Source organism: Chelon labrosus (assembly GCF_963514085.1).
Source record: "Chelon labrosus genome assembly, chromosome: 20".
Lineage (NCBI taxonomy): Eukaryota > Metazoa > Chordata > Actinopteri > Mugiliformes > Mugilidae > Chelon > Chelon labrosus.
The window spans coordinates 9904850-10049028 of NC_140353.1; the positions used below are offsets into that span (position 1 = coordinate 9904850).

Consider the following 144179-nt stretch of genomic DNA (forward strand, 5'->3'; position numbering starts at 1 on the left):
AAAATGAGAAGTGAACTTTTGCCGACTCATTGTATCAAGAATTAGGCCTAAAGAGGTGCGAACATTTACTATGCATCTTATAAATTATGTTTATTCAAAAGCAAAATTAAATTTTGTTAGTATATTACACATTTTTATTAAGACGTAGACATATCAAAGAAAAAGGTCACACACTCTAATATTTCGTTGGATCACCTTTAGCTTTGATTAGCATCCTCTGCGTCATTGTTTCGATAAGCTTCTGCAATGTCACAAGATTTCTTTCCATCCACTGTTGCATTCATTTTTCACCAAGATGATGGGAGAGTCTGACCATTGCGCAAAGCCTTCTCCAGCACATCCCAAAGATTCTCAATGGGGTTAAGGTCTGGACTCTGTGGTGGACAATCCATGTGTGAAAATTATGTCTCATGCTCCCTGAACCACTCTGAGCCCGGTGAATCCTGGCATTGTCATCTTGGAATATGCTCGTGCCATCAGGGAAGGGAAAAAAATCCATTGATGGAATAACCTGGTCATACAGTATATTCAGGTAGTCAGCTGACCTCATTCTTTGGGCACATAATGTTGCTGAACCTAGACCTGAGCAACTGCAGCAACCCCAGATCATAGCACTGCCAATCACAGGCTTGTACAGTAGGCACTAGGCCTTCCAGTTTTTAATAATAACCCAATTTCAGTAGTTTCTGCACTCTCCTTAGATGTTTCCTCTTCTTGATGCATGCCAATGATTTGACCCTTCTCAAACAGACTAACATCTTTCCCACGACCACAGGATGTGTCTTTCGACATGGTTTATTTAAGAAATGAGGATCTACTCATTGCATCAGTTGGGGTTAGATAACTTGTTGCCACCTGAAAGATAATCGCCCATGCAGTAATTATCCAATAGGAGGCTTGTACATATTTGCTTAGTTAAATCCAGGCAGGCCAGGCAGTGTATTACAGAGTGAATACCAGGAATTTATGTCAGGTCTTAACAGCACTTCAAACTGAGACTGTTGGAAATTACAGCATGGAGTTTTTGAACATGTAGACATCCTGATAAGACAAGGACTAGTGTGAGACGACAGTTTAGGTGTCGTTTTATTAAATAAATATGAGCATAAAGTAAAACATGCGTTTCAAAGAGTAATCATAGTTAAAAACCAATCTTAAAAGCTACAAGAAAACAGCATTTGATTGATTGCCTGTACACCACATCCCTGAGTTGAGCAATATATTCACAAATTTATATTACACGTCACCACACACCTCAAATGTAACATCTCTAAATGGCTTTTGAAAAGATGTATGGCTTTAACATTAGCATGACTGACCTGAACATGAGGAAGCAGAAGCCTGATTTCATAGATGCCCTAGGCTCAACAAACCTGACACCTACATTGCAATAAATAGGACAACTCTGGCATCAATTTCTGCGTAACAAAACTAACACCTTCTTCTGCAACTTAGGAGATAAACTTCATGTGGAGAATAACGTGTGATTGCATAAATGTACACCATCCCCTTTGAGGAAAAGGGTTGATAACCCCCCCAGTTAACTGCAGTCGAGATCAGACCTTCACTCCTCCTCAGGGAACTTGAATTTGGCGTAGACAATCAGCATGACTATAGACATAAAAACACATAGTGACCCAATGACGAGGTAGGCAATGCCCAGGAAGTCATTCTTTCCGCCCATCCATGACACGTTGCTGAACACCACCTTCTTTCTCCCGTCAAAGCTCAGAACGGGGTAGTCTGGAGGACGAGCGTTAAGGGTATTCACTGAAAATATACGAGATAAAAATACTGACTTCATGCTAAGATTATTAGAGAGAAGAGAAAACAAGTACTCGCTTTTTGTTGTTGTTGTTGTATAAAAATCTACTATATTCCTTGTACTGGAAACGGTCAGCAAAAACATGGAAATGATTTGTAAGTTATGCAAAATTAAAGATATCTTTTTGGACTTTACATACAGTAGGTCCGGCTCGGGTAGACGACAACCAGTCAAAAATCATTTGCCTAGCTTCTTTAAATACGTCTGAATATTTGCCTGTTTTTTTGTTCCACCACAGGGAACTCCTCTGTTTTCATTCTGCCTTGTTTAAAACCACACCCAACCGGTAAAACAAGTTCAGTGCTTTGCTTGTAACAGGGGACAGAAAACAAACTGATTTGGAGCTCTAGTCACATGGATATAACAATGTATAAACTGTTTAACCCATCTCATCTTAAGATACAGTGTTCTATACGGTCTCATTACAGATTAAGTTAATAAAATGAATCGCACACTTTTGATGTAGATTGTTGGCGCTTACATGAAGCGATGTAAGCAATTAACGCAGAACAAATATTAACTTCCCACACCCACCATGGACTCTGTAACATGTTTAAGGATACTGTAGGAAATTCTAAGGGAATAGTTTCCTGCCGGGAGACCCTCTTCATAATCCCCATCTGTGATTCGTCGATACAGCTTTCTGAAGTCCGGCAAGGCCGCCCTCCTCATCCAAACCAGGAAGTCTTGATTGATGAAGCCGTTGTTATTAGGGTCTGAGGTGTCCAGCTCGTAAACAGGCCTTGGCCAAAATACGGGTTTCGCAGTACCTGCAAGTCAGAGTAGTCCAAATTTACTTTAGTTGCCGGACTCCTTTTAATACAAATTTCTTATTAGCCCACTAATTGCTTGTAGAGATTGAAAAGCCCTAATTAAACTCCATCACCATGTGCCACAGGATTACTTAAACATACTGGGTCAAACATGGAACTTTTGATATGTCCATCCACTTGTTGTAGCTGTCTGCTGCCACTTCGTCAAATATTCAGAACAACCTAAAACAGTGGCTAAACTTGTCCATGTTTGTGCTGTTCATTTAGCTTTGCATCTTTCTAGTGGAGCAAAACCAAGTTTTAATATGTATGCTGTTGTCTGTGCCTCTGTTTTGTTTGTGCCTCTCGCAGTGAACACTCCCATCAAAGTTCAGAGCCAATTCAAGCCAACTAGGGGTAGGAAACCGTTTTTGGCTTGCTGGAGTATAAAGTAAGTTATGGTAAAATAAACTTAAGTTATTACCATTGAAGGCATTCCTCAGAGGAGTGACACTGGGGTTCCTGAATTTGACGTTGTAGTCTGTCCACCAAGCAATCCCTTTTCCATCTAGGGGCACCTGCTTCTGTGCCCCGTTGACAATCTGATACAGTGTGAATGTGTCTTTAAAAAACAAAACAAAACAGAAACAATAGAATTAATTCTTCCTTAATTCAACTTCATCTGCTCAGTCACTTTAGATTTTATACATACCATTGAACATGCTATTTGCTACTGATCCACATGGCACAATCGGTATGTTGTTGTCATGCTCGTAGGGGGAGCAGCTTTCACTGGGTGACTTTAAGAGATACAGAAAATATTTTTTTTCCATCGATCAAAGGAATAATCTGAAATCTTTATTTGAATAAGAGGCAGGCAGTGGTACCACCTGATGTAGCTTTATGGGCTGTGCAGTGATAAAAATATAAACTGCGCCCATTTGTTTGACCAAGGTGACAACTTATTTACAGCATATTTGTATTCAACCCTGTCTCTGAAGTATTGTTCATTTAATCTGCAGATATATTGATTTAGTTTTCTAAATCAAATCTTATGAAAACCTGTGTGCTGTGTGTTTTTTTTAACTCACTGTAAAGGCACTCAAGTCTCCGTACAGCTGGGTATCATCTCTGGACGCCCCATACTGTCTGTAGTTCTGGAAGTAGTTGGTCAAACCGTAATAAAAGAATACAGGCCCCTGTGGTGGAGGAAAACAGAATCCCAAAAGCACGGCCATGAGTCACATACACTTCAACTTGATGAGTTTTAAAGTAATGTTGCTGTGTAAAGGTCAGTTGCAACCTGTAAGAGGGTGTCAATGGAGAAGTCCAGGGTGCATTCACAGTTCTTTACGGTTGCATCAGTGCATCTGAAGCATGGTGAATTCTGCCCAACCCCGGTGTAGTCGAGCTAGGTGGGAAAGAAAGGTAACTATTAATTATTGACAGCTACAACACCTATCTCATGACCTGTTACAAGTCGTGTAAGCAGGTGGCAGAGTCATTCAGCAGAAATGTAGTGGACCAGCACAACAATGACAAAAATAGCTTTAGTTTTGACTGAATGATTCAACCTCGAGACAAGACTGATGTATGCTCCCAGTGTCGTGGCCATACCTCCTTCACCTGGATGCTCTGTGAAGTGACAAAGAGAGCAACGCCAATGCCGATGAAAGCCAGGCCAATGACTACAAACCCAGGGATAACGATGCCGGCGGAGAGCATGGGCTGCCATGCCGGAAGCCTCTGCTGAGTGAAGGCGGTGTTATCAGGCCGGTTGGATGATGACTCGTCTTTTTTGACCATGTTTTGACTTCTGCTGGAACAAATCTCAATCAGCCCACCAGCGTCCAGTATACTTTACTTCAAGTGTAGGCCTATTAAATCACAACTGTGGCAAACATATTTAACACTCTCTAAGTGTAATCTAGAGGAGGGATAATTTTTTTCCCTCCTCCAAGACTGCACCAAAGACTTCCCCATTCCTTTTGCTTCTAGTGTCTTAACCTTATTTCGACTTGATATTAAAAAAAAAAAAAAAAAAAAAGCAGGATGTTGCTTAAAGCAGCAGCAACTATAGCCTGCTTATTCACAATATAACACACCTCACCGCTGAAAGGCTTTGTGTTACACAGAAAACGTAGAAACTACTCCCAGCAAACACCCAGATTAGTCAGGAGCACAGCAGAACAGGGAAATGACGTTTAAACTGGGTTGTTAGGAGAAATGGCTAACAAATATAGATATATTCAGGGTTTATATGTGGATATTAGATGTTACTTACGCGCAGTCGGTTGAAAATGGAGAAACAAAGGAGTCAACAAAACTTCGGTACGCTTCCCTGAGTAGTAGGTGCGACGAAGCAGCTCACCTTTACCTGTCCACCCCTCCTCCTCCTCTTCCTTTTCTGCCCATCCTGTTCTTCTTCCACTCTGACGTCAGTTTGTCTGCAGGCGAGGGCCGTGTCCCCACAAACTATAAACGGAATAAAGCGGAAATCAAACTCAATCACCAACAACATTTAATTCAATTTGTTTAGATCTCAAAAAAAACAACAACGCGCACATATGTTTTAAATGCATTCTACGCGACTAAATTAAATTTAAAAACACGGATAAAACGGGGCTTACGAAACAACGCCTTCTTTCTGATTGACAGTTATTTCAGCCAATCATGTGACAGAGTGATCTTGCGTAACTTTTTCCACTCACCAATCACAGTAGAGCTCTTTGAAAGAAGACCTGCTACTGTGCCGTCTTTGTGTTGACATCTGCGGGGGGACTGAGAGGTATTTTTTTAATATTTTTATATTTATAACATTTACATTAATTTCCTGAAATAATGTTCTCTGATGTGGGGAGGTTTACTTATGATTGCGCCGTTAGTCCATCAATGCAGATCCCTCTTGCAGGCAAAGCCGGCGCACCTGCTGCTGAGCCACTGTTGGTGTTAGCCAGATCTCATTGTTAGCGTTAGCTAATGTAGCATGGTTTCTTAGGATAAATTGAAAAGATAAACGACGCGAAACTACTGTTGCAGTGCAGTGGGTATTTCAAAAACATAACAAGAAACGAATATTGTGTTCTTATGTGTTATGTGCGAGTCGCTGCCAAGGACAAAGCTGCCGTTAGCTAGCGCAAGCTAACCTTATATCATTCTGCAGCTAACGTAGCTAGCTAACGTTAGTCCATTTGGACAAAATGGCAATCAACGGTCAGGAAAACGGTTTCGGCACAACAAAGGTTTCTGACCAACGGAGATCTGTGTGTAAATAAATCAGACAAGCAGTCCAAACGGGTGAACGATCGACATTTTAAAGTTCTCCAGAGCACATTTTATGAGTCACGCATTAAAAGACTTAGAAAACAAGTGAGCCACAGGAAACACATTTTATCTGATTATTCTGAGCAGTTAATTAAGTATGAATAGATCGTTCAAATTCGTTCAATATCATGTAAGAGGCCAATATTTTTATTTTTTATTCAGTTGGTCCTGTTCGTAACCATATTTCGTGTTCTGTCTTCATTTCTTAGTGTTTGAATGGATATTACCAGGTGCACGGAGAAATGGGTAAAACAAGACAAGGTTACTGTACCTTGGAGCCCTCATTTCATAAAACCATGACATCCATGCACAGTTAACATTGTTTCAATCATCCAGTTGTTCAAATGGTATATTTCTGGGTGATGTTTCCTCCAAAGCCAGATAGTATTTAGTGGTTGGCAGCCTGTTGTAAATGTTTAAACAGCAAAGTCTTTGGTGTTTCTGACATGACTTAATTTGTTGACCAAACCACTAACCAGTGAGTATGACACCACTTTGACATAGTAGTCTTTATATGTTAAAGTTGATGCTGTGCAAAGGACACACATTTTTACAGCTATCTCAAACCACACATCAACATTTTCATCTAATAATTTGTAGGTTTTTTTTTATTGGTTACACTATTTTGAACATTCAAATTTCAACCATTTCACTTAAAAATGATTGCACCTTTTGTTTGTTGTATGTTTCATCATTAATGATTCTTCTTTCCTGTTTGTTCAGGAGAGGCCTCCGACATCCTCCATAATGCTGTCTAGCAAGAAATCCGATGCTGGCTCCTCTTCCTCTTCTTCTTCTTCTGTTGGAGCAGCGGGAGGTGACAGGGCCCCAGGTTCTGATGCCCAGACCGGTCCCTCAGCTTCGGCTGCTGGATCCACGGATACTAAGAAGAGGGAGAGGTCGTCCCCTAGTGGGGAACCTGGAGGAGCTCCTTTGCCCCACCAGTCAGGGCCTGGGGGGGCAGAGCAGGATGCGGCTGAAGTCCGTAGGACGAGTCGACGCAAGCGAGCAAAAGTAAACATTTTAGGTTTCTGCAAGCTCATGAGGAAGACCTCATGAGCTTAATTTGGTAGTGGCAGAATTGACGATATTTTCTGACAGTTTACTTGTTTGCATAAAATGATCATACATTCTTCATAATATAATTGTCCAATGTTTGCTCCTCAGTGAAAGTCGGAAACGGCTATTTTTTCTTAGGGTTTGCAGCCTGGTGTTCTTGGCAGTTGTTGGTTACTCCTGGAGAAGTTTCAGCACACAGAGAAGTGGGATCAAACAAACCTTACCAGTGTGGAAATCCCAGGTTTTAATGATGCTTTTATTGTGCCTACTGTTGCAGGTGGAGTACCGCGAGATGGACGAAAGCCTGGCCAATCTGTCGGAGGATGAATACTACTCTGAGGAGGAGAGGAACGCAAAGGCGGAGAAAGAAAGGAAGCAGGTGATTCCTCCTCCACCTCCACCACCAGAGGAAGAGAATGACAGTGAACCCGAGGAGCCATCTGGTGAGTCCGTCTCTTGATGAAGCAAAAATAAAAGCCACGTTATTAATACTGAAATTCTTACTGACATAAAAGACGTGAATAATCATTTAGCCTGTGTTTTAAATTGTATTTCTCTTTTGGTGTTAGATTGATCTTAAATCACAATCCTTGTTAACAGAATAGAAACATGCATGTTTATTTTTAGGAGTGGAAGGAGCTGCTTTCCAGAGTCGTCTTCCTCATGATCGTATGACATCGCAGGAGGCCGCCTGCTTCCCTGACATCATCAGCGGCCCCCAGCAGACTCAGAAGGTCTTCCTGTACATCCGCAACCGTACAGTACGTGTCAATCTAAACACATCGCTTCGTATTTCTTGATGAGGACTGTGGGATTTTTGTTTTAATCTTTATTTCATATTAATCGTAGCTCCAACTCTGGCTGGACAATCCTAAAGTTCAGCTGACATTTGAGGCAACAACACAGCAGCTTGAAGCTCCATACAATAGTGAGACACTGAATGAAACACTTACTATCCATTATTTTAATTTCTTTCTTCTGAGAAAGATTTTAGTCGCATGGAAATCGAGATTTAATGTCCCTTTGTTCTCTTTTTAGGTGATGCTGTTCTGGTCCACAGGATACACAGCTACTTAGAAAGGCATGGTCTTATTAACTTTGGCATTTACAAGAGGCTCAAACCTTTACCCAGTGAGTACTTGAATAATAACACTAGTTTTGGTACAGTGTAGCCACACAACACTTTTTTTTAAATCACAAAATAAACAATAACCCATGGATGAACTTCCCGCTTGTTGTTGCAGCTAAGAAGACTGGAAAGGTTATAGTCATTGGTGGGGGGGTGTCTGGCCTTGCTGCAGCCAGGCAGCTACAGAGCTTTGGGATGGATGTTACAGTACTGGAAGCCCGGGTAGGTCACCAATAACCTTTCTATTAAATTGTTACTGTCACGCTTTAATCAGCTATTGGTCAGCTGTAGATTTATGTTATTTTGGGGGCTTTAATACTTTTGCATTGATGGGTGGTGGTGGAGAGAGACATTAAGTTTTTGGGTGAGATCGAGACGGCAAAGGGTGCAGGCTGAAATCCAACCTGAGCCACAGCATTGAAGACTGTAGCCTCAGTTTTTTAAATGTGATCTTTCCGTGTAGGACCGTGTTGGAGGCAGAGTGGCCACATTTAGGAAGGGCAACTATGTTGCAGACCTGGGAGCCATGGTAGTGACGGGACTGGGTAAGAATCTGGCTTATGTATTTTTATTTTTTTTGTTAAATCATGGGTAGGTTTTACAGTTACTTCAGTCAGCCTGTAGAGGGTGATAATTGCCTGTGTATTTGCGGTGCCATTCTTATGTTTTTATGTTTTCTGTGTACTTGGTCAGGAGGGAATCCTATGGCGGTTGTCAGTAAGCAGGTTAACATGGAGCTGGCCAAGATCAAACAGAAGTGTCCACTGTATGAAGCCAATGGCCAGGCTGTGAGTATAATGAGTGATCTTAATCTGTAAACTGAGTTCCTTCTTGCCCATTATCTTGCTACAGCCAAGCCCACTGGGACCCTTCAGATAACTTGAGGATGATTAAAACATTTGGAGCAGTTGTAGCTGAAGTTCCTTTTCTTTTTGATTATTATTAGCAAAAAGCCAAATTTCTTGAGAAACTCCGACATTACTTCACAGCTCGATAAATGGCAAGAGGCTAATGGCAACAAAGGCATGCATGTGATTTATTCTAGTCAGCTGATGTGTGAAAAATATGTGCTCGCTTCAGTCTTACTGACACACCCATTGAACATTCTCGGTGACGGTGACAGCATAAGTATGTGAATCGATAACTCATCAAACCTCGTTGGCGACAGTCCTTTTTTTTTTTTTGGTGTGGATCAGATCAGCAAAATTTTGAATTGTGTATCTAGTTTTTACTATGTATACAGGGCGTTCATTTCTATGAAGAGTAGCTCCTAAATTGCTTCTTTTTACTGGGTTTGTCTTACCTTAGACTCGGATTAGTAATGAAATTTAGTAACCCTAACCCTCACCTCCAGTCTTGTTTCTTTGACTGTGGTTTACATGTATTTTTTTCGATCACTGTGAATGTCAGAATGGTATGTTCATTATGGACATAAGGACAATGCAATGACTTATGTGTTTGGATTGTGTTTGTTCTCAGTCGTAACCTAGGAGAGGATCTGGATTTTATACACAAATGAAAATGATTTCCAAAAGTTCACTTTCGTGCCACTGTAGATGTGTATTTATTATTTAAAGTTTTCAAAACCAGGACCTTGTGTTGTTTACTTCCCTGAGCAGAAGATGTTTACGTATGCACAAGATCACCCTCATGGCATTGCAGTGCTCTCTATCTCGGGTTCCTAGCTTTTCTCCGAGCCTGTTGTTGTCCTCAGGCAGGGATTTGGTTTTCCATGAGCCACAAAAAAAACCCAGCGAATGGTGGACTTATTTAACTGCTTATCCTTGCGTGTCATCAACAGCGGCTCCAGTTCCTCTCGGAGCAGAGCCGACCTAAAAACGGATCTAACCTAATGTCGTTAAAGTGGGAATAAACAGCATTTTCCCCTTTTATTTTGGTCCTATCCATTAAGTGGCAACAACATTAGTCGGATGTTTAGGTTCGTTTTCAGGGCACTGCCATTGAAGTGGAGGCTCGGCAGCAGGGCTCTTGAAGCATCCACATCATATGTTACTCGTTTCCTCTTCTGCAGGAAAAGGCAAATTAAATGTACATGTTTTACTTTTGTGCAAACCTGTTTGAGGTTAAAGTTGTGTTTACCTAATGTGTTCTCTCTCTCTCTCTCTCTCTCTCTCTTCCCCTTCCCCTCTTGTCTCTTCAACCCCTTCCATGTTCATCTTTTGGTGAACTACTAAAGGGTGAACGATGCACAAGTGTATGTATATGTTTATTTACATATTATTACTCTTCTCCCTCCCTCCGTATAAAAATCAAACATTCCTTATAACATGTCATTGAAACTAATGAGCAACTCACGTTAAACCATCATCTTCTCATTCTAGCCAAGACACTGTAGAAATTATACCATAATATAACTGACTAGAGAATGGTAGAGATCATGTCAAATCTACTGAATATCTCTTCAATCCCTCCATCTAAGATTAACTCTCATTCCAATAACACTTTTTATCCTTTATCTGTAAAACTGTTGCTTTCCTAACATTGTATTTGCTGCATGTTTACTAAGGCATGAAATATTAATGTTTGGGAATGACTGCACTATTTATTTTTATTCTGCTCATACAGTAATGGTGAATTAATAATGTAAGATAGATACAGATACAGGGTATTTTTAGAATGTCATCATCAACTATTATTTGTTATCACAGTTCCAGATGTTTCTAGCACACTTTTACTCCTCACTGCAATCTGTAATGTGACTCGTGCAATATCGCCCTTCTGGTGTGATCGTATGTTTCCAGGTACCAAAAGAGAAAGATGAGATGGTTGAGCAGGAGTTCAACCGACTCCTGGAGGCCACCTCTTACCTCAGCCACCAACTGGACTTCAATTTCCTCAACAACAAACCAGTTTCACTGGGACAGGCCCTGGAAGTGGTCATACAGTGAGTATGGCGAATGCTACATGGGAGCAGATTCACCCCTATCCCGCTGGACGAAGGAAGAGAACGTATGCACATGCAAGCACTGCTAATCGGGGTGTCTCTGTTTGCAGGCTGCAGGAGAAGCATGTAAAAGATGAGCAGATAGAACACTGGAAGAAGATTGTAAAGACGCAGGAAGATCTAAGGGATCTTCTCAATAAGGTGGGTGCAAGTTAGTTTGCCTTAAGGCCGTGACACATCAAGCCGACAGTTGACCGCTGACCGGTGTGGCTCGGGTTTTTGTGGTGTGTCCCGCTCCATTGCCACTAGTGTAACCCATGTTGGCAGCTTTTCAGACGAATCAGCACCGGACTGAGTCAGTCAGACGGATAACTTTGATTGGCTGTCCATCTTAGCAAACCAGTTCAGCTAAACCTCATCTAAACATTCAAATACACAGAGGCTGCCTGCCTCTCAAAAAGCCCACTCTGCTCCGATTGGACAGCACCAAGGAGAGAGAATGACACAAAAAGTTCACTGGATGCAAAATAGGTATATGCCCTCTAGTGCAGGATGAGTCATCAGCATTTTAAAATTGTTTTCCAGGAAAAGAGAAATCCTAAACTACAATAAAGAATACCTACAAAATAGCTATTTGGCCATGGAATTAATTATTCCCAATTCCCAAGCATTGTAACTTAAATCAAACTTGAATACTAAATAGTCGAGAAGGATATCCCAATTTACTATTTGCACTAATAATAAGAGTGAGTACACAGGAACAGCCAAAATCAAGAAAAAAACAGAAGTAAAACTGTGACTCAAATTAAATTTGAACCCTATAACCTTTTCACTTCTCAAATTCTGCCTTCTCTTTGGTAACCCACCATGACCTTCTTCCTCTTCTCCTAACCCCACTCACCCTTTTCCACACGTCTCCAGATGGTGACCACAAAGGAGCGTGTGAAGGAGCTCCATCAGCAGTACAAAGAAGCAAGTGAAGTCAAGCCACCCAGAGATATCACGGCCGAGTTCCTCGTGAAGAGCAAGCACCGCGACCTTACAGCGCTCTGCAAAGTAAGCTAAAAAAAAAAACGGAACCGTGTCACAGCCAAACATTACTATAAAAGTTCTCTTTACATTTCCTACACTTCCTACTGTCAGGCTGCTGGCAGTCATGTAGACTGGTTGTTTTCCAGGACGGATTCTTCTGTGACACTTTCATTACTTTCTCAGATCTCTTTGGCCGGACAAAAACCGGACTGCATGACTTCAAGTAATTCTAGTCAAAGTTTAAAAGCGAACTTGGTCCAACTGGGTTCGCAGTGTGTTACACATAGTCTGTGTTTTCATTTGCTGCATTTAGATGACTGTTAGGTGTATACATGAGTCAGGAGGTTAAGAGTGTCACACACAGATCAAACCAGTCGTTTTTATTGACTGGCGTAAAAAAAGCATGTAAAAGGGGATATTTTCTCCACTGCTATGTCAGGGTGGATGTCTCACAGCATTTTAATGCCGTGCTGTCTAAGTAAACCAGACAGGCTGTGTTTAAGTGGTTTAATGCCTCAGTAGGATGTATTATTAGAGTGAGTTCTGCTGTTTTATTTTTGGTGCGGATAAATCACCTCCACTGCTGCTGTGTGTGTATTTTAGCGGGGCGATTTAGTTGGTTTAAACACAGCTGGTATCTGAGCTGGATTTGTCTACGACCCATCCGCTGTCTGAGAAACCACTTCAAGGCTTTTAAATAACGGTCTGGCGGCCTTTATGTCTGCGAATGCACAGTATATACATGCTCCGAGCAAGGCGGAATGAGCATTTAAGAGTGTGTGTGCCCATAACATGCATTTATTGCAAGAATTAAACACCAATAGCGGGACGGCTGTGGTAGCGTATTTTCGTTGGGCTATGTCATAGTATTCCTTCCACTTTTAGTATTCCCTAAGGTCAGTTTTTCTCGACAGCAGGAATCCTTCCTTAAGACGTTAATAGACCTGACTCAGTGTAGCTGTGGCTGGGCCTGACGTGGTAGGTGGTATTACCAGACTCTCGTCGTAGTTTGTTCTGTTGTGATGAACTGATGAACAGGTTGAGTCAGCCCTTTTTCTGTCAGCGCTGCTTGTACTTTCTACATGACCTTAAACCCTCTGGGTGTGTACCATGTACACACACATGCACAAGCATGCTACACACTCTCACCTAGTTATAAAGACAGCTCCTAAAGTGTGGTGCAAGTTCTGTCTGCTGTTAAATGTCATTCAAGCATTTATTACTGATAAATATTGGCACCCCCCTGGAGTAAGATTTGCCAAAATGTTCATCTAATTTCTAATTTCCAGCCTAAAAAGTGCATTTTCGGTTTTCGGACGGAAATTTTCGGTGCATCCCTAGAATATTGTATATAATAATTATGATTATGGTATAAGAAAATCAATTGAGCTTTCTATCTGTAGCTGTGCAGTGACTTTATACTGATTTATGGATAATTGCAATCTACATGTCCTTGCCGTTTCTGCTTTGTCTCTGCGTAGGAGTATGATGAGTTGGTAGAGATGCAGGTCAAGCTGGAGGAGAAGCTCCAGGAGCTGGAGGCCAATCCACCGAGGTAACGCATCCAATTAATTCAGCATCGTCGTCTCAGCTGCTGTCCTTTCTCTTCTTTTGTCATATGAGGGCTTGCTGTGCAGAACGGAAGAAAAACTGTCTTCATCGTTTCTCAAAATGCAAACATTGAAAGTGATCCCAGTTTATATTTTGGTCACTGTTTTTGTGTTTGCATTTGGAGAATGGATGCTGTGCCCCTGGACGAGTCAGTTGTTCTGTGTTTTCTAATAATTTCTATTGGTCTTTGCAAATTTCTGCACTATACTCAGATCCATTATGATCAGGAAACTCTTTGTTATTGCTGCTGTAGCTTGGTTCAGTACATTAGCTTGTTACTGTGGCTCGCCACAAGATTTCTTTTATGAATTCTTCTAATGTGGGGCAATCCATGCCAAGTCTGCTAGACTGTTGTAAAATATATTTTACTTTTGGAGCCTTGCAGCCCTTAGCAACAAATATTTACCTGCGTTATGCCCTCTAGCAGTTTAATTATGTTTAACGTAATGTGTTCAAAAATGTGTTATTAACTCGGCAGCAGTTTGTGTCAAGCGAGCTGGTGCGTGTGTAAGTCCGTCTTCCTCATTCCTCACGCCTCTCTCCTTCCCTTCGTTCCCACAGCGATGTCTACCTGTCATCCAGGGATCGTCAGATTCTCGACTGGCACTTTGCCAACTTGGAGTTTGCCAACGCTACGCCCCTCTCCACCCTTTCTCTCAAGCACTGGGATCAGGTACTCGCATGCATTTAGTTATGTCATAACTGTGCGATTCAACGCTATTGTCAGGACTGCAAAACCCTCAGGGGTCTTATGATCCCATATGTACGTTATAAGTAAGTTATTTCTTTAAATGTGTCCACAGGACGATGACTTTGAGTTCACTGGCAGCCACCTAACCGTAAGAAATGGCTACTCGTGTGTCCCTGTGGCCCTGGCTGAAGGTTTGGACATCAAACTGAACACAGCAGTGCGGCAGGTCCGATACACAGCGTCCGGTAAGTGCACTTCTGTGTCTTTTAGCCGAAAAAAATCCCGCGATAAATTTCACACCCCAATGCTTATTCATCTGTTCCTTCTGCAGGCTGTGAGGTGATAGCGGTCAACACACGCTCCACGACCCAGACCTTCATTTACAAGTGTGACGCCGTGCTGTGCACTCTGCCTCTTGGCGTGTTGAAGCAGCAGCCGCCCGCTGTCCAGTTCGTTCCCCCGCTGCCGGAGTGGAAGACGTCGGCTATACAGAGGATGGGCTTCGGCAACCTCAACAAGGTCAGTCTTCTAAACACACATTTAGTTGACTGAGCTTTCTTCTGCAGATCCTTCACCCGCTCAAATTCAGTAAATCAGTTAAGGAAGTATGCAGCTCAGACATTGAGGTTGAGATGTCTGCACCTTCCAAACAGATAAAGCTTTCAGATTCTTTGCTTAGATGGTAGATGGCATTCAGAGGGTGGCGTTGTGTGAGGATCTGCAGCCTGTTGACGTCAGAATGAAACGATTCTCTTTTGCCAGGGTGTTTCATTCATAGTGTTCGTTCTGCGTCACTCCTGACCCGCCAGCTTTTGCACTCTCTCCGTTGCTGAGCATCATCTGCAGCAAAGTAGTTTAACTCCTAATGCTGCAGCAGCACAGAGGAGAATACTGCATTATTATGCAACTTGAGCTGCTACTGTTACCGCATCGCCAGCAGAGGGAGCGCCACCATTCACATGCTCATAACTATTGTTTGCAGTAAATGAGCTGAATAGGAGATGTAAATCACAGGCCGTTGAGCTTTTGACTAAAGACTTGGGCCTTTAATTGTTCTTATTTTTGTGTTCCTCTCTTTTTTTCTTTTTCTTTTTTAAAGGTGGTGCTGTGTTTTGACCGTGTGTTCTGGGACCCGAGCGTTAACCTGTTCGGTCACGTCGGCTCCACCACTGCAAGTCGGGGCGAACTCTTCCTCTTCTGGAACCTCTACAAAGGTGAGGAGATCGCGTGCACACTGAAACTGTTGCTTTTGAGATCATGTGGATAATTAAGTGGTGCCATTATTTGCGGGAGTATTTTCTTAAAGGGAACACCGTCCTATGTGACGTGGTATTAAGTCGATCTTTTCACGTGCACTCCAGTTTCTGTAATAACTCACGGTGGGTGTGACTTTTCCCTCGTCAGCTCCGATCCTGCTCGCTCTGATGGCTGGCGAGGCCGCTGGCATCATGGAGAACATCAGTGATGACGTTATCGTGGGACGCTGCCTGGCCATTCTCAAAGGAATATTTGGAAGCAGCGCCGTACCACAGGTCTGTATTTCATCCATGAAAAGCAAAGACTCTGGCATATTTGGTAGTTTGGGTTCTGTAAGGCATTTGTTTGGACATTCCTCTCAGAATCAGTGTCCACATAGCTGGCAGTTGTGTTCAATTACATCTTAATTAAGTTTACAGAAACACAGCGGTGGGTTATATTTTCTGAGTTCAGCTTATTTATTTATTTTTTCCCTTCCAATATTTAGGAATTTAAAAATCCATTCCTGAATTCACCCCCGTAACCAGCACAGCTTTAGTCAGCGAGCATATGTGAAAGCGCTCCCAAGCGGAGTCGCATCCAAAACCACCCGTTGTCATAAATCATTTGCTTATGGTTTCAGTTGGGATAAAATCATATGCGCGCGGGCTGGCGTTGGATCTGCTCACCATCCAGCTGCTTGCAGGTCCCTCTAATGTCATCACGGAAACTCCTAAAAAAAAATTATGTTTTTGTTTGTTGTCATGGCAGCCAAAGGAAACTGTGGTCACCCGCTGGCGTGCCGACCCCTGGGCTAGGGGCTCCTACTCGTACGTCGCGGCAGGTTCTTCGGGGAACGACTACGACCTCATGGCGCAGCCCATCACACCTGGCCCGGCTATACCGGGAGCCTCACAGGTAAAGGCACAAGAAAAGAAAGAGTGTCTGTGTGTGTGTGTGTGTGTGTGTGTGTGTGTGTGTGTGTGAAAGAGAGAGAGAGAAGCATCCCAGCCTGCCCACATTATTCAACCAAACCAGAGCGGATCACTTTATTCCCAACACAGATGTTTTTGGGCTGTTTTGATGTTGGCATGCAGATTAATGCGAGCAAGTCATATTTATGTGTTGACTGATGAGTTCGGACGTTTTACCACACTTCAACTCCGCCCCTCCCTCTCTCTCACTAACCCCTTGTTTTGTTTTAATCCCTTATTATGTTGGAACAAATCGATCTCAATGTGTTTTTTGTTTTTTGTTTTTTTCTTTTCCCTCTCCTCTCAGCCCGTCCCCCGCCTCTTCTTCGCCGGCGAGCACACCATCAGAAACTACCCCGCCACAGTTCACGGCGCCCTGCTCAGCGGCCTCCGGGAAGCCGGACGCATCGCGGACCAGTTCCTGGGCGCCATGTACACGCTTCCCCGACAAGCCACTCCCACGTCCACCAGCAACCCTCCGCAGGCTCAGCCCACTGCCAGCGCTTAAAAAATAAGAAAAAAAAAAAAGACAAACTCAGGACTCTCCCACCAACTCTCTTTCAGTTTACGAAGAAATATAAAGGTTCAACTATAAAGCGGTGACGTCTCTGCATGTGAAAGATCTCAGAACTCCCTCAGCAACTTTTTTGCCTTCAGACTGAAACACTGACGCATCTAGAGTTTATTTTCTGCCTGTATGTGTGATGTGAAATCTCTCCTGACTTAGGACTCAGAAAATAAACACACAGTATATATGTTTAACTAACGGGGATGGTCAAAATGTCAAAAACTGCGCTGCCGGCAAGAATAAATTCAAATTTAATTACATACCAATGTAATAATAATCCATACTAAACTGTATAAAAATGTGATTTCTCCATCTTCAGAAACAAAAGCATGGCACTACTTTTGGTACTTGGAGTATTTCTCAAAGCCAAACATTTATTTATGTGCCGCGGTGTGAAGTTTAAGGCACGGCTGAAAACTTGTTCACTAAACGTACGCGCAACCTAAAAAGCAAGACGTCCAGGTGACCGACTCGGCGGGACACAGTCTCGACACGTTTTTGCTTTTCAAAAGAAAAGACTAGTCCCTCTGTTGTTTTGGTTGTCTTAAGGCTAAAATTATTGCTATTTACTGTAGCTGAATGCCTCTCAAGTTTATTTTCCGTCAATTAGGTTGTAGTGAAAATAGTTTGTATTAAAAGCTGAACAGAATTGTGAATGTTTTTTGTTGCCATAGCAGTTTAAGTATTTTATTATGGTTGTCAACACTTCTTTTTTTTTTTTTTTTTATATTGTCAAATGTTTTGTTATTAAAAGAAGACCGAAACATCGTCTGGAAATCAGTTTTTCTATAAAAACCCATCACTATAATGGTGTAGTTTTATTGTACATGCATGTAGACAAGATGGGAAAACATGGCTGCTCCTGCTTTGACCCTCCAGTGACACCCCCTCCCCTCCTGCCCCCTCTCTCTTTCTCTCTATTCCAGGTCTGGCTGCTTCCCATTCTCTGTGGTGCTCTGTGTGTGAGGGAGAGATGAGGGTCCCTGGCAGGCAGCAGCTCCACATAGTGGGGGATCTGATGAATGAGGGGGGAGATTAAAATGGTCAACCATGAGCTATGAGCTTTTTTTTTCTGAGGAGCCGTATTCCAGGGCTCCGTGCCCCTCTCTGTTTCCATGCGCTCTCGAGCGTCGCGGGCCTTTATTTTTTTCCCCCGGAGCTGCGGTTATTATTATCGTGACCAGAGGAGATGTTTGATGTAACAACAGTAATTTGAGCTGGGGTTTTGGACTGCGGCACTCGGATATTTTCACCTCCCTGGTAAACCAGAGGCTCTGAGCAGTGTGCAACTGTTGACTGGTGAGGTTCTTTTTCATAATGGCCTCGAGCCCGCTTCAACTGATTGCTTTATAGACGTTAAAAAAAAAAGTCTTCTGCTGGAGGAGGAGTGACCGCAGCGTGTCTGAGCACATCATGTGTAATTCATAGTTGTTGGGTGGAATGTACACTCACTCAGGTACAAACACCTCCCACGTACTGATGTGGGTACTTTTGACAACACCCATAATATTGAAATCTGAGATAAATGCAGCAATCAGCAATGAACAATGGCTGTCAGTGTTTTAACAATCACTTTGACTTGAGGGATGTCAGTCAGTCTGTCAGTCGGTCTGTCAGTCAGTCGTACTCTGGCACCAAGCACTTTAGTTTAATACGGAATACCTGGAAAAATAATGAGATTCCCATCAGCCTTATTTGCACTTAACATTATTTGCCGTAACATTATGACCACCTGTGACTGGCTGTGGCTCAGTAGGTAGAGCAGGTCGTCTACGAACCAGGAGGTTAGTGCTTTGACCCCCTGAACATGCCACATTCTGAAGTGTGATTGTGTGAGCGAAAGGTTCGATGTGTCACTGTGACTGTAAAGTGCTTTGAGTATTGACAGGTAGAGGTAAAGGTAAAGTGCTATATAAAGGCAAGACCACCTTTTGCCACCAAAATAGCTCTGGCCCTTCGAGGGACGGGCTCCTGAGGGTGTTCTGTGGGATCCGTGTTTGCACAGAGCTTGACCGTCTAAAGATCTGGGGGTATCTGGATGCCATGTCCAACACCTTGGACTCATTGTTGTGTTCCTCAAAACAATCTTGAACCATTCCCGCTGAAAGGAGACACTGCCGTCAGCAATCAGGCATAACATTATGACCACCTTCCTAATACTGTCTCCCTTGTGCCTCCAAAACAGTTGTGACTCATCTGAGAATGGACATGGGCCTTCTGATGGTGTCCTGTGGTGTCTGGCAACAGGATGGTGTTAGTGGTGGCCTTTGGGTCTTATGGGTTGAGGGGAGGGGCCTCTGTGGATCATCCCACAGATACTTGATCGGTTTGGGATCTGGCGAATTTGGAGGCCAGGTCAACAGGTGGTGGTACTTGTCAAAGTGAAGTCCACATGAATGGCAGGACCCAAGATCTCCTTGCACAACATTCCCCTTAGCTTCACACCGTCTCTACCAGCTTGCCCTTTTCCCATAGTGCATTTTGGTGGCATGTGTTCCTCAGATAAGCACCATGATATAAAGAAAATGTAATACATCAGACCAGGCTACCTTCTTCACTTCTTCCGATGCTCTGTGGTAAGGGTCTGATGCTCTCGTTCCTATAGTAGGAGCGTTCAGCAGTGGACAGGGGTCAGCAGGGGCACCCTGACTGCTCTGCAGCTACTTATCCAACAAGCTGTGATGCACCATGCGTGAACCTTTTAGCACACCGATGTCATTGCTGTACCATGCTACATGTACAATTATCCATCTGGTGTAGCTTCTAAACTGCACATACTGCAGTCACATTCAGTTTTCCTTTAACACCTGCTGTAGGCAGGGTAGTCTCTCTCTCTCTTTCTCCCTCCTCCATCTTCCACCCTCTCCTCCACTGGCCTGCAGTGCCACTGAGTCATTTCCATGGTTGACTTCACAGCACTAATTCAGGTCAGGCATCAGCGCTGAGGCTCAGGAGTACCAGCTCCCAAACAGGCACCGCTGTGTTTTCAGCACCTCCCCGCAATCTGAATTTGGGACGGATTAAACCAGCGGGAGCAGGAGACAGGGTTAACCCCTGACTCTCAAACATTTCAACTCGTGACAGATTCTTGTCTCCTGCGAGCTTGCTGGATGGCAAACAGTTGATCCTTATTAATTTTGCTTTGGCCTCTTTAACCACCGCAGACATTTTGACTTGTTGGAGGAAAACACTGCAGTTATTGATGACGGTCTAATTTAATTACTTGATTTGATGAGTGGATTCAGCAATCTCTCATTCTCAGGGAAAAGGCCATCATGAATAAAATTGGGAAATGTCAACATTTATTTAGGAAGGAAGCAAAGGAAGTAGGAAGGAAGGAAGGACAGAAAGCAGAAAGTAAAAGTGTTTCCACACAACATAGAGTGGAGACACATGACAGGGGTAGAAAAATAAGGGTTTACGTCATTAAAAAGAAAAACAGAGAGGCAACAGGTGTGACATGGTGAGAATCTGCTGCTGGAATGTGGTGTCCTCAGCAAGGCCTTTTATTCAGGCCTCTCAGGTGAGACTGGTTAAGGTGATTAAACAGCCACTGGAAGGCCAGTGGAGATGAGGAGGGACGTAAGGAAAATAAGGAAGCAAAAAGAGTAGTGAAGAAGTAAGGAAAGAGACAAAAGGAAGGGAAGAAATCAGCGAGGAAGAAAGGAATGGACGAAAGAAAAAAGAAAAGAAGCAAAGAAAAAGTGAAGAAGCAAGAAAAGAAAGTAGAAAGCAAGGAAAGAAAAGTAGGAAGGAAAGGAAGTAAGAAGGAAGGAAAGAAAGGGTAAAGGAGGGACGAGAGCAGAAAGGAAGAAATTAGAGAAGGAAAAAGGGAATAAAGAAAGGAATGGGGAGGGAAGAAAGGAAGAAGAAAGAAAAGGTTGCGAGAAAGGAAGACAGACAGGAAGTGAAGTAGGAAGGAACGAAAGTAAGAGGAAATGAGGGAAAGAACACTAGAAAGAAATTTACAAGAAAGGAAGGAAAGAAAAAGTAAAGGAGGAAGGGATGAAAGCAGAAAAGAAGAAATTTGAGAAGGAAAAAGGGAATAAAGAAGGGAAGAAAGGAAGAAGAAAGAAAAGGTGGCAAGAAAAGGAAGGAAAGGCAAAGTGAAGTAGGAAGGGACGAAAGCAGAAAGGAAGAAATTAGAGAAGGAAGAAGGGAATAAAGAAAGGAATGGAGGAGGGAAGAAAGGAAGAAGAAAGAAAATGTAGCAAGAAAGGAAAGTCAAAGGGAAGTAGGAAGGAAAGACAGAAGAAAGGAGGGAAAGAAAAGAGAACGAAAGAAAGAAATTAGCAAGAAAGGAAGGAAAGAAAAGAAAAGAATGGAGAAAATAAAACAGAAAGGAAGAAATGAGGGAAAGAGTACAGGAAGAAGAAAGCAAGAAAGGAAAGGAAAAAGGAAAGGGGCAAGGGACGAAAGGAAGAAATGAGGGAACGAGAAAATGAAGAAAGAACAAAGAAAGGAAATGACTATATAATGACTATACACGCAGCTGACTATCTATGAACAGTGTAGTCGTCTGAGATGGGAAACATAAACATATTTGAAGTTCAGTCGTGCACATAAAAGCCAGACTAGTGAATTCAACATGTCGAGGCCTGCCCTCCACAGCCAGTCTAGCCCAGGCAGTCTGAGCTGAAGCAGGAAGAACGGCTCTGAAAATACACCGAGCATCACGACGGCCACGGCGTAAGTGTAGCCCAACTGAGAACTCGTAAAAAAAAAAACTCCTGCTTCGTCAGACCAGATAGGGAAAGATCGGACGATTATTCAAAGCAGCAGGAAAAGAAACGCTTGGCTTTCCACAAAACCTGAGGCGTAGCTGCTCGAAGGGAGAGATGTGTGTGCTGACTTTGCATTCCGCAGCAGCTTGCGGTTTTCCTCTTTGTACCTGACCAATTTGCCTCATTTGTCTGCGTGCTTAGTTTGCATCGCGTCAGCTGCTCCCTCTCCCCACCGGACTGAACGGGTGCGCACGATGGAGGGTGCACCGCTATGAAATCAAAACTTGCTGAGCTTGTTTAGTAAAAAAAAAAAAAAAAAAAGAGAGAGTAAGGCACACAAGCTCCAACACGTGTTACAAACAGGTCGGTTTTTTATTTTTATTGGAATACATATGGTCTGCTGTACAGTTGGCAGCTTTGAGAGACCTACATGCAGAGTGCGCCAGCCACAGTTAAGGTTAAAACATGCACAATGTATTAAGTCTAAAACTGGAAAAGAAAAAAAGAAAAGAAAAAAAACAAGCCTCCCCACACAGACCACATGGCAACGCTGACACACTGAGAAGCAATAATCAACCATAAAACCCTTTTGATCTGATTTCATTACATACATTTTTTGTGTTTGACACCTCTGTGTGTGAGTCTCCTTCTGTGCACAAATACTTAAACACTCAAGAAATTAAAAGAAAAAGAAAAAGAAAAAATTGATTGTACAGGCCTAGTAGGTGGAGATGAGATCCAGTTAGATTATTCCTGTTAGATTATTTGTGTGCATTTCAAATTTATATTTATATATATATATATATATATATATATATATATATATATATATATATCTGAGGCCTGCACGCTTCTTTCTTTGGCAGCACTTGCAAACATACAGCACAGAAGATGTACAAACCCTGAATTTACAAGCGAGGGGGGGACAGAGGCCGGAGCACTGAGCGGACCCCGGTTAAAATAAACCGGGGGGGGGGGGGGGGGACACATGGCGGACAGCTCAGCGAGGCGGCGGAGCTGCTGGGCTCTGATAAAACGCGCACAGCTCTCATTCGTCAACGACTGTGACGCGACGCCGGCCTCCGTTACAGGAGGTCTCTGACCCGTGGTGCGTCATCGTGTCTGCAGGTTGTGAGAAACACTGAACTAATAATAATAATAATAAAAAAAAAAAAAATACAGGAAGAAGAACTCTCCAGGAGTGTAATAGCAAAAGATGAAGATACATTACCTTGCAAAAAAGCATTCTTAAAATCAAGATGGACAAATACTTAATATATTTCAATAATAAGGCCCACTTTACAAAATTACAAGATTTTCCTTAAATAAAATCTATCCAATATAGATTCCAAAATAAGACATCTTTTGTTTAACAAAGAAATAAAAACATACATAAGCAGAGAAAAAAAACCCAAAAAAAAAAACCCAAAACAAAACCCTCAAATTGAATATTTCCCCTTTTGTTTCTTAGAGACAGGGTATCCATCCGGGAGGGGAAACACTGGCATCGTCTCTTGACTGTAAACCGTAAATACTGTGGAATGATTTTGGCACAATGTTAGAAAGGCTGAGACATACATATATATATATACGTATGTCCGAGCGTTTCTTTTTGCTGCTGAGCGGACGCCAATCTTTGCGGGTGGTGTGAAAACGCTCCTAAATACTCCAACCTGGCTGGTGCAAAAACAAATACACATCTGTGCTACATTCAGCAAACAGCTACTGAAAACAGACTTACAGTACGATTCTGGGACACGAACGTTTTTGACTGAGGGGGCTAAGAGGGTGGGTTGGGGGGGCATTAGTCGTTTGAGGTCTTAAAGTTAAGTGCTGGTTAAGTGCAGATTACAGACTACACAATGACACCATGACCCTGGCTTTACAATGGAGGCCTTTGAGGACACGGGCCTGCTCGCTGCCTGAGAGCCATATCTGCCTCGCCACTCCGTACATTCTAGTCTACTTTATCAAAAGAAAACAAAAAACAAATTGTAAATAAAAACGGTTTATGCATACATCTTTTATGATTTCTATTAAGCTGGTATTTCAGCAGGGAAGCAGAAGCAGCCTTAAATATTTTCTTCTTCTTCGCATCATCACTAGCCCCCTCCCTCAGATCGCCGTTCTCCGATTGAGCACACGCCATGAATAAGAGGAGCCATCAGACTCCTTTAAACCCCTTCACTGGAATCCCAATCAACGCTATCCAGACAAAACCCATTTCATCTCGTGAAGCCAGAAGTGGTCTTCGCCCGGGCACGCGGAGCCCAGCTGGGTCGGATTGGATGGAGTGGATGTACAGTGGGGTCAGCGGTGGTGTTAGTGCACTTCGGGGCCTTGTAAGGGAAGAAAGGCAGCGTGCACGGCGGAAGGTGGAGTTTCAACTTTGCCCTTTAAGAAGCCCTGCTCGCTTTGAAGCCCGTGTCCGGGAAAGAAAACCCTCCAACGCGTCATAAAACCTACAGTTTCCGACAGCTGGGCTCATCCTGGGACTCTAGCGGTCTTTAAAGGCAAAGGTTGAAGAGGAGAATGAGCTAAAGGTAAAAGGAATGAATGGACGAGAACGGGATGGGTGACACGCCGAGACTGGAGCATTATGTATTTGGATGGAGGGAAACAGGTGATGTTTATAGGGAGTAGTAAGGCAGGATAAGTGTTGGTGTTAGCATTTGCATCATCAAGTAGCTATATACAGTACAGTGTCCCTCAGTGATGTCAGCCTCAAAGAAAAACTAAAAACAGCCTCCAGACCTTAATGCCTGCTCTGACAAACACACGTACACACTTGTCATTCACCACCTTCTTGATCAGGGGTCTTTAGAGGCTTACAGCCCGCCAGTTCACAAGAGGCGCCATAAATGAGGACCTTCACAGACACATTTACGACGGCGCACACCGAGAGGAGAGCACGGGTAACTCTGGCAGCGGGACGGCAGGCAGAACTGGACATCCAACACCGTGCGTGTTTGAATTATCCACAAAGCGGACATCGCCGCCAAGCTGTCCGTCTTCCCCTCTCCCGCATTTAGAAGTCCTGAGTCAAGATGCAGAGATGGGATTAGACGCAGCCCTGACCCCTGACCTTTCTGCTACCCGGGGAGCTGCCCATCACATTCTGCTGACAGGCCTCTGGCCTTCAATAAAACAACTCTCTGAACCCACAACACATATCTCTCCTGTTTAGGGCCAAGCCTTGACTTTTAGGAAATGAGAATCCAAGAAAACGGAGGAGGAGAAGACGAGAGCAAAGGGAGGGAAAGGGACACTTGGCTTGTCTGAAACACTAAAAAGGAAACTTGGAATTGGTTGAAAAGATGAGATTGGGGAAGAGATGGCATTGCTTCTTGGTAAATAAAAAGAGTGGAAGCAGAGACAATAACAGAGAGCGAAGAAGGACTATATGATCTTCAAGTCTTGGCGCGTGCACTGAGAGCTCTGACAGCGTGTCTGGGCTGTTTGTGTTTTATCAGGCAGCCAGCGGTGGCCATGAAGCAGCCACACGGCAGTCCTCTCTGAGGCTACACTGCACCCCGCGACCCACAGTCAAATCCAAAGGACATTGCTTTTTGGGAGATGCGGCCTGTATTCTTCCACGTTGGAGTCTGTTTTGACAACCCATCAGGGAGAGGCTCCCTCAGAAAATAAAAGTACTTTTACAATGTTCCAACTCAAAAATCCTCCAAATTAAAAAATGTTAAAAAAAACAAACAAAACTGAGCCTTACAATCTCTGTCGCATTTATCTGCACCGCAGGTCTGAATGTGATGGGACAATCTACCTCTACTATCATATTTCAAGGCACAGATGAACATAGTGTAGATATTTTCAGGGTAAACATAATGGAAATATACATTAGTGACAATGTGCATTCTGAAGGTAAACCTAGTGATGACTCGTGGTTACAGACTTTGCATGGGGGACAGTTTGATTGCATATAATCTCCTGCTCGCATAAACAGTAAAGTGACAAAGTGGCAACAGATGAAGCTCCTGCCACCAGGCAGACCTCTCCACGAGAAAAGAACCTGTACACATATGGGAACTAATAAATATTCCAGCTAGATGGAGGCTGGAAGAACTGAGAAGAAATTCAGATCATCCCCATCAGGGTCAGACACAGCACAGCACTGAAATCCACAACAGCAGAGGAACTGGATGGAGAGCAGGATGCAAAAGTTAACAAGTTCTTCAACAGACCCAGAACTTGGTCCAGAGTCGTCACAGTTATGATCGTGTTACTTTTAGCGGATTCAAGACACAAAGAATGCAGTGCATCAAGCAATTGGTCATTCTCAGCTGCATTCCCTGGCAACATTCATAAATTGTGTTCTGGTGTCAAAGTTCACATCGCCTGTCGTTCTGTAACAGTGTTCAAATCCAGCAGGAGCCTGTTGAAAGACTTTACAGAAGATGTCAGCAAGGCTTCTATTAAAGATATGCACCGCTTCCCTTCGATGAAAATACTTATTTTATTACTGGCCAGTGGCTCAATCTGCTCCGTTGAACCCTCACTGCTGCAGCAGCCCCTCTGCCAATGATAGATTGCTCCGACTAACCAACCACAAGTTGATGTTTTGTGATGTAACAAAATAATAACAGCTCTATAGAAATAAGAAACAGAGAGAATCTGGGGCGATTCGCACGGCGAATCCAGTCACACACGAGCCAGACTTGTCAGTTCCTTGTTAGAAGTCCAACCCTTTGGGTCTTTCCTATGACTGGCTGGTGTGTACACAGCATTTACGGCAACACTGAAAAAATGTCCGCCCTGCCAGGCCAGGCCGGGCCAGGCCAGGCCAGGCCAGGGTTGCTGGTAATCCAAAGTCCAATGTTCAGTTTAAACAGAAACTCCAGTTTGCTATAGCTCTGTCAAAATTAATGGGTGACAACAGTTGCAACAGCTGTAAAACGAAGCACCACGGAAATTGTATCATGATTAGAGATTATAAACAATGCCCCCGCTCACCGTTCATCTTTTTTTTGTTTTTTTTTTGTTTTTTTTTTAACATGTGTATTGCATTTTACAACGTGCAATCTATGTTCTCCTTCCTTGACATGTTTGAGAAGAAAGAGAAAGCATGATGCAGAACAGGAAGCGAATTACAACGGATCAAAACAAACAAACAAAAAACATAAATAAGGTCCCAGTCTGTCAGAAACACTGTGTGTTGTTTGTTTGTTTGTGTGTGCTCCTAAGATGCAGCCAACAAGCAACCCTTTGAGCAGAATGCATGCTGAGTCACAATCTTTCAAGTGCTCTTCATTTATTACTCAGAAACATGCGAATGTTCGCTCAGCATCTAAGACCCCAAATTAAATCCAGTCTGAGGTCAACGCATGCCAGAGAGTGGTCCAGAGTGTGGCTTAAAAAAGAGTGGCTTTAAAAATAAAACTTAAATTTAAATGTGTTTGCTTGTTGTTTGTGGATATGTTTGCGTGGATTTGCAGGTTTTTTTTTTAAATCAGAAAATGAGCGTGTAAGCCTTCCAAGTAAATATGAGCTCGGGATGAAAATGAAAAGCGGGTAATTCGCTTCCTGTTTTTGGTCACATTTAATGTGGAGAACATTTTGTATGCGAGAGCGTCCTACGTGAAGATCCAGCCCAGTGAGATGAAGACGGTGCGTTGTTTGAAAAGTACTGCTGTTGACTGAAGATTGGGTTGAAGCAAAAGTGACGTGTCCAGCTCCACTGAGGTTACTGTAAAGGTTCTCTGAGGAAAGGCATTCTCACTCTCATGGGTCCTTCTTCCTCTAGCTCTTTTAAAAAATCTCTCCGGCACGCACAGGAAAATCTCCAGCCCTCTCCAGCATGCCAGCCTCTCCCTTGTCAAGTTTTAGGATTACACTATAATACATCCAACACAAGAAGCAGAAGAGGATACATGGGCTGGTGAGGTGAGGCGACCTCCAAAAAACTGTACAAGCTTTTTTTTTTTTTTTTTTTTGTAGAAGGGACTTTGCAGGGTACACTCTGGGGTAACTTATTTCTTTACTTGTTGCACAAGCTGCAGATGTTGTCTGTTGGAGATGGTGGGAATATATGCAGCCGTTAAGTTGATGGGAGACTGGTGTTTGGCCCTCCTTGTGCCATTGAGGGCTGAATGGAGCGCTGTTAAGAAAAAAGGAAGAAAGAGATCTTATTCAATGCGCCATATTTTAATCAATATAATCATAACTATTCATCTTTAAAAAAACAAAAAAAAAAACATCCAAGGCCTGTAATTTTTTCTTCATAACTTTAGCCGAACGTCTGCCAGAAAGAGCGAAGCAATTTGGCACTAATTATGGGGAAAATGTGATCAGCGGTGCACTTCCAATTAAAATCATTGTAAGTCATTTTACAGCAAATCGTTGGCCCAGCTTTCGAACAGCTGAGTATATAAAATGTGATAAATTGTTTGCATAGAATCTGAAAAGAAATTAAAAAAAAGCTTAAAAAACATTAATTACTGAATATTTATCTGCGTTTAAATTGAGCCTGACTTTCAAAGAATTTTCAATTTTCCCTCATTTGGATGAAATGACGTTGTTCTTTCCAGGAAACTTCAGAAGAAATGATCGGGAAAATAATTGTTAAATTAATGAACCATAAAGGAAATCGTTACGAAGAATACTTCTCTCTGTGCTTGCTTGGCTACAGAACCGTTCACCTACAATTGCCCTGTGCAAGTGATTCTTCAACAGTGGATGGTAGCTCATACCGAGACCGAACGTGGTTCCCTACTTATTTGACCACAGCCGCCATGATGGCTCTACTACATGTTGAGCTGTAAACTGTGTCAGGTCAGATAAAGCCCCTTTAAGAGACGTGACTTCATTTCAACAGCAGTAATTAACGCCACTTTCTTTAATTAATCAGAGGAGTCAGAAGAAAAGAAGCCGTCTTCTCCTACCTGCCCTCTTTCTGTACAAGTCCTCCTCAGACCCAGCAGGTCTAATGATGTTCATACTGACGGTTCCACAGCCTGCTCCTCCCCTCGGCTCTGGTCCCTGACCCTCGACCCCGGCTGGACCACGGCTCCGCTCCTTTGTATGAGGCTCCCACCGACTTCAGCCGGTCGTAGGAGCTTCCCAGTTGCTGAGCGTCCCCGCTGGGTAGCTGCCGTCTCCGAGAGGCCGGGCTGTGGATCAGGTTTGGACTGGGCTCTGGGTTGTCAGCAGCCTGGAAGAAGCAAATTAGATAAAGAATTAGATAAAAAAAAAACTGTTGACAGCCTGAATTGGCAGCTGCAGCAAGTCCTTATATAATAAGTGGATTACTTTGGCATGGCTTGGTTTGAGACATTAAACAGAGGTCCTTCATATCCTTTTGCTGGAGTTGTATATAAGAGCTCCGGGCATTTTGTTTGGATGGTTTGGGGCCTTGTTTGGAATTCTTTCTTATGTGGGCATTAAATACACGCTGTTTATGTTAACTGGTGTGTGACAAGGAAAGTCTGCCATGTGGACTCCTGCCAGGGGAAAAAATCCCCAACCAAAAACCCCAAACATACCCCAAGCTGAGAGATTTATAATTTGGTGGGCTGACTAGAAAACAAACCCCAAGTTACTAGTCTGTGGCGGCTACAACGGCACGTCCCCTCTCATAACCTCAGTAACCCTGCTCGGAGAAAGCGAGAGTTAGATGACGATGCAGTTCCTAAAGCACACAGAAACAGCACCCCGCGCCTGTAATTTCAGCTTTAAAAAAGCACCATAATTAGTGACATTTGGTGGGTTGGAGTTGGATTCTGGTGCCGTTTTAGAATGCATTCTCACTAATTGGCTTTAATGGAGCCCTGCTGGACTGCCTCTCTCCCGTCTCCAGAGGTAAGAGACAGGAAATCAGTCACCGGCGAGCGCTGCCAAGTGGGCGTGTGCAGTGTGGTCACTTCCTGCTCCACTCGCAAAAGGGGAGGAAGTGGCATATTCTCCTTCTATGGTAAGCCACTGCTGCAGGAGCGCTCGCAAGATTTCCCTGAAATGGACTTAAAGTGTTCCTCGTTGCTCTGCGGGAGTCTCGTACAGTACAGCGCATAGTAATGGAATTTAAAAAAATAACACCTAAAACAAATATAAGAACCAACAAACGTGCGAAATTGTATAAATGGGTAAAAGGACTGAATATAAACAAATAAAATAAATGTTTTAGTAGCAGCAAAAAAAAAAAAATACATGTGATTCACACTTAATCTATAATTGGGAAAGGACGTCAGTGTCCAATAAATGATGCTAAATGTGGAACAGGAAGTGCTGCCGTCATCACAGAACAGCTCATGAGAGCATATGAATGTTAAAATCAAGAAGAGAGAAAAGGTGGAAATGGAAAAAAGACAGAAGGCACATTGTCCTGAAATAGTTTTCAGTGAGTTAACGTCATTTGTGGATTTGTCAATACTTAGGCGAGAATATAGAGCCCACTCTAAAGCCAAGAACGCATAAATACTGGAAACTGGGGGAACTAGCTGACAAGCTAAAGAAAACAACAAACCCAAATAAAGTTATAATATCTAGCTATGTGCACACTTAAGCCCGCTAATGAAAACATTATATTTCTGATTTATTCATAATCAAACTGAGTTACGAGCTCGAGTATTTCTTTGCTGGGATCAGTGACTTCCTGGAGTTCCTGCCTACATCTCGTCATCTTTTCCTCTTTTACTTTTTCGAATGAAATATATGTTTTTTTTTTCGTCTTACACTTGCTATAATGATATTTTCTTGCCTTCTGACAGAGCCAGAGGAGCTGTTTCTCTCTTCCAGTTTTCAAATTACGCTAACCTGCTGCAGCTCAATATCTGCCGTAGAGGCATGGGGAGCATCAATCTTCTCGCCGAACCCTCAAAAAGCGAACGAGCGCTTTTCTCAAAATGAAGGGCCGTGCCTCTAAGTGTGTTTGGCTCGACGCCTGCGCAGATCCTTCATTTAGCTCGCTGTGGAGTTTCAAGAGAAAAGCTTTCAGTGCATCAATACGTTACGAGTTCACATTGAAAACTAAATAGAAGCTGTGAGAAAGCTTGGCCCTCTGACGCAGAACGACAGCCAGCAGATTTAAGAAGAAAAAAAAAAAAAAAGATGTTGGAACGTCTGCAGAACAAATTATACCCCTCCTTTAAATCTGTCTGCCCTTGGTCTTCAAGTTTAAGGAACAATGCCGCATGGCCAACCCAAACTCTTAAATCTGCTCTCAGCGAGACAATACCCCTGACGCTCCAGGTGAAATGTTTCAGAGGAGGTGAAACTTCTCTCTGATTTACCGAGCTGATGATGTGTTATTTGTTATGACTTGTAAAAGCCATTCATTTATTGCTTTTCATGGCTTGCTTGTGCAGTGATGCCTGATGTTCTAACCTGCTACTGAAACCCCCAACAGAGCTAAGCTCAGTCGTGGCACAGAACATTTTTTTTCTGAGGGATTTATCTGTGCGGGTCACATCGGGCGAGGAGTGAAGAGTAGATCAGCTCTGACTGCACTCGTTACTTCGCCGCACACTGGTTTTTGATTCAGCAAAGGATGTTTTGGCATCCGGCTCGCCGGCCGTATCGGCCCCGCCGTCCTCAGCCAAACATAAGTTCATGGCTCATTCACGTACGGGCTGAGGTTTCCTAGGGCTCAGTCATGGGGAATGGGGGGAGCACTACAATGCTGTTCTGTTCTGCAATCTGAGGTGAGGAGTGACTGCTACAAAAAAGCAAGCAGTCACCAGTTTAACACTGACCCTGTTCAGCTTATTCCTAAATTTGGTCACTTCATTTTCTAGCATCTCAGAGGTGAAGATTTGATGTTTTTTTCTTTGTCACACGTGGTAGTAAAACAAATATCTTTGCATTATGGATTTGTCATATGCATGCCGATTAGATTCTACAAACACTTTAGTCAGATGTAAGTATCTATGACAGATGAATATTCATCTCATTCCTTCTGCTACCCTCTTCTTTCTCTCTTTTTCTGTCTCTACCCGGCCAGCATCAAGCAGATGGGTCCCTACATACGAGCTGCTCAAGGTTTCTTCCTGTTAAAAGGGAGTTTTTCCTTGCCACTGTCACCTTTGTGCTGGATCTGGGGTTAATAATCCTACTGCACACCTTGTCCCAAAAGAAGTGTTTCCTGTTAGGGCCCTGCAGCTGTGGGACTTTTTTCAGTAAACTGCATTTATTCTTTTAAATCACAGTTTAAAACTTACAGATTGTCTGCTTTTTATCAGCTTGTATTTCACTTTTTTTTTTTATTATATTACCATTTTGTAATGTTGTTTTGAGATAAGTGCTACAAATAATGATCATAACAGCTCTGCTAACACAGGCTGACGTTTAATATTATTGGTGTTCACAGCCTTAGCGTCGGATATTAGCAAGCCACCATTTGCTAATTAGCAGCGAACACAAGCAGCAGCTGAGGCTGATCAGAACGTCTTTAGTTTTCTTTGGTTGCAAACCAAAATGTAAGATTTATACTGAAAGGAGGCCAAACTTCCAGAAAATTTATTCCGCAGATGTCAGTGATAAATATCTGCGCAAAATGTCACGGCAATCAGTTGTTGAGATATTTCAGTCTGGAGCAAAGTGGGGGGGCTGACCGAACAACATATCCATTGTAGAGCCGGCATGGCTGCACACAATCGGCGCCGGCCTGGACAAACCAGAAACCGCCTGTGAGCGCTGAACAGCGGCCAGGATGATATGATGGCCGTGACCTTTCACCAGATGAAAAGATGTCATTCTCTGTCCCGTAAAGCTTTGAATAAATGACAAATTAATTAAACATGAGCTATGGAAAGAAAGCGAATCAATAAGCTATCAGACTGGCCACGCAGCTCAAGGGTACTTACAGGAATTGGGAGTGTTGTCTCCTCCCTGATGACTATTGATCCATCGACAGCACCTCGTCGGTTGACAGTAAGCAGATTTTCAGTCTGCTCGACTCTCACCGCTATTTTTTTTTAAACACCACTTATAAAAACTATAGATTTTAAGCTCTAAAAAAAAATAAAAATCACTGTTCCGGTGTTCATATTTTAAACAGCTGTTTTAACTTTAAAGAGAATGTAGGAAGAGTAAATACCTAAAACTAAAACACATGTAGACTGCGGCTTTGATGGATCAAAGTCTGGCCAAAAATAAAGGATCCCCGGTTAAATAACAATCAGAGGGATGTCAGCTAATGATGACTAGAGTGGCTCCATCTTTATCCTTCTAATAATAAAAGCCTCTTCTATCAACCTTTGACACTGCAATCACAGACTAATACCGACCTTCCACTGTCCTAACTACAGCTGTATTTATCCAAGCCTCCTGGGAATGGATGCCGTTCAGACCGCTGAAATGTTCTGAAGATCCAAACCAAAGACGATCGGCTCCGCTCCAAGACATGCTTCAAAGCCTGCTCATGTTTTGAAGCTTTTTTTTTTTTTTTTTTTGCACTGTGGCAATTTTTGCTTATAATTGCTATCTAAATTGAGTGACCAGTTCATGCATCAAACATCAGGATGCACGAGCTTTAACCGTACCGCAGAGTTAACCGAGTGGCTTTAGGAAATTCCCACAATAAAATTACAAAGTGCTTGGCTGACAGACAAAAAAAAAAAAAAAAAAAAAAAAAAAAAAAAAGGGTTGCAGATTTTTCACATTAGCGCTTGTTCGATCGCCTTTGTCCAGAGCTCCAGGGTTATAAAAGGTGAACGAGAACAGGAGATGTATGTATCTAGGGTCAAGGTCTATGCGGTGAAACTGACCTTGGTGGAGATCCTCAAATTACTGCAGTCATTTTGTTCATATCAGGCCTAGATGACAAATTGATCCAGAAAGCATAAAAGGAGGCGGTGGGAGGAGGAATCATCTACCGAACAACAGCTGCTGACACTCTACGAGTCTATATCAGTGATGAAAGGGGCATTAGAGGGTTGTGTCTGATGAGAGGGTGGAGCCCTGCAGGCAATTACAGCTCCAAGGCCGTGTAAGCTGCTGTGTTTTTATACAGCGGTTGCTGGAATTATTGATGCATTTATAAACCATTTACTCTGATGTTGCAATGTCTCTGTCTGAATAAAGGAAGACAATAAAGTACAGCGACACTGGTGAATGTTTGTGTGTAAAGCTAAACCGTGACCAGTATCTCTTGTGGACTGCTAAGATCTGCTGGATTTCTTTGATTACTAGGAAAATACTGAGTAGTTGAGGCCTTAACATAGTCTGGGACACATCTTAACCCACGACCCTGACCCTGACCTGGCCAATAAAGGAATCAATCATAGCCTGAGCATAGCAGAAAAACAAAATCATCACAGGTTGGTTATATTTCTGTTTTACATGTTTATCTTATTGCAAATGACACAGAACAGGATGGACGAGACGTTGTGCGTGTCTGTCTCCTTGGCGACCTCTGGTTTATTTAAAGGGGAAGCCACAGGGATCTCGGGCCTGTTGTTGAGCCTATTTAGTCAGACTGACAGACTGATGTGTAATTACAGCCACGGAGCCCACTCTTAAAAGCCGTGGCTCATCTGCATTCGATGCTAAATATATTATATACTAATAGACAAGTAAGCCAATACTGCACTCCATTAGTAGCTTTCACCTCGTCTTTCCGACAGCTTGTACGAACACTCACACTCCACAAATATAAGTTCTTATATAGCAAAAGATGTGGATGCAGGAAATAGCTGCAAACTCACAACTTTGTCTGTATTATGTGAAGGTGAGGACTTAGTTGAGCAGTATTTGTGTGGAATGGGACGGGCAGGCGGGCAGAGCCGCGCACTGTGATGTGGTGGCACATTTAAATACAAGAAAGCTATTTTCTTCTCCTTGAGGTTTTCCCAACCTTCTTTTCCCCCTGTTGAGGCCTTTTTCATTTCCATCTTCCCTCTTTCTTTTTGTCCCACCCTTTTCTCTTTGTGCTTACTGGGGCAGCGGGAGCGGGGCCTGCAGAACTGCTGCGCTAAGCTTGAAGACACAGGGCCTGGCGTCAGGGAAAAACACAAGCTGAGCTTTAATGCAAAGTGGACACGCCAAGTCCTGCGGCTGAACTTTCTGGATTCTTTATCTTCAGCTATTTGCAGAGTCGTCGCGAAAATACCTTTACCTGTGTGCCAATTTTTATCTGATGGAGCATTTTAGAAATTAAATAAACAATAATACCTTAGTACAAATATAATTATATATTAATAAGTATATTTTATTTTTAAATGTTGCCTTTGAATGTAAATAAATCCCACTAAAATACTTTTCAACTCGGCGCTAAGAAGCGCTTCCCATACTAAAGAAGACTAATAGATGTTAAATTAATGAATGAATGATTTGTATAATTAATAAAAAGTTGGTTGCCCTACCAGTGATTGTTGCGTGTATGAACGCCCCCAGGACTGAGAGGTAACAGGTGAGTGGGGTACGGTCCTTCCCAAGCCTGATGCTTCCACGGAGGGAGACTTGCCTCTGCGAAGCACTGGTTCCTCGACGTCTCTGTTGATCCTTCGCATGTACACCTGGAATAATGAAAAACACGCAAGCTATCCTTTTATTTCTGCCTTTTTGTTTAACTCTCTCTCAACTCATAATAAGACTTTGTGTTTATTCTCCCACCTCTGCAGGCGATGGCTTGGCTCCCTTCTGCGCTGCAGCGTTCCCACCAGCCACTGGTCCGGTGTTTATAGTTTCTTCAGTGTCAACGGTGGTTGCCCGGTAAGCCCTAACCGTCACCGCAGCTTCTGCTTCATCGTCAGACCCGACATCCGCCATTGCCCTTGTACCCCCTCTTCCTCGACCTGCCTCCTCCACGGACCCTGCGCCTTTGTTCCTCCAGGTGCTTCTCACAGTGACATTCTTCATGTCTGATAAACCGTCTTCTTGCGGGGGCTGGCTTTGTCTTTGGCTTGTCCAGCTGGTGACAGTGGTGGTGCTGCTGCTGCTCTCGAAACCTGATTCAGTGTCGTTGAGGTCTGCAGGGGTGGTGTCCGGGGACGTGAGGCTGAAGTTGCTGCGTTGGCAGCACAGGTGGCTGGTGGTGGTCTCCACCCTGGAAGTGTTGTGGAGTTTGGACCTTGATGAGCAATCACTGTGGTTGTCTGCCCCACAGTCCTCGTCCTGGCACGGGCGCATGGTGATGTCACTCTTGGGTATGGAGATCTCGTACGGGATGGAAATGCTGCCATGGTGTTCACTGCTGGGACCTAAAAACAAGTAGAACTGGATCAGAAATGTTCCCAGATATGTTCCTCTAATAGATGCAATAACCTTAAAATATATAATATAATAAACCTTTGTGCAGTTTAGTTAATAACCAAGGAGCAGAAGTTAGCAAATGTCAGTATGCTACTCCACTAAAATAACACAGTAAACATTATGCCTTCCAAAAACTCATGTAAGCTCAGCGTGAGCATGCACATACGTCGTATGTTCATAGCTGTGAATGATTAACACCTACCTATGAGGATGTTGCTTGTCGACGTGTGTCGTTCTTTAACATTCACAGGCTCGCTAGACACACTGCTGCTGCGACTGCTGGTTCTAGAAGAGCTTGGGTCACTGGGGTAGATGGTTATACTACTGGTCATTTTACTAGTAGTGGTCACGACGGGTTTGGTGGAGATCTTGGGTTTGCCATTTGTAGACAGAGGCTCTGAAATCATCATTTCCTTTCGGTCAATCTCAACAATAGCAGGCTTGATGACGGCTTTTGACCGCAGCGACTCTCGCGGGCTGCACACTCGCTGGACCTCAATCCCCGACGGAGTATGTATGGGACCCGGGTGGCCTCCCTCAGCTGACTGTGTCCTGCTGTGCAACTCTTCATCGAATGAGCTCCTGGAAGAAGAACCCTCCGACTGGGAGTCGTGGACATGGGGGTATTTAGCATACCTAGAGGCTGCAGTCCTACTGCTTACAGTTGTACTAGTCGTCTCAGTTACAGGGTCTGGTTCAGAGGGCCTTGAACCAGTAGATTCGGTTTCAGAGGCAGAGGAATGACCCTCTGACCCCTGGTCACCGGGCTGCAGCGGAGCGATGCGAGATCTGTAAGCAGTGTACGATCCATTTGCTTTGGATAATGTGGGCGTGGCAGATACAGAGGCAGACTCCTGAACCTGGTCTAGTGATTCCTGATCTGAGGCAGATGCTGTTTCCTTCTCTAGCGCAGAGATACTGTTCATGTTACTGGAGGTGTCAGGTACTACGTCAGAGTTGTTTGATTCACTGTCGCTACCCACATACAACTTTGAGAACTTTTCTCTGCTCTTCTTAATATCCCCATCCGTCTGTTTGTGAGGCGTCCTCAGCGGCTTCTGGTCATTAGCTGCTGGAGGGTAGCGACTGAGGACAGACGCCTTTTTAAGATCACTGGACGCTGTATTTACATAGCTGTATGTGGCCCCTCTAGTCTTCTCCTCAGTTCTTCCAGCTGTGTCTCGTATCCCGTTATCAGATGAAATCGCAGTAGTTGTGGTTTTGGGCGTCCTTCTGCTCTTGTGAGCAGGACTGAGGGCTCTCCGCGCAGATTTAGGAGAACTCTCCTCTGAGTGGCTGAGCTCTTTGTTCCTCAGTTTGGTTTCTCTCCTATGCTGAGGGGAGAGCTCCCTGTTCCTGTGTTTGGGGGAGCTTGGTTCTGAGACAGTTGCAGCACTTCTATATTTAGGCTTCTCTTGTCTGAAACCTGCCTTTACAGTAATCTCCTCATTCTCGGCTTTGCCGTTCTCCAAGACTTTAGCGGGACTGTTGGGGCAAATGTTAGTGCTTCCATTGCCATGTTTATCCATGTTACTGATTCCATTTCCTCCTATTCCACCTTTTCCGCACAGCTGCGTCCTGAGCTGTTCCACCTGCTCACTCAGTTGGTGAGCTCGGCTTCGTTCAATCTGGAACTTTTCATTAAGCTCACCATTTTTGGACTCAGAGTTTTTCAAATCCTCCTCCACAATCTCGAGCTGTTTAAGGCGGTTCTTCAACCTCTCCACTTCCTGTGTCAGCTCCTTCACCTTGTTGTCCTCCTCTTGTGAGCCTTCAAGACTGCTATTCTTCTCATTCTCAGATTTGTTCACAATACCGATGTTGTCACCTGACAGTTTCAGGTAGTCAAGACTCTTCTTGCGTCCGCCCAGTTTGCTCGAGAAGAGCCCTGATGACAGCTCATCTTCAATTCTTGACCTCATCAGGTCTGGACGACCGGGGTCTGTCGACATGCCAAGGCGATTCTTCTGGTGGTCCAGTTTTTCTGTCAGCTTAAGAATGAGCTTCTCATCCTCTCTTTGTTTTTCCAGTAGCCTCTTACGCTCACTCATGAAGGTCTGAGTGAATCCCTTGAGTTTCTCAAGCTCCATAGCCAAGGCCTGCTCTGCTTTGTCAAGCTTCGTCTCAGAGCCCTCCACTTCCTTCAAATGGGCTCTGAGTGTCTCCAACTCAGACGAAAGCTTCTTGGTCTGGTTCTTCTCTTCATTGAGGCTTAGGCAGAGCTGGCTGCAGTCAGACTTGCTTTTCCCAAAAGCTTCTTCCAGTTTCTCCAGTTCGGCCATCCTCCGCTGAAGACGTTCAATCTCTGCCTTTAGCTCCTTCGTAAGGCTTTCCTCCTCTTCCAGTTTCTCTCTAACTGTCCGGCACAGGTCCTCAGCTTTCCGTACCTCCTCATCTTTACCCTGGATCTTCAGGAGACGTTTCCTCAAGGCCTCCACATCACCAAGCAGGGATGAGTTGCTGCCTTCTGCCTGGATGATCTTGTCCTACAGTGGAGAGAGTTCAACCATTCATTAAACTTTTCTCTTTACTAAATTCATTGCTTTTTAAACATGCATACGCAAATATACGATCGGAAGTTAACTTGTACTGACCTGTAGGTCAAGCAGCTCATCTTCAGACTTCTGCAGCTTGGTGGTTGCCTCTTCTAGTTCATCCAGTCTTCGGCCAAGACTCTGTAGCTTGTGCCGAAGGTGGCGATGCGTCATGTCTTTATGATCAGACATGGCTGCAATATTATCAGCGTTGTATCCGTTGGGTTTGTTTTGTTGTCCAAATTATGTTATAACAGCGTGTTGGGGAGTCCACATTTGTGTGGTAGTGATAGCAAGCCTTTTAAACTCTCGAGGAAATGTTCTTCTTGACAGTCTGTCTTCTTTTCTTTTTGTAACGTCTCTTTAAGACTTCAAAGATCCTGCAGAGTGGTGTTTAGCAGACAAATCTGTCATCTGTAGGAGGGAGAGAGAGGAAACAACACTTAGTCATCCCTAATTTGTCAATGACAATCATTTGCATTCTCAAAAGTAGCTCAGCAAGTGAAGCAAGGGAGTCAAACAAGGTAGAAATTAGCTGAGTGCACCCTGAGCATGGTCAGCATTTACTTTTACAGTTCTACCCATTTGCAGTGAGACATGTAAAATAATAACAATGACGCCTAAGTTGACACATGTATCTCACTCTCATTACATTTTGAAAACAGTACCAGGATTTAGTTTCTTAATCACCGTGAAGCTAGATGATCTTTTCATTCATAAAAATAAACATTACGTTATCCGTAACAAATGCGTGATTCATCATTGGGACAATAAGGCGGCTCATACGCCAGTGCCACCTCTTTTCCTTTTTGCCCTTAAACGGCCATGTAATTCACCTTGGCTGTCTTTTGAAGGAGCTGGTGGTGGCGCAGCTTACATGTGTGTGGATGGGGGTTTTAACATGTCTCCATAGCGCTGTGCACACAGACGCACACACCCACACACTTTGTCATCTCCCTGCCCTTGTGTCCAACATTGATTTCTGCTTGCCTGCCTGCTTCTGCTGACAGCAGCATATCTCAATAACACTGGTCTCCTCTACTATGTTATCAGCCCGTCACAACACCACACTATACTTAGTGCCTTGAGAGAGCAGGGATAAAAAAAGCAGACAATTCAGAAATGTCATAATTTCTACAAGTAAATATATTCAAGCCATGTCATCCTCCCTATTTATTTTTTATTTTTTTGCCAGTACCACTATATTAAAAGGGGGAGGGTTATGTTTCTACAGCTAGTACAATGTGTTGCCTCCCATCTGTAAGGCCAGCATGTCTCAGTGTGATGAGAACACAGCTTATTAGCACACCGCAGTCTGCATGTCAGCAGGGACCCCCATAAATCTAACAGTCAACACTTTTGTCTCATGCATGATTCAGGTAGCGGGCTCTCGACTCCCGCTTCTAAACCCCATTACTTCCCTTCCCCCCTCCATCATTTGCAGAGCTTCTCCTACTGACCACAAGGGAAAAATCGACCTGAGGGTAGGACACAACATCTGCAGACATCATCACTAATCAGCCCCTAACAACAAGCTCCATGTCTGCCCTTTCCCCCGGTTTACACGACCATGTTCAAAGACTGCCTTTCTAAAGCTACAAACCACTACATACAAAGACTTTTCTTTTACGTTAAATTACTTCAACAGCTGTAAAAACATCAACCAGTGCAGTAAATTTGCTAAACCTTTTTTATCTATATGCACCATGTGCGTAGATGGTACGCGACAAGGTATAACATGCCATTATGGTTTACTCCAAGACAGTGTAATATATTTTCTATAGTTTCATTTGGTTTAAAAAGACCAAACCCCTCTTCCCACAGTTCATTAAACGTCTTGTTGAACACGACTCACAGCAATGAGCTTTGAACGTCGGCATGTCAAAGATTACTTTATGACAAGCATGTGAACTCAAAGCGTTCAGCTGTAGTGTTTTAATTATTTTTTTACTTTCATGAGGTCTGGTGGTTTGGTAATCTGCTCAGTGGAGTTTGAGGAAACAGAAAAAGAGCACGGACCGAGGAGGAAGAAAGATGTTGAGGCAAAATGTTGGGAGAGAAAACTGCTAGCATAGCTGTCCACTTGAATGCCAAAACACCTTCGTCAATAAGTAATTTTGTGATGCACTTTTGTGAGGTATTGCTCAGCTGTGGCTTGTTAAGCGAGTTGTAGACCAAATTCTTCCGTCCTGAGTGGTCCAAAGCTGCCCTGACTGATCTGTTTCCAATGGAGTAAAACTACTATGAGCCATTCCCATACATCAAATAAAAACAGCAAGTACTCGCAGGTATAACATATTTTAGTTCAACTTTTTATGACAGCTCCTCAGACTGCAGAGTGCAGCTCAGGGAAAATATAACCAAAGAGAATTCCTGAAACTATGTACCCCATTGTCATCCTAGACAACAAAACTTGATAGTATTTTTTCCACTCTGGCGATCCTACAGTCCTGACCAACAATCCGTCAACTTCTGTCTTTATTATTTTGGGTTCATCATATTCCTGATTGTCTAAGGGTTCAATTCAGGTCCCTTAAAAGAAGCTTTGGTCGAGCCCCGTGCTGGTTAATAAAGGCGTTTTGCTAGGTTCAGTTACTCCTGTCTTGGCATGCTGCCTACCTCTCCTCTCATTCTCCCTTTATGTCTTTGCCAGTTCTCTACCTCCCTCCCTCATCTCTCCCCTCCATCTCTCTCTGACACGCACACCAGTGCGGCCAAGTGAGCGCTTTTAAGGGGTGGCAGTGCGTGCAAAGTGACTCTGGCAAGGGCAAACCTCTGCCAAACCAATCAACATACCTGATTCCCTTATGGCAAGCCCAGGGCCTCATTAGCTGCATTCGGGACAAGACAGGAGGGAATTGGAAGGACGGTGACAGAAACGCAAAGAATGAGAGTTGAGGAGGAAAATGAAAACAGTGCAACCGAGTAGTATTCACTCTAAGACCATAAATCCCTTCATTTGGAGGCCTTAATATTCCTGTGATTCTCCACACCCGCATGCTCACAAATCCGCAGGATCTTCCTAAAACATTTTATGTCTCCATAAAGAAAAGGTACAACAATGCTTGGCCAAGAGCATGTTTCAAAATGTAGAAAAACAGGGATGAGGTAGGAAGTAGGGCAGAAGGGGGGCTGCTGAGGTATTCCGAACGAAAAGTTTTATTCCCCTGTTCTGTGCTTTGTTTGACAATTATGGGAAACCTGGAGGGGGGTAGGAGCTGTGAGGCAGGGAAACTGACCCTTTTTATGCAGACACATTCCTAATGATGGACCAACCAGGGCACTGCCAGTCCCTCCCTCTGCTTCATCTGCTTTTAACCAGGCCACTGACAAACTCTGAGACCCTTCTCTCTGAAGAAGTCTATTCTTAACTGGGATCCTGTCGGGGCTTTAGGTTTATTCTGTAAGTCCATACAGCATCTGAAATGCATGATTCACAACCATATACATTCTGTATCAAAGACGTAAATCAAGCCGTTCAGTATGAATGTATCCTGAAATCAGGACAGGATGTTCCCCTCTTAGCTTTTCGCTCCTTTCTGCAGTTCTACTGTTGTTACGTCAAGAAGGGCGCTTAAACTGTTGAGCAAGTGTCTACACTAGTACCTCTTTGGTGACTGGGCGTCAACTGAAGCGAGCAAAGTGAATCTAGAGATGGCGACGCCGGCAGCAGACAGAGAGAGAATAAACTTAGAACAAGTGAAGGTAGCAACACAAGGACACAGTGTCGCTGATGTGAGGCTGAATTACCAACCCAAGTAAAGTAGGTGACTGCCTCAGGGCCACAGACCATTCAGGGCCCGTGTGAATCACCGTGCAGCTATTAGTTTGTGGTAACACCATGCTCTGATAAAGGGCATTGAATAACAGGCAGTCAAATAGTTATAAGATGAGGTAGAAAGGTAGAAAGAAGAGGTCTAAAGAGAGGTATTAGTTCGTCTCTAATTGTTTTACCCTGAAATATGGCACACTATCCTTGTGATTTTTTACTACCCATAGTCTCTAATCAGTTGCTGATCAATCAGGAGGCAGTAAAATGGTAATAACACTTGTATACGATGTGTTGCAACCTGCACTACAATCCTTTTGATAACAGCATTTGAGCTTTGCAGCCCACGGAAAATGGCTGCCACGTGAATCTTGTTAGTGTCTGCGTGAGTAACAAGGCATTAACCGAAAATATGAACCAATAAGCGGAGAGGTTTTTGTCTCAGACCAACAACACCAGAAGGATCTGGAAGTAAAATGTTGTTGAAGAGGTTCATCAACTCTGCCTGTGCTCCCTCGAACACACACACACACACACAAACACACACACACACAGACACACCAAGGTTACAATCATACACCATATCATTAAGGCCTTAGCCACTCTCTTCCTGCCTGCCTGTAGCCTTCAGTACATTCTGTTCTCTCCATGAAAAAGAGAAGGAAGGAAAGAAAAAAATTCCCCTCTCTGTTGCACTTGACGTTAGGTTGGGTTTGAAGCTCTTCTGCCTCATAAACAGTAGTTAATAAAGGGCCCCAGTCCAATCAAAATGCCCCGACCACATCTTCATGTAGGGGGTTACTGCCAGTTTGAATGTGGGAATGTGTGACAAATACCGTGTGTTTGTGTGTATTTGTGTCTGCGTGTGGAGTGACAACTGCAGTGGATGGATGCTGGCGCAGCAGTGGAAGCCACAAGATGGTGGAGACCTGATGCTTGGCCTGCATTTTTCCATTTTTCCAAGAAAGAGAAAACCGGCATACCATAATGTTCGGTTTGCCGTTTCCTGTGCTGTCATGTTACTTTTTTCTCTGTTTCTTTCACCCCTTCAGTTGTGCACCGTTTCTGGAAAAATGCTAAAGAAACGAAAGGCAGGCATTGCGTTTCAGCAGAAAAATGGATAAGGACCTAAGGTCATGCAGCTCGCTCATTAGAGCAAGTTGAACAGGGATGGGAATACCTACTTTACTTCAGTTTTTCCCCAAGGTCTGGGGAGAAATGGCTACTTACACAATACGTACTGAAATGTGGTGAAATAGTGGGTAAACAAGACGTCGTCTCTAGTAGAAAAATAGATTTGTCTATGGGAGAAGACATGGAAGGTAACCACAATACCACCGTAACGACAAAGCGCATGCTGTCTGCATGTCAGAGCAACTTCACTCAGTGCTAAGATATTTCTATTTGTTTTTTTGTCCTGCTCTCTTCCAGTAGTTACTTTATTGAAATATGACTGAAAGCAAAATAATAAAAAAAAGGTAAACTGATACAGTATTTATTTTGCTTCACGAGGCCTGGCTGCTGATGACCGGTATCACTCAGCATGGACACTTTGTTCCATTTCATTTTGGACTCCCAGACGTTTGTAGACTGTCTAAACCGGGGAGAAGTGACAAAACCAAAAAAGAAAAATAGACCCAATCCAAGCCCATAAAAGGTCATATGGCTGAAAATCACTAGCACAATATACTTGTCTTTTGAATCCCAAAAAACAGAGGCCTCAACAGAGTCAAACTTGATAAACCTTTTGCCCAAAGGTCCCTCCCCTCCCCTGTTAGTCTACATCAAGAGTCCTGTTGCTGGGGCTTAAATCTAGCTCTCTGCTTGTACCAGTGGGCGTGATAAGAAGATGTGAGAGGGAGGAGAAAAAAAAGGGAGGGGATGTGAATGAGAAATTCCACAGAAAGTAGAAGAAGGGTAAGACAGATGCGGCAGGTTGAGAGAAAAACCCCAGAGGAGTTAACAGCGTTGACCTGTTCTCGGAAGCGTATGATGTGTCTACGCATTGACTAACTTTTTGGCTTCAACGTTTGTGACCTGATTGAAAGACTTTGAAGAGGTTGAATCAAACCTAAAGCCCCCAGAGCTTTTTTGGCTGCGCTCCTAATCCCAGTGGCTGAATAGTACATTTGAGCATGCTCTTCAACAGAAATCTGCACTACATGTGGGATTACATCCACTGCACAAGCCACTGTTGCTACAAGAAGAAGCAGAGTTGAGGAAGGATTTTGGATGCTCTATTTAAAACAGCAGCAACTGAAAATACTAGCCAGTCAGTGGCTAGGTTGTCCTCGGGCGATATCTGCTGCCAAGGAGATCTGGAGCAACTTAAATCCAGTCAGTTTAATAGAAACACAGCTTATAACGCAATTACACATCTGCTCCATCGCAGTAAATCCCTGTTACTCACTCTGCTAACATCCTACCTTGGATTTGTGATTTGATCTAAATTAGCTGAATCAAGTCTACACTGGTCTAAAAGGTACTCAAAACTAAACTGATGAAAGTCAAAATTATATATTAGCCAGTTTTGGCCCAGATATACTGCAACTTATCAGCTTGGAAAGATAATTTATCTTGGTCATTTAGACAGAGCCTAAAGGAAAATGGAAAAGTGTCCATGCATGCAGCATATAATCCGAAGGTATCTTATTTAAAGATGATTATCCTCAATGATAAAAAAAAATGCTTCTAGGGCCAAGGAGGCGGGTTCGTTTCTTGCAGGAAAAATAAAGTCCTGAAATCTTTTTAGTCCAAATTATTGACTAGTGAAAACCTCAACAACAGATGAGCAAAAGCCACCCCCACCCCACCCCCCACCCATTAAATTAAATGTGTCTGGACGGTTGCTTTGAACAGTAACTCAGACACAAAATACAACACCCTTTTCATGGCAGTTCTTTCACTCTGTATTAGATAAAGCTGGTATTAGGCCAAACCCAGACATCTATATCGATACTGTGACCGGAATCCTTTAAAAGCTTTAATTTTATTTAAAGCTGAACCTATAAATAAAATCCACGGCCACCGGTAGCTGTTACTAACACACTTGAATGTGTGTGACTGTGTATAAACGCTTGCATATGTGCGGCAAGAGGAACACAAGTTCAGAAATTCTTTTGTTATTGGTGTAAACACCCAAATTTATGTCCCGTGTGACTTGCCATCAAGCTTTCTCTGAAATACTTCCCAGCTCTAATCCAGCATGTCCTCAGTCTGCTGTCCTCTGTGTTTGGGGTCAGAGGTCGCCGACACTGTAAACATGTATAACACTCCGCAAGAGGCACTGGGGCAAACAGGAGTGGGGCCCTGATTAGGAGAGCAGATTGCGCCGTTTCCTACTGCAGCTAAGCCGAAGCCAAGTGAAATAAACTGCGCTGTTACGGATAGAAGGCAGAAAATAAAATGTAATATGTGTTGCTTAATAGTGTGGTAGTTATACAGAAAACAAAAGACCTTTAGAAGTATGAGAGAGACAGTAAAATTGCCACTTAAGGAAACTGTGCACTGTTTGTCATGTTTCCTTAAATATCATGCACAGTCATATGAAGGCACTAAGAAATGTAAAAGTACCTTGTGGGAACGCACACACGCACACACAAAGGGAAAAAATAACGCCAGATAAGTATGTGTCATGGTGATTTCACACATACACACAAACCAATAGGGACTGCTGACCATTACAAGCAGAAATTCTTGAAGTGCTGTCATGTGGAATGAAACCATGGGAAGTCCCAGTTGTGAAGTGACAGACAGGAAGACTCCAGTAGGCGACGTAACTGTTAAACCACACTGTGACATTAGTATGAGCTTTGATTAGATAGGATGACCAGAGAGGGACGGACGAAGAAAGACAGAGCTCATGGACGACGAGCTTTTAAATCCCTGCTAGATAATGATACAACATAAGCCTATTTAAAACAATGATCAGCTTACTGATACGAATGGCATAATCAACGAGACAGTATTTATAGTTATGTAAATAACACTATACAGACATGTCAAGGACATTTATTCAGTCATTCATTCACAAAATAAGTAACAACATACACATGCACCGATCAGGCATAACATTAAAACCACGGACAGGTGAAGCAAATAACATCAACTATCTTGTGAGAATTCGATGTTCTGCTGGGAAACTTTTGGACCTGGCATTCGTGTGTAGATGTTACTTAGACATGTACCACCCACCTAGACCAGACCCCCACCCCATAGCAATGACAATCCTTGGTGGCAGCAGCCATCCCCAGCAGGATGTAGTCTGACATCCTGGCACACACACAAAAACGGTTTAGGAACAACTCATAAAAACATGAAGAACAGCACAAGGTGTTGACCTGGCCTCCAAATTCACTAGATCCCAAACTGATCAAGTATCTGTGGGATGCTCCACAGAGGCCCCTCCCCTCAACCCATAGGACCCAAAGGCCCCCCACTAACAACATCCTGTTTCCAGACACCACAGGATACCCTCAGAAGGCCCATGTCCATTCTCTGATGAGTCACAACCGTTGACTGACTTTATAGAGTTCATTTATACAGATCAGGGTCCTCACAGGTAAAATTAAACAAACAAAAGACACATTACTACTACTCCCTCTCATTCTTTTGCTCTTAATGTTCTCTTGTTTAATCTCCACAACGCCGGAGCATGCCTCAAGTAGAATAACAACATCGTCATTTGCAAAATGAGACTCCCAAGGAGAAGTCCATGGACGGAGAAGCAAAAACACATCAACGCTGAAAGTTCAGTTTCGGTCTGACTGAACCCAAGAAACTCTTTTCCTAACATTAAGTGTACCTATTTAAAACTAATCTTCACAGCTGTTCAAACACTCTCTGCAGACGTCAGCTTAAATCCTTACATGACTCGATGAGTGCACGCAGATAAAAGCGTAATGATGAACTACTCGGGTAGGAATGTGTGCGTGTCACCGTTTCCCACTGATAAGGGAACATAAAAACGGGGCGACATGATGACACTTGTTAGAGTCAACTCAATCCGTGTACCTCTGTGTGAATAAGGGTGAGTCAGGCGGAAGAATAATGAGACGAAGCAGACGCACAAAAGTTAGGCAAGACCTGGAGCCATGAAAAGAATGGTAATTTATCCTTTAACTGATTCATCGCCTCGTACTAAAGAAGTCTTCTTCCTGTTCTGTTGTCTGAGAGGAGGATACGCACAAAAAATAAATAAATATCCAAGTTAAACATTTACAAATGTAATGCTCCATTTACAGTCGGACCATAATACTGGCGCTGAACAAAATTTAACAGTGCGCCCAAGAGCAGAAACAAATGACCTTCCAAGCTGGTGAGGTGAGATTTATGGTTCTTTACATGCTCAATCTACACCCACTAGGAATATAAATGAACCGTAAATCAAGCAATAGTCTGCAACGGTCACACAACTTAGACATCATGAATTAAACTTGATGCGGTGAATCACAAGGATTAATGAAAGGGACTTTCACAGTTGAAGAACTGAACTAAAAGGTTAGCAACTGTGTAATATTCCATTTCCTCCGTATAAAGGTCAAAGACAGCAGCAGCATCTTATTACCGCTCACTCTATTCTTTCTACACCTTCTCCATTTGCTTTAACGGACATTCGAGGGTTTGGGTGCCCGGGTAAGTTTCTTGTATCTTTCCCAACCCTAAAGTGAAACAGGCAAAACATACAAAAACTACAAATGTGTGGATGTGGACGCTCCACCTGTGTTCACCTGATGCTCCAAGCCCGTCATCTACATCTTAAACTTGGCGGTAGACGGTGTTTCCTTTCATTAACATATATGTCAATCAACTATATCGGTGTATCCCATTGTTTGTCGATTCTAAACGGAGCTTAAACAAGGTGCCCGTCCACTCCATGTCACCAAAGTTTTGCTTTGCCTCTTCCTGCATGTACCTCCCCTTTAGTCTCTTCCTCTTTCATGTGACCTCTTAAAACCCCCCTAGCCTCATTTCAGTTTCCTTCCCTCGACCTTCCTCCCGATTCCCCCTTGCCTTCCCTTCCCTGCCGCATTTACACGGAGCGCGTCAGAGAAGAGGAGATGACGGCTGATTGTCAAAACTCTCAAGTTCACGAATCTAACCGACTTCGCCCACAGCCGACACTCGCTGTCAATTTGCGGACACGTCAATAGCTCTCAACATACGGTCCGTCCGCCTTCTGCTTGGCTGCTTGGAGTCCTGCTCATTCACCGATTTCCCATTCCAGCACAGGACACACACACAGAGGGCACACAGAGCTTGCTTGGCAGAGCTTGGCAGTGCATCATAGCCTGCGCTTTGGCATTAGCAGCCTGCTGCGGTTGAATGGAGACCTCAGTGGCTCTCTGATGAGGTAGAAAGAAAGAGAGAGAGAGGCAGCAGTAGGACAGCTTAGACCAAGCGAATGAGCAGAGAATGTATGTTATAATGCAAGGTAAGCACTGAACGACTGAGAGAGCAACTGGCAGAGACAGACGAGGAGGAGAAAGAGAGAGAGAAACAAGAGGAGTGACTCCACAGAATGCAGAGCAGGTAGCTGCCAGAGTGGATTACTGCAGCAGGAATGCAGCACTGGCTGCAGGATGGAGGAAAGGAAGAGGAGACGGAGGGAGCGAGAGAGGTAGCGGGAGGTACAATGATGACGTATATCAGAGGAGAGATAAGGCCCTGAGGAATGATGCAGTTTTTAGACACTATCGTGTAACCACAGTGGCCTGCTCGTAAACGTACATCAAGGCAAGAAAAAAAAGATAAACTGAGCTCAGAGTTTTACTTCACATTAGTGTAAACAACCTACATCTGTCTTTAAAGGACTATCTCTCCTGATTATGAGAAGCCTGAATATACACTGAACAGGCATAACATTATGACCACTGACCGATGAAGTGAATACCATTGACCCATCTTGTGACAATTCAACGTTCTGCCGGGAAACTTTTGGACCTGGCATTGGTGTGGATGTTACTTAGACATGTACCACCCACCTAGACCAGACCAGACCAGGCACCCCCACCCCATAGCAATGACACTCAGCAGGATGCAGCCTGACACAGACACACACACAAAAACGGTTTAAGAACAACTCAACAAACATGAAAAACAGCGCAAGGTGTTGACCTGGCCTCCAAATTCACTAGATCCCAAACTGATCAAGTATCTGTGGGATGCACTGGAACAAGCCTGATCCACAGAGGACCCTCCCCTCAACCCATAGGACCCAAAGGCCCTCCACTAATAACATTCTGTTGCCAGACACCACAGGACACCCTCAGAAGGCCCATGTCCAGTCACAACTGTTTTGGAGACACAAGTGAGACCTACACAATATTAGGAATAATGTTCGTAAGTGGGATGTGCATCTTGAGTAGGAAGACATTCACATGGGAAACTTATTTTACTGTTGTTTTTTAACAGTTTTGGACTATTTCGGATGAAGTAGGATTTTGTCGCATCCGGAATAATGATTAAATGCAAATTCAAGTTGCACGGGAACACGCCTTGGCCACATATTGACTTTAAACGGTGGCGTGAGTAGACAGCTTCAGGAGACGTGACTAACCTGACCCTCCAGCACGCACGCACATCAGGTGCTGTACCTGAGAGCACCGATACATACTGTGTATTACAGAATATATATACTAAGAAGTGAAGTATACGCGTATGTGTGCCACTCCCGTGTGACTTCAGGCTACGGGGAAGGAAATACGGCGCCGGCATTTGTGCCCAACAGGAAACAGACTCACAAAGAGCCAAGGAGGGGCGGAAGAGGCAAGGAGGAGGAAGAGCGGGAGGAGGGGGGGAGAGGAAGGGAGGAAAGAGTGGGCAGAGGATGAGGAGCAGAAGACGGAGAAGAGGAAGAGGTGACGGGAAACCGGTGATGTTGAAATTCAGAATATTATTCTGGGAATCAGCATGTGACGCTGTGACTTGATGGATTTATACACAAACAGCTGTGGTAGATTAATCTACAGTTATTATGGTTACTATCGGAAAAGAGGACAAGACACCAAGAAAGACAAAGAGTTTACTTGGCACTGTGCTGATTTGCGTCCGTAAGATACTGGAAGCCTGAGGAAACAGATCGAAGTTTCATGACGCAAGTATTTCTTCAGGGAAAACCAGACGAACAAAGAGTCTTGTCGTCACTGCGTTTGTGCAAGAGAGTCTCTATAAATGCAGATATTCAGAAGTGCTTGTAGATGTGTTTTTGAAGGGGAACAACAGGTTAGCTGTTTCCCTGTGTTTTCAGTATTTATGTTAGGCTAAGCTCTTTACCTCCCGGCCACAGGTTAAAACACAGGTTTGAAATTAACAACCAGCTCCAAATTCCACGGAGCTTAACTATTTGTTTAAGAGACATAAAGTACAAAGGGAACTGTGCTAAGTAACTGTTCAAACATGGCATTAACATAATATGTCAAAGTGCTAAGAAAATGTGTCACCGTCTCTTTTGACTGATCTTTTATTTAAGTTTGATGACTTGTGCAGGCTTTGAGTTTGTGCAGAAACTGAGACAACCGAAATAAATCAGTGAACTTACTTAATTTAAGATGCATCCTTTTTGTCTGAAGCGAGTTAAGCTCCTCTCCACAAACTCTCCATCCTGTGGTTGAAACACAAAAAGGGCACGAGGTGAGTAAAAAAAAAAAAATGGCCTCACTGGTGATCATAATATCAAGACACACACACACACTCATGCCATCTTTCACCATTGTTGTGTTTGGTAGTTGGCAAGGCCCGGAGCCTGCGGTCGGGCCTGACAATGCAGTCACTGTAGGGCAGATCGTTCACAGTCAAGCTAACCGGCTAAGAATGAGCTAACTGCTCAGATATGGGACGCATTCGGAGGCCTTGCAATAGACTCATGCATGAGCAGACAAGCAATGTTTGGCTAGGACAACAGAAGGCCCTATTCAGTTCTCCGGGGAGGCGCTGGTACACACAAACACACACGCACCATTATCATAATCATCATCATCCTAGAAGCTCTCATCTGCTTCAAAACATGTGCAAACACACACACACACACACACACACATACACACACCGAGAAAACAACCCAGACTTGGAGCATTCCACTACAGTAGCATTCCATATGTTTGGTTAAGCACAGAGGATCCAGATTTAAGACTAAAGTCTGGACTGAATTTAAAGGATGAGAGGGAAGTGGAGGGAGGCGGAGAACTGGGGATAAAGAAGGGGGACCGAAAGAGAAAGGGAATGTTCCTCTGAAGTGTAACCAGCGCAAATTCATGTACTATATGTGAACATACTTAAATCCTATGTCAACACGGACAAGGCGTCGTATGAAAGGTTTGATTGTTTACCGAGCAAACTCCCTCTGCCGAAGAAGACAAGAGTTTGAATGCTCCAGAACGAGCAAACCTAGAATTGAGAGTGTGAATTAGAGCTTTTAACGAGGAACAGGAAATGGGAAAGCAGGTAATTGAACGGTCATTATTCATCACTGATTAACAGGAACACAATAAAAACACTCCAGACTCCACTATCTTCCTGGTTTATGTAACTGCCCCACGGACAAAACCCTACAACGGAGTGAATTTTACCACCTTGAGTGAGCTTTCAAGACCCTGATGAGCAGATTTTATTAGATTTGGGCAACACCAGGCTGGCCATTTCCCTCAGTGACAAGTCTTTATGTTACGCTAACTAACTAGCTGCATGTGTAGTGTTAAATATACAGTCCAGAGATGTTGCTCTTCCTACCTATGCTAAGCTAAATGAGGAGGCTGTGACGACTGATGCATTCAAAGACGCTTCGATCATGCGAGCACTGATGGACACACAGCATCGGTCTTTCAGTTGCTCCTGCCACTCTCAACTCCTTTCTGTGTCATCCTGTCTGTTTCACGCAGATCTTCTCTTCACAGGAAGGAGACAGCCCCCGCTGCTCTGCACTCTGCTCTGTCATGTTAGATTCATGAAGGCTGCAGAGCAACATCAACACACGGGACGACTGCTGAATCGTCTGATGTTCTCACGCTCCGTGACAACGCTTCCACACTGCACTATAAACCAAATGTGTAATTCTGCTGAGCACACATCAACAGTCAGTGGTGGCGTGCGATCAATAAAAAAATATATTTTAACTAAACCGTGTGATTTTAACATGCAATGTGACAAATTCTTTACAATCCAAGGGGGATGCCAAATACCAAGTGACCAGAGGCCACATTTGTCTGTGTTTGAAAGTGTAAATGCATTCTGTGTGTGCGTGTGTGTGTGTGAGGGGGGGTCGGAGCTATTCATTCAGACCCTTAGCCAACCCGTAACCAAGAGAAACTCAAAACAGCTGTCTCCTTCTCATCCCTCGCTTCCCCTCACGCACACAGCATGTCAGGTTGGGGAGAATTCATTATTTCACTCAGCAGAATAAACTGGAACAGTGTGACAAGGCACTTCCTCCGGGGTTTATCTTAGTAACTGACCTTCCAGTCGTCACCTCACTTAACATATTTTTGTTGTTTTCAACATGCTCTCGTTTAAATGGACTTCTCTGCATCAGCTTTGTCTGTTTATTGGGTACGTAGCTTGTCATGCAAACAGACCACGGTGCTTTCTCCCTGACTGAATGTCTGTACCTTTTGTTACCTTTCAAACTTTGTTCCAGTAGAGACACTCTGTTGGCTTGTTGGAGGATAAGTAAGTCTCGGTAGCTTCCGCATTGTTTGCGTTCCCATAATGCTTCACTCTGTGTGCACCGAGACATAAACGGTTGAGTATATCGGCCTTAACGCTACACAATTCAGCAGCATCACAAACTGCTGTGTTTTGGTTGGAAATCCGATCATCTGTAAAGTGCCATGAAGTGACATCTGTGACATTTAAGTTTCATTTTTAGAAAACTGTTCTTGTCCCACATCACATTATCGTTAAAGCGAATGAGGAAGTGGACTGTTCCTGTGCCATCAGTGACAGTATGAGATTTCAAAACTAATCCTCAATAATCTCAGGCTACGTTTCTCTATATTTATCTATCAGAGTGTGCTCAGCACTTCTAGTCCTCGCCCACAGTGCATGTACGGTCAGCTAACTATTGCAAAACAACACAGCGTTCCAGAGATTTGTCAAACAGAAATCCTCCTTAAAGGACTCACCTTCTTTTTCATTCTACATAAACATGTTATTGTGTCGTGTTTATCTTTGAGTATACCTTTATCAGAGATGTAATGGAAAGCCGCTGATAGCTGTGTATGCTTTTGTGCACTTAGGCTTGCACTTTCCAAATGCATACAGTATACACACAAGATTAGTTTATTATTTTTTTTATCTGCCAAATGTGCAACTCATTGCTTCTCTCAAATGTAAGTGGCACAGTAGACCAATGTTGGCCAGAATGGAAATGTTTCACAGCAGAATGGATGTATTCCATTAGAGCCAGAGTCATGGCGTAGAGTATAAGTATCAACAAGAAGACGACAGACAAACCACATTTAAGTAAAAAGAAGGAAATAAGGCAGAATGGGAGAAAGGAGGGGGGAGACCTCATGTTCAGTTTCTTGCAGCGGAGAACATTTCAAGGCCTGAAACTCCATCCTGGGTTCCACTCGCCAGGCGGGCCTCGTTTGCATGGGAGCCCATTTCCTGTATGTGATTAGTGGAAGGGAGATTGTGTGTATGTGTGTGCACACTGGGGGTTGCAGTTCAGCGAGGTCTGGGGTTGTTTTGTCTGCGAGGGGGGAAAGGAATGCCCAAATCAAACACAGTGAACAGGATGGCTGGCGAGAGAGAAGGACCAGCGAAAGAGACAGAGACGGAAAGAACGAGCAGCGAGGAGGAAGACGAGGAGAGGCAGGAAACAGATCGGGAGAGTGGCAGACAGAAGGAGCTGACACAGGAGAGGAGGAGGGAAGAACACCATCGAAGAACAGAACAAGAGGTCGATTTTTCATTTGCTGCCACTGAAGACTGCCAACAGCATTCCTCCTGCTGCTATTTGCATTCCAGCGGAGCGGCAAGGTGGAGTAAGAATTTTGTCTACACGCTGATGAGCTGTCAGATGGAAAACCATCCACCTCCTTGACTCCACCGTGAACCTGCCGAACCTGCCCTTGAATATCTAATGGCTTAGCCTGCAGCCCTCACCGCGCCACAAATAACAGCGGAGGCTTTCACACGCTATAGCTCATACTCCCAATCATTATCAAACAACGCTAATATGACAGCTAGCAATGCAACAGAACAACTTCCTTGTCATCATAACACAAGTTAACAACACAGAAAGTTTCTGAAATTTAAATGAAGCAATGCAAAAAGGTCAAATCCACCTTTTAGAATAAACAAGCCTTGAAATAGAAATCAAACTAATTGGATGACAAGGTATTTGACATTCTCCTCTCTAAATTCATTCTAAAAGTTTTAAAGGTTTTTATGGCTGCAGCTAACAGATGTTTTCATTACTGACAGCAGAACACTACAAACTTCAGTTTACTATCACCTAAGACAAAAAAATCTTAAATCTTAAAGTTTCAGACTAAAATCATCATTTCAGTTGTTTTCCTTTCAGCTAATTATTTGTTAGTTATTATGGGCGTTTGGTTATGCAAAGAGCACTCTCAGCCTGATGTACACTCTGACTCTTGAGCAAGTGGGGACCTAGTGTCCTGCTTAAGAATATTGAAGCAAAGTCAGCATTTCTTCATACAGGTTTGAGCCTGATGATGTTAAGTGAACTGTTTTTCGGACCACAGAGATATCCTGAATCCTCAGATGTTCGTCTGAGTAACACCTTCTCTGTCACTTCCTGCGTGCACGCCCCTTTAACATTAAGGCTCGCTTGTCCCTCTAGAAACTGGCAAATGAGTTCAAGTCAAAGACCATAATTTATACACTGATGAGACATAATATTATGACCACTCGTCTAATATTGTGTAGGTGTCCCTTGTGCCTCCAAAACAGTTGTCACTCATCAGAGAATGGACATGGGTCTTCTGTGGGTGTCCTGTGGTGTCTGGCAACAGGATGTTGTTAGTGGAGGCCTTTAGGTCCTATGGCTTGAGGGGAGGGGCCTCTGTGGATCAGGCTTGTTCCAGTGCATCCCACAGATACTTGATCAGTTTGTGATCTAGTGAATTTGGAGCCCAGGTCAACACCTTGTGTTGTTCTTCATGTTTTTCTGAGTTGTTCCTAAAGCATTTTGTGTGTGTGTCTGGGTCAGGCTGCATCCTGCTGGGGATGGCCATCAAGGAGCGTCATTGCTATGGGGTGGGGGGTGCCTGGTCTGGTCTAGACAAGTGGTACAAGTCTAAGTAACATCCACACAAATACCAGGTCCAAAGGTTTTCCAGCAGAACATTGTATTGTCACAAGATGGTCAATGTTATTTACTTCTCCCGTCAGTGGTTTTCATGTTGTGGCTGTTTGAACTCAGTAAAACTTGACATTTTCAAAAATAAAGACACATTTCCAGCCAATGGTCCTGCACTGACACCATGTACACCTACTACATAAAATAACAAGAAAAGGCTTTACTGGGCGCATTGTGAGTCTCTTATTTCTCAGCTGTTTCAAAGTTCAGTGTCCAAAACACTTCCTTGTGTTGTGCGCACCCTGCCCATGCAGGAGTGAACCATTCCTTGACTGGCAGAGCAGAATTGATAGGCTGCTATTGTTTCCTTTTAAGGTCAATTGTGTCTGAAACGCTTGGCATGGCTGGGAGCACAGATGCAGCTGGCTGGCAGGAGAGATAAAACACTAATTTAACCACATTCTTCTGTGCAGTCCACACCTACAGAAAGAGAAGGAGGGAGGGCAGCAGAGAAAGAGATGGAATGAGAGTATTTAGTCAGGATGGGAAAGATTTAAAGTGGTTTAGACAGATGGGGGGAAAAATGCACAGCTGGAGGGTGAAAACAAGAAGGTAAAGGCTGCAAGTTTGTGCAAGTGGGTGGGCAGCAGTCATTCTCTGCCATGGGCATAACGCTTTTCTGTCCCCTTGTTTGACCAGGCAGTCAAAACATGCCACCCTATGTGGTAGACATGTTTATCAAGGCCACGAAAAGAGGATAAACACACACGTTCTGTATACATGTGTACATGAGACCTCAACATCTCACAGGTTGACAAAAGCATGCGGCAAATCACGGCCTCAAGTTCACAAAATTTTAATTGGTTACACACAAGCTGCTCTGGTCTGAATAAAAGGCGTCAGCCAAATTAAATGCAATGTTTAGGTATTCTGCTGGAGAGGGACGGAGGCTCGAATGGCCAGACCGGCTTAGCTTCACAAATAAACCCAGAGAGAGAGAAGGAGCCGGCTGAAGGTTGGATCATAAAATATGCCTGGTATTCCATAATGTTCCAGGGCGCACAAATGAGCCACTCAGGGACTTGGGGAGTGTTATGGGATTCTTGTGAGGTTCCCGTGTCTGAATGCGTCCACGTAGCACATACGCCTCACACAAGGGTAAGCCACACGTTTGAGGATTACACAGGAAGTGCATTATCCAGTGATAAGAGAGCAGTGACCAGTAAAACAAAATTAACAACAGAGGAAAGAAGTGGAAGGCAGATGAAGGGACGTGTTGAGGTGATGACTCGATGCCTGAGTTGCTGTGTACGTTTGCCTTCTTTAATGCAAGTAAATGGGAGTCTAGATGTGTAATAACTGAGAGACATTGAATGTGTTTAGGTTACCTAAAAAGTTACTGAATCAGCTGTTCATTAATGAGGTTTGAGTTTGTCATACCTTCTCCCCTTATTTCCTGTATGTATGTCTGTCTGTGTGCACCATCAAATTGTTCAATAAAATGCAAACGTGGCCAAAAATAACTGTTAGCTTCTGTTCTACCCGGCCACATTTCTTCCTTTTCCTACTCCCACTTACTACATAAAACTCATAACAACATAAAAGGGCTTCATGACTCTTGAAGCAAAAGCTGCACTTTAGCAAGTCTATTTTTACGGCCTCGCCGTAGCAGCATTGTGCTGCTTCACTTCCCTTGGTCGGGGCAGCTAGCATGAGAAGGACGTCCAAAAGCAACGCTGGCATGGAGGGGAAAACCAGCAACCCCAGCCCTCAGCTGCCCTTAACAAAAAGCAGTGATCTCCTCCAAAATAAAACAGACCAGAGAAGAGGGGGGGAACAGGGTAGAAAGGAGGGGAAAGAGCCTGAAAATAGACTCACAGTCGGGGTCTGCAAGCATCAGCACCACAGCGATGAAAGCTACAAAAACTCTTGCTAGTACTTGGATGTCTCTGGGAGGAGATAAGTGTTAAAATAAGAATAGTGTAATGAATTGTATTACATTTACCTACTGCACAGCTCTCATAATAAGATGTTAACATGTAGAAAGGAGGAGTGAAACAGAAGAGGGGGGGGGAGTGTGGAACAGCCAGGTTACCATGGCGTCCGGACATTCCTCTCTCTGAGAACATGTATATTTTCTGATCACAAGAAAAATAATCTGCAGGAGGAATTTTATTTTGAGAGCCGCCCTGCAGACCCGAGGCTCGGAGCAGGTCGGACAGGAGTGTGTGAGAGAGCGAGTGTGTGTGTGTGTGTGTGTGTGTGGACGCGAGGCCGTGTACGTGCCTCGCACGGCTGAAGTGCGAGAGTTAAAAACATCCCATGCAAAGGAAGAGCACGTGAAGATCCAACACCGGGCTGACAGAGTCACACATGATCAGATGAACAAACATCCACACCCACGCACACCGGATGCACGCCGCTACGCTGTACTTCAGCTGAAATGGATTTTGTGAATGCCTTCCTTGCAGATGGTGACACACTTACTCTTCAAATTCTCCTCCTTGTCTCAGGATTGTTATAGAAGCAGCTCCTTGCACGATCTCTCCCTCTAAGAATTTTACATTCATCTATTTTTTACTTGGCTGTCTTGTCTTACTCAGAGAGTCTCACAGTGTAAAGAATCTGATACACAAATATAGTTGCTGTGGGACACATAAATAAAAAACTGGGACAGAGCAACCTATATTTCTCTATTTATCCAGTCAGTGTTAATAAATATCATCAGCAGGATAGTAAAGCATTTGCTAAAGCACTAATGTGCCATAAAATAGGGGCTGGGGAGTTACTAACAAGGCATAAAGACTATAATGTATTTGTGATTCTCATTTCAATCCATTAAATTCAAGACTACAGGTGGCAGCCAGTTGTTTTTGTGTAGCACAAAGTGGCAACAGGAGGAAACAGATAGCCCAGCTCTGTCCCAGAGTGACAAAATTAATCATTAACACATTAGATGTTGTTTGGTTAGTCAAAAACCAAAGTGTAAAACAACAAGAGGTCGTTTTATGGCAAGTTATTTCTGCTTCTTTTGGTTTGGCAGCCGGTCAGAGCCAATACAGAGGGACTGGTTTCATACCAAACTAGTGCAGCTGTAATTCAAAAGGCTGACCATTTTTTCAAAAGAAATATCTTAAAAATGTTAGAAAACAACTAGATTTTTATTTTATTTTTTACCAGAAAAGCACACAATGTCCATTACGCTGCAGTAAACGAGACTAGCTAAGAGTAAAACAAAGCGACAAACTAGAGAAAATAAAATTCTCATGTTTCCAGTTTCAGTGCATCTTGGATTTGCCAACATCCTGGGATTCAGCTGGAGGGGGATGCATTTCCTTCATAAAAGGATTTCCCTCAGCTGTTTTGATGGTGGAGATAGACTGCAGTTTTAAATGCCCATTGCCTACCGCATGTGTTCAGATGGATTCTTTTCCACGAACCTCCAGTTCCAAACTCACAAGCTCATAAAATCTGTGAGCAACTTTATTTGTTCTCCGCAGAAGTGGTCCCCTAATCCACATTCCCATAATAGGATCAGAACATCAAATGCATCAAAAGCAGAATACAAGACACCACGCACATTTGATGTCGTCTCTGAGGGCCTGACCCATAAACAGCAGCACCAGTCTGAGCACAAATGATTTGATTTTCTCTTATGACTGATTTGTGTTTTTTTTATGATTTGAAAAACAGACTTTTACTCTTTAAAGAAAATGAAATTGAACAATTGGACAGTTTCAGCAACTGAGAATGACATTAAATAAGGGCGGCCGGGTTAAAAACACAGCTCTACTATTGCGACCTGGTGATGAACCGGACCTCTGCTGAGCAGTGGACTGATATCGCCGCAGCGAACTCCTGCCAACCGCTGTCACGTCAGTCAGTAGCCATCCGACTGCAAATAACAGACTGAAACATAATAAATTCTAGGGGAGAGAAGCGGTAACTATAATGCAACGGAGGAAAGGTTGAAAGAGACATATTACAGCTCTAAACACATAAACACTCATTAAATTGTAGTTGATGGTACCCAAGACATACAAACCCTGCTGCTGGGCGAAGGACTTTGGTTCAACATTTAGCCTTTTATGGATATTACTGAGGTTAGAGACTTGTTGGGGAGGTTCGGACATCTGTGTCAGTATGTTGGTGGCTTTTTACCACCTGGGCCGGCAGCACACGGTGATAGTCTGCACCACCCTCCACCACCAGCTTCACGAGACTGATAGGAAGTAGAGCGTGACGTTCACCTTCTTCTTCTCCCTGGATCGCCGTCTGTCTGGCAGGCCGCTCGGACAGATCTCCAGGACGAAGAATACATCTTGAACCAGACTGGAATGGCTCCTGAAATATGCCAAATATGCCCCTGACCCCCCTCCTTTCCTGAAGACGTAGCCCTGTTTCCTAGCCCACCCTCCTTCCCTTCTAGCCACCCCCCCCTTCCCGCTCAACCCACAGCATTCCTGCGCTTTCACACAGCACAGAACGCACACAAACTTATAATCACAGATGACCCACTCACGTAGAAAATGTTAAGGACATTAATAACACAAGTTTCCACCCAGCTGACCCAGACAAGCCTTTTAAGGGTAAGCGGTTCAGATTTCTCTTTTCATTAAGTTCCAAAAATACTCCTGGACCAGGCGGGAGTGACAGGAAAAGGGGGTGGGGGTCTCCTCTTTGGCGAGGCGGACGAGAAAGAGCGAGAGTGAGACAAGATAACAATCGGAAGGGGAGCCGGGAAATATTGGCCAGTTGATGAGGAAAACACCTAAAAAAATAATTAAAAAAAAAAAAAAAGCGTCTGAGGAATTTACAAGTAATGTCTTAACTTTAGCTCTCCCCTGTTAAAACGCCTCAGTCCCTTCCTCCCCTCCTTCCCTCTGCCTTGCTGTGCCTCCTACATGCTTTTGAAGTGTGTTTCCTTTTGCACTTCTTTCCTCTTTTGCTCCGAGATCGAGCCATTTTTGAGAAGCCCGTACAGTGCGGGAACAAAACAGGCGCACAGGGGACGTTCTGTTAAACAACTTGTTGTTGGCCCGAAATGTGCAGCAGAAACCCAAATCCCACACAGGAACAAGCTGGAAGAAGAAAATGAAAAAAATCCCCAAACTAAGAGGAAACAGTTGTGTTTCAGGTCAATCTGGAAGCATGTAAAACACAAACACAGAAGCAGAGCGACCCACATTATTAGTCAACGTGGTCCAAACTCCAGCCACGCGGGGCAGCTGGCCTGCCCGGGCTACCGATTAAACATTAGAGGACTTATCACCTGCAGCTATCAGGATACATCCAACAGCCACCAACACATTCTTGGCAGGAGTGCTTTGCTAAATAAACTGTGAGACACAGAGACAGCTTAAAGGGAAAAATGCTGTATCAACTAAAAAGGCATAAAAACCACCTTTATTGCACCTTTGGTGAACTGCTGTGAGGTTATACTCACAGATAATGGTGTTATTGTTTGCAGGGAAAGCAGGAAAAAAAAGAGACAGGCGAGAGACTTCAAAAGATGACTCACGTGAGAAATGCTTCCCTGTAGAGTCCGAAGACTAAACTAACTGATTCACGGTCACCGCAAGTTACAGAGCTGGAAGTAAAAGGAGGCAAAAGCTGGAAAAATGCTCAAAAACACTTGAACCACAAATAAGAGACGACTGCATTGTGGTGTAGCATCCATGGGCTACCTAGATCTTTCTATGTGCTCTTTGATAGTGTGGTGAAAGGTTGGGAAGACAAAATGAAGACCAGATGATGGTTTATTTTTTCCTCTGGTTAGTTACATCCCATAGTTTAAGATGCACATGGTCAACAGAGGCCGGCTGTTTGATTATGGGGTACGGTGTTCAGAGATTGAGATGAGGAGGCAGTTTAAGTCAGATAGTGGAGTATTAATCTGCTATGAGCCTGTACCTGGTGGCGCTGGAGCCTATCCCAGCTGTCATCAGGCCAGAGGCGGGGTACACCCTGGACAGGTCGCCAGTCCATCACAGGGCTAACACAGAGAGACAGACAACCACACCCACACCTACAGCCAATTTAGAATCACCAGTTAACCTAACGAGCATGTCTTTGGACGTTGGGAGGAAGCTGGAGTGCCCGGAGAGAAACCACGCAAACACAGGGAGAACATGCAAACTCCACACAGAAAGGAGGCCTCAGTGGGCCTGGATTCGAACCCAGAACCTTCTTGCTCTGCGACATCAGTCCTAACCACCACAGCACTGTGCAGACCTGTTATCAACTCCCACCTTTTTTTTTTTTTTGTGGATTTCTTCAAGGATGAATACAAGGAAATAGAAATGTGTCTTCCTGGGTCACCATCAACAAGTTTCAGTGAATGTCTCACAGACAGTACTCACACAGAGCTCATCGATACCTTCCCGTTTCACCACCACCACCTGCTCATGTAACATGTCTGATAAGCACCCAGCAACTCAATAGAAATCTTTCACAGTTCAATAAATTCCAGAAATGCCAGTCTGGCAAAAAAACTGCTTAAAGGGAAGGCAGCGTTACAAAACCTTGCCCCATAACGCAAACTGCAAAACACAGCCAGGAGAGGTTGTCAGGCGATGGGAGACTTTTGGTTTAGTTTGTTTTAAGTGAAAAGTGAGGTATCAATTTACGCTTCCTTCAAAGCCACCAGACTCCATTAACAGAAAGAGTTATTTTATCGTGCAGAACGTAGGAGTTGCTCATCTACTTCTGCCTCGATTGATTTGTTTTGTTTGCTAACACCAAAGTCACACAGCACTAGTCTAGCAACAATCGTGTTCAGTGAGGTCAAATTACAGTTTTCGTCAATGGAGTCTGGTAGCGTCAACAAGAGCAATGCAACAGCTACCGTTCAGCTGAAACTTCATAAGGTAAATAATATAACCTCACTCCAAAAAAAACTAAATATAGCTCTAAATTCAAATCATAATGAAGCAGAATTTTAATAGTTTTGTATTAAAAACATTGTTCATATTAAAATGTTTTATACAGTCACAAGCACCTGCACCCTAAAACGAAAAATAGTCTCCATGATAAATCTGTTGGTCCTCACTAGGTGTCAATGCATCACATAATAGAGAACAACAACAAAGCAGTTGGTAATGAGGCTGATTGGCATGTTTCAGGGCACAAACGATGCGGATTCATTCACACTCCCACTCACACAGAGAAGAGGGCCTATGGACAGGACCCAATCCTGCCGGAGCGTGGAATTCTTAGGGAGTGAGAGCACATATCACTGTGTCAGTGCATGTGTTAATGAGAGCCTGAGTGAGTCGTGCGAACGCCTGAAGCTGAAATGTACTCCGGGCTACTGCTTGTTGAGCGACTGACACTCTCGGCGTCTAGTATCTGATGACAGATCTACATTGATGGGAACAGCACCAAGCAAAAGTGCCTGAGGATGCAGAAATGCGTGCACAGACACACGGCAGACCCACGAATACACAGGAGAGTTCAAGTAGTTTGAGCTACAGTAGGACTCGCAGTAGAGTCCTGCCTTGTTAACTGGCCCACAGCTGATTAAGAAAGCTGCCAGGGAGGGCGGCCAGGGAGAGGAGAGGAAAGAAAAGGAGAAAGTGCAGTAGGATAAAAAGAAAGGATAAGTTGCTATGCATATTTTACAAATATGACAATACTATAAATTTGATACTAGTCATGTCAATTGCGTAGATATTCAGAATTAGACCTTTTTGTCAATTAAGACATTAGATATTCTATGTAAACGCTGCATTCTGAATACGCACATGGCCTCCTGACTGTCTTCCGTCAGCTCTCCGAGTTGTGCACAAACCAACTACACTGCAAGGCTGAGAAAGAGCTGCACGCCCAAGAGAAAAGCCTTAATTTATGGTTGCAAGGATAAAAATACCCGCTTTTAAACACTATGAATGACTCTGAATTTTGCCAAGTTTTTGTATGTATGTAAATATTGAAATGTCGCCCTTTGCCAGAAGCTGGTTGAACGTATAAACAACCCAGTGGTTACATGGCGAAGAAGTCCGCCACCGGTGGCACCCTCTGATGCACTTGAACGGGAATATCAGTGGGAACTTCATTTGCACTGGCCATTTGAACAGTTTGGGGTTTTTTTTTCAAAATATGGGCAGAATATTTTGTTGACGTGTACAGAAGCGAGCACAAACCGGTCGTGCTGCAATAAATTTTCATTTTCAGTGTTACGTAATGGTCTAGTGTAGGAATATTAACCCAAAAAGCTGGAAACCTCAACGTATCCAAATAAAGTTAACACAGCAACAAATCAAAGAGAAATTAACTATGTATTAGCTGTCAGAATACCTGCAAGTTGATTTTCTCTCACACCCCCCCCCCACAGATAGAGTATACACAGTATCTGCGAGGACTCAGACAAGCGTCTTTATGGCATTAGGCCATCGTCCTGCAAGTCTGCTAATACACATCATCAGCTCCAGCTGGCCTGCGTATTGTCAACAGCAGCCTCTGTCCCGGATACTGGACCGTTTATTGCGTTCTCACAAAATACACAGGATTAAAACTCAAGGCTGTGTAAGTGTGTGTGTGTGTGTGTGTGTGCGTGTGTGTGTGTGGGTTTTAACACAAGGCTCCAAGAGAGATCATGATTCATCGGAGCTATTTCAAGGAGGTCCCGGCCTGCAACATCACTCTGCATCCTCCGCTGCTCTATTCCTGGGTGAGCGGGTTAAAGCAAGGGTGTACTACTAATAATAACCAACGCCAACACCATCCGGCCCTAATTCTATCAGAGCTATCCATTACAGTTTGTTAGAGTGTATAGGTTAAGATGCATTCGTCTGCTCGTGTGTTTGTGCTGAATTTTCTTTTTCCATTTCGTGCCTATGAGGGTGAACAATTTGACATAACATTTAAAATAGCTTTTCTCTTTGCTGACTAAAGCAACTGACTGATAAGTTTAGATAGGTGGGAAATTCATCAAATAATAATGTCAGCCATTCAGCCATTTTTTGGTAGCTCTATCCCACAACTTCACATTTTTTGCTCGACAAAAGGCCGATCGCTGAAATAATATCCGACGATCGCTGGACACATTTTTCCTTCCACCTAAGCAACAACAATATCTATTCTCATTTCCATGCACTTGCAGCGCATGACGTCAGTGTCCGTGTCCTGTAATTCCACACTGATGTGTGATCCTACTAAACTAACAGGAGGGACTGTACATAAACCTTAAAGTGCGGAGTGGCAGTAATATTACCACCGACAGGCTGGGCTTTGACATTCTCAGCGGTTTGATTCTCCCAGGCAGAAAACCTCAATATTTTAATTTAATCCCCAGAGCAGTCATTTAGCCACTCCGTAATCCCCAGGTCCAGTGCTTAGTCTGATAATTACCCTTATTGGACACCCATAATGATTAGTTTTTGGTTTCACCCAAAGCAGTGCAGGCAGTTTCATTGGGCGGTCGCAGCGCTCTGCGGAGTGGAAAACCAATCATGCGTGGTACGGACCAGGTCATAAAAGAGGAGAGGTATGATTATTACTTTGTATGGCAGGCGACAACTCCTCAACAGGACGTGGTGCAAACATTTTGTGTAACTTTCACTTCTTGGCATTAAGTTGCTGTAACAACAGGTGGTGGTGGTGGCTCCTGCTGTGTCAACATTAACATCTATTACTGTGCTGAGCAATCATGTTCACGGAAGGAGGTCAAAGAGGGCATCTGCTGGGAATTATTCCTCCTGAGAGCGAACTGAACCAAAACAAACTCGGGGCTGGAAATGCATAGATCAGGCGGTAATCAGGGGGAAATTTAGATATCTCACTTTGCTGCTACTCTCATTTGATTTTCCCTTTTCTCTCACCATTTCCAAACTGACAGCACAAACTGCAGACATTCCCTCCACTTGCGGTGCAATAATCCCAACCAGAATACCAAAGGAAACCCTTTTCGCACATCTACCGCCACGACACGCTTCCAACCAAGTGTCTGAGCCCCGTCCAGGAGGAAAGTATGTTCGCAGCAGCAGCAGCGCAGGCCGGTAGCTCAGCTGGTATAATCTACAGCTGGCTGGGAGGGCGAGCCTTACTGGAAAGTCATCAGGGATTTTTTATTTTTTTTGTCTCCTTCTTGTCTGAAACAGGTCAAGGCAGGTCCCCTCCATCTCCTTCCCTCCCCGTGCTGCTCTTTACGAGCCCCACCTGGCAGATTAGTGCTCCACCACTACAACTACCTTTTTCTGCTGTTTACACACCCACTCTCTGTCGAGGGAGCACAGGCACAGGGCACATACTGTTCAGACCTCACCTCCGCCAACTTGTTTTCGTGCGTCTATAGAATTCCATCACATGTGAAAGGGAAACAGACACGCACAAGTATAAGGACACTCAAACAGGACTTGGATGTCTACTTTAGCTATAATGTGTCATTTAGTCTATAAAACGTAAAGAAAACTCCGCAAAACGCTTGATTTCGTCCAGTCCAGTCATTTAAATGTACCTTAATTAACCATATTTTATACAGAACTAGCTTTAATTTTTAATTTCTTTTAGGCAGAGGTTGTCCATAACTGAAGGCACACAGGAACATGAGCACAATTCAAAACAATGAACTGATTTAAACAGTACAACACATTAAAGAGTAAACAGACAGATAGATAGATGCTTTAATAATCCCAAACTGTGAAATATCAAACTGGGACTAGTCCCTACTTAATGTAAAATCAGTTTAATATTCACCTAGTGTGAGCTACACTTGGTTAATAACAGTGAGTTTAGTGCTTAATTATGACCTTTAGAGTCTCGCGATAATAGGGCCAATAAAAATAAATACGTACTAAAATAAGAACAGCGGTTACCATAAACAAAGGTCAGTTTCACTCGTAACACAATAAATTATTTCTGTAAACATGCATAACTTGTGTTGACGTGAAAGTAGATGTTCTGCTTTTTGGTAACATGGTTTTGGGGATAAATATGTGCCGGAGCGCCTCCATAGCTCGGTACAAACATTTAACATGCTAGCATGTCGCTGATAACAAATGTTAAAAGAAGAAACTGAAACAACAACAACAAAAAAGAAAAAGTACCTTAAAATCCCCTACTACTTAAAAGCAGGGGAAAACCACAAGAGACTATCTTGAAACCAAAACATTGCAACACCAAAAAGCAGCTTCAGGTTGTTTTTTTTTTACTCCATATTCTTAACTACAGTTGGATGGAAGAAGCTGCGTAAAAACATTGACGTTACTGTTACAAGAAAACGCGCAACAAATATGCAGCCGGCGTAGGAAAACTGCGCAAAATAAGACGTGAAATGTGTGCGCACCGCTACATTGTAACCACCTGAGGTTTTTAGCCGCAGACCTGGATGCTTCCTCTTGGCTTCAAACCGAGGGGAGAGCAGCAGCAGCAGCAGAAGGAGGAGGAGGAGGAGAAGGAGGAGGAGGAGGAGGGCTGAAAAACTTGCCGCAGTTTAGACTTCTGCAGTCCCGACTGCCTGAGCCCCAATTCAGGAAGCCGCTGCCTGAATCCACACACACACACACACACACACGGTCTTTCACACCACAAACCCACGCAAGAAAATAAAAGTAAAATGTAAAGCTTTACCTCAGCGGCTCCGACGAAAGGGTCAGAAAACAGCTACGGTAAATCCACAACTTCACACGGCTCATGCGGACGGTGGGACTCGCGCTACTGCAGCCGACACGGCCAGGACAAGTTCATCCACATATTCTCAGACAAGACCAGAGAGTTGGAGGAGACAGGGGGGGGACCGCTTCTCTTCGGTTTCCCCCTTTCCCTCAATCGCTTTCGCTGGTCCTTTCCTCTCGGATATCCCCCTCCCTGGTCCGTTTGAAGTCAAACCATCACATTCCACTGCGTCCTTAACAATGAAAAAAGGTGGGTTTTCCTTTTCTGCCGCCGGAGGACCCACCCCTTCGGGATGACTCTGCCCGGTCTGACCGCAAAGAGAACGCCCTTCCCAGGTCCCGCCTCTCTCTCTCTCTCTCTCTCTCTCTCTCTCTCTCTCTCTCTCTCCCACATAGCAGTATAACATAAGCCAGTCTGGCCGGTGAGGACTCTCTCCTTCCTTACCAAAACACAAATTAATCCCATTAAATCTCTTATAAAGCTCCATTTTAGTAAAACTATTAAAGCTATAAAATAGCATTAAGATCATACTTATCATTCTGTATCACAGTTAGAGACAGAAGGATAAGAAGGACAGAAGGACACACCATAAAGTCATCATAAACTCAATCTTGCATGACTTTCAAAGCCAACTAATAGCTATTCAGCAGTGATACAGTCGCATTATAAAGCCCTATACGCTTGTTTTGTTTCATTCATCTTTAACCGCCTGTCCTGTGAAATATCGTGGCAGGGGGGAAAGGTCGCCACTGTCTTGTTTTATTTGTATAGTGCAAATAAAAACTAGCTAACTACAATAAAATAGGTGCAATGAGCAATTATTCAAATTATGCAACAATGAATAACTTCTTCCCTCTAATAGGAGGAGTTTGTATGGGAGAAAAAATATTCAAGAGTGTCACACAGACTGTTTGGCAACAACTCACAAGGTGTTGAGCTGGACTCTAAATTCACTAGATCCCAAACTGATCAAGTATCTGTGGGATGATGCACAGACAACCCTCCCCTCAACCTATACGACCCAAAGAACACATCAAATCACATTCAGCAAATCCAGAGAAGCTGAGGGTCCTTTAGGATATTGTCAAGTAAAGGCCTAGGTTCAGTGCATTGCTATGTGGTGGGGGCGCCTGGTCTGGTCTTGTCTGGGTTGGTGCTACTAAGTAACAGCCACATGAGTGCCAGGTCCAAAAGTTATAGTGCAGCTTACCACAATAAAATAGCTGCAATGGACAATTATTCAAATTATGCAACAATGAATAACTTCTTCCCTCTAAAAGGAGGAGTTTGTATGGGAGAAAAAAATATTCAAAATGCATGCACTGAACCTAGGCCCTTACTTGACAACATCCTAAAGGATCCTCGGCTTCTCTGGATTTGCTGAATATGATCTGACTTGTTCTTTGGGTCCTATGGGTTGAGGGGAGGGGCCTCTATGGATCATCCCACAGATACTTGATCAGTTTGGGATCTAGTGAATTTGGAGGCCAGGTCAACACCTTGTGAGTTGTTGCCAAACTGTTTTTGTATGAATGCCTGTGTCAGGCTGCATCCTGCTGGGGATGGCTGCTGCCATTAATGAGTGTCATTGCTATGGGGTGGGAGTGTCTGGTTTGTGTCTGGTCTAGGTGGGAGGTACATGTCTAAGTATCAACCACATGAATGCCAGGTCCAAAAGTTTCCCAGCAGGACAAGATGGTCAGTGTTATTGACTTCACCTGTCATTGGTCATAATGTTATTATGCCACCATTTAGATTTCAACACACTGCCATTAACACCTGAAATATATCAGAGGGGAACTTCTTTCACTCAAACATTGCATATTCCTGGACCGTCTGGAGCGTACTACCAGCAACTTTAAAGCAAACATCTATTCTTCTAGTTTCTTCAGCTGCTGCTTTAATTTTAAATGTACAACATTGACTACAATCAGTAATATGTTTTAAATGGCTGCTATTTAATGCCCATCTGGTCTGTGTTCTGGTCTGTGGTGCTGGATAATGTTGGAGGTGTTTCTGGGTCGTTTAGCAGCTCGAACCAGCCTACGCTCAAAACATCTTCATCCCCTGAGCCGAAAACCAGAGCAGCTCCTGACCTCCAAGACAGAAACGTGGATCAATTGGTGCCATCCCACAGCATGACTCCACCAGGGTGTGTGTATCTTTAATGCTGCCGGCGAGTGTACCTACTTCAAGAGCACTTTAGGTATTTTCATAACTGGAACATAGGTGCATTGTTAACTATGTTATTGCAGCATGATTATGCAGTAAATTCTTCACCGTGTGTCATTGACTTAGAGTTGCATAACAGTGAAAATTATTTTGGTGAGATGATAAAGTACCTGTTGACGCCTATGAATGTGACTGGCAGTCTACCAGCCAGGTGATGTCTCGCCCACGTAGACACGCACACGCACTCACACTTTAGATTAATCCTTGCAAAACACTGCATAAACACTGTTGTCATTTTAAAGCTGCTGCGTTATCAGCCACGCTGCTATCTACACTGCCTGGGTACAAAAGTAAGAGAGGATCAAAAACAAATTTAATGGACATTCAAGCCTCTCACTGAGTGATATGAGTCACTCCTTCAGTCAAGCTTTTGTTTCCCACTCATTAACCATACCTCTCTGTCTTTCTCCCATTCGAGTCATATCACTCGACATAACGCGCTAAGAGAGGCATAAATAATGCTGTCACTCTCTCCAGGTGTGGAAAGATACCACAGGTACCAAGTAATCAAAGGGGAAATGAAATCCTTTCAGAGGCCGAAAGCAGAACCGGGCATGCCCAGACACCTGAATGCCACAGGAGGAAAGCTAAGCACAGGTGTATGGGAACATGTAAGTGCCAATATATTTTTGAATAAACCTTCCTTGTGTTTTTTTATTTTTTCACGCACGAGAGAGAGAGCGAGAGACACGAGGTTGCTCCTCAGGTTTTAGAGCTACTGGTCTACTTTGCGCATTAAAACGACCCTTGTTCTATAGCAGACACAAAGCACCAAAAAATCCAGCTTGGCAATACAAGCAGTGAGTTGTCTTATAAGTAAAGCCAGGCCGCTTTTCATAAGCATGTGTATCGGTCATATTTCATCCATCTTGAGGGGTTTGGCTCATGCACAGACAAGTTTCTGTCGCTTCGGGAATTCGCCTTAATGCATCAAATGATATGAAGCTGAATGCACTGCGTAGACTGACGCATAAGGGAGTCCAACGTTGCAATACTGTGGCACACACAGACAAGCTGTTTCAGGAAGAGCAGGTTTCTAGCCAACATCCTTCCTAATAACAAACATCCTTCACCAGCCAGAAACATTAACTTGTTTGTTCCGAGATGAAAAGCACAAAATATAATTATCTAAAAGATAGAGCTTCTTTAAAGAGGGAGCCCACGTAAGTCTGGCTGCTTGCGTTTCACATATTTAGGTATTTTATCTTATCCAGAGTGGCTTGCAGGGGTTGCAGCAACAGATAATCTCCAATAATCCTGTGCAGATCACCAAAATTACAAGCAGCCAATAGTACAGAGTGCAGTGCGTAGGTCAATAGTCACCTGACAATATTCCTTTGACACCAAAACGAGCATGTAAGGAACAAAATGAGACCAAAGTGGGGGGATTTTATGCCACAGTATGGCTCACGCTGGAGCTTTCCTACTTTGTGTCCTTTTTACAGCAGGGATAAGGATTAAAGTGCATAATTCACTGTCCGCTCAGAGTGGGCTGTGTGCAGTATTTAAACAGCTGGAGCCCTGACGGATCCAAATGTGGGGCAGCTTGTCATGTAGGGAAACATGAGCTTATCCAGTGCCATCAGACGCATTTTTGAATGAACCATTTCCACAGACAGCCCCGCTTGTATAATACTGTCATGTCAGATGTCTCTTTCCAGTTAAATCAGTTATAGTTGACTTCAGTTCCTGTACTTGAGGTAGTTACGTCTTGATCTGGAAATACACATGTCCCACGAGAGAGGGAGGGCTCTGAAATCCTTTGATAAGTATTAAAAAAAAAGCTTGGTCTTGCTGTCAGGTCCTATATCATCTTGAAGTACAGATGTTTCGGCCTGTCTGTTCACCCTCCCATGGCCCTCTCTATCTCACTGCAGGGGGACATTCCTCAATCCTCAGCCTCTGGCATGCAGTAAATCTGCCTGAGAGAGACCTAGACTCTCACGTCCCACTCTGCTAGTAGCTTTTCTTTTATCAATCTCAAAATCATATTTTCTTTCAGCTCGCCTCAAGAAGCCCGAGCGCAGGGCCTCCCCTTATAATAAAACATCTCGTGTAAAATACCCTGCTTTCATGTTTGCCAGAGGCAAAGCACCTCAAGGTCAAGCGGAGGTGAAGGAACAACTGTGAAAAGGTGTTAATGGGACGAGAAGAGCTCCACACGGGCAGCACCCTCCCTTCCTGTGTCCCTCCATGACTCCTGACTATATAGCTCTTCCAGGCAAAAAGTAGTCCCATGAAAAAAAAAAAAAAAAGCTACGAGCTGCATTCCTCCTCTTTGTCTCTGCACACCTGGACTGAAAGTGCTACCACTCCCCGAGAGGAAAGATTCTTTGGACTGGCCTGTACAGCGGTGCGGGACATCTGCAGCGATCACCTGCATGAATCTGCATCAGATTTTTTTTTTTTCTTCTTCTTCTGATCTGTCTAAAGACCGCATACATAGGACTCAACCTGAGAAATGAAATCAAGGCTCACAGCCAGAGGAAGGTGTGAAGACTGTGAAAGAATTTATGAGCTGAACTTTTTTTTTTTTCTGGTGAAACCTGTAATGTCTGTATTAGAAGTTAACATTTTGCTATAAAACCTCTCAAGCTGGTTCAATGGCAGGTTTTCGCGGCGCTTTAAAAATGTAAGTTAACTGACCTAAATGAGTTTGTTTTATAATCTGGAAACAACTGGTTATACATTTGAGTATAAGTATAGGCTAATCTTTATAATGCTTATAATGCCTTTTTCCATTAGGTCTTCATTAAAAGGAAGCAGCGCTGATTTGGCTTAAAGGCTGATGCAGCTTGCAGGTCTGTACATCCAGCAGTTAGCTTAGCTTAGCTTAGCGCAAAGGCTGGAAACTAGGGGAAACAGCTAGCATGGCATTATCCGCAAACAATTAAAACCCTTCACATACAAAACAAGCTAGCTGTGTGCAATCTTTGCGCTAAAGTAAGCAAAGGCTATGGCTTTTTAGTTCCAGACTAATAATTGCCATACAGATATGAGAGGGGTATACACAGCGAGTTGCCAATATGTTAAAAAATAGCACAGTTAGCAAGAATATGTCACTTTTTTCAGTGTTAATAATAAAAGGTTGCTTGTTTCTGCCTTCTCTATCCATTAGCTTTTGCTTGGATTGGGAGTTATCACTGTGAAGTTGAGGTGGGACACAACTTGAGCAGGTCATCAGTCAGTCACAGGACCAACAAACAGACACGACCATCCTCATTCACACAGATGGGCGATTAGATTGGCTACTTAACCCAACCTGCGTGCCTTTGGACTGCGGTAGGAAACCAGAGCCCCCAGAAGAAACCCACGAAACAACTAGGAAAACATACAAACTCCAAACAGAAAGGCACTGGTGTATACAGCACGGCTCAAAAACAACCCGCACCCAGTACCTACAGTACGTTAAAACCGAAACCACATCTCACATAAACCGCCTTCCATTTCACGACCAAGACAAATCTCAGTGGAATCTTTTCAATCCACACCCAAACCATGAGCAGCAAGTTGCATGTGAAAAAGAGGGGTTTTTTTACGGTGCGAGCCTGCGTACCCAGCAATGGCACAGCACGTCTGGCAGCCATGCAGGGCACAACCACCGAAAAAAGCTCTGCTGTCTTGTTCCACTGCCAAGCCATAATAACAGCAATAAGGTTGGGGAGGCTCGTTAACCTTAATCTTGGAATTATACTGCGGCACCAGGGAGAGGAGGACGTGTTGTGTGCTTGTACATAGGAGCTGGAATTAAACATTCACCACAGAGAGAGAGAGAGAGACAGGGAGAGAGAGAGAGAGAGAGATGGGGGGGGTGCTGCTTTGAACTGCACAGAGAGAGTAAGAGCGGTGGTTCATGCAGTTCACACAGATACTTAGGCTGGCTAAACACACTCCCCTGCTGTGCATAGTTTGAAACAGAAGAAGACTCTTTTATTAGTCTCTCCCTCCCCCTTGTGGTTGAAATGCATTACTGCACATTTGTCTCATTTGATGTGAAATTTACCTGGCAGTAAGAATTCATCGGGAGGGCTTTAATTTAGGATTAACCAAAGATTCTGCTATCTTTAGGTTCTCATTCTGGGTTCGCACATGCCTCTCGGTTGGGGCCTTTCTCTGAAGAGTTTGCATGTTCTCCCCGCGCTTGTATCTTCTCCAGGATCCCCTCCATCCTCCCAAAGCACAAACACATACATGTTTGGTCAATTAATGCTTCTAAATTGTCCATATGTGTGCCTGCGAATGGTCGTCTGTCTCTTTGTTTTAGCCCAGTGACAGACTAGCATCCTGTTGAGGGCGTACCCCACTTTTTCGCCCTGTGACCTCCTGGGATAGGATCCAGAATAGGTGGTTACAGATGTGGATAGAATGATAACAGATTTAAGAAGAACAACCACAATGACGAACACACATCTTTAGGAAGCTGTTTCCTTCTTTTGTGGCATAAATGGAATACCTGTTAATTAAAGGGGAACTACTGTTTTTTACAACCTGGACCTTATTTCTGGCATAAAATATGATTGTTTACTCACCCATTTGTAACATATAAATTTTTAATTTATATGTTACAAATACATGTTTTAATTTTATGAGCTGAAAAGCATTTTATCTACATTGGTCATTTTGTCCTATTTTACAGTTTTAGTCCTTGGCTTTTAGCCCCAGTGTTTCCTCATGGGGGCCGACCACACTGGGAGTTGCTGCTGGTCTACTCACGGGGGTGCTGTCCTATGGGCGGCTCTGGCCCTGGTGGCTGGAGGGCTTTGCACCTTGGTGTGGGGCCTCCTGTCGACCCGGGTCGGGGCTGTCTCTCTATGGCAGTGCTCCCTGTAGTCGTGGGCTGGAGGCCCTCTTGGTGTGGTTGGGCCCCAAAGGTGGCTCTTTCCTTGCTCCAGGTCTCGGTGTCTAGCCATGTCTCTCTTGTGCGGGGTGTGTGTGGAGTGTGTGTGTGGGTGTGTGTGTGTATGTGTGTTGGGGGTGGGGGGTGGGGGTGGGGTGTGTGTGGGAGGGGGGGGGGGTATGTGTGTGTCTCATGTCTCTGTGTTCTTATGGGGTGGGAGGGTTGGATTTTTTGTTCTGTTTTTGCTGTTTTTAGCCTCTGTGAGGCACTTTGTATTGCTTTTAATAGGTATGAAAAGTGCCATATAAATAAACTTGATTTGATTTGATTTGATGTAACTTTTGTGTCATTTGTAGTCAGTCGGGAGATATTTAGATCTGCGTGTATCCATATAGTGGGAGTGACTGGGGCACCAAAACGCAGCCTCTAAATAACGCATTATCTGCCACGAAACTCGTTCATTTCACCAATATTTTGTTATCATACGCTAGTGCTGTTCCCTGTTGAGTCCGGAGTTAGCTGTTATCATCATCTAGGGTTTGTAGATTGACCTACTGACCCCGGATGATGTCTTCTGACCTGGATGATGTCATTTCTGAGCGCCTGTAATTTGCTACTGCTATGGTTTGTCCACAACCTCAGAATCGGAAAAAATATTCAGCCATGTTGCAAAAAAATAGCAGTAGCAAATTACAGGTAAAAAAGCCAACCGTTGCGGGAGAGGCTGCTGCTAGAGGCTGTGTTTCGGTGCCCCAGTCACTCCCACTATATGGATACACGCGGATGTAAATATCTCCCAACTGACTACAAATCACACAAAAGTTATATGGGTGAGTAAACAATCGTATTTTATGCCAGAAATGAGGTCCAGGTTGTAAAAAACATTAGTTCCTCTTTAAACGGTTAAACTATTGAACAGTGGTGAAAATTGGCAAAAATACACTAGCAAACTGCTTACACTGATTGCACCATCAAGTTAAAATCATGAGGAAACTGGTGGATTCTGTGGAAAGCTCACCAAGCGCAAAAAGCGGTTAAAGGCGCAACAAACTCTGGTGATAACCTGTACAGACAAGTGTCAAATCTTTTTGTTATCCAACGGGATTAGGTTTCTTCAGAACAGCGGTGCCATGGTGGTTAAAAAAAACAAACAAAAAAAAAAACAGCCTGTAATCACAAACACCTCTGTCCCTTAGGCATATGATTTTAAAAAGTGCATATATGCACATATGTAAAAAAAAAAAAAAAAACATATTTGCCACTGCCCCACACAAATCCCTGCACACGTCGTTGGCGGGATAGAAGTCGACGAAGGCATACTAATCACCCCAAATCAAACATCAGTCAAATCTGTATTCACACCAGCCGATTAACTGTCGTCATTCCAGCTAATGGCTCCAATCACGACTCACTGATGAGACAGAAACTTGTTTAATTAGACGCTTGATGGCCTGTAAATTAATTACAGGTCTTAATGAAAAGATGATGGAGAGGTTAGGAGGAAAATAAAACTGTGAACGTGACAAACAAGTCGGTGCTGTCACGACTTCATCCTTAAATGTTGATGCAGTCGTTTGTGATATTCAAGTTTTTTTTTGTCTTCTTTTAGACACTAAAATATAGTGCAGGGTTAATGTTGCTGTAATGTCTTTAAGTCTAACTCACAAAACAATTAAAGAGCAAGAAAATGAGGAATGTTGTTTGTTTTAAAACATTAGCCACGAGGTTTATGTTGGCTATTTCCATTTCCTCAATAAAAATGTCATACTTTTATCACCAGGCAGTGAAGGATCTGCTGTGAAACTCCGAGGTTACGCCAAAGTGGGGCGTCCGTTCTCGTTCTGACAGGAGGAAACAAGTACAAACAAGGACGTGCATTGCATCACATGGGGGTTTCTCCAGACTAGCTGAAAGATGTTCACACCTCCTTCGTTCGTCATGACCGTGAAACACTCCCACTGGCAGACACACTCACACACACACACACACACACACATGCAAACTCACACACACCGGGCTCGTCAGAGTAACCGCACAGCTGTGAGGGCATTCACTGAGACCTTGAGAGACTTTAAAGGCAGAGGAAGCTGTAGCCTGGTAAGTCAATTCCCTGTCATTTGATCAGCATTCATCATTCTTGTAAAAAAGGCAGGCAGAGTAAATGAACCTTGTTTCAAACTGTTAAGTTGTTTTTAGTCAAGTCAAAATAATATTGGCTGTATGCTTCTGAGTTTCTTAAGTCTCACTAATGAGCTGTGACCTAACTGAAAATTGCCTAATTGAACAAACTGACAATTCATCATTTAGAAGAAACAAAAAGGTTTAGTACTCTTATTTTTTTGGGGGAAAAAAATGCATTTCTTATGATTATTTTCTAATGTTTGTTTAAAATATTCCCTTCTTGCAAAGCAGTTGATCCGTTGCACCGCCAAATTATTGACAATTTAACCCTAACCCTCAAACAGCATTAACTGTATTTTATGTATAAATCTAACAGGTAAGAAATTATTACTTACAGTTTAATTAATCCTTAATGCCACTCTTTCTTGAAAGAATTTTCCTGTCTAAACATAAAGTACACTACGTTAAATGAGCTATTCAAAGACTGAGCTATAACAAATAAGCAAGTCATGACTTGTTTTTGTCAGTTGGCAGTCAAACACATGTTTGACTGCCAACTGACAAAAAAAAAGTTTTCTGGACTAGCTGGGTAGGTGGCCACAGGATAGGTATAAATGTCTGCACCGATAAGGAAGAAACATGCTGATTCCTGCTTCTGATGTAACAATTGCTTTACTCCTTCCTGCTTTTCATTGTCACATGTCGTGAAATTAACAAACTGTCTGGTTTGGGCACCGTCTTGAAGAGACAGAGTGAAAACTGTGTTTAACCAGTCGCATGAATAGTCTTACTGTCTGATTTGAAGAAATGACACATGCCGGTTCAATTTCTGGAACTAAAACAAATCCTCCCCTTAAGTCTTTGAGTTTTTTTTTTTTTTTTAATCTGCATTTTATGGTAGCTGATACGTGGTGGTGCGAGGGTTATTTAGGGACAAACATCCTGACAACTAAAGAAGTTGGATGAAATGGATTTAGGTTGTCAAAAGTAATTGAAAAAGCTTCACACAAACACTGCAGGAAAGCTCGGGACTTAAATGAAAGGTCCAACCAATGAATCTTTCAAACAAAAAGCCAAATTGGCTTATCTAAGCACAGGCGTTATTAAAATACACAACCATAGTGTACGTCACATGGGGAAAGTGTACAGAGTTCCCCAGATGACCTTTGGTCCTCAACCTCCTGCTGCATACCAATTTACGATGCTTAAAGCTAATAAAAAAAAAATAAAAAATCAAGGTGACAAGTCTCCCAGCCAGTCTGGATTTTGAATCAACCAGTGAGCGGTTGTGCAGCTCGAACCTTTTTTACACTTCTTTGTCTCACTTCTGTTTCACTGAAATAGTCCACCTATCATTGAATCTTCTCAACTCTTACATGGTTGCAGTAACAGTGGTAAACCTTGATGGTCGCACATTCCTCCTCGCTTTGTCATTTCTGGTTTGTGACTAACCGAGTATTTTTGGGGCATGGTGCAAACGTGCGTGTTTCATGATTTTTTTTTTTTTTTTTTGGCAGCGAAATATTAATAAGTAAATAACCATCGGATTAATTAATTCACTCCAGTGACATGATCCCGTTTCACATTTTTCCTAATATACTTTAGAAGAGACCGGACGTTTCATACGGTCGTCACGTAGTCAGAGGGTGGACACAGGAAGTGACACAGCCTGGTTTACGTGTCGCTACTGGGGTTGTCAAAGCACATGTACAGGAAGGTTGCACCATGGCTTAAGTGCTCTGATGACAAGTGAACGTTCACACTTATTTTTCATTGAGGAACAGTTCCCGATTTCATTTCATTTTCTTGTTTTCCAAAATAGCGATAAGAAAACTTTAAAGGCCTCAGCGGATTATATCAGCTAAATGCACTAGCAAAAACATTAGGTAGCTACTGCTTATTGTTTATGCACTGCTCAATTTCTCACTTTATCTGTATTTTGTATCGCCTAATTTATCAGCCCATCCCCTTTATTGTAAATGATGTTATGTTACAGTTCCTGTTTATAGTCTACTCACATTTAACTCACAAATCCATCAGTATAATATGTTTATAATACTTCATTCAGTCATTGTGTATATCTTGCTCACTCGCCTGTATATATGGTCTCACCTGTAAATAGGTTTTGATCTGCAAATATTGTCCATATGCTGTAAAAACAACTTACACCGTACTACTTATACACCACGCTATTTATGCCATGTGCACTTACTGCCTCTTGCACTTCTGGTTAGATGCCAACCTGCATTTCGATGTACCTCTGTACCTGTACACGTGTAATGTGAAATTCTCTCCTAACTCACCCCAATTTATGTTGTGATAGGATGTTGTTCTCATGATGCTATATTTTGTCTCCTACAGAAATAACGGAAATGACTTGTGGTAACTCATCCTTCCTGGACTCAGAGTTCCGTTATGTGCTCTTCCCAGTGGTCTACAGCATCATCTTCATCGTGGGCGTCTTCGCCAACGTCTATGTACTCATTGTCCTGCGCTGCCTCCGTGAGTCCAGGGGAATGGGAGAGATCAGCATCTACATGACCAACTTGACCATCGCAGATCTCCTTTTTGTGTCTGCCCTTCCCTTTTGGATCGGATATTACAGTCGTAAAGGTCACTGGATCTACGGAGATATAATGTGCCAGCTCACTGGTTCATTCTTTTTCATCAACACCTATGGCACCATCCTCTTCCTCGGGGCCATTAGCGTCAACCGATACTGGGCTGTCATTCGGCCTCTGGACGTGGCCTCTTCCAACCACAGGTGTCGTGGGATCATTGTGTGCATTATCATCTGGGTGTTCGTCTGGTCAATGGCTACTCCAAACCTGATATCTAAAGGAACTAATGATGACTCAAACATCACTCGTTGTTTCGAGGGGTACCAGAATGAAACTGATAATAAGAAACAAACCGTGGCAATCACTCATTTTTTAATAATTGGACTGTTTTTTGTTGTGTTTTTTCTAGTCGTGGTGTGCAATTTGCTTATTGCGAAAGCTTTGCTTTCTCAAAAACCTCCCAAGGCAGAACTGAGGTCCACAAGCACCATGTCCCGCTCAGCTAAAAAGCCCAGAGGTGTAAAACACAGGGCTCTGCAGTTGTTGGTGGCAGTGGTGGGGGTATTTGTCGTGTGTTTCCTGCCCCATCACATAATTCAAGGATTCTGGGTACTGGCAGTGCTGCAGATCAAAGAAGGCTGGGGCAAGGTGACCTGGAGCAGGGAAACTTGTCAGACGTTCAACGACGCACATCAAATCACCTTGGTTCTGATGGGCCTCAACTGCATTTTGGATCCTGTGGTTTATTATTTTGCCACAAGGAAGTTTAGAAAGTTCATCACGGCCCACATTAAAAGGATAGCAAAGGGAGAAGGATGCTCACAGTCAGTCGTTACACAGCTCTCCATTGAAAGCAAGAATCAGAGCCAGAGACTTCAGAGCGAGCATCAACTGCCAAGAGACGACTAATTGGAGGAATTGTAATATACACATACAAATACAGAAGATCAGCTGCATGCGTTTTGTGGCAGCCTCTCCAAACCCTGTTTTTAAAGACTGTTTAATGTGAATTTCAAACATCACATTGACATGGACATTTTATTCGCAGAGCACTGGTCTAGCCACACTTTATGCTGTTTTCCTGTGTGAAGTACAAATCGAAAAGCAGAAGTTTTGCAAGCACAAAAAAAAAAAAAGAAACTGTTCTAACACAGGTTTTGGTTGAAAAAAACAAGAAGTCAAGGATATTACCCATGTATTCTATCAGCACAATATGTAACACGGTCACGCCTCAGAGAGTTTTTTATTTTTGGCTCTGTGTTGAACAGAAGTAATACTGGTTAAGTTCCTATGTGGAAATGTATTATATTGTCTAATATATTCTTGAGATCCCGTGACTCACTATGACGAAGAAAACCACGGCTTATTCAGATGTGTGTATATATATATATAATGCACTGTATTTTGTATTTACTGTATTTGTTTTAGTGCTTTTTTTTACCATTTGTAACATATATCTATTAAAAAGACTTTTGTTTGCTTGTTTCATATATATGCTATACTGTGATGATTCAGGTCAATTTAAAATACGCCACACTGTCAAGGAGAAGGACAGCCGCGAGACAATGACTTGTCTAATCAGGAAGGAGGGCAGAGTGTTCTCTCGTAGGTATCGACCACATTTGAATAATCACTTGAACGAAAACAGCAGCGTACATGCATTCAGGAAGTTCGCACACTGATAAACTTCAAGTGGCAAACCTCATCTATCAAGTGAATGATCTGCACAGGGGTTCATGTGGGGCATTCGTCTGCTGCAGAAGAAAAGGTTGCTTATTTATTTATTTATTTTTTAAAATCTTCCACTTTTTATTGCTCCACCTCCGCTCAGATCATCACAGTTCATCATAGACTCGAGTACACGTTATCCTCCGTCATGTTGGTGGGATCCAAGTCAGTGTAGGCTGGATTAGTGTTTGTGTAATTCATGTACACATCTGCGTCACTGTCAGCTTGCGGCAAATCGCCCCTGGTGTGTAGAGAAAAAAAGTCTCAGACAGACTTATAAGGTAACAACAACGTTATAAATAAAGAGTCAGTCATGACTTACTTTGATGCTACTTCGGGTCTCGGACATCCTATGAAAAGAAAAAGGAAGTTAAAACGAACAACAGCACATTAAAATGAAGAACTTCACCTGACAGGAAGTGTTTGTGGTGCTCTCTTTACCTTTAGCTTCAGGGGTGGATGTGGTCTGGGTGTCTCCACGTCTGAGCCAGACAAACAAGACAAACAGAGCAAGGAGGAACAAAGCCAGAAGACACAAGACGAAGGCAGCTATTCCTAAATTCTCCCCGACTATTGACAGTTGGAGAAACGGCACAGGGGTGGGGGTGAAAGGTTTTAGTTCCAATGTCGCAGCAAAACAATAAGCAGTAATACAGCATCAGTATCAGGCTACAGAATTAAAGAGGCAATATTATGCTCATTTACAGATGTCTAGGTTTATTTTGGAGGTCTGCTTGAATATATTAAGATGCTTCAAGTTTAAAAAAACAAAAAACAAAAACACATTGTGTTTCTTATACTGCACTGTTGTTGCACATCTTTTTAACCCTCTTTCTGAAACGCTCCATTTCGTCTCTTTAAGGCCGCCCCCCTCCCGTTCCCAAAAAGCCCAGTCTGCTCTGATTGATTGACTGTCCTGCGCTGTTATTTTAGGTGCATTTTGCTTTGCCTACACTATATGAAACACGATGACCAAGCATGGCCAGTAGCATCATTACTGAGTTGTTCAAGCATTTGTTTGCATAGTCATGTTGTCATGGTCGCGGCAAGAACAAACAAACACAAATTGTGTGATGCTTCACTAAGCAGAGAGAAGCTTTCTGTAGGAAAGCACGTTATGCATTCACATACACAGATAAGCCACAACAATAAAACCACCCATCTAATATTGTGTAGGTCTCCCTTGTGCCTCCAAAACTGCTGTGACTCATCAGAGAATGGACATGGGCCTTCTGAGGGTGTCCTGCGGTGTCTGGCAACAGGATGTTGTTAGTGGGGGCCTTTTGATCCTATAGGTTGAGGGGAGAGGCCTCTGAGGACCGGGCTTGTTCCAGTGCATCCCATAGATGCTCAATCAGTTTAGGAATCTAGTGAATTCGGAGGCCGGGTCAACACCTTGTGCTGTTCTTCATGTTTTTTTTTTTTTTAGTTGTTCCTAAAGCGTTTTTGTGTGTGTTCCTGTTTCAGGCTGCATCCTGCTGGGGATGGCTGCTGTCAAGGAGTGTCATTGCTATGGGGTGGGGGGTGCCTGGTCTGGTCTAGGTGGGTGATACATACCTAAGTAACATCCACACAAATGCCAGGTCCAGATGTTTCCCAGCAGAACACTAAATTGTCACAAGATGATCAATGTTTTTCATGTCACCTGTCAGTGGTTTTAACGTTGTGGTTGATCAGTGTATATTCAGGCTTCTAATAATCAGATAAGAGAGTCCTTTAAAGACAGATGCAGGTAGTTTAGACTAATGTGTGTAGAAAACCTCCGAGCTCAGTTTATCTTTTTTTTTTTTTCATGCCTTGATTTACATTTCCGAGCAGGGCACTGTGGTTACAAGATAATGTCTAAAAACCGCATCATTCCTCAGGGCCTTATCACTCCTCTGAGATACGTCATCATTGAACCTCCTGCAAGCTCTCACACTCCCTCTGTTTCCTCAGAATTTCGGTCTAAGTAACGTCCACATGAATGCCAAGTCCAGAAGAGCATTTTATGGTCACAAGATGGTCAGTGTTATTTACTTCTCCTGTCGGGGGTTTTAATGTTGGGGCTGATCGATTTACATTTATAATCTATAACACAATAAGGGAAAAAAATCAAAAGCATCGTCTCTTTTTGGGTCCCTGTGGACTGTAACAAAAAATATGCCAATACTTCATCAGACCTAGTACACTGAGGTTCTGGCAGTCATTAAGATATGCTGGTACGTTTGAAAGTGGAACAGATTCCATACACTGCCTGTGCATAATAACAAACAGCAAACTATTACTCTCAATCATTAGTCATTAATCTATTGCCAGTCCTCTGTAAAGATGCAGTTTTCAAATCTAAAACTACCAACCTGTTGCTTGTGTGGAGATGATGCAGACCATGTGGTCAGGACTCACAGCATCCTGAAAAGACTTTCTCCTAGCCCGGCAGTGATACAGCCCACTTTCCTCTGACTTGGTGAGAGTCAGTTCGATTCCAGTGCCCACATCCTTCCATTCCTGACTTTGCAGGTGTTCCCAAAACCACTGGACGTCTGTCAATGAGGAATTGCAGCGGAGGATGACTTTTTGACCTGCTGCAACTGGGCAGTCTGGCGTGGCCACCACCTGCAGAGGAGATAGGGTACCTGTAGAGCAGGGTGTAGAGAGAAGATAAAAAAGAAGGAGAGGGCAGAGATAAAACAGAATATAGTCATTTAACCACATGGTTTTACTAATCCAGTCTATGGGTTGTCCAAAGAAGATGCTTTTCTTTTTTGTCGAAAAGCTATTGGATGTTTTTTAATACAACTTGGTGCTCTTGAGTATTTTTCACGTAGTGCCACCAGTAGATTAACATTAAAATTGATACAAAATACAAGGATTTTATACAAACAATAATAAAAAAATATGTTTTTATATTTAAATATTTTTTAAAAGAACTACTGACTACCATAAAATATGCTTCTGATATTCATGTTTCCCACTGGATAATGTGTAAAACCTTTCTTTCATCATCACATGTCCAGTACTTTGGTCCATGACTAAATACCTCCCAGTTCACTTTCGTTGCGCTAATTAGCGAATGTTAACCAGCTAACATGCTAAACTAAGATGGCAAGCAAAGCAAATACATTATATTAAACACTATAACGTGCAATTCCTAACGTGAAATTCCAGCGTGATTCCCGGGAAGCTGATGTTTTGCAGAACTGCTTAAGTTAAAGACTGCTGCTAACTAACGGCTAATGAGTGCACAACCAGCGACGTGTGAATTGCGGTTACGGGGTGTGGTTCTGTTCATCTGCGGGTTTCCACTCTGGTTAAAGTTTACATCCAAAATACAAACTCCTCGAATGACTTAGACGTTTCTGAGAGTCAGGAAACCTTATCATGCCTTGTATGTGCTTATAGAGAGAAATCTGAACAATTTTGAGCAATACAGAATAAGAATAAGACAGACGTGGTCTCCAAAAACTGCTCCTCCATCATAAAGTTGGTCATGTAACGCACTGATGAAAACATTTTTTAGTATAACATCTCCTAAGCTAAACATTTTTATAATTTTTTTTGCCAACCACTTTTCAACATAAAACCCAATAGTTTCTAATAAAGTTGAGTCTGAACTCTTGGAGGATCACGGCCATTTTAAACATCATAAAATACTTTCATAGAAAATCAACCAATATAACTATCAGCACCATCGTTTAGTTGTCAATAATTCCACTTGTTGTGAAAGACAAAATAATTCTGTATTACCGAGTGTAGTGGCATTAGTTGTCGTGAGAGTAGTAGTTGGGGTCGATGTCATGGATAGTACTGCAACTGCAAAGACAATAAGAAGCACAAACAAATCATCAATAAGATATTTGCGACTTAAATTCAAGATTTTTTTATAAGGTTGACTCTAGGAATGGCCTTACCTTCGCTCACGAAGAAAAAGAAAAGGAGAAAGAATCCAAACAGCATGTTGTTTGTGACGATGAACTAAATGCGAATACCTCAGTCACTTCAGGTCAACAGGTGCAGACTGAATCAGTGTGTTATAAATGAAGCATAGGTGATACTGGAGGAAGTATGAGACTGGAAGGGAAGTTTCAAGTTCCCTTTTCCAAAATTTTAACAAAGCCAGCGCAGTAATAATTAATAATATTTGTTTTATCCGAGATGAGAAGCATTTTTTTTAGTACCTGTTACTGAAACAACTGTCGCACAAGAGGCAGAAAAAGTGCCCAGATATGAGAGGCGCAAATCAGCAGAGAATCATAATTAAAGTCACCCATGAAGCTCTCTAATTTATTACTTTAAAATCTGTCTGTCAATTTATGGCCTGCAGGAAAAACAGTTTACCAGACAAACTTTTAATGCATTTATTTCCCCCCGTCCCCCCCCCTCCCCCCTTTTGAATTCACAGCTGGCAGGCAAATCCATCACGCACACTCTGCTTCCAAACGTTTGATATCTCCGACAGTGGTCACCTTCAGGCTCAGACTGCGATGACAGCTCAGATTGTTGCTGCTGGACAGTTTGACGCACCAGATTTCTCTCCTGCGGCGGCATGCTAACAGGCTGCCAGGGTGGGTCCCGAGCAGCCAGTTCTGCTTTATACTGCAAAATAAAGCAGGGAAATTTAATATACATATATCAGAGTTTATGTGCTTATGAACCCAGGAGTCTTCTCCCTCGCCTTGTGTGTCCGTTTGGAGTAGCGCTTTGATCCAAGGAATGGAGTCAGGTGTGTGGAAGTCGGCCTACCAAATGTCAACTTTATTAACATCTGTTTCAAAAAGGCTTCAACTAGTTGGCAGATTGTAAACTCATACCAACCAGTGCTGAGTGCTACATGCTGCGTAGCATGCTATCTCCTCTGTTGGAAGATCTCTTGGGAACCTGGCCTGCCTCTGTTTCCCCTTCCCCTCTGACCCTCTTTCCAGCTGGACTCTTGCTGCCGTCTTTTCCCTTCTTCTGCCTTAGCAGGATCGACTTTTGGGAATTTACTTCCACTGAATGTTCAGTTTACGATTACTCTGGAAGATGCCGTCTGTGGTGCAGTTGAACTGGACTGAATTAAACATTGTTTCTGTTAGTTAGCTCAACCCACGGACCAAAACAGCGTTGCCAAGATAACAGAAACACATATCAACACAATACAATTCAATATTACTACAAACACAGATGAAAACACAGTTGAATTAACAGCTCTCTCTATTACTTTAAACACATACTGAATACCATAACTTCATGAAGATAAGATTTAGTGCAGGACTGTTATATTAGGATGCATCCATTGTCACTAGTGTACCCAATGAACTGGCCACCACTGTGGGACACAGACAGTCTAACTTATGGGTGCAGCCTACAACAGTGCGAGCTATTTAAACTTGTGCGCTGGTCACTCTGGCTCGCTCTGTAACAACACCACCCAAATGCTAGTCACTGGTGTGTCTTTCTGCCAGTCGGGTTAATTTTTGTTTCTACTTCCTGCTTCACTTTCAACAACTGAAACTCAAAATCATACAAACTTTGTATCTATAAACCTCCTCAATTAACATTTCCCCGATTTGTTCTATCTTTATTGGTCCAAAAACAATCAATTCAAAAATTGCGGAGATGGAGAAGCAGCCGGAAATACTAAAACAGAAATACACTATTACCAAGGAAACCAGACACAGCTCTCGCGGTCTGTGTCGCCACAACGCGTAGTCACAACAGTTCTGGCTGAACGTCAGGCTACGGCATTACGGTCAGGGCTGACCCGTCAGATTGACGCAGATGTGTAAACCGCACATTGATGTAAATTCCTCCCGTACAGGTGTTACGGCATGCCAAGAAACTCTCTCATATTATACCAAGAAAACAAAAGTTTAAAGTAATGGTTCCAAGATGCAATATTAAGCATCATATGCACATCTGAAACTCTCGGCACACAGCAAACCATCCCTATGGAAGACAGAGTAAATATTCTCCGGGGGGCGGGGGATCAGAGCTTTGAAGATAATACCGGAGACAAACACTTGCGTTACTGCTGAGGACTTATCAAGGGGACTGGATGAAGGCAAAAGTATAAGAGCGGATCGTAAGAAGAACCCAAAACAAGAAGTGACTTCATGTCAGAATATAGAAGTTGGGTTGAAAAGACAAGAATAGAAAGACGCAGGGCAGGCTTGTAGAGTTCTGGGAGTCTGCTTCATGTTAGTGATGCAACAACATGCCACTTTAACGAAGAACGCAACATTCCCAGTGCTATACCTTTGAAGCTCTACACTTTCAATATTTTCTACTAAAAATGTTTTAAATTGTTTTATTCATATCAACCGCACATTGCAGGTTGAGTGGGTTGAATAACTGTGGTTGTCTTTGACACCATTATATACCCCAACCAACCATAAAATAACTTTTGCTCTGTGGGTGATAACATCATTACCTTTGTTCTGTTTGACAGCTCTGTTTTGAAATGCAAGTGGGAATGAGTCAGCTGTCTGATGGCCTCTGCACAGAGATCTTTGAATGTGCTTCGTAGTTACGGTTAAAGCATGCAGCACATATTGTTTTTCTTTTCTTGTGCAAAGAGCGAGATTCAAATAGTTGGGTCACTAAAATGTAGGAAGTGGTTACTGTTGCAGTGAACGCCAGTGACAGAAGTTGCTCAATTCTGCATTACAGAAACATCTAGCTAGAGAGAACAGCTCTGTAATGCACACATTAGAGATGTTTTAGTTAACATTGCTGCTATAAACATTAGATTTGTTAGATCAAATGTATGCATGCATGTAATAAGACCAGAAACAGAACTGATAAGAGACGCTGGACTTTTATGGCTCCAGTGTGATCTTAAAACACATCAGCAAAACGTTTGCGAGTCATTTCTGTCGCACCCTTTAATGCCCATTTAAGTACATTTAATAACACAAAATAAACAGTGTTGTGCATGAACGGTTTGTTGAACACAGTCATAGTTTTTGTGAACTGCAAACAGAACGCATCATTTGTCCAACTGATGTGAGTTTCGCACAATCTGGAGGGAGATAACGACCTTCACCCCCATTCAAGAAAAAAAAGGTTTCAGGCGAAACTGAGGTGTGATTTCCGACATACAAGCATGGCTGGTGAAGCTGAAAGAGAGGCCGCATCCAGCACTGTTCATTTTGGTGTCTATGAACAAATTCAAAATTAAAAAAATGTGAACTATGAACTTGAACTAAATCACTTGAACTGAACTTTGAAGTAGTTCTTGTTTAGTGTGAACTTGCACCACACCGGAAACACCCATGCGCAATCACACCCTGAGATCTCAGAACCCAGAGACACCATCTCAGTTGTGTTTATGCTGGGTGATTGCAGAAAGTAGCTCTCCGTCACTCTGCATCTTGATCGGCGCGGAATGATGTAGAAGCCATGCTGATAAAAAGAGCCACCACAGCAGAGCCCTCCCACACACGTCTCACCCTCTCCTCCGTGTTTCACCTTCTCAGCACCTCACTAAGACATAGCAGCTGGAATTTAAAATCTCAAAGCTCTAGTTTTCACTGTTCTTCAACCTGTTCCTTTGCGTTTGTACTCTTCTCATGGATCTCCCTCGGTATTAGTACTAGTTGAACTCTGGATCTAGTGTCTAGTGCTGTTAACTGCCAGTTTCGGTCTAATAACTCTGGAGAGGAAGTAAACAGTACCATAAACTGGAAATCCATATGGAAGTAAATCAGTCATTTTATTTGCTGTCAACAAATAAGTCACAGTCTGAAATGTCGAACTGAAGTCGAATTTCATCTATTTATTTAAGTACACGGTTTAAAATTGCAGTTACGCATTAGCAAACCTTTCTGTAAATGCGTCACTTTTTTTACTCGCAGACGTAATGAGAGTCACAAAAAGACAAAAAAACGAGACATGTAGCAGGGCGTGCTTCATAAAAAACCTGATGAACAAGATGCTACCACTAGAAAGGCCGACTGTCCAGAGATTGAAAGATGCCACGCAGTCCCTTCTTCACAGAGCGGCTGTGTCTGTCTTCAGTAGTTTTCTGCTTTAGAGTGGAAACTAAGCAGATAAGGAAAGAGATTCAGTAATACACAGGATAAGATGTTACAATCCCTTGTGCCAAGATCCCAGGCAAAACACATTTAGAGGCCCCGTTCAACTAAGAAACCCTTCCAAACCTACGGTCATGTGATATGACGATTAACCTACAATCTACATGAACTAAGTAAATGCTGCTGGCTTGTAGGCCCACAGAGCAGCAGAGGATAATTCAAACATTGTGAAACATAAGCTAACCAAATGCTGCTGGCTTGTATGGCCCACTCAGCAGTTAACCATAGCCACCAAGCAACATGAAGACATCAGGAACCTGGCCTAGTCAACAGCAGTATGCAGCATGTCATTGGGGTTTTCAAGTGGGCACCTCCTTTCACTGATGTTTCGTTAAGTTAGGCCCACGACACCTCGAGAAGGCTTAACAGTGACTCCCAGCGTCCTGGAGTCACCCTCCTCCACACTGCCACTGCACAACCCTGTTTTCCTCACCATTCAATGTCCATCAACAACTAATTTTTCAATCATTAGCCTAGTCCTTTTATGAACCACGAGCCAAACAAACAAATCTACCATGGTTCGCCCCGTTGATGCGGACTGAACCACGTAACAAACAGGGTTAATGGCCATGGAATTTACATTCACCCGTTTTTCCTCAATTACAGCTGCTAAACATTTCAGTACCTGATTGTGACGCCAGGTGTAATGTCCTTGGGAAAGACTAACCTTACAACCTGTTAGAATAAGGCTAAGCGTGCATACACAGGTGCACAGTAGGCAGGCAGCATCCTCACCTACCCACTTGTTTAGGTTCTGGGGAGTTGGCAGCACATCATAAGTAGCCCCTATCATAAATCTAATCCTGCTAGCCTCCATGCTCCAAAGCTCTCTCCACTTCAACTTCCTTTTCTCCACACTCTCCCAGTTCACCCATTGACCCTCCTTAGCCTGCGACTCTGCCTTAGTGCATCTTACTGCTTCCTCATGTTTCCGTACCTCTTACACTACCATCTTTCTCCTTTCTACTGCTGATGCCTTGCTCCATAGAGGTTTCCCCGCACACAGCCCTAGGCCTCCACACCCTTGCTGTACATGGCCTATGAAATCACTATGCCTAAGAGCTGCCTGTGCTTGCTGCACTACCTCTTTTGGGTTCCACTTCATCCCTGTCTTAACAGTGGGCGCTGCACTCCTAACCACTGGATCATCGACTGAGTAAGAGTAATTTCCAGTCTAACTTTAGCACACTGAAACTCATCTGTTAGGCTCATAACTGGGAGCTCCAGAATGCCTTTCCCATACAAGGCTGTGCCGCTTAAGCAGCGTGGGACATCTTTTCTACTTTTGAGAGGGCAATCTCATACGCTGTCAGCGGCCACATTAGCCGGGGCAGTAGACCAAATTGCAAGCACCACAATTATAATCTAGTTATCGTATCAGTCAGTCATACATTTACTGTGAAACACTTAAACGTGAATTCCTGAACACAGTTAGATTGATTGTGCTTTGAAGTTGAGCGTCTGACTGTCTCACTGTTGGAGCCCAGTGTTTGTTGCTGCTTGTTTCGATCGCCGCTGAAACCAAAACTCCTGTCACAGTCCGTGTCACTGATAAAAAAGTTCCCAGAGCGACTCCCAGAGATTTCCCATCCTTTGGGACGCCTCAGCAATGTTAGAGCAGTGTTTATTCTCACGGCCATGTCCTGTTTTGTTGTCTCTTGCCTATATCCTTCCGGCTCTCCCTGCCCCCTTTACAACCCCCTGTTGCCGGCCGGCTGGAATGTTAGTTGTGTGATTTGGTCTGAGTCAGGTGGCAGTGCAGAGGCTCCTGTGCTGTCCCTCCTCTGCCATTGGATACACATCACCACGCCCCTGTGACGGGCAGTCGTCTGATTTGTTCTGGTTCCTATTTAAAAGTCGTGCTGACATCACTCTGCAGCCGCTGCAATTGAACTTTGGTTTTGCTGTTTTGATCACTAGTGTGATCATATTGAGATTTACTTTTTGTAGTTAATTTTTAAGCATTTAGTTATCAAGAACTTGGAAACAACTGTTTCCACTTTGCACAGCACTTTGACTTTGGCCTTGCAGAGCTAGGCCTCCCACTTAATACACCTTTTTCTCTCTGACTAGATATTATTTGACACATTTAGGTTTGGGTTGTTGTTTATTGATGTTGTTTGGAGTTTGGATAAGTAGTTGAGATTTAATTTTTTAGAAAGGACTTTATGTTCAGTTTGGTTTTGTCCTACTCGTTCTACTAAATCTTCATAAAAAACAACAATTACCTCATCCTCTAGCAGAGCTGGGTCGTGACATTAGTGGGGGCTCATCCAGGATATCCAGGATAAGTCTGGGTTAATTTCGTCCAGGATATTTTTACTGGCAAATTTAAAAGTTGAGATGGGTTGTTTAGTGATTTGTGAGTTGAGTGTGTAATTAGGGTGTGCAGCTCCAATTGCTTGCAGGTGAGGGGAAGGTTTGCAGGTGATAGGCACCTCAGCTCCACTCATGATCCACCTCTATGGCCATTTTTACCTGGCACTAAGTCTGGAGTTAGGCAGGGCAAAGCACAGACAACATTTAGGCAACTGGAGCCAACTAGACATAAAAAAACGCTGTTGAACTGGTTTGTTGACTTTGAGAAAAAAAAAATAACTGGATAAGTGCCATTCATTCCTCCTTCAAGCATTGCTAAACTTTACGACCTTCAGCACGAATCCACAAACAGTCATTTGTTTTCGGCAAGTCTGGGAGCAACTTCACTATCACTATGTTAATGTGTTTTACTTAGTACTTACATTATCCAAGGTTTCCAAAAAAGTGATTATACAAACTCAAGTATAAACACTTCCTTGAACCCATGGTAACTATTTGCAAGAGACTTCCAAAAATAGAAATGTGCACCGCTTTCAAAGAAATATTGAAAGGAGATTGTTTCCATTGATACGGTGCTATTTTCATACAGAAGGTGTTGAACAACAACTTCTTGCTGACATCTGCATATCTATTTCCTTTTTCTTTCGTGGTGAAAGATCTACTGTAAGATAGCGCTTCTCTTTGCCATCCGTGACTTCCTCTTAATGAAGCAATGCACACCAGAGGGGACAGAGGAAACTGGGGTTTCTCGGCGAGAAAGACAAATGGTGATCCTGTGTAATTATCTGTTCTCATGTGTGCGCATGTCAGCGTGTGTGTGCGAATGTGTATGTGTGCGTTTTACCCCGAGTCATTATTCTTCATTAGTCTTCTATTATTCATCACTCATTCATTATTCTGTCTGCTCGGCTGACTACAGTCTTGCCTGGTGGTTCTCACCGCAGACACCATTGTGGTCTTTTTGCTACGTGACAAAACTAATATAATGACGTGGAGTTGGACAAACACTCATGTTACGTTACTTCAGATGCTGATGTCTGCATTTGCCTCCTTGGACATGTACAAATAACACATTTCATGCTCTCTATTGACTATGAAGACTGGCTTTATTGATCTCTAGGGGGCAGCATCCATCCAGTGTTTGAAGAAGCTGGTCCAGTGATAATCTTTGTCAAAAAGGAGATGGAAGAAGTCCAAAAATCTAAAGTCTGACATAAGCTGATCTAACAGGGGTCGTCTCCCTATTTCCATTTCATAAATAATATATAAGCCTAGATATCTTTTACACAATATGTGTTGTCCTTATAGAGGGAATAAAAGTGAATTGGGAGAGCACAGAAATGCCACAGAAATGTCCCCAGGTATAGCAAACTAAACTAGAAGAAGTAAATAGCTGTGATGGGTTAATGATACATTTGTCAACAAATTTGTCTAAGAAGAGATATCTAGAATTATCTTAAAAACTACATTAGTAACCGGAACCGATTTGGTTTAATGGCTGTAGAGAAAGAAAAAAGCCTTGGGACTGTGCATTTACAGGACAATAATAAACCCCAAATGTAAGATAAGGATAAAAGGAGAGTTTTGAAGACTGAAAAGTGAGAAATATCATTGTGATGTTTGCCAGCAAGGAAGATACATGTGCAAGAGCGAGAAATAGGCGTTTCTTCTTTCAAACGTTCTGACTGGAAACCTGTAATATTCGATGATAACGCAGTTTCCACCATTCCCTGACGAGTTTTTCATACTTACACATCTGGCACCTTAAATACCTCCATCATCATACGGATGATCTTCATTTTGAGTCAAGTTTCCACCACCTTGGAGGTCACATAAGTCACAGAATGTGTCACTTTTATTATTTTAATTTAATGCACTGCTATTCTAAAAACTATAGATTAAAGCAGCTCTTATTGTAAAGACTCAAAGCAGCAGTGTCAGGTTTAATTTTCTAGTAATCTCACTGAGCCTGCACATGACAGTGTGCACAGCAGCCACTGGATGGTGCTCAGTAGCCAGTTTTCGTCCCTTTATAACCTACCTTTTTTATTAGCCAGGTTTGTATGTGTGCAAAACAACAAGCACTTTGATTTAAAATTTGGGACAGCGATTCATTAATCCACTCTTAATCAGTCTGCTGTCATGAAAAGTTCCTTTCTCTGTGTATAAAACAGGATGCGTTCAGGTTTTTCGGTTAATTTCTCAACAAATGAATCCATGCACTTGTCTTCCATGTCTTTGTGACAGCTTTTGGCTCTGGGGTGTTGCTTCTTCTTCTTTTTTTTCCACACTTGAATTGCTGTTCTCCCTCCTCTCGCGCTTCCAGTCTGTCTGCGTGCTCTGAACATGCTCCCCGTTGGGATTGGTTACAGTCGCTTCATTACGAGGAAAATGCACTATTGTGATGTCGAGGGGGAGAAAGCGTGAGGCTCAGTCACAGATTTCCACTCGGAGACAGTTGTTCTTGATGACCCGAATGAAAAATGAAAGCGTCGCGTTTGTTTTCGTGCTTGTGTGTGAGCAAAAAGCTGAGGGAGTGCACTCATCCCTTCATCATGTTTTGATGGATAAGTTTCTTCCCTCCTCTCGTCACGCGTTGGTTGTCACAGTGATGACGAGTGGCTTCCGTCTGCTTTTCTGGCGGGTGGTGGGTTGTGACAATCCTATGGGCAGCTGCCAGCATGCATCTCACTGCTCTTCCTCCTACAACACCCTCCACCACCCCCCGACCTCTCCCCCCCGCCAACGTTCAAATGATAAACCCCTCACTTGCTGTCCATTTTTATCAAACCTCTCCTCACCATTCCACAGCACGGCATCTTAAATTACAAATTCCTCTCTCCTTCCATATCCGTTGGCTGGCCCGTGCAGTGCTTCAGACATAATAACAGTATTGCAACAGCAGTGACAAGAGCTATTACAGCAACATACAACACAACAACAGAGTACAGACAGCACTCAACTCCAGATGGGCGCTTCCTGTGCCAGGCAGGAAATGGCACAGAGCTCCCTCGCCGTCATATTTCATTTTAGACGAGAACAGAGACGATCATCATCACTTCATCTTCGGCACAATCCATTCCCCCCAACGGCTGAGCTGTAAATTCGTTTTCGGTCTTTTTGTTCTCCTTCTCAGCGTGGATCCCACTTGTGTTGTTGTCAGCGCTGGCAAGAAATGAGGATGAGGACACTCAAACTTCAATATTTAGCCTCGGAGCTTTTCCTTTGCCCGCTGCGTCGCCTCTCTCTGAGTGGAGCAGAGATGATTGGATGGCGGCTGACCACACACGCGTGCACGCAACTACACTGACACAACCTTAAAACAGCCAACAGCACAGCTGGCATATACACCGACACAGCGTTATGACCACCTTCCTACTATTGTTTAGGTCTCCCTTGTGCCTCCAAAAACAGTTGTGACTCATCAGTGGGCCTTCTGAGGGTGTCCTGTGATGTTTGGCAACAGGATGTTGTGAGTGGGGGCCTTTGGGTCCTATGGGTTGAGGGGAGGGGCCTCTGTGGATCTGACTTGTTCCAGAAATACCTTGTGCTGTTCTTCATGTTTTTTTGTGTGTTCCTGTGTCAGGCTGCATCCTGCTGGGGATGGCTGCTGCCATAAAGGAGTGTCATTGCTATGGGGTGGGGGTGCCTGGTCTGGTCTAGGTGGGTGGTACATGTCTAAGTAACATCCACATGAATGTCAGGTTTAAAAGTTTCCCAGCAGAACATTGTATTGTCACAAGATTGTAAATGTTATTCACGTCTCCTGTCAGTGGTTTTAATGTTGTGGCTGATCGGTGCATGTGCTGCAGCTCCGTAGAAGGAAACAACTCTTTATACCAGCAGGTGACATTCAAAAAAGGGGAAATTGGGGGAGCTGCTATTAGCTGGGAGGCTTGTAAAACGTTTTTGAATGTTCAGATTAGATGAGGGTGTAATGAGAAGAGCCTTCTGTGCATGTCCTTTGAACTGCCCACAGGCATTCGACTGGTGAGCCACTCACGCTCACTGACGACCCGACACCGGCCGACCGTCGTCTTGGCATCACGGCCTGAACAAGAAGGATCAGTGTTACTGCATTTTGAAAGCTGTCGGGGATTTCAAGCAGGTACGGCCTCATAATATCCTAGTTTTAATATGAGAACGGCAGGATGAGAGTGATAATTCCGCCTCCTCAGGTAGTTGTCTCTGTTTTTTGCAAGTCCAACTCCCGCTTCTACTATTTCCACCGTTCCCTTTTCTTATTTGAAACTGGGAGTTCCCACGTGGAAGAGCTATACATAATGAAATTAACTAATTAATTACTAAATAAATTCTGCAAAATCCCTTCAGTTTAATTTAATTTGACCTCCATTTAACCAGCATGCTATCTCGTGTTCAGTTCACTTAATTTCAGTTCTACAGGCTTTATATAACACCACTAACACGTTTTCTCACATTACAGAACCCAAATGGAGCCGGCACTAAGAGACGGCGGTGGCAGGTGAAGGGAGGGAGGTGGGAAGAGAGAACCAGAAATGAGCAGATACATTTGTACATGCAGCACATATACATGCACATAAAACATGCGAACGGTGAACAACACACACACACAAGATTGACAGTGGGGAAAATGGAGGGAGAGAGCCAGCGTTCAGACTCTTAATTATAGAACAGCTCAGTGGGTATACTGCGTGCTTGTGAGGTTACTGTTATAAGGATAAGCAGAGCAACGAGGCAGAAAACTATGTCAATGATAGTTGTTTACATTACGGGTGAGTGGGCAGGGGCGTGGAATGTACATAAGATGTTTCATGAGCACGGCAGAAATCGCATATAGCTTCTTGGTGGGAAGGGGCAGCTGAGCGGACAGAAGTGAGCAGCCTTATATATGCTTCTACAGTATATAATTATGGAATCCATAATTATGCCTGAAATCCAAAATGACAGACATACACATCAGGCATAACATTATGACCACCTTCCTAATATTTTGTAGGTCTCCCTTGAGCCTCCAAAACAGTTGTGACTCATCAGAGAATGGACATGGGCCTTCTGAGGGTGTCCTGTGGTGTCTGGCAACAGGATCTTGTTAGTGGGGGGCATTTGGGTCCTATGGGTTGAGGAGAGGGGCCTCTGTGGATCAGGCTTATTCCAGTGCATCCCACAGATGCTTGATCAGTTTGGGATCTAGCGAGTTTTTTGAGTTGTTCCTAAATCGTTTTTGTGTGTGTGCCTGTGCATCCTGCTGGGGATGGCTGCTGCCATCAAGGAGTGTCATTGCTATGGGGTGGAATGCCAGGTCCAAAAGTTTCCCAGCAGAACGTTGAATTGTCACAAGATGGTCAATGTTATCTACTTCCCCCTGTCTCCGGTCATAATGTTGTGGCTGATGGCGAAAGATTAAAAAGAGAACCCTGAGACAGCAAATGAGTAAAGGGAAGCACGAGACGCTTAAAAAACACACCAGTTCCATGTATCTGCATGTGCCTCTGTACTCATATGGTCTCACATATGTATAACCGAGTGGATGAAATGTGTGTGTGTGGGAGAAAGTGCATTATCCCGGCGCTTGCAGATGATGCGCTCAGTTCTGCTGTGTAGGCCCCTGTGTTGAACAGATGTCACGGACGCTGATACTGTCCCCGTGCTGAGCGGAAACAAATTACGGACCTAGACACACGCGGGAACACACACACGCGCGCGCGCAAACACACACACACGCTGCAAATATAACCTTCAGATTACAGATGGCCCCTATCAGAGGCCGCTGGCTGGATTTGCAAGATGTAAATACTGAGAGGGTAATCCAGCACAGGACAGAGGGGGGGTACGACATGGGGCAGGACTGGCGCCAGATGGTGGATGTGTGTGTGTGTGCGTGCGTGTGTTTTTAGACAGAATATTAAGCACTGACATTGGGATTACGGTTGTCTGTTTTTGATGTGCCACAGATGGACCTGCAGTTTTTTTTTTTATTGTTCTCAGCACAAAATCCAGGTGGATAATAGCTCTCGATGCGAAACACCTAGTCTCTTTTTCATCTCCTGTTGGCTCGTGCCGCACCAAGGCGAAGGGGTCGTGAACTTCTGTTAATGGAGGCCTGAGCTCAGAGTGACCTTGAGTAGCATGTGAGCAGTAAGCCGAGCAGGAGAACGTGAGCTCGGCTTCGTGTTTGTATATTGATATCGCACGGAGAAGGAAGAGCGAAAGAAAGTAACTCAAAAAATAAGAGACAGACTGTTGACATACAAGCGAGGCCTCATCTTTATTCTTTGACTTGCAGAGGTCACAAGCCAATCGAGCTGGCACGGCAAGATACGCCGTGCAATCCCGAGGAACATTGTCTCCCACGCGTTCTACCTCCTCCCCTCCTTCCTCCTCCCACCCTCATCTCTCCCCCCTCCCTTTTTTTGTCCTTGCCATAATTTCATCTCTTTGCACGTCATTAGCAAGCTGGCGCCTAATGAATTTCTTATCTCTCTGAATTCTGTGGCTGTTGTGATAACGTTTATTGTTTTCAGTTTTGCTATTCCCCGCACTGGAGGCACGGCTGTGTGCATGTGAAAGAAGACGGGGGGAAGAGGGAAAGAGGCAGGGAGACAGAAAGGAAGCTCAGAAGCTCATTTTGCCTGCGTTTAATCAAATATTTAAGTTTAAAACGTGCACGCAGATGAAAGTTTTACGACGCGCGTGCGCGCCGAGCGGTGGCGGGAGATGGTGGTGGCGCGCTGGGAGGGATGCGGTACACGGAGAGACGTCAAGCAGAGCAGGTGGCGCGAAAGACAGGATGGGGAGAGCCGGAAATGGAGAAAACCTTTTGGGAAACTGTGAAAGCAAAAGTAAAAAAAGAAAAAGAAAAAGAAAACAGGAATCACTGACTGGATATTACAGGAGCAAGTGGAGGAGAAGAAGCTTAGAGATGATTAAACAAAGAGAGGGAGGGAAAAAAAAGGATGGGAGGCAGAACGAAGGACAGAGCAGTGGCAGATGGGAGAGTTCTGGTCTGTTACTAATGTTTCTCGGAAGAATTGAAGTCCAGGAAGAGGTTAGTGCGCACACACTGTCCCATACATGCACGCTGTCAGCTCAGTAAAGGTGTAACTGAGGATCCCTGTAAACATCAGCAACCTCCGACCGGCTTTCCCTCTGCAGCAGTTAGTAACTTAGTGACCCATGCAACCCCCCACACACACTGGCATCAGCCCCTGTAGCTGCGCATGGTTGATCCAAAGTGTCACCTCACTAAATATGGGCACGCACACGCACGAGCAACGCTCGCCGCAAGTGTTAAGCACATTCCTCTGACACCTTTCCTGATAGCAGAACGCATGCAGGGTGTGATGTGAGAAGGAGAGAGGGAGGGATCGACTAAGTAAAGGAGGAACGGGAGATTGGGCGGAGAGCTAATAGCAGCCGTGTCACACTGTCAGCATTAGCGTAATGTAGTGTCAAAACAAGGCCTCGGCTGAGCACTTGAGCAGCGTTTTATTGTAGTAAAGATGCACCGTGAGGATCTTGGCTCCCAGCGATGAAATATCATGTTTCAGGTGGTGCTTAGCATGTGGACGTTCACACCGGCGTGCCTTGTGCAACTTTGCCTACAACTTTTGTGCTTATGTTTGTGTTTTTTTTTAGCATCTTCTGGTAAACTTGGCGCCGACGTTGTTGAAGTTACTTTGAGGAACATCCAAATTGAAAGTCTCTCCCTTCTGCTCACTACCACCTGCTGCAGTTCTCATTCTTCACTGTACAGTTTTGGGCCTTGTTCCCAAAGTTTCTTAGAACAAGCAGTTTGCCTAATCAAAGGTACCATAAAAAGTTAAATGCAATAAGTCAATGAGACAATGAGACCCAGGAGCACACCACTTGATGGACCTGGACCATCTGCACACAGCTTTTTCCATAAATATGCACCCTATATCCCCAACCAAACCAGCAGCTAATTAAATAATGTACAAGAAACAGACACAAAATAAAGTTTTAGGAGCCCAACTGGAACGTGGGGCAGTTTAATTCCTTACCCCGTGGCTATTGCTGCAGCAGTTTAACGTGAAAGTTTAGACTTCTAAATATAAATGAATGTCCATTATATCCAAGCCCTTGCCGAATGAGTTCACACAATGCCGATTAAGCTCATCAGTGCCTCGTAGATTTCTTTGTGTTTTGCGGTTTTAAATCAGTTTCTTTTGTACTTTTCTTTTGCTGCTGCACCAGCAGTGATGCGTTTAACGTCAACCAGCAATGATTGCTTTCCAGAAGCAGAAGAGAGGATCAGCCAAGGTAAAAGTGTAGGAAATGGGAGTTACAAAATGTAACTTGGGTTCTATGAATTCACCGTCTTTGGTGGTCATACAGATTGAAACAGAACCTAAGAAGCGCCCAAGAAACGTTTCTGATACACAGATAAAAACAGGAACTCTGCATTTAAATAAAGAATTGCAATCCAGACTATTACTGGTGTGACTCTTCTTCACCGGAGCACTCTAAAAGAAGAGAAAGAAGTGCAGATAAAACACAATTTCTGCATTTTAAAATTGCTACAACAACTACTTGAATAAGTAATAAACTGAACTGAGAGAAATGTGGTGTTTACTGTGCCGAACTGACTGCTGCATATGTATTTTTCTCCGATCATTGGTAAACTGAACACCAACATCAGCACCCTACAGCTATGGCAGATTAGCCTTCAAAACACCTTGAAGGCAATTTCTTGTCACACACTATTTAGTTCCCTAATACCTAATATGGGGGTGCATTACCAGTCCTTCATTGAGAGTGTCACACAGATTAGCCTTTTGCGCTCTGACCCTTTCGAAGGAAAGAAAAAGAGAAAATGTAACTCGCAGATCGATAACTTGAAGGACACCCGGCAGTGAGTTCGGAAAGAAGTGACACATACACTCATAAAGCTCTCCTAAATCAGAGGTCAGAAAGAGGTAAGCTGGGTGTTTAAAAATTATTTTAACCAAAGTTAAGGCTTTGAGGAAAGGCTGAGGAAGTCTCTGGAGAGGCCAACACTAGCTTTCATGCTTTCATTTGATGCCAAAGCTCCACTTTGAACCCATTTTACATCTCGCTGCAAGAAAGAATTCATTTGAGGACGCAGAAAAGCTCAAGTTAGAGCATCTCTTAGGCTCTTTAGGAACATTTTATGCATTCCTCTTATCGTGCGACGTGCAGGCGTGTATCAATCAACAATCAGAACACGTTAGTCGACTCGCTTTTCCTTTTCCATTTCCAAGTCATTCCCCCTCTTGCAAAAGGACTTCGCACGCTTCTCATGTTCTGCACCAGCAGCTCAGACAGCCATTGTACACGGAGCAGCGAGCCTACACAAGGACCCAGAAGCTTCATTACGCTCCCACCTCTCATCACAGAACACCGAGTCAGAAGGCAGCCGCCGTGTTGTTCGGCGCCGCGGTGCTCGCCAACTGTCCACATGTCCTGGGCAGGGCTGGAGTGGGCGCGGCCTGCAGAGAGACGCTTAACTGCCTCAGCAGGAACATCAGGAGCGCAGTTCTGCTAGCTGTCCCCGCGCATATGGCCCTGTTTTTCATATTTGGGTCTACGCAGCGGAAAGGAGAGAGAGAGGGGGGGGGGGGGGGGGGGGGGGGCAAAGGAGATTAAGCCGGGGAATGAATGTGAAAGCAACAGAAAGACTGAAAGAGCAAAATGTGCTGAAAGAGAGAGATGACCACACAGAGGCACACCGGGAGAGGAGAGAGAGAGAGACGGAAAACCTGAGCGTCAAGACATGAGTAATTGAAGGAGATAGAGAGAAAGGGGTTGAGAGGGTGTGAAACGCGAGGAGAGAGTTTGATTTGTTTTTCGGCAGTGTCGCGCTGTCACAGAAATGTGTTTACCAGCCCCTACTTTGCCATTAGTGACACTTGGGCGCTCCTGTAGAAGAAACTAAATAGGTTGATAACTGCCTCATGTATCCTCCAAATATCCCCATAGCTCTCCATCTGTTGGTCTGCGTCCGTCCGTATGTCTCCCCTCTCTTCATCCGCCCCCCCCCTTCCTTCTTGTCTTTCGTTTTTCACTCTTGTTCCTGTCCGTTGCCCGCTTGCGTTCAATCTCCCTCCGAGTTTGAATCGCTGCCTGTTGCCGTGATTGAAAAAACTCACAAGCTGAATGTAGGTTGGAGAGGTGCTGAGCATGCAAATTAGCGAGAGGGGGGCGAACCTAGACGCTAGTTCCCAATTTTAGGGACCACCTCCTTTGACAGATGTAAAGTAGCCTCCTAAAATGAGACTGAGGCTACAGAGGATTCAACATATCATCATCATAAATTTCCACCTTGAGCGTCTGACAGTCCAAAACTAGTTCATGTCAAGTGGTGAAATGGATGTCGACCATTAGGATGTGGCACTTGGAAAAGCTTGTGAGTCTGTACTAAACAGAGGTGATTTAAGCTAAAAGTGTAGCTGGTAAAATGCTCACCATATTCCTAGTCTTAGCAGGTTAGCATGCTAACACTGCTAATTTGTCTTGAGGACCATGAATGTGTAAGAATTCAAGATTGTCCTTGCAATAATTTAGATATTTTAATCTGGACTACAGTGTGCTAACATTTCCATCCTCTTATTAGTCCATAACAACATGTTTCTTATATCCCACTTAAGGCTAAACCCTACACTTCACACATATTTCATTTTATTTAAATGCCCCAGCAGTGCAGCTCTAACCTGCCACTCACCTTCATACACTTTTGTCTTTCAACCCGACTGCTTTTATCTTCCCCGCCTGCATAATAGCCCATGTATCCATTTTGCTGCTGATCTGCAGGCCCTGGATCTGTATTTGCCCTTTAGCAGCCTGCAAGGTTTCTGCTCCGCGTCTCTGCCAGGCTGTCGACTCACTTTCTCAGCTCGTACGGACTGCTTTTACTTACAAAAAAAACCAAAACTTTTGCATCCTCAAGACTGAAAGTGGCATTATGAGAGGAGCTTACAGCAGGTCTAAAATAAGACGAAATTGAGTGACACCGACAGGCCGAGCGAAAGGACATTGATTTTGAGAACAAAACCTGAACTATAAACCTTACTCTAAGATTTACTTTGAAGAGAAGTTCAGATTTAACTGTGCTTTTCCTGTTTAGATTAATTCATAACCTGGCCTTTTGGGGATAACAGTCTTGGGTTCTCCACAACTGCATTGAACCATCCTGTCAAAAGCAGCCTGGAGGTAAAAGGTGTGACTGCAACGACGCCGACTGCGGCTCCTGCTAAACTCTTTAAAGGTGTTAACTTCCTGTCATATTCTGGTGTCAGACCTGTCACAGAGCAGCGCTCCAGAGGGCGAGACGGAAAGACCTCTTTGTTAATATTTTAACAGCTCAAACTGTTGGAGATCAGCAAGAGTGACAGATACAGGCATAGCAGATTGAATCAGAGGGGTCAAATACAAAGAAGAGAGACGAGCAAAAGTGCTCACGGTGGAGGACTTTTTTTTTTTTTTTTCCTTGAGTCAACTTCGCCGTGTGGACTTAAATCTGTTGACTTAAAAGAAGAAATGGACCGAGACAGAAAAAGACAAAGAAGAGTATTAAATTTAATGGAAAAATATCAAAGAGAGAATCTGTTCTGTGGGCGTATGTCGCCATCTGTATCTCTGTATATATATGTGAGCTTGTGCGAAGAGTCTGCGTACAGTAGTGGTCGCGCGCGTGTGTGCGTGCCATCTTGGGAACAGCTTGAGAAAGGGAGGATTTAGAGGGGAGAAGTTTGAGCAGAAAGCTGCTGGAGGTAATCTTGTGGCCTACAGCTGATAACGGCTTTCCACCTGGCGCCTCTTAACAAACGCCTGGACCACCATCAATCAACCAAATGTCCTTCAAAGAGAGACAGGGGGAGAGTTGGAAGTTTAGAGAGGAAGAATGACGCAACGCAATGTGCGTAGCAATATTATTTTACATGGCAGTTAAATTACTCGTCATAGAAATACTTAAATGAAATCACAGTTTAACTTCTTTTTTTGGTAGCTTTATCAAGTCTGAGGAAGTAACAAGTGTCTCAGCTTAAAAATTAACCTTTGGTAGCATCCTTGTGCTATAAATTGGATGTGTGGAGAACAAAATTAGTTTTTTTCCTGACCTGCGGTGGTTTTGCCTCACAGTGACATGCTGCATTCAAATAAACCTTGTGAGCGGCAAGTTCAGTATATATATATATAATCCATGGCCGCCTCCAGGTTTGCTTTGTTTATTTTCCGTGAAATTCGAGTGCTCGTCAGTTGACACGCAAGCTCAGTTAGCTGAAGAAACAGAATAGAAAGTATGATGTTCAATCTTTTATTAGATAACGAATAACAAAGAAAGGTGGGCAGGAAGGTGGGGACTGATGTAAAATGCAGAAGCTCGAGCAGCTGAGCTGGAAATCCAACGTTTGGTGACATTTTAGTATAGCTGGGGATCACAAATTCCCTGCTGCCATTGAATGCAGCATCTGTAAACTACGACTTATCTGTTCTGGCTGTTGCTGTGGCATTTCTGACCTAAGTTATCTGTCATGCTGGCAATGAAACACTGATTTATAGAAGGATACCAAGTTACTCTTAAACTCCTGAACTTTGTCGAGATGCAATAGCAAGCAGGCGCGGAAGATTTGCGTACTGCAACACAGAAAATGCATGTTGGAAAATCTTATACTTTATACCCAGAGGTGATTTGGATGCATGCGGTGGCACAGCAAAAGTGTGTGCGTGCGCGTGTGTGTGCACATCTGTCCGTCTGTCTGGTCCTGGCCTAATAGGCCCTCAGCCCTTGCATCGCTGACAGAAAATCAATGACCCACTCGGTAGACCCAATACTTCTACCTCTGTGTAGAGAGAGAGGGGCCAGAGAGAGAGAGAAGTTGACCCACTATGGATTCATGTCTGCGGCTTATGACAGCACTGTCACGCATCTCCTTTCACCGAATCTTGATTTCCATTGTGAGCTCTAATCTTCCAGGGCTCTTGTGTGCCAGCGCACAACCTCGTCGCGGACTCCCGACGACACACAGATTAGTACAGCAGATGCACAATGCCATTTGCGTTTTTTTTTTGAAAAGCATTAGGGTAGAGACTTTCCTCAAACGGGGTCAGGTTAATCAGATTACTCACAACTTTACAGAGTCATTAACGGTCGATGTTTAGAGATCAGACCAGGAAATGGAAAGAGGAGAGCCGCGGGATTAAACAAGCGCCGAGCCGTGTTCAGCGTTCGTCTCCTGCGCTTTCTGGCAGTCAAAAGTGGTCCTCGCTGAGTCCGAGACGAGGGACGTGGGAGCTGTGTGAAACGCTGCAGTGAAGGTGCGAGGACTCGAAGTTAAATTAGAATTTTAAGATAAGATCTAAATGAAACTTTAATGATCCCTGTGGGGGAATTAGTTTGGTGCAGCAGGAAAAGTAATATGATTCTACTGCAAAATCTCCTACACAAAACATATAAAATAAGAGAAAATAGAAAATGAAAAACAATGAAGGATGTCATAAGGCGAGAGGTTCTTGCTTGTACTAGTAGTTCCTACTGAGGCGGCTTGAACTCTTCATCTAAAACAGATTAAGACACCATCCATATGTGGTACATGCAGCATATGTGTAATGAAATGCACTGAAGTTCCACATTTTATTTTCCTGCTTTTTCTAGAAACAGCTGAGCCTCCAAACTCAGCTGTTATTCCCTGCGGGGGAAGCCAGCGTGGTTGAAAACTGGTTGATGCTTAATTACTCGTTTTAGCAAATTCCCCCCCAAAACAAGAAATGTTTACACTTGGTTGACAAAGCTGCAAATTATAACTTTTATCTGTCAGGAGTAGTCAGTTTGTCAAAGGTGCATTGAAAAGAGGACTTCAAGGAGGTCGGACGGGTGAACAAAATATCGGTCGAGGCAGTTGTTGTTTGCTAAATTTTGCTCTCTGCGGGTGGTGGTGACTCATTTTAAAGGAAATGTTCAGCTTTTAAGGAAATATGCTTTCATGCTTTTTTTGTGTGTAGAGTCAAGACAAGACAAGAAGTTGTGGCTCCTATAAAATCTGTAGAGGAGGGCAATGCCAGCAATGTGGGACAAAGATGGCTAAGGTGATCTGTTCAATGCCTAAATTAAGGGTTATTAATAACTAACGAACTACACATTGACTGCGTTTACATAGTCTTTTTGAGGCTTATCCCGGCTTTGAGCATATCCGGGATATGGTGTTTACATGGAACACAGAGAAACCCGGTTATTCATATCCCCGTATACATGATAAATACCAGTAACCCGTTTTCCGATCACTGTATCCTATCTGCGCATGCGTGTTTCACGTCTTTTTCAATGTTTTCCAACGCGACCTAACTTGTTCAACGGAGCGAGGTGGAAAACTAGCGTCACGTAGCTTTTCCGCAACAGATTTGAATACATAAGCATTTCTGTGTTTTCTGCCATCTAAACACGTCGTTATGTTTAGTTCTTTCATTACTTTAAGGGAAAATACTGTCTCTTCGTCGCTCCAAAAGTGAGAAGTTCTCATTGCCGCCATGTTGTTTGTATATCTAGTGCGTCACTCGCGCCTGCGCAGACAGTGGGCAGCCGTCAGAAATCGGGATAAGGTGTATACATGCTCCAGTATCCTGGCTTCTATTGGAGTACTCCAGGTAGCAAAACCAGGTTTCTTGAAATCGGGAAATTAGCATATCCCGATTTCTGAATTCGGGATATGGTGTTTACATGGACAAACACAAAAACGGGATACTTCAAAAACCCGATCAAAATCGGGATACTAAAGACCATGTAAACATGGTCAATGTCACGTTGCACTATTGGATATTGGATTTTGATGTTCTACTCAGATAGCAATACCACCAGTAACCACTAGAGGGCAACTACTTCCGATGTAGCTGCAGCTTGGGTTGATCATGTGCAATGAATTAACACATCTACAGTACATCCATTGCAGTGCGACCAATTTTAATGTTGACTTACCGCTCCGTGGAAAGCATGGCCAGTGCTCCTGCATTTCACAAAAATGTCTTGATCGCTAGCTAACTTGTTGCCTCAGCGACAGCAGCTATTGAAGTTGCACTGCAGCGTCTGCAGGTTGAGAAGTAAAAAACAAACCAAAAAAAACCCCTTAAGATGAGTCTTTGAAAGCAATCTTGGCAATTTTCAATCATACTGAAATAGCTTGGGGGGGCAAGCATTAGTCTTTATGCTGACTGGACTATAAGCAGAGGCACACAGATATTCTACAACAATAACACTGGCAGCTAACCAACACTGGTTAAATATTGAAGAATAAAAACAACCTTTTCCCTCTCCCTTTGGTGGGGTGTTGACCCATCGACCCAATGGAGAAAAAGCTGATGATAGCGACTATGTACAGTAAAGCCAGCAGCCAGATAGCAGCTTGCCTTTTTAATGGATATAATAGATTAATGGTTGGCGGGTATGGACTGCCTCCAGTCTTCGTGCTAAGCTGTCGTGCCTGGCTTACTATTTACCACACCTACTTGAGAGTGATATAAACATCATCATGTAATTCTCTGCTTGTAGAGAGTCGTATGAAAGCCAATAAGTGAATTCCCACTTTATTTCCTGCAAAGCTGATTCATAATTGCTTCGGAGGCTTTTAAGGCAGCAACTAATCAGAAGCAACTGGACCAAGTTCAATTGAATGTGGTTCTTGACTGATGGAACAAATCATAATAGAAAACACGAGCAGTCGTTTGAAACAGAACAAAGTGAAATTGATTGTGGTACGCAGGAGAATATACAGAGCGGAAGACAACAGAATGGAAGAGAAAACAATGGGGTGGAATGATTAATTAATTAATAGTAAACACAGCAGGAGTCAAGAACCCAGAGACCAACAGGGCCGGGCAGAAGTGAGTGGAATCAGGCAGCGATGAGGAGGTCAGTGGACTCCCACTGCAAGCTCTGCCTCCTACTGCTGTGTGGATTTCCCCGCGAAACGCTGGATCACATGGTAATCTCAGTTTAATACTCAAATCCCCAACCCCAATCCAATCAAACCTAATACTCCCAGTGGGCCAGGCAGGGCAGGGCCCACCCACTCTCCATTCCTCCCACCGTCTCCTCGACTACCGACATTGCTCAGCGTTTCTAGGAGGTGGACTCTCCTTGTCACCCCGTGTAAGTGTGTGAAAGGATTTAGGTTGTTTGGTGCTTGTGAGTGGAGCATCTGAATAAAGAAAAGCTTCTGAGGGGAAATGATTCACTCTTAAAAAAAAACAAAACAAGCAGGGGTTTGGATAAAATGGGTGTGAACGTTCAATGCTGCACTCAGATCAAAAGATAGAGGTTCATTTTTTATTCACACAAATATGTACCTACACACAGTCATCGAGAAAAAAATAATGTAATCTTTTACAGAGAGATAGTGTGTGTGTGTGTGTGTGTGTGTGTGTGTGTGTGTGTGTGTGTGTGTGTGTGAGTGTAATGCCCAGCCGGCAGTGTTTAATGCTGTCCCAGAGGGTTTTAATCCAGATTATCAGTATAAAGTCACTGAGTCTCGCTCTCGGCTCAGCCTAGCTTTAGTGTACACACACACACACACACACACACACACACACACACACACACACACAGGCGCTCACTCTCGTTTTCCCCTCATTCAGTCCATCTAACACAGACACATACACAAGCGAAAGAGGGGGATGGGGCTCCGTGTCTTGGATTATCCTCTAGGGGGTGCTGTGTATCCAGACACAAAGAGCCCTTCCAGTTGTTGGTGTGTCTTCAAAGCAGACATAGTCGCCTCACGGATGCAGCTCACTCGCCCCGCTGCGTGAAAACCTCAGATCAGCCGCACTCAGTTTGACCTATTTCGACATATTCACAGTGTTATTGTTGCCTCATTTAACATTTCACCCCCGAGAGATCCTCCTTTGTTTTTGCACAGCACGGACACTTGATCGTGTGACATAACCGTCACGGGCGCAGATCTGCATCCGTGTGCACTGCACTGACATCCGTTTAACACATGCCAGAGTTTCCATCCACCTTTGAGACAGCTGCTCCGTCGTGTACGTCGCGCGGTGGTGTGATCTGCATATCGGTCAGTTGTTCTGGATTAATTTCAGTGCGTTTAATCTGATAGCGGAGATTGATGCCTGCAGCAGGGGAGGCTGGTGTGTATACGTTTCCTCATATTCTCTCACTCCCTCACACAGCTCGATGACAGGCAGTCTGATTGGATCACAACCAGTCATTTTCCACTCAAACAGTGAACAAATGAAATGTCTCTGCTACATGCAGTATGGCTGCGTGGTTGGAATTCAGGAGGTGCTGAGGCCTTTCCCTTTTTTTCATATATATAAATATATATATAAGTACACAGTATATATCTATACAGTCTCATTTATTCAGCCCTTATGCCTCACCTTCTCTCCCTCCTCTCCATTCGCAGCACCGCTGTTTTTATTCTCCCTCTTTCACATTCTGCCTGCATGCATGTTTCCTGGTGCTCTGTAAATTAGGCTGAAAATGGAAGATTAACCTCTGGAGATGGGAAGCCTTCTTAATGCGCTCTGTTCCTCTCGCTCCTGTTCTCTTTTCAGTAAACCACTGCTGCACTACAATATTATTTAATGTGAGCATCTAATTGGAATCAGCTGGAAAGCAGAGAAACTGGGTGGCCAAAGCTTTTACTGGGCTGGCAGATTCAAACATGGAGGGATTATGCTCATTAAGACTCCGTGGTGCGGAAGTTATTTTGTGAACAGGAGCGCGTCAAGAGAGAGGAGTCACTCTCCCAGCTGCAAGTTTCTGGGAATTTGCATGTGTGCCATCCACAGATGTCATTCCGTCTCATTTTTAGTAACGTCACCAAAAGATTAAAACATGTTCCAAATGTGGTAATTTTGCAGCACAATTGTTCAGCCTCCAAAGATTTGAATTAATCTGCATTTCCTGTGAGTAGTCATTTTATGGTCTTTTGTTGCGTTTATTTGGGCCTCTAAAACCTGTTTCCACCCACTTCAGTCAATTTGTTTGAAGGCTGAGACAAAGCTGTTGCCAGCTAACTTCCTGTTTGGTTTACAGGCTTCACCATGGTTCCCGCTGACATTAAAACGAGTAAATACACTGTGTCCGTATTTGACGCTCCTTTAAACCGGTACAAAGGCAATGTTTTTAGCAGCTGTAGGCGGCATCCTTTGGCTTTTTCCAATGTGCATCGCATTGCTACGGGAGGAGTGCTGAAATCAGACCGTCATACCTCCTTGCCTTACTCTGTTTCTTCAATCGTGAAGTTTGGTCCACTAAAGGACAGGACAGTGATTCATAAAACATGCAGAGAAACTGTTAAAGTAGTAATGCTGCTGAGTCACAACTTCACATAGCTGAATTATAATACTTTCACAATAAATAACACTGAATATGGGTGGGTAAAAATGGCCTGGGTGACTGGCAGTCGGTTTGTGGTTGTAGAAATGTGTGCCTTGTGTAGTTCACCCTTACGTTATGCTTAAACTTTACTGTCATTACATACACAATATCTGGTTCGATAGGAAACAATGTGTGCCTTTGAAAAGTCTGGATGATTTCATAGACACCAAATCGTCATTGGAAAACTACTAGCAACTAAAGGAAACTGTTATGTTGACTTACCTAACCTGGGTCTGGACCAAAAAGGCAGTCGTAGTAGCAGTAGTAGCAGAGGAGGTAGCAGTAGTCATAAAGCGCTACTTGGTGTGTCATCGCCTTTAGCCTTTAAAAGACATCCTAAGCTAATAAACATGATGTGAGGAGACATGACTCCATTTAGTAGATCAGCTAGTTGGTTGGATTGGCATGGCACTGTGTACACATTCATCGTCCCTGGAGATTAAATGCCACAGCATTATGTGATCTCTTGACTTTCCCTTTAGAGCCACCGTGAAGTTGACATTTTTGGCTTTCGGTGGAATGTCTTCACAACTACGGGATAGATAGCCATGAAATTTGATACAGACATTCCTCACAGGATGAATTGTAATGGCTTCACAGGTACGCTGACACTTTCATTTTCCACTGTCATCAAAGCAGACTTTCATTGGTTCAACAAGTGTACCGTTCCCATCAGCTTTAGTTGTTCTTTGGAATGCTAATTAGTAAGTGTAAATATGTACCGTGCTAACTCTAACGATGCTCTGGCAATGTATGTGTCTCAGTTACAATTACCATGTTTTGACTGTTAACACATAGCTGCCTTCACATGGAACTTGTGAGCTTCTAATTGTGAGACAGGAAGTTGTGTACATGAAATGCTTGTTGCGTGGTGTTGAAGCGGTAACGTCAGCTATCAGCCATCAGTGACGAGAACACCACAGCTATGCATCACAAGACAGCTAGAAACCAATGTGGCGGTTTAGCAAGTTAAGAAGCAGGCAAGCTTAAAAGTAGAGCTTCAAAGAGATTCTAGAAAAAAAGCTTACAGCATTTTGATACTTTCGATACATGTAGTGGACTCTGTACACTATATGCTTTCTCGCATAATGTGTGAACATCAGCAAATGTGCTAACAGCAACATTTGACCTGTTGATCTACCAAGTTTAAGCTAGCTGCAGCATTTTACAGTACAGAGAAATTACAGGCATAATGATAATGATACAGTGGTATTTAGTGACAAAGAAACGCTTTCTGTTGATATATATAACTTGATGTGTGGTGCAGATTTCACAGTTCTAACTTTGGTTGACGGTCCTTTTGCTATGTAGCCAAGGTGGCTGCCATTGGGGGTTAGTAGCGTCTGCTGTTTCACACTCTACTATTGTGTTGCAATCTACTTTATCACAGAGTTGACGTCAAAGTGTTCACAATGTAAATGTGCAAAAATGAAGTGGTGCAACAGTCACATGTGAGTGGTTGCGCCACCACTAGAGCATTTAGCTTGGTTCATACTACCGCAAGCAGTCCATTCAGAGAAAAATGACTCATACCAAGTTTGGTTTTTACACTGTGAGTCATTATTCACCATCATGAGATCACCATCAGGTGTTTCTACATGCCTCCGGGAACACACTTACGCATTCAAAACAGTACGTACAAGTACAGAAGAATGCAATTCGAGGCACGGTGGTGGTCTTGGACAGTCGATCACAGTGTTTATCTGCAACTCTATTTACTTTCTGCTAGTAAGAGAATGCAACTATTGTGGATTGTGGTGTTAATATCAGTCAAACGCTTAAAATAATAGGTCATAGCAGGTATTACTCAAGCAATCCTTCAGGTATTAACACCCAAACACTGACATACGCACAAACACACACACACACACTGCACTCAGGTTATTACGGGCTGTCATTGTTTAATTCTTGCTCATTAAATGCTCCAGACAATGACAAAGCGCCTCAGTCTCTGACAGCCTCTTTGTTAACCCTCTCCCTCTTATCTTTTTCCGCCTCCCATTCTCGCCCCTCTCTACTCCGCTTTGTGTCTATTGTATGACACTCAAGGACGATTTGACGGCGTCCCCAGCCACCACTTAAACATCCCTATTCATCTCAAAGTAAAACCTGCGAGAGAGAGAGAGAGAAATACCAACTTGAACTGTCGAGAGAACAATTTGCAAAAGCCTTGGAATGTCAGATACCTCTTGCCACTTACTGGTAATATAAAACTCGCACTGATGGAGACAACGCTGATGGCACTGGCGTCAGAGACAGTGGTGATATAAGATGTCATAACCTTGTGTCCTTGCGTCAAGTGTTTCAGAAGCATCAATCCATTTGACCTTTATCCAGGACCGAACCCATCATAAGCTCAGATCCTTTCTCGCTGTTTCTGTCACTCTCTCCCGGCCTGCCCTGTAACAATGATTGTTAAAAAGAGTGGTGGGAGTCTACACGTGTGCTTGTGTCAGCTAGAGGGAGAGAGAAAGGCTGAGGAAGATGGAGAGACAGGGAGAGGCTGATCGTAAGAAGTGGGGCCACCTGAGAGCAACGGAGCACAGAATAGTGAAGATGAGAGAAAATGAAGAGACAAAAGCACTTCCCTGGTGTAATTATGCTTTCATTTCATGGCCAAGTATCCACATGATGTGCCCTGCATGCAGAGACTCTCATTAGATTTATTGTACATCAGGGTTATAACTGGCATCTGCCTATCGAGAGCTAGTAAAGTGTATCTAAGGTGAAGGTACAACTGCGAAAATAAATCAATTAAAAGATGTGTCGCATCCGTGAGCCATGAAAGAAAGCGTCTTGGCTTCTGCATGCATGCATTCTCCCATTTAATTATAAAAATAAAATTTTTGAGCAAACAATGCTCGTTAATGTTGGTTGTAGCAAATATTTTTGAGACTTTTATGGCGGTAATAGATTTTATTTTGTTCATTTCGCGGAGTAAACATCTCATTTCTGAATCAGAAAAGTGTCTCTTGTGATTCTCATGAAAGGAAAGCGCAGCAGCAAACAGCAAACCTTCTCAAAGCATTACCACAAATACAAACAAAGCTCAGTGCAAATCCACAGAACTTACAGTGCATCAGAGCAAAATTCCCCCTACATCCTCTCCGCTGGTAAAGCAGCAGTTTCCTGATGCTTGGATCAACGCTGCAACAAATAACTGTAAAATGTCTGACTGTGAGTGCCGTCATGCCCTACCTGATGCACTGCTGAGGAGGAATGGGATGTTAATGTAGTTAAATATGCACACTCATTACTGCTGGCAGGGACTCACTTCATTAACAGCCCCCTGCTAATGTGCCACTTAACTTTTTTCGTGCTTTTATGTGTGCAAGAGTTTACCAGCCTGAGATGTGAAGAGGCGGAGGCAGAAATAGAAAAATGATCCGTATGCGTATAGACGAGTTGTACAGGTGTTTCAATGCAGGTACGGTAGTAGATGAAAGTGACATCTGTTTGCTGCTGCTTTTGCAGCAAAGGTGCGACAAGATTTAACTGAATGCAGAAGCTGAAAACCTGCAGGAAAAATAATCATGTGACACTTTTAAAATCTCTAACTATTAGCTTCTACTTGTCTGCACATCCTCCTTTGTGACTCATAGATGTTCAACCATGGACGGTTTCTTCATTGGGGTGATTGGGTGACACCCGAGCATAAGGAGACAGAGAGGGATTTTGTGTTTTTACAACCCCATTCAACCACACTGTTTGGCAAGCTATCAGCGACTGTCACTGATATAGATTGTCCCTGTGTCTCTGAATATTGTCCAAACAGCATCAAGCAGGAATCAAGCTGTTCCTCTACTCTGGGCCAATTTTAATATGGCAGCAAATCAGTCAGATCCTTCTCTTTTTGTTTTGTTTTTTGTTTGTTTTTTCACAGCAGATACAAACTGAATGGGTTTGGGATATGCTTACCCTAAGATGTTTCTCTGGAGATCTAGTTAGCTAGTTAGCTAGTGATCAAGACATTACTGTGAAAAGGTAATAGCCTTTGAATGCCCTGGCCATGCCTTCCACGAAGCAAGAACTAAATGGCTTCTATCTAGTGGTTACTGCTGGTATTTCCTCCTGAGTTGTACTGCAAAAACCCATAATGAATGTGACAATGGCTAGTTAGCTTGCAGCTAATTTAAGCATTGCCTTCCCTCAGTGATTTGGCAAGAGCTGCCCCGGGATCTGGACAAAATAATGAAATGAAGAATAAAGCCTTCTACATAGATTCACCTTATCAGAATAAAAGCAGTAATATTTTGAATGTGACGTACCATTGTATCACAGAGGATTTTTCCCTTAGCGATGCACTAGAGGGGTTTCACAACACATGGAGAAGATTTACTGTCACCACACATCCTGGTTATCTTCTATCCCTCACATTACTCCCTCACTAGAGTGCATGCACATTTGATTCATTTTGTGGCCTAACCCAATACATTCAGATTCAGAAAAACTTATTTGTCCCCGGTGGGTAATTTAATGCATAACAACCACATGCTTCATTCTAAGGCTAGTCTTAAACTCAATCCTAACACTATCCCAAGTCTGCACTCTTAAATTGAACAATTTAAAGAATTTCCTACCCAAAATGAAGGAGGGTACCCACAATGTGGCTACAGATCTATGTCCCCACAACGGGAGTAATACAAGTTCACACACACACACACACACATGCACACCTACCTCTCTCACCAGTGTCTGGGATTCCAGCAATTAATGGGGCGGTAAATGAGATTGTTACTGATGTGTGGTAGCGAGTTGAGCGAAGGTGTGGAGGTGATGGAGGGAGACAGAAGGAAGACAGAGAAGAGCCGGGGGGAGGCAAGCGGCGTGAAGATGTTGTGATGCAAATTAGAAACTTTTGCATATTGCAAATGTAGGTTAAAGTCCTGGAAATGGACTTTTGTGTGCAACTTTCTTATCCTTGCAATTCAGGTGGTAAGTCAGTTGTATGAACTCTAAACATACATACATTCGTCACGTAATTTGTGAGCACGAGGGAAACAATTTTAGACAAATTATGCTTTGAGATATATTGTATATTATCCATATACGTTGAGGTCAGCATATGTTTGGACACTGATTCATTCGCTTGAAGCACAGACTGTCAGCTTTAATTTGGTGTATTCACATTCAAAAAGACAAAAGGGATACTTGACTCAAAAGCTGCTTCATGGACAGATGTGGGACACTCCTTCACTAATTCTTCAGAGGGATTAGGATTTGGAAACTGTTGCTGTGAACTCACAACATGTGTTCAAAGGAGCTCTCAGTACCAGTGAAACAATTCATTCCTAGGAAGAAGAACAAAAGAACCAAACAAATCCACCAGAGAGAAAACAGGAACAGAAGGAGTGGCAGAATCAACAGTTTGGACCATGACCCAAAACACACTGTGAAAGCAAACCAGGAGTTTTTGAAGGTAGTAGTGAAGCGTAATACGGCGGATATGTGCAGTGCACCTAATCTAAGTCTGGTCCAAGCTTTCATTTCATTGGCTGTAGACAAGTAAGGGCAGAAAGACCCACAAATAAACTACAACTGGAGAGAGCTAAAGCGAAAGCATGGCACAGCATCACAAAGGAGGAAACTCGTTACTTGGTGATGTCCGTATGTTCCAGACTCCAGAAGACATTGTCAAATATTAATAAATTAACATTTTATACACAGTTCATTTCTCCAATCACTTTTGAGCCCCTGAAAAGAGGAAACTAGGTATAAAAATGGTTGTAATCCCAACATGGGTGTGAACACCCTCAAATTAAATTGAGATTCTGCAGTTTAAACCCTCCTCTCTAATATTACAGTCATTAAAACATGTGTATGCCAGGACAGAAACATACATCCATAAATGTAGAGTGCAGACATTCCTTGTAGATTCTGTATTTTCTCCCTATTAATCCATATCATGACCCGCCTCCTCTGCCATCATCTCCCGCTTCTCCATTTGTCTCCTCTTCCTCATTGTTGATTACTGCTGACTGCTGGAATGTCCTAAGTCCTCCAGAGGGGAGGAGGTGCGGACAATAAGCGAAGCTTGGCCCTGTGCGACAGTGTTTGCCTCGGGGGCCTATTTTTTCCTGCAGGTGGATGGTGCATCAGGAGGAAGAGCTATCCATTTATATCACTTAATCCAGAAGACACACTATTAGAGCGCTAGACAGGGGGAAGACACACACGTACAGTATGTGCCTGGGCGCACACACACACACACACACACACACACACACACACACACACAGAGTCATGCACAATAAAGAAACAGTGAGTGGTGCAGATTCACATACAGCTCATGGTCGTTAGGACATACACATACAAGCACGAGTACATGAATCTGTCATGAACAGCAAATCAGCAGATGTGTGTGTGTGATAACTCATGCGTATGTTAATGCAGTATGAACATGTAATTTTCATGTCATTAGTCAAGGTATAGATTTGCATAATCTGCCGTGGCAGCAGTGTATAATACACCTTTACCAAATGTATATTTAATGATTTGCCGTGTGAAGCAGTTTTGTAAATGTACGAGGCAGTTGTCAAAATATATTTTTCAGCCTTTCTCGTGCAAAGATGTGTCTTTGTGTGCATGCTGCAACGTTCGCAACGTTAGCATGGATGATGTGGAACTGAGTGTGTAATTTCTATTGACTATACTATAAGTTTAATATGTGTTTCACAAATGAGGCATATCATTTTTTTGTCATAAATGTGCACAAAAAATTGCCATATTCTTCAATGTATGGCTGAGTTTTTGTTTTCTTTTCTTGTCATCGTGTTCCTCAGTAATCAGTGGGACTGCACACAACAAATGCGTTCAATCCGTTGTCTAATCACGGCTTAAGCCAGGAGAACAATGACATGCTGACATCATACAGCAAATTACACTGAGTCTGTCAGATCCACTGAAGAGAACAGAAAAAAAGAAGATTTGTAAGGTGTCTAAGGTATTATCTGGTACATTTCTTTCAATAACATATTATTCCCCCTCCTTGTTGAGTTGAAGAAAATGAACCGCACTAACTTTGAGAAACTAAAGGATCATATTTTACAAATTGCAATTACAATAAGCTAAAATTCAAGCGGAGTAATTTAGGATGAAAAACAGCCGTAAAAGCGAGGCTCGGAACATTTCTCCCACTGCTTTTGTCATTATTCCCGGAAACATGGCAGCGTTCATTTGACGTCCCATTTACAACGGCCTCCTGCTGTCGCTGAAAATACAGCTCATTTACATGCACTTATCAGCCCCGAACAAAATGAATGAGATTCATCTATGCATAATACATTTAATATTTAAAATGACTGGAACCATATTTTATCCATATGACCACCCCTTTAGCGTGTAACAACCTTTCCAATCCTTGCCTCGCGGAATCCGTCTGTCACTCAAATTATATTATTGCAGGCTTCGTGCAAAAATTTCAAACCGCGAGTGGAATCAATTGGACATGGTGTAATGGTATAATCAATATGCATCACGTTCTGTGTTTTTGAAATGGCATTTAATCCTACTAATGACTTTTCTTTAAAGCGGTAAGTGAAGCACGATGACACATTTCAAATGCTACACTTGTCCTCTAATTCCGGTTTGGCTCCGGCTGAACAAATTGACTGCATGCAGCGAGCGAGGCAGCGCCGTGACCTTTTCCCAAACAGTTCCACAGTGCGCCGGAGCTCCAGTTTGATATCTACAGTGTACAATTGAAAAAGATACCGGTTGAATAGGCAGCCCATTCCTCTGACTCTGCTGCAAATAAATCTTTATGTCCTCCCTCCTGCCCCTCTCATACCTTTCTGAATCCACTTGTAGGAGACCCCGGCCAATAAAAAACTGATCTTCATAAGTCTTGAGGGGAGAGGCGGTCTAAGTTTGGGGAAATTGCTGCATGGAAAAACCAATATATGGCTTAAAGATAAGAGAGAGCAGAGGGACGAGCTGAGGATATTGTCTGCTTAAGGCTCTGATTTGCGCTTGGGATACGGAGATCGGAGAGGCAAGCCCTGAGCAAACTGATGGCTGCAGACGTGCATGCAGCATAATTAGAAATTTCCACGCTATAATGACGCGTTGGTAAGATTAAAGATAGCCGACTGGCAGACGAAATGACAGCTCACTCAGCAGCGAGATTGTTACCAGGCAGACAAGCCTTACAGGTATAATTTCTTCACCTGTCAGCTTACCCTGTTCCTCCGCCGTCTTCATCCACATGTCCCTGCGCAACCATCCCCCCAGCTCGTGTCCCAAATACGGAGCAGAATTTGATGTGACATCCTACAAACTTCCAGTGGCGACCAAATGAACAGAAATGAGGGACGAAATGGTTTTGCACTCCGGGCCCAGCCTCGACGTCACCTGACTTTAAGACAGAGCCGGCGAGGTGTCATGTTCAGTTCTCCGACGCCGAACCCGTTTCTTGCGATTTCTCTTTCCTCCCTCTCAGCTCTATATTGGATAATAAATGACATGACATTCAATCAGCATATTTCTGCACTCCCCTGATTTGTGCCTTTGTATGTGCACGTGCTCTCTGTGTGCATGTTACACACTGCAAAGTTGATTGATGGACGGATGACGGCGGGGCTGTCATGCTTTATTTTTTTCTTTGTCTCCCTGTAGAAATAATGCATGCCTCACACACATACACACACAAGTATCCCCAGTTCAGCAAACACACACCTGGAAATGCACACAGGTCTATACTTGCACACGTACACATATACCCATATATAGCCAGGTATACACAAAGGACTTAAACACACAGTTTTGTGGTGGTTGTGTTTGATGTGCTGTGTTTTTTTTTTCTCCACTGGTAGGCAAGAGACTCAGCTCTGGGCAGGAGATAACAGGTAACGGAGTGAGGGAGGACATAAAGAGAGAAAGGGAAATGGGAGAGCAACTAAAGAACAACAGGCAATCTGAAAAATGCTTTTTTAATACAGTATTACACATAATCAAACAAAACACAAATTTTTAGGACTGTGAAAATAGCTTCCTTAAAGGGGAACTACTGTTTTTTTACAATCGGGACCTTAATTCTGGCATAAAATACGATTGTTTACTCACCCATATAACTTTTGTGTCATTTGTAGTCAATCGTTATATATTTAGATCTGCATATATCCATATAGTGGGAGTGACTGGGGCACCGAAACGCAGCCTCTAAATAACGCATTATCTGCCGTGAAACTCGTTCATTTCACCAATATTTTGTTATTGTATGCTAGTACTATTCCATGTTGAGTCCGGAGTTACCTGTCTTCTGACCTAGACCTAGATGATGTCTAGGTCTAGGTGCGTGCACCCGCAATGGTCGGCTTGTTCACCTGTAATTTGCTACTGCTATGGTTCGTCCATAACCTCAGAATCGGAAAAAATATTCAGCCATGTTGCAAAAAACTAGCAGAATAGCTCTAGCGTACGGTAACAAAATATTGGTGAAATGAATGAGTTTCACGGCAGATAATGCGTTATTTAGAGGCTGCGTTTTGGTGCCCCAGTCACTCCCACTATATGGATATATACACACATCTAAATATCTCCTCATTGACTACAAATGACACAGAAGTTATATGGGTGAGTAAATGATCGTATTTTATGCCAGAAATACGGTCCAGGTTGTAAAAAACAGTAGTTCCCCTTTAAGTCCTTACAAAATCCATCCTCATAGCTGGCGTCGTGAGCTGTCAGACACATTAACTTCTGTTGTGACCAAGGGATTTTCGTTCGATTTTCTTTCAGGGCAGACCTTATGACCTCAGAAATTATGCTGGGCTCAGACTGGGCCTTGGATTATGTCACTCCTTTCACAGTGTCAAAGAGAGAAACAATTTTACAAGGACACAGAACGGCTGTTGTCAACTAATGGTAAACTAGCTCTCAAGGCTAACATTGGCTAGCATACTGCTGCTGCCCCAACCCTAACCATGTACAACCTGTTTTTGTCTTCTGTTTTGTTTTGTTTTTTGGTCACAGGAAAATATTACAAACTATTTTAAGTTACAGCAAAAGTGTGTTTTTTTTTCTTTTGGTTTGCAGGTATATTGCTGCCACTTGTGGGTCAGTACACGTGTGTCATGTTGCGCCACAGTTTCTGTTTTCTTTACATCCACTTGCCTGTGAGATCCTGTGAAGTGGTTCATTCAGCGCTTCCTGATCTGACACTATTATCTACATAATATCCAGAAGTGTGTGTGGCGCTATTATTTCCACATCATATCCGTATCATGTGTGCAGGTGTTAAATTGGAGAGAAGAATACCCCTAAGTGTGAGATTTCTATATCGGGAAGAGTTTGACAACCTGTTAGAGATCAATATATGACAAGACTCTCAGTAAAGGGTACAGTAACCTACACACTTACAAAGAAAGAAAACAATTACAAATAAACAGAGATGCTTTCTGTTTTCAAGTCCTAACTGGCAGATCAACACAAATCACTTCCCTGCTCGCCGTCATCACGTCACCAAGAAGCGGTCTGGATGAACTCGACTCAATCAGGAGGCATATGTGCTAAAGCGCCCCGCTCAGAGAACTGTTAAGCTTCACGCCGTGTATCTCCGAAAACACATCAGCATCCCAGGCACCTCATTCCGGTGATCTCCCTCTCTCCCTTTCTCCCTTCTCCCCTCTTCCTCTCTGCCTCGCTCTCCCAATCGCAGCCTCTCTATCTTTCTCCAGAGCAAACACACATACACGCACTTGGTACTCATTACAGCCGTCCTCATTGTCCAGGAAGTGGAAGCGATAGCTTTTTTTCTAGTTATTTCCATCACCCCTCTGCTTTGCCAGCTCTTGGCCTCCACTAAGATAATACCCATTTATCCCACAGGGTGTTTACACAAGCGATTCAGGTTAAGTGACTAGCTGAGAGGAAGGACAGACAGCGGCTTTCCTTTATTCAAGGAAAATTGGATTCATCAACCGCTGCTCAACGGTTGCATTCGAGCTTTTGACTACACTCCATCTGACACATTAGTAGGTGTCTGTGGTGTGTTTATCTGTGTGTTTGCTCACATGTATGCCTGAATAAATACTTTAACCTCTCACGATCTCAATAAGGGATAAAAGAATACGCTGTTGGTTTTTGTCATCGCTGTTCAACAACCGTAAAGCCTAAAGATTTTAGGTCCCCCAAGCCTTGTAAAGATCTCTCTAGTTTTCCCACCGTAAACTACGGCAATGAACCGCCCCATATCCACAAGGTTAATATGCGGGCTTTTTGCAAGTTTCCACCTATTTGCGTGAAGTGCATTTCAACACGTTTTACTGGGGAACATGATCCCAAGGTCATTTTAATTGGTTATTTCAATTTAGCGGTTGTTTGAGTTACAGTAGCGGCATGAGCATCCAAAACACCTCTCAGGGCTGGTTTTATTTGTGTCTTTTTTTTTTTTATTATTCTTTTCAATTTATTTCTTCCATTTCCATTTCTTTCACAGCTTCCTTTGTTTTTGAAATCTATTGCATACAGTATTTCTTGGCACTTGTGCAGTTTCGTGTGAAAAACCCAATTTCTACTGTAGAATAACCTCTGGTCCAGATGTGAGGTTAGGCTGCCCGCATTTTTAAATGAAACCAACCAACCAAAATGCATAAGAAAATAGGAACGAGGTTAGTACAAGCCATTTCATTCATGACAAATAAATGTTAAAGTTCCCATAAAACAAATTCTATGTTTAAGTGTCTTTATATGATGTGTCTTGCATCAGTCATCCCAAGATTGACAAGCAAGTCATTTTGTAGGTATCTTAATGAGAGTTTGTAATTTCCTGGAAAATTATTTAGAAATCTTGATGAATCATTCTGCACTCTGGGGCGCTGACTAATTTTGTGTCTGATGTTTCTCAAATTTGCATGTCCCTCCTTCCTCCTGTGTCTCTTCTTCTCCAACAGCACCGCCACAAGACACGTAAATTAAATATGCAATAAGAAATGACGCTCAGCTGGTCAGTCCACGGGAACTTTGTGAAAGCTCGAGTAGAACGGCGGTGAGAGCAGAGAAACTCCACCATTGGCAGCTTCGGTGCGGATGTCAGAAGTATTCTTTAAAAATGACTCTGTCTTCCGAAAGTCTTGTTCTGTTGTTCTACGGTCAATAACAATGCAGGGATACATTCATTTACAAGCATTTTTGTGCTGCTAAGTTAAACAACTACTCAACTACTGCAGCTGCACGTTGTATAGAGGATTTCCTCAGATGACAAAAGAGCTTTTGAGGCATAACACGTGTGAATCATTTGTATTTGTCCCACAGTCGCCTACATTTCTTTGTCTCTGTAAAATTTGCTCTACTATAGTGTGGTCAGTGTGGAAAATATCTGCAATAACATATATGTTGAGCTTTTGACTGGATGGATGGGCATCTAGTGGTATGGTAATACTGTTTTTGCTATAATAAAAGGATAGATTTCACTGTCATGTGCGTATGTCTGACATGCTCATATTCCTTGTGTTATATATAATGATAATACACTGTCTGGGAAAAAAAAAGAAAAAAAATCATTTTCCAATCTTTACCATATGCTCTCCCACATGCACCTCTCTAACGGGCGCTAGATGTTGAACCATTTCATTCTAGGTTGTTTCACTGGTGGAAAGGCTTTCTCATTGTAATTAATTTCTGTGGGACAACAAACCGTCAGAAGTGCGCGCCTTGTCGCTGATTTATGAAGCATTTAAAAGGTTGCAGAGGGGAGAAAAAGACAAAAGGTTCCCAACTAAATAAAGCAGGCCTCAGCCAAGCTCTCAAAGCCAATGTCAGAGAGCGAGAGAGAGAGAGAGAGAGAGGGGGAGAAAGTGAGAGCGGATTCGTGATTAACTTTCATTTCCTATGCCTTATTATTCTTGCCCCAAATGAAATTTCAGAGGAGGAGATAAATCTTCTGGCCGTGCCCGGTTTTGTGAACCTAATGTCCAGGAATAGCTGCTACTCACCACTGCTCGGCTTATCGCTTTAAATTCACAGCAAACTAGCTGTCTACCTTGCCATGGCAATATGAAAGTCTGTGTTACAGTGTGTGTGATTGTGTGTGTGTGTGTGTGTGTGTGTGTGTGTGTGTGTGTGTGTGTGTGTGTGTGTGTGTAAGGGGAGGAAATAAGGTCGTCAGTCAGTCTACCTTAGAGTGATATTTATAGATATGGATAGCACACTGATGTGAGCGTGCTTCTGAGTCCGTTGGCCTGTGTGTCCGTACGCCGTGCACATGTGAGAGTGTGCAGCCGAAGCTCCAATAACAGCTGATATAAGGAGATCGATAGAATTGAAAGCATGAATCCCACAACCTTTTAATCACATTCCTCTTATCCGATTTCTAGATGGACACATGGATAAGTAGATATTGATGTCATGGCTCAACCATCCATCCTGCTCATAATGCTATTGTAGTGGGAAGGCTGACTGCCCATTGACTCCTGTAACTATCGGCTCTCCCGTGTTTCGAGGGCCAACAGGTAACGACCACTTTTCCGTTTCTCATTTATTCCAAACGGGGTCCACTAATACACTGAGAGCACATCTACGGATGGAAGTCATTGGATTTGCTGGGTGAGCACATTAAATATCAGACGTTTTTTTGCATTTGAATCGAAGCTCAAAAATTGTCTTTACTCGCCAAAGCACATGTGCATGTGACCTTGACCTCTAGGACATAACATATGAGTATTTAGTAGTAGCTTCATGTTTTCACTCCTACTGGTGTTGCTGTTTAGTCCTCTGCACAAGCTCAAATCCTGCTCAAGCTGCTGTAATGCTGCGCATCGCACACACAAACTGTTTCGTCAGCACAGAACCATAACCTCTTAAAGGCCCAAACCTTAAGGCCTGGTCACTAGGTTTAGGACCTTAGACTTAGACCTTCCTGATGTCCCCTGGTGAGAGAGTATAAGTGGCTGCAATGGCTTGAAATAGCCCAAATAAGGATGGGATATTGTGTTGTACTAAATAGCATCTGATCAGATAAAAACACTTCCTCTGGTGACCCTTTGTACAACTCGACGAAACGCGGGTAATTCTGCAGACTAGAGAGTGTGTCGCAGTCTGGCTCAAAATGTCTACGAGACACCGCATGCACGTGAAGGTTTCATAATGGGACATCCCAAAGCGCTCCCAGACTTAACAGGAACATGGCTCAAAGTCTGGGAGCATTACTTGCTGCAGTTCTCTCCTAAACAAAAGGTGTTGCTACTGGAGAAAACACAATCTACACTGCTTGAACTGAACCCCATCACAGGAGATATAATCTGCAGGGACAGGTGTATCATTCAATAGAAACACGTTGTTGTTTTTTTAACACTGTTTTCTGCAGAGGTGTATTCTCGGTGTCTTAATTGTTCAAGTAAGCCATGGCAGTGAACCAGCCCGCACAAAAGCAGGAAGTGTAATGCAGCCATTATTAACGCACCTGTGCGTTCCCCGAGTGTGACAAGTTAAAACATCTATTGTTGCAACAATCTGCGCCATCTGGGAATCCCTATGCTGCTGCGTTGATGGATCATTGAGATGCCGGTAGACACAGACTTGCCAGGCAGACTTTTGCCTCCAGCTCCTCCATTTTGCATACGAATGCGCATAAGGTTACAAAAATCAGGACCGGCTAAAACAACACCAAAAATCACCAAACAGCATCAGAACTGAAGTCAATTTTTTACGCAAGGTTGTCCTGCCGATTGTTGTTAGTGGAGGCCTTTGGGTCTTATGGGTTGAGGGGAGGGGCCTCTGTGGATCATCCCACAGATACTTGATCAGTTTGGGATCTAGTGAATGGATAGAGTGTCCAGGTGGGTGGTACATGTCTAAGTAAGATCCACACGAACGCCAGGTCCAAAAGTTTCCCAGCAGTGCATTGCATTGCTACAAGATGGTCAGTGTTATTTACTTCTCCTGTCCGTGGTTTTAATGTTGTGGCTAATCTGTGTGGGTCAGCAGCATCTGTTTGGCACTTGCAAAATTAAGACTGTGGCGATTACCAAATAGATTTGAATTTGCAGTAAACTTCAGGTAAACACCGCCGGTTCCTACCAGACATATGCCACCTCAAGCTTTCAGATTTTCTCCGTCTGAAGAGGATAAATGTGCATGGAAATTAGTTTTTTCCTCCGCCTTTTTCAGTTATTCCACCATCTGCCAGCTCTCAAAGATATTGCCGTGTTCTTGAAGAAAGAAAGGCTTTGCTGTAAAACAAACCTTCCAGATTTCCGGTACAAATTAAAATAAACTCTTAATATGTGCCCAAACTAGTGTCGGGCACACTGTCAACCCTCTCATTAATTCAATCGTTATATTATCGCAATCATTACCACAATTAATGCTCTAATGATTTGTTTATATTAGGAGGGTAACTATGGACCACAGTCAGGCTGTAATCAACTGATTTATATTGTCTGGCACTGTGCAGGTTGTTTTTTTTTTTTCAGCATTCATATCTTCAACTGAAAATATCGCACCTTATTTCATACCAAGTAATTCATACTAAAAAATCAGCAGGGTGTTGATTAGTTCTCAATTGTGTTGCCAGAAACACGCATGTAATTAGGGCTTCTATTGTAAACATTGTGAAAAGTGTAATCAAGGCCGCGCGAAGAATTAAACAGGACAGTCATCGTGAGCCTTGGGAAATTTTGCGATCCGGTTTACGGTTTGGAAGGGCCCGGGATCCGCTTGCCCGCCGCCTGCCTCGTCAGGACAGTCATATTTCCCATCTTTCATTGATATTCATGGTGCCTGAGACGGAGCCATTTGTTCGCGTTCTGTGCCAACTACGGTCCACCCACCAGTTATGAAAATTTATGGGCATGTTTGTGGACCACAGAGACTCATTACAATATCAAGGAGAAACAGCGTACCAAGTATACGTCCTCTGCGACTGCCTTTAAATTATCTATCCTGCTTTATCCTGTAGCCCGGCGTGCGCGTGTTGTACACAATTTGACTGCTAGCCGGTATTGTTTCTCTGCAGTGGAAGGAAGGAAGGAAGGACTCACGGTGACAGGCACTTCAATCAAATGTGTGTGGTAATACATTCGGCTTAGCATTATTTCCCGGTAATTACAGGTATGCAGGGGGTCTGTACACGATCAGAGCTGCAGGTGATAATTATTCTACCCGTACACAGGTGAAAAGGACTGACAGACGACAATGGACATGGGAAAAAATACTGCAGCTACCCCTTAATTATTGTTAATTTGCATCAGGTGGCTATATCTAATGGGGGAGTGTGATGACAGACTGCTTGTTAATTATCTTGTGTCCTCACCACACGACTATCTTTTGATGTTTATTTATTCCATGTTTTTTTATTTTTTCATCTTAGCACATATCACATACAATGACTAACATACACCAATCAGGCACAATATTATGACCACCTGCCTAATATTGTGTAGGTCTCAGAGAATGGACATGGGTCTTCTGAGGGTGTCCTGTGGTGTCTGGGAATAGAATGTTGTTAGTGGGGGGCTTTGGGTCCTATGGGTTGAGGGGAGGGGGCCTCTCTGGATCAGACTTATTCCAGTGCATTCCACAGATCCTTGATCAGTTTGGGATCTAGTGAATTTGGAGGCCAGGTCAACACCTTGTGCTGTGCCAGGCTGCATTCTGCTGGGGATGGCTGCTGCCATCAAGGGGTGTCATTGCTATGGGGTGTGGGTGTCTGATCTGGTCTAGGTGGGTGGTACATGTCTAAGTAACATCCACATGAATGCCAGGTCCAAAAGTTTCCCAGCAGAACATTGTACTGTCACAAGATGGTAAATGTTACTTTCTTCTCCTGTCAGTGGTTTTAATGTTGTGGCTGATGGGTGTATTGATTCCGTTGATAAAGTAATGCATCAGATCAGTCATGTTTGAATGTCCGTATCAGATGATAATTGGTGGCTCAGGCTCTCTGTCCGTCGGGACCAGACCGCGGCATGCTGCGTAACTGGAAGGCTCTCTCTTTCCCCGTGTGAATATATTATTTGTGCGTGGGCGTTTGGGTTTTGCATATGGGCCCCTCTCAGACTGTGGGCAGCAGAAACAGAGTGCCTGTGGATTTGTCTACGCTGTGCCTATGCGACCATGATGCTAATTCAGCCTGCAGTGATGTCTTTGCAAATCCCCCCCCCCCCCCCAAAACAATTCCAGCTTTCCTCCTGATTGACTTTCTTTGTCTTGGCTGCAAATTCGCTCACGCAGGTATGCACGCACACACCCGAGGCGTACGTGCAGACACGTAAACAACAGAGAGTGCGCATGCGGTGCCAGCAGATGCCTTTATGAGTGCATTAGCAGCATCTGTGTGGGTGTGTAATTGCCATCAGACTTGGATCAAACAAATCCATAGATCCTGGGAAGACTGAACTTGTTGATGGCGCGCGCTGGCTGCGGCAGGCTCATCTGAGCGTGGACTTGAAATGCTACCTTCACTGGGTAAAAACAATGAGCAGAACAGAGCTGAGAAAGGCCCTTTAAGGGATGTATCACGTTCTCAGGCCATTAGCCTTCTAGGTTTTTGTCTGCTGCTTCTGGGTTTTGTTTGGTGGCACGGTCAATAGTTAATTAAAGGCTGACACAGGAGAGGAGCCTTCATACTCCTGGAGAGTGGAACTATTCTTTTCTGATTTACCTCACTGAGCAGCAAACTATTCTCCTCTTTTTTTCCTCTCCCCTCTTTATTTTTTAAATTTAGGGATATACTTGTTTTATTACAACTTATTACAGCTACTTTCTGTCCTAATTCATACTTCAAGTGATAACAAGACTGTCACCAGTTAACGACGGTGCTGGATTATTCCTGTTTTACATCAGCAGTAATTGTTCAGTGACAGTGCGGAATTTAGTTTGGGTTTTAAGCAGCAAGGCAGACAGTCAGGTTGAGGTGGAGCTTGTCAGCAGCATGTCTGTCAGGCAGGAAGCTGAAATTCACATCAAAGACAGGATTTTAAAAGGCAGAAATACAAAATGTATTGTCATTTAATGCATTTTATATCGCAGTGCTCGAGTTCTTGTCTCAGGGTTTCTAGGTAATTGCTAAGATTTGGGAACGTGTTGTCATCGTCACAAAATGAAGCAAGACATGTACAGTCTAAGTCTAAGACGATGACCCCATGGCACTTTTCAGAGTAAAGTACTGAACTGCAGTTATTTTTTATAGCTGTACGCACAACCCATTACAGAATAAATGCTATAGCTACAACAACCTGTCCAAGAGCAGTAAGGCTATCTATGCCTGCTGTCAGTCCTTTTTCTTCTTTCAGAGCTCTGCAAAGAGGAAAAAACACAACAAGGGTGATCCGTGTTAGTTCTCGTCATCAACCCCCTACGTTTTTAGACTGTAATCCTTGCGTTTTCATTTTAAAACGTTTCTTGGACAGTCCTACTTTCTATAGCATTCTTCATGACCTCCAGAGGCCTTTAATTCATAGAACCCAAGTTACATTAGTAACCCTTCTTTCTCCACCAAAAGCTCTTCTACATTCGTAGTCTTCTCCAATCTCAGTTGCTATGGTTGCTTCCCTCTTCACCTTTGGCAAACCAGAGATGGCTGGTTTACGTAAAAACGCATCACTACGGGTGTAACAGCACAGGACCATTGCCCCAGCTTGTACAAGTGTGATGCGTGATACCACAAGATTTACTTGGTGTTCATCAGCTCCATCAACATCGTGTGAACTTGTTTGGCAAGGAGTTTGGTGGTGTTGTCGACAGCATTCAACTGACTGAATAATAAGCCTGAAATAGTAACAAGCTTGAATTTCACATTTTTAAACCGATCAGGCATAACATTATGACCACTGAGAGGAAAGTAAATAATATTGACCATCTTGTGACAGTTCAATGTTCTGCTGGGAAACGTTTGGACCTGGCATTCATGTGGATGTTACTTAGACATGTAGCACCCAGACAAGGCACCCCCACCCCATAGCAATTACACTCCTTGATGGCAGCAGCCATCCCCAGCAGGATGCAGCCTGACACAGACACACACACAAAAACATGCAAGGTGTTGACCTGGCCTCCAAATTCACTAGATCAAGTTTGGGATGATGCACAGAGGCCCCTCCCCTCAACTCATAGGACCCAAAGGCCCCCATTAACAACATCCTATTGCCAGACACCACAGGACACCCTCAGAAGGTCCATGTCTATTCTCTGATGAGTCACAGCTGTTTTGGAGGCACAAGGGAGTGATGTTATGCCTGATCGGTGTATAGGACACACGCTGTAAACAATGTGAGTACAGCAGACATCTTGAAACCTGTCTAACTAATTATAGCAACAATGGCTCTGTTCCATTTAAGAGTCCCAGTAAAACGTGGCACTGAACAAGCAGGCTTAATATCATGAAACTAGAACACCTAAATGAAATTCAGCCATCATTAAAGTTATTAATTATGCCTATGCTTTCCCTCCCACGACATATCAAAATGTTTGCTTTGACAGTGGCCTACTAAACGTATTTTCCTTCATCCTGGTAAACGCGCCGCGTGATTCCTCCCCTACCTCCACTTCCTCTCCACTGTGCTCAAGTTTATTTATCTACCGAACAGGACCTCATGGGAAAAAACACAGCAATTAGACCTCTGGCTGTCAGATCCTTTGATATTTACTTTTGATGGTCTGTCCACTATATGTACTTTGTCTGATAAGCTCACAGTCTACTGGCTGCTGTGTTTCCCTGGAAATTAAACCGTTGTTTGCCTTTTTAGAAATCGACAGGAAAACAGTAATGGCATTTTCGTGCCAGTTTATCCTCCACCGGCTTTGCTCCCGATGATTATCCCAGCAGTCACTGACCACAGAGCAATCTGGGGTGCCCTTTTGTGTGCGTGCCCACACCACCAGATCCCCTCCAACGGGGAGCAAACATCTTTCGACTAATGATCTACTTTACATTTGTTTTAATTAGGTGTATTTATAAAGCTCTGAGCAATAATTAACTAGCCAGAGCATCAAAGTGAGAGTAAGTGAGTGAGTAAGGCTTTTCTGTTGTGGTGCGTTGTTGTTGTTGTTTTCCTTCTGCAGCTAGTTCCATCAGCCAGGGCACTGTGCCAAAGCTGCATTAAAGAGGAGCTTGTTCTCTCATCCCCTCTTCTTCCCCCCTGAACGTCTCCAGGGGGAAGACGGCCCGTCTCTGGTAGCTGCACGTCACCTGTGCAACAACAAACAACCCCGCCGCAGAACAGGTGCACGAAAAGGAGTGCAAATCAACGGCCTCACGCAAACATGATTGAGAAGAGAGAGACGTGCAGCAGAAGGAAAGGAGGAGAGAAAGTGTGACACCGGAAGGGAGGGAGGGAGAATAGCAGAGAAGAGAGGAGGGGAGGGGAGGGGAAGGCGGGCGAAGGTGGGCGGGCGCTTCCAGGGCACAGCTCAAGATGGTGTTTGAAGTTCTCCAGGGGTCTCTTCCCTTTATTGTCTCTCTTAATGAGCTTTTTATGTTCTTGTGTATTTTACACGCCGCGCGATGGTCGCTCAACGCCTCCTTCATGGCCTCCTGATGGATCTGTTCTTTTTTATCTGGCTATTCACCACTGCGTGTAAATTTAATTATAAGCATCTGGTTGGCGAACAGGGCTAATTAGCAGATAGGGGCTAGAACATCAGGTCAGAAACTCTCCTCTGCTTGCCACCCCCATGTCCTCACCTTGTATCCCTCAGGCAGAGATTACGCTGCTGTTTCTGGATTGATGTCTTTGTGTTCCTGGTCCTAAGGACAGAGCAGCTACAGCAATTTGTGCGGAGCAAAATAAGGTTAGGACGCTTGAGAAGTACTTCAAAACAAAACTAGGACTGTCAAGGAAACGAGATGAATAAAATTCAGAATTCAAAGGCGCAGCTGTGCTTATAGAAAAACAAGCAGTCTATAATTAGAGGGTGAATTCTGATCGAGGTGAGACTGTAACCCATCGAGGGGGTTGTGTAGAAGAGAGGGACTACAGAAACTCCAAAGAAACATAAAAATGTGCTTTCAGAAATTCTCTGTGATTTCAAACACTGTACTCTCAGAGCCAGGAGCTGCTCCTTGGGCATGTTTTCCACCAAAATATCGACTATAATGATGCAGGCTGCGGGGCATAGAGGTACCCCCACGGACTCCTAAACTCAGACCCTCTCTTTCTGCGCCCTCACTACTCTAAAAACTTTAAAGAAACCCTCCTATCAGTGTGCGTTAATTTAGCTTGTGGATAGCTGGTCCCGCAACGCTTTTCCTTTTTTAAAAGTAGAAAGCCAGGGTTATTTGTCTTTTTTAAATTGGCAGGGACTGCTTGAGTGTGAAAGCGAGAGATTGATTCATTCATTTGTACTGTGGTATTTAAAAGCTCGCAGGAAGTGCAAATGTGCAGCAGGTTTCTGGTCCATGAAATGATCCGACAGCTGACGTTTAAACGCTGACGCTCCTGCTATCTCTTTGTCGCGTGATGGAAAGCTTCTACTTGCTCCATTTCAACAATCATTGCAGCATTTAACAGTCGGTTTATAACGTATCTCCTATTGATGATTCGCTACCAGCGAGAATCACGGGGGGATCTTTGGATTTTCTTGAACTCCTGACCTCGTTTTTGTGTCAGCATAAAATCACCAATTAGTGCTTAACATGAACATTAGCCCCGTGTCTGTTCTCGCTGCTTCCAGGAGGCCGCGGAAGTAATAGCCTTGGTCAAACAATAACAACACGCTGCTCAATATGTCAGCGTAGGCTTCCCTAAATGGATGTGATGTGTTAATGAGGAGCAAAGGGATGGCGCTGAACAAAACGAGGCGGGGGAAGCAGGAAGGAGCGGGATGAAGCGCTTTCTTACCTGGGAGGGGGACACGAGTCGTTTAATTGTGTTGTAATGGAGGTCAGTGCTTACATGGTCCCCTGGCAGTCAGCAACCCCCTGGTCCCCCACACCGGTCTCAAGGGCTGCACGACTAAACGTCTGATGTCTGTTAAGGAGATGAAGAGCGATGGTGGATGAGGATGAAACAGAAGACAACATGGAGGACCTCTAAGGCCTTGTTTCATTTAGTCCTCCGGTCGCAAGGGGGATTGGTGAATGACAGTAGAGGTGACTTGCCTGTCTGCTCGGCTGATTGCAGCGCTGAGTGACTATCTCGCTCTCTCTCTTGCTCACTGTCTTTCTCTTTGCTGCTGTCTTGCGCTTGTTCTGCCTTTTGTTTTCGCTCTCCTTCATTTGAGTGTCTGTCCTCTGAAGTCAAGGTTTAGTTATGGAATAAACACGAAAAAGGAAAAGAAGTGTCAAAGAAGTTACAAAAGGAGACACTGTCTCTTGTCTTAAATTTGACAGTGGTAGGTCAGAGCAGTCACTTTGAAGTCTTATTTCTTTGCAGGTCAGCTGCATTTTGGTAAGGACTCACTCTGTGCATGTTTCTGCGGCTTGAAGAGAGGTTTTAAACTTAACAGACGTAAGGTTGCAAGTGCATGAATTTGTAAAGTTGCCTTTGCAAGCATGAGGTTGTGCACTGCGTCTTGACTGGATGGAGCAAACAGCCGCTAGCAGAAATAACAGGGCAGAGCCATTATATCATTTTGCTGCTATCCAGCTGTTCTCCGTTTCCATCGTGCGAAAGTTTAAAAGTGATTGTTGGTTAAAGGAGATAGGCGTTTGTTTATTTGCTTATAATCGCTCACAAAAGCTGATGGTTCTCCAAAACCGTTCTTTTAATTGATATCGCCGCACGTTGGCATAATGGTGCAAAAACAGCGCTCGGATAGAATTAATTGGCTCTTGCACCGTTTTCCCCCGGAGTGATTTCCATGACTGCCACGGTCACACAGCGAGCCGTATCGATGAGCTGGAACAGTTCGATGTTCGTCAGCTCAGGCAGCAGCAGGAAATAGCTCGTTTGCACCACAACAGTGACGGGAGTCTGCAGCCTCCTTCCCCGCCTGAGAAAAATGACTAAATGAGAGAAAGGAGAGAGACGGAGAGAGAAATAATGCAATAAGGAGAATTTACTTTGACAAGTTCCACTCTGTAATTTCACATTTCACAGAGCTTAATGACCTCTGGAAATTAAAAATACTCCCGGGAAGGAGACAGGGCCTTATACTGCTGCCCAGTATGTATCAGCATGCCACAATCTGAAGGGCATGTTTACGATAGAAGGGACATGTCTGTTTAATACCCTTTACACTGATCAGGCATAACATTATGACCACCTTTGTAGGTCTCCCTTGTGCCTCCAAAACAGTTGTGACTCATCAGAGAATGGGTATGGGCCTTCTGAGGGTGTCCTGTGGTGTCTGGTAACAGAATGTTGTTAGTGGGGGCCTTTGGGTCCTATGGGTTGAGGGGAGGGGCCTCTGTGGATCATCCCACAGATACTTGATCAGTTTGGGATCTAGTGAATTTGGAGGCCAGCTAAAAATTTGTGTCTGTGTCTGCATCCTGCATCCTGCTGGGGATGGATGCTGCCATCAACGAGTATCATTGCTATGGGGTGGGGGTGCCTGGTCTGGTCTAGGTGGGTGGTACAACTCTAAGTAAGATCCACATGAATGCCAGGTCCAAAAGTTTCCCAGCAGAACATTGTATTGTCACAAGATGGTCAATGTTATTCACTTCTTAGGTCATAATGTTATGCCTGAACATTTGAATAAATTGGATTTTGATGCTTTGGCGACATTCTTTAAAGAACAATTATGGAAATGTTAAAATGTTAGTAAGATATCACTCGTCTGGCACTGATGTCTTCAGATGTGTGATTTTATAACAAAGTGACAGAGTCATAACTGCCCATTTATACGAGGACACCAGTTACTAATCAATAAGAAACAGCCAGCAATCATTTTCACTCTGATGCTGTTACGGGGCCACAGCAGTGGTCTTTACTACTGAAAAAGAAAATTCAATGCAGCACGTCCCTTTGGGCCAGAGGGAGTCCAAGAAATGAGTTTAACAAGAAACCCGCAAGACAAGTAACTTGGTTTTTTAAAAGGTCCGTCCTCATAAATGCGATGATTAAAATGTTTTTTGCCCAATGGGATGAAGCAGTGGCGAGGCCGGGAAACTTTTTGATACCGTCAAAACAACACACCGTGGCTGGCAGCCTATCTTCTCAATGGCTAATAAAAGAAGTGTTAATGTTTTATTTAGTTTATTGAGAAGGAATCGTGTGACATTAAGCTTTTTTCTTCCTCGTAAACATGAGCAGAGGCCTCAAACAGTAGGCAAAGGGGGCAGACGGAGAAAGGGAAGTGGGGAACGCATAAACAAGTCGGGTCTGGCTGAGTGAGCAAGCTAATTAACTCGAAAAACTATAAAAATGTAAATTGCAATTTGCTACCGTGGGCATCTAATTAAAGCCACTGGAATGTTAAGGACCAAATTGAATTTGCGAAAAAGGAGGAAAAATATATGATTTCGCCATATTGTCAGGTATTGATCGCCTACAGTGGCCCTGAGACAGAAGGAGAAGGAGAGTGAAAAGTGAAGCAGAGAGAGAAGAAGGGGGGGAAGGTGATGCAAAGGAAGGAGATTGCTGATGAGAAAAATGGTTGCACAGAGAGAGCTGCAGTGTTCCTACGCAAACAGTTTGGCAGAGAAAATGTGACAACAAAACACAGTGCCCACCAGAGACGGAGGATGTAATCAGAGCCAAATGGTCGTCCTAATACTCCACAGGTGCACAACGCTGACGGTTACATGATACTTGGAAAAAAATTAGACGAAATGAGGATTGACTGGGACCTGCTACAAATCCTCTTAAGGTTCACCAAGCCTCTAACATCCTCCGTGGCCCCGGAGTTAATTGTGTTAGCTTAATTGGTGCGGTGTATGTATGATACTTCGATGTAATCATTGTGCATGCAAAATTGTTGTGGTTTATCTCGTTATATCGTGTCCTCCGGGCGTGTGATTAGTGCGCGCTTGCATATTGGCGTGGGCGTGCGTCTGCGTCTTCTTTGGGCTGTGTGCGTATGTGCGCGTGTCCATGCATGCAGTTAAATAAAAAAATGATCCTTCATGCGTCGTTGTCGAAGAGCCAAGCCGCTGCTTTTAAATGTCAGTCCATTTCTCAATCCGAAACTGGAGGAGTATGAGAAAAAAAAAAACGGAAAAACCCTAAGGGGAAGCTAGCCAGCTACTACACACACTTTATTTTTTTACTCATTCTGTTTTTATTTTACGGCTGCACAGCGCTGAATATTTAAGCTGTCATTATACCAGATGGGCGCAGGAAGGCTGAGGATTGTATGGCTTTTTATTGAGGTAATAAACAATAATCACTAGCTCTACCCAACAAACAGAGAAGGATAACTGAATGCTCCGGCTTTCTCCACCGTGATGTTAAATTCATAAAGCTAATGAGAGGGATTCTGGTGCAGCAGAAAGGTGAGGTTGTTTTTTTTTTGTTTTTTTTTTGTGGCTCTGCATAAATTTTCATCTCTAAAGCCTTTTTCTCTGTTACCTCTCATTCCAGCCTGTGTGTGAAACAGGAAGCCTCCACTAATGAAATGTTTAGCAGCTTGAAAAACACGTCTCTCTCCCAAAAATAAAAACATCTTTTCATTGCAGCTCGAACGCACTGTCTGAAGGATAGAGCTGGAGCGGAGTCCGTAGACGGCTCATCGTGAAGCCAAGAGAGCAAATGCAGCTGATAAGTAAGAAAGCCCTGATGGACAAATTTACAGGCTGCCATAAATCCTTCCCTTTCTCCTCTCACCCCCATTGCCGTCCCTCCCTCCGCTCCCCGGCCTACCAGCGGCCCTGTCGACGGCTGCAGTTTGTTAGCCCAGTAAAAGTTTTATACGCGCAGAAGAGGAGGAATGGTCTGTCTGCTGCTGACGTGAGTTACGGGCCGCAGTAAACAAACTTGAAAAAGGCGATAAATAGGCTGAATCAGGATGGCAGCCTCGATAACACATTAACAAGATTCGCTAAGACATGCTACTCTGGGTGTACTGTAAGAGTATGACGTGTGTGTGTGTGTGAGGAACAAGCCTACATGTATGCCCAATTCTAACTGTTTCCAACTAGGTTTTTTTTTTATGTGCAAATATTCTTCAAATTCGTTACTGAACATTTGTCCCTTGCAATGTTTGCACTGTGCTTGAATGTGTGCATGGTTTGACAAAATAGTAGGGACAAAGTGGCAATCTAATGTCACACAAAATACAAAATAAAGTTAATTAAACAGCTTCACAAAGTAGTATTTATTAAAGGGCTATCATACCGAGTTGTTTTGTCTTTTCACAATGTGGTATAAAGTTAAAAAAGTCCTAATCTGAAGTTTCAAGATGTAAAAAAATCCGGAGGTGTTTAGTTACGAATAATTCATTCTGCCTTCAAATGAATGGTCCACCTGAACAGCGCCCTCTTGTGGTTTTAATATGCCTGGTTGTTAGCTTGCTAAAGTGTTAGCCTTGACCCTGTCATGGTTTTGAGTTGTGAATGTCTTGTGTAACCTTTTTAGTTTTTTTTTTGGCGTAATCAGTTTTCTCATTGGATCTGAGTTTTACTTCCTGCCTGTCTGCCCCTGCCTCTGTGATTCCACTCACCTGTCTTGCTCCTCCCCTCATTGGTCTCACCTGTCTCTCATTATTCCATCAGTGTATATATAACCCTGCCTTTCCCTTTGTCCTTTGCCAGGTTGTCTGCGATGTTACCCCTGTTTGTCCTATTGTTGCCCTTTGTTTTTCGTATTCCTGAGTTCTTGTATTGGTTTTTGTCCTCACCTGTCACTCTTCGTTCTCTAGTTTGTAAGTTTTTATTAAAGTCATTTTGTTTCCTATTCCTGCCTCAACTTTGTTTCCTACTTCACCACAAACCTGACAGCACCAATGTTCACGACTTAAAGCTGATCTCAAGTCTTGAACACCAAACGTCCCATCTCATAACTATGAGCGCACAGCTTCCATTTTCAGGCAGCATTTGTCTCATAGCAGTTGCGTAAAGGTGTGTCACGCTTTTTTTATTTTAAGTCTAGCTGTTTAAAGCTACAATAGCAGCTGTTAGCATAACATAACTGAATGAAAGGGGGTCCTGTTCATGAAAAATGTTAACTTCTAAAGGAACTCGTTAGCTTGTGGTTACAACATGGGAATTCGTGACCTCTGACCTTGCTGAAATTGTCACTTATGAGGTCAGGAATACCACAAGAGATGGGGCATTCATATGGACTTTTTTTGTCACAGCAAATGACAAAATAATAATTTTTTATAGCGGACATTCTGTATCGTTTCTGCTACTGACGCACAAAGCTATCGAACTTTCTTCTGATTTGCTTGTCGGAAAAATGCCATATTGGCGTCAGAATGTTTGGAAGATATGTGTCTTGTAAAGAATGGGTCCAACATATAGTTTGGTAAATACTGGGCAAAGAAGAAATAGTCAAATCTGTGCACATGTTCCTTTCTCATGCGTTTTAGGAGTTTTCCAAAAGTGGGCGGGGCAATGACACGTGACACAGATACAGTAAAATACAGTGACCTCTGATGCATTTAAACTGTCCATTGTGTGTCTGACAATATTATAAATGTACAAAGGTCAAAGAAATGTCTGTACAATCATTTTTTGTCGTGTAGTTTCAACATAGAAACCGTTTCTTCTCAGTGTCCTCCAAGCTCACAGTCATAAACCTCCATAGATAGCAGCTAGCATATCGATTGTACAACATTCACTTTGTAGTTTCTGATTTATATTTAGATTAAATTAATTATAGGAAAATGTGTTGTGTCAGTTTTATGTCATTCTTTTATTACAGTCAGACACACATGCACACACACACATTGATCACAAGCAAGCCGCTCGGAGCAAAACTGATTGAGAGCGACAGTATAAATTTATGAGTTGTAGAAAATGACAGTTAACGATTAGTTCAGCGTTGTTTTTAGCAAATGAATAAAGACATTCATATTTTTACTCTCCGCTGGTTGCTGCGCCTCAGGCATTCTTTTTTCTTTTTTTTTTTTTTCACCAATTGCATTGCAACATTACATATTCCTTGCCCCAAGAACAAAATATTTTATTACAACAAACAACCCATTAATAAGAAATCAATAAGAGACTCCCGGAAGTGTTTTGCACAAAACGTTAATGAATTTTTCAAAACCCTTTTACGTGAAACAAATTGAAAAACTGAAGAAAGTAAAGTAAGACAGGGGCTGGATGCCAGATACAGATTATGGAGTAAATGATATGGGAAGAAATAATGCATCCCGTCTTAATGATGAAATAGTTTTGTGTGCGAATGTGAAACCGTGTGGGTGAGGGAAGAGAGAGGGAGGCGGAGGAAAACGAACAGTGGCCCTTCTGGGGGAGCGAAGCCATTACACATCGTATTTATTGCCCCCCACATATCATTTTAATTTACATTTATGGGGTCGTTGATATCTGTTAAACATGTATTGATGTGTTGTGAGTTTGTGTTTCATATTGCCGGGCTCATTTCCTTTTATTTGACCTCCAAGTGCCTTTCCACGGCTCCGTGTCTGGAATCGGAATAACTCACATCTCCATTTTTTTTTTGCTCCTTTCTTCAAGTAGACGCAACATTTTATGTAGTAATATTTTACAGCAGTAAAAAGAGGTTGAGTATTTGCATAAACCAAGGTGATATTAGAAAGGTCAGAAATGATTTGCTTTGAAATTGTCGTTGCAGAAATACATGAAAACCTGCTTTGGTTTCAGCTATAATAAACCACCATGGTTGTTCTACACACAATATACTGTATACATCAACCTTTTTTTCACTGTTTCACTTCATTCTGTCCTTAATCCATGTGTCATACCATCTTTTATCCTCTGCACCACTGACAGCTGTGGTCACAGAGATTACATTTTAGCGTTTTTAGTGCCATTCATGTGAATTGTTCCAGGAATGCCTCAGAGGATTTCGCTCAAATTTGGCACAGACATTCACTTGGACGCAAAGATGACATGATTAGAATTTGGTGGTCAAAGGTCAAAGATCAAGGTCCCTCTGACCTAATATAAACCACTGAGTGCTCCTGGCTAATGCAAAAAATAGGTGGAGAGTCAATGAAGTTGATTCAGACAGCTAGCAACCTGTGGCAGCACCCACCTGTGACTCCATACGATGACACCTTTATGTATGCATAAAGCCCAGATTGAATAAACAGAGTTATAGCAAGGTTATGTGCAAAAAACTTCCACCAGGCTCTGTGCAGTTGTCATGATAAAAGGAAATTAGCTACAGAGACCGGCTGTAATTCTTGGGTTAAGGTTAGGGGGTTAGATGTGTTTCTATTATTTTTCCAGCCTTTAATACTCAGCTGTTTCTAATGTTTGCCTCTTTTATAGCAAAATAATTAAAACATACAAGCAGCCACCACAGGCATGACACACACAGAAAATAGCAGACTATGAATCAGTTGCAGCAGCCTTTCTAAAAACCTCTTTGTTTGTACTGCAGGGCAACCCGGCTCCATGCAGCCCTGCGTGTGCGTATCGGCGGCCTCTCCCTCTCTTTGCTTGCAGGAGAACCGTACAGAGCCTTGGTACAGAAGGACACAATGAGGTGGCAGCTTCGCTTGGCTGACCAGGCATAGCTGGAACAGGAAGAGAGATTACCTCCCAGAGGGTCTCTGTGGGTGTGCATGCACATGCGTGTGGATGCATACATATGTGTGTGTGTGTGTGTGTGTGTGTGTGTGTGTGTGTGTGTGTGTGTGTGTGTGTGTGTGTGACATCCTTTTCCAATTAGGAACACATTCCCCTCATTGACACCAGGGTCACAGTCCTACTTTTGCAAAGCACAGCTCTGCATCTGCCAACCTACATGACAAGTTGTCTTAAAGGATCTTAAATATTTGGAAGTACGTTCACTTTGAGAGTTAAATCTACAGAGGTGGGGTTAAACTTGTACATATTTTGTCATATCCATTCATTAATATCTCCATTACTTACTTTTCATGGCTGAAGAAAGAATCAGATTTCAATTCAGTTCAGTTCAGTTTTATTTATATAGCATCAATAACGATACAAATTGTCTCAAGACGCTTCACAAAATCTGGCCTGAAACCCCCAGAGCAAGCCTGAAGGCAACGGTGGCAAGGACAAAAATCCCTTTTAACAGAAAGAAACCGTGAGCAGAACCCAGCTCATATGGAGAGACCTATCTGCCTAAAGCTGGCCGGGTAGAGATTTCCCACTGTTCCTCTGTTACCTGCTTCCCTACAGTACATATACAGTACATACACAGATCAGGCATAACATTATGGCCATGAAACGGACCGTCTTGTGACAATTCAATGCTCTGCTGGGAAACTTTTGGGCCTGGCATTCATGTGGATGTTACTTAGATACGTACCAACCACCTAGACCAGACCAGGCACTCCCACCCCATAGGAATGACACTCCTTGATGGCAGCAGCCATCCCCAGCAGGATACAAGACACAGGCACACACACAAAAATGGTTTAGGAACAACTCAACAAAACATGGAACAGCACGAGGTGTTGACCTGGCCTCCAAATTCACTAGATCCCAAACTGATCAAGTATCTGTGGGATGATCCACAGAGGCTCCTCCCCTCAACCACCCAAAGGCCCCCACTAACAACATCCTGTTACCAGACACCACAGGACATCCTCTGAAGGCTCATGTCCATTCTCTGATGAATCACAACTGTTTTGGAGGCACAAGGGAGACCTACACGATATTAGCCAGGTGGTCATAATGTTATGCCTGATTGGTGTATAGCTCTGTAGCCTGTATGTGCCGAAGATGAGCTAGCCGCAACTTCCTTCAACACTCCAGTAATGTTCACACCATACTTTCTGTGCTATTATGTTATGAGTTTGTTTCTTTTTTGGTGGGGTGACTCACAGTTGAATTGTTAAAAATTACCCTTTGTGTCTTGCAGCATATGGACAATAAAGCCCTAAACTTCACTCAAAAGTCGTTCCAGGATACCGACGGACGCACAAAGTGTTGGAGTTGAGCTTTTCTAAGGGATAATAATAGCTCCTCTTTAGGCCACTGTGTTTTCAATAAAATACCCCTAAGGACTGGATAACACACAACACATTTCCTGCTAACTAGATTTTCATGATCCTGAATGTACATCTATGAGCCGCACGGAGACAAACAGACAGATAGACAAAGAGAGAGGCAGACAGACGGGACATGTATCTGGAGAGGAGAGTGGTATTCTGTGAGGATTGATAGACTCCATATTGTGAGCTAATGATCTCCCTAGGGCGCTGGGGAGAAACGATGAAACCAGTCTGCATGACACTGTCACACTCCCTATGTCACGCTGCCACCTTCATCTCTCGGTCTTTTCTTTTCTTCTCCTCTCTCTCTTTCTCTCTCTCTCTCTCTCTGTCTTCCTCTCAACCCCTCTTTTTCTCTTCCTCGGGGAAATGCATCGATTCACCTTTGTTTGTACTGTCACCCACACATATTCAACTGTCACAGCGAGGAACGGAGTTCACTGAACTGATGGAGCTGATTTAGAGTAAGAGGCATACGCTGTCCTCGTTTCGTTCCCGGAAAAAAAAGAAAAAGAAGAAAAAAAATGAAACTCTGTGACATCTATTCTCATTTAGTTCAATCTGGACAAAAAAAAAAAAAAAAAAATGCCAGAAATGTCTGCAGGAGGTGTTTAAAGCGCGGTTGAGAATAGGTGGGAGATAGCATCGTACCCCGGGCTTCGCAGACATAATAGGAAAAAGATCTTTTTAAATCAATTGTCAGCGCGCTTACAATCGCAGGCACAATGAGCACATTCACCGGTTGTGTTGATGGAAAAGCACAATCATCTCCTGCAATCTGATTCTCATTGTCGTGCCGAGCTGTCGCCACTTAAAGACAAGGTAGGGGAGAAGGCGAAGGCGCGGAAGTGCGCGGGTTTGGAGTTGGCTCTAAGTAGAACGTTAACCGTCGGCGCCGTGACATTATGTCGGCCGCTAAACGGAGCTGACGTGTCGCTGACGAAAGAAATGCCTCTAAACAAAGACAGTGTTTGTGTGTGTACTGTGCCCCATAGTCAGATTAATGAGACAATGAGCCCCTGGGTGCAGATGTGTAGAAAAGTCACCACCCCAGCTAAAGATGTCATTCTGCATCCCTTTGTGACTGGTTTGTTTGTTTTTGTGAGGTTTGTTTGAATGACTTTTGCCTCTGCGGCAGTTTTGTGTCTCTTTTCTGATCATAATAGTGTGTCTCTCTGTGGTTATTTCATGTTTTAGTCATATTCTGTGCCTTGTAGTTCATTGTCATTGCTTTTTTCGTGTCTTTTTGTAGTTATAGTGCATCCGTTTGCTGCGTTTGAAACTGTTTTTGTGTCTTTGTATCGGTTTTGTTTTTCTCAATTAGCATTGCGTGTCTCTGTGTAGTGGCCTCTTTGTAGTTACTCTGCGTCTGTTTGTGATTATAATGTGACTTTGTGGTCGTTGCACGTCTCTTTTTGTTTGTCTTTACTGTAGCTGCACGTATCTGTGTAGTTTCCCTTTATGATCGTTTCTGCATCATTGTAGTTGCCGTGCATCTATTTGTTGCTATAATGTGTCTCTTTTTGTGTCTCCTGCTAGTTTGGCTCTTTGTGTGTCTGTCGTTTTGTGTCTCCTCTGTAGTTCAGAGTCTCGGTGTGGTTACTTTGTGCCCTGTAGTTTATTGCCATTCTCTTTGTGATCGTTTGTAGTTGTTGTGCATCCGTTTGTGGTTGCATTGTCCTTTTTTGTGCGATTATAATGTGACTTTGGGGCCATTTCGCGTCTCATAGTGGGAGTTTTGTGTCTGTTTGTAGTTATAGTGCGTCTGCTGTAGTCATCTGTGTGCCTTTGTAGGGGTTCTGCGGACATTTTGGGGCTCTTGGTGGAAATTGTGAGTCTCATTGTAGTCCTAGTGCATTAGTTTGTCGTTATTTTGTGTCTTCGTAGTTGTTTTCTTTGCATTTGTTGTAGTTGATTTTTATGAGTTTTCTGCACTTTTGTAGTTGCTGTGGATCTCTTTGTTATTATAATTTGTGTTTCTTGGTAGTGATTATTTATCTCCTTGTAGTATTTTTTTTTTGTTTCTTTGTACCTGTAATGCGTGTGTTGTTTTGTTCTGTCTCCCATTGTGGTCATTTTGTGTCTCTTTTGTGTTTTTCATAGTTGTGGTATTTAGTTTTTTTTGCACTTCTTTTGTTTGTCTTTATTGTCGTTGCCGTCTCTCTTTATGATTATTTTCTGCCTCTTAGTCACGGTTGAGCATATATTTGTGATCACAGTGTGTCTCTGCAGTCCTGTTGTGCCTCTTGGTTGCAATCGTCTCGTTCGTCGTGGTATTTCTCTTTCTCTTCAGTGCAGCTGGTTTGGATTGTACTGTAGTTGCATGTCTTTGTGTAGCTGTTTTGTCTCTCTTTATAATAATCCACTGTTGTGGTTCTTGGATTTACTTTCGGCTGTGGAACTACTACCTGACCACTCAGGCCCTCTTCAGTGATCCTGTGCTTGTGCTGAAGACAAACAGACTGAAGTGCACATATTTTTTCAAGACGCTACCACATCATCTTTTCCAGTTATTAACGTGTGCCTTGCGCGCCTGCCCTCCTACCTGCGCTGCAGACAAGTAATCTCCTTTTCTGAGCTGACATCTTGCCATTTTCTCTTCATTTCCACTTCCACTGCGAGTGCGGCAGTCTAGAGTTAGTTTTTTTCTCAGTCTCACCTCTCTTCACCTCCCCTCACTTCTCAATCAAATGTACACGGCGAGGTCTTTGTTTTGATTACTTTGGTGCCATCATACTGTTGACTTGTTTTATACAGATATAGACTCCGAGGGAGAGAGAGACGGAGTGGGCGAGCCGCTGTCGGTGAATAGACTGAGATGTGGGCTGAACAATGTGTTTGTATTCTTCAAAATGACTAAGAATCGTCAGTCCCAATTCCGCTGGTATTTCAACCTTACCTGCGCAGGAGTGTGTACACGACTGACAATGCACTTCAGGATATTCATACAACTGAGCTACTTCTCGAGAGTGGACAAACTTCCCCCCGTATTTCTGTTCTCGCCGTGACATTTTCTGTTAATGGTTTGATTTCCTGACTCTCTTACCTGCATCGTCAAAGGGAAGCAAATAAAAAGAGCCATTATGCATGCCATTACAAACCTCGGAGGAAAAATAACATTGATTGAAGGCCCAGGGGACTGTGAATCACTTACTGGGGGAAATTCATCTCAGCGGCTTCGCAAACAGGACAACACGCAGGTGCCAGCATGTTGTCCTGTTTGTGCCAAGAAAATAATGGCATTTCTTAGAATCTGGGAAACATATTTGGTTTCACTTGAATATTGAGTCGTTCTGCGCTGAAACAACAAATAGCAGCACAATTCCTCTTGTCAAAACCCCCCCCAAAAAAACATTTTAGCATTGGGGTAGCAAATATCTTTATATTTATTGAACAGATCATTTATTATTTCAAATATAGACAACAGCAACTCGGTAATTATTTTGCCAAATTTTCCAGAATTCCCAGATTTGACTCTATTTTGTGATAAAAAGCATGACCCACCTACTCTTCTGCTTCACTCTGATGAAACTTGTAGCTTAGACCAACAGACATTGATATTATTGCACTATTAAAGCATTTTGGTGCATTATCTATCACCAGCGAGCTCTGATCACTGTAATTTCCGGGGCTTCTATGATAGCCTACCTTTGTTCATGCCCGCACAGAAGCAGATCAATACATTTATAACCTGCACAGGACTTATACTCTGTGTTAAGGCCTCAATAATTTGCTGCTATTGGCAAAACGTAGCTTAATGATGTATGGCACGGATGCTTCTCCTTCTGAAACAAAATGAACACTACCAGGGT

The 144179-nt window shown here is 43.4% G+C and overlaps 5 protein-coding genes across 6 annotated transcripts; 2 read left to right on the plus strand and 3 right to left on the minus strand.

Annotated features, from left to right (window-relative positions):
* Positions 1-1068: 1068 nt before the first annotated feature.
* Positions 1069-4965, minus strand: tmem30b (transmembrane protein 30B). The gene is made up of 8 exons (XM_084568401.1): positions 4862-4965; positions 4195-4393; positions 3881-3988; positions 3669-3776; positions 3290-3377; positions 3062-3199; positions 2389-2595; positions 1069-1743 (listed from the first exon to the last, which is right to left on the minus strand). Exons 2-8 carry the CDS (start codon positions 4381-4383, stop codon positions 1565-1567), a joined length of 1017 nt encoding a protein of 338 aa, XP_084424527.1. The 5' UTR covers positions 4384-4393; positions 4862-4965; the 3' UTR covers positions 1069-1564.
* Positions 4966-5349: 384 nt separating this feature from the next.
* Positions 5350-17887, plus strand: kdm1a (lysine (K)-specific demethylase 1a). The gene is given in 23 exon segments (XM_084568400.1): positions 5350-5365; positions 6111-6162; positions 6625-6915; positions 7238-7403; positions 7588-7721; positions 7810-7888; positions 7999-8091; positions 8205-8311; positions 8553-8634; positions 8783-8877; positions 10287-10304; positions 10852-10994; positions 11105-11195; positions 11916-12050; positions 13508-13581; positions 14199-14310; positions 14441-14573; positions 14660-14847; positions 15428-15542; positions 15733-15860; positions 16336-16482; positions 16846-16996; positions 16999-17887. Coding segments are annotated over 22 exon segments (2670 nt in total). The 5' UTR covers positions 5350-5365; positions 6111-6117; the 3' UTR covers positions 17142-17887.
* A 4312-nt stretch (positions 17888-22199) lies between these two features.
* luzp1 (leucine zipper protein 1) lies at positions 22200-67413 on the minus strand. 2 transcript variants are annotated; one of them, XM_084568886.1, is made up of 8 exons: positions 67168-67413; positions 50872-50934; positions 38624-38977; positions 36232-38515; positions 35391-35977; positions 35141-35293; positions 28727-28995; positions 22200-27942 (listed from the first exon to the last, which is right to left on the minus strand). In XM_084568886.1, exons 3-7 carry the CDS (start codon positions 38753-38755, stop codon positions 28768-28770), a joined length of 3384 nt encoding a protein of 1127 aa, XP_084425012.1. In that variant the 5' UTR covers positions 38756-38977; positions 50872-50934; positions 67168-67413; the 3' UTR covers positions 22200-27942; positions 28727-28767. The 2 variants fall into 2 exon arrangements, with proteins under 2 accessions (XP_084425012.1, XP_084425013.1); XM_084568887.1 differs by lacking the exon at positions 50872-50934.
* Positions 67414-75814: 8401 nt separating this feature from the next.
* ptafr (platelet-activating factor receptor) lies at positions 75815-80890 on the plus strand. The gene is made up of 2 exons (XM_084569641.1): positions 75815-76378; positions 78764-80890. Exon 2 carries the CDS (start codon positions 78775-78777, stop codon positions 79870-79872), a length of 1098 nt encoding a protein of 365 aa, XP_084425767.1. The 5' UTR covers positions 75815-76378; positions 78764-78774; the 3' UTR covers positions 79873-80890.
* Positions 80797-84674, minus strand: LOC311505848 (uncharacterized protein). Its single transcript, XM_084569642.1, has 6 exons — positions 84582-84674; positions 84418-84483; positions 83031-83306; positions 81133-81261; positions 81014-81041; positions 80797-80932 (listed from the first exon to the last, which is right to left on the minus strand). The coding sequence occupies exons 1-6, from the start codon at positions 84625-84627 to the stop codon at positions 80809-80811; spliced, it is 669 nt and encodes a 222-aa protein (XP_084425768.1). The 5' UTR covers positions 84628-84674; the 3' UTR covers positions 80797-80808.
* Between the last annotated feature and the right edge of the window lie 59505 nt (positions 84675-144179).

Coding starts and splice junctions, on each gene's coding strand:
- tmem30b (XM_084568401.1), bottom strand. CDS start 4,383: ATGGTCAAAAAAGACGAGTCATCATCCAACCGGCCTGATAACACCGCC. Junction 3,378..3,668: donor GAGACTTGAGTGCCTTTACA/GTGAGTTAAAAA, acceptor TATCTCTTAAAG/TCACCCAGTGAAAGCTGCTC. Junction 2,596..3,061: donor TCTGAGGAATGCCTTCAATG/GTAATAACTTAA, acceptor TCTGACTTGCAG/GTACTGCGAAACCCGTATTT.
- LOC311505848 (XM_084569642.1), bottom strand. CDS start 84,627: ATGCTGTTTGGATTCTTTCTCCTTTTCTTTTTCTTCGTGAGCGAAG. Junction 81,262..83,030: donor CATCTCCACACAAGCAACAG/GTTGGTAGTTTT, acceptor AACTGTCAATAG/TCGGGGAGAATTTAGGAATA. Junction 81,042..81,132: donor ATCCACCCCTGAAGCTAAAG/GTAAAGAGAGCA, acceptor TTCTTTTCATAG/GATGTCCGAGACCCGAAGTA.
- luzp1 (XM_084568887.1), bottom strand. CDS start 38,755: ATGTCTGATCATAAAGACATGACGCATCGCCACCTTCGGCACAAGCTA. Junction 38,516..38,623: donor ATGAGCTGCTTGACCTACAG/GTCAGTACAAGT, acceptor TCTCCACTGTAG/GACAAGATCATCCAGGCAGA. Junction 35,978..36,231: donor GACAAGCAACATCCTCATAG/GTAGGTGTTAAT, acceptor ACTTGTTTTTAG/GTCCCAGCAGTGAACACCAT.
- ptafr (XM_084569641.1), top strand. CDS start 78,775: ATGACTTGTGGTAACTCATCCTTCCTGGACTCAGAGTTCCGTTATGTG.